This window comes from Cornus florida, unplaced genomic scaffold, assembly GCF_030987335.1.
Source record: "Cornus florida cultivar Cherokee Brave unplaced genomic scaffold, ASM3098733v1 CherokeeBrave_3.0.0_Hap2_Chr03, whole genome shotgun sequence".
In the NCBI taxonomy this organism is placed as follows: Eukaryota; Viridiplantae; Streptophyta; class Magnoliopsida; order Cornales; family Cornaceae; genus Cornus; species Cornus florida.
Genome location: NW_026775573.1, coordinates 1,911,204 through 2,055,382, shown reverse-complemented (window position 1 = coordinate 2,055,382; position 144,179 = coordinate 1,911,204). Strand labels below are relative to the sequence as shown.

At 34.7% G+C, this 144,179-nt stretch overlaps 11 protein-coding genes, 1 long non-coding RNA gene and 3 pseudogenes across 21 annotated transcripts; 7 read left to right on the top strand and 8 right to left on the bottom strand.

The window, feature by feature from the left end:
* Positions 1 to 1,442: 1,442 nt before the first annotated feature.
* Positions 1,443 to 10,332, bottom strand: LOC132299000 (putative recombination initiation defects 3). The gene is made up of 12 exons (XM_059795414.1): positions 9,714 to 10,332; positions 9,407 to 9,581; positions 7,878 to 8,031; positions 7,506 to 7,640; positions 6,906 to 6,958; positions 6,606 to 6,800; positions 6,353 to 6,436; positions 6,212 to 6,258; positions 4,267 to 4,420; positions 3,978 to 4,056; positions 3,255 to 3,363; positions 1,443 to 1,978 (listed from the first exon to the last, which is right to left on the bottom strand). The coding sequence occupies exons 1-11, from the start codon at positions 9,776 to 9,778 to the stop codon at positions 3,257 to 3,259; spliced, it is 1,248 nt and encodes a 415-aa protein (XP_059651397.1). The 5' UTR covers positions 9,779 to 10,332; the 3' UTR covers positions 1,443 to 1,978; positions 3,255 to 3,256.
* A 1,246-nt stretch (positions 10,333 to 11,578) lies between these two features.
* On the bottom strand, positions 11,579 to 17,324 carry LOC132298999 (uncharacterized). Of its 4 annotated transcripts, none has more exons than XR_009480002.1 (3): positions 17,189 to 17,324; positions 13,624 to 13,907; positions 11,579 to 12,114 (listed from the first exon to the last, which is right to left on the bottom strand). XR_009480002.1 is itself a non-coding variant. In XM_059795413.1 (3 exons), the coding sequence occupies exons 2-3, from the start codon at positions 13,874 to 13,876 to the stop codon at positions 11,925 to 11,927; spliced, it is 261 nt and encodes an 86-aa protein (XP_059651396.1). In that variant the 5' UTR covers positions 13,877 to 13,907; positions 17,189 to 17,324; the 3' UTR covers positions 11,579 to 11,924. The 4 variants fall into 4 exon arrangements, 3 of the variants coding, with proteins under 3 accessions (XP_059651396.1, XP_059651394.1, XP_059651395.1); XM_059795413.1 differs by having other exon boundaries at positions 11,579 to 11,932; XM_059795411.1 differs by having other exon boundaries at positions 11,579 to 11,924.
* An 8,076-nt stretch (positions 17,325 to 25,400) lies between these two features.
* LOC132298998 (U-box domain-containing protein 33) lies at positions 25,401 to 34,236 on the top strand. 2 transcript variants are annotated; one of them, XM_059795409.1, is made up of 9 exons: positions 25,401 to 26,279; positions 26,770 to 26,891; positions 27,273 to 27,394; positions 28,042 to 28,146; positions 28,454 to 28,934; positions 29,135 to 29,275; positions 29,802 to 30,332; positions 32,618 to 33,379; positions 33,701 to 34,236. In XM_059795409.1, exons 1-9 carry the CDS (start codon positions 26,015 to 26,017, stop codon positions 33,881 to 33,883), a joined length of 2,712 nt encoding a protein of 903 aa, XP_059651392.1. In that variant the 5' UTR covers positions 25,401 to 26,014; the 3' UTR covers positions 33,884 to 34,236. The 2 variants fall into 2 exon arrangements, with proteins under 2 accessions (XP_059651392.1, XP_059651393.1); XM_059795410.1 differs by having other exon boundaries at positions 25,402 to 26,279; positions 29,138 to 29,275.
* Positions 34,237 to 40,012: 5,776 nt separating this feature from the next.
* Positions 40,013 to 43,285, top strand: LOC132298997 (glycerol-3-phosphate 2-O-acyltransferase 4-like). The gene is made up of 2 exons (XM_059795408.1): positions 40,013 to 40,728; positions 42,218 to 43,285. Exons 1-2 carry the CDS (start codon positions 40,090 to 40,092, stop codon positions 43,091 to 43,093), a joined length of 1,515 nt encoding a protein of 504 aa, XP_059651391.1. The 5' UTR covers positions 40,013 to 40,089; the 3' UTR covers positions 43,094 to 43,285.
* A 5,787-nt stretch (positions 43,286 to 49,072) lies between these two features.
* On the bottom strand, positions 49,073 to 53,988 carry LOC132300931 (uncharacterized; annotated as a pseudogene).
* A 703-nt stretch (positions 53,989 to 54,691) lies between these two features.
* LOC132298996 (uncharacterized) lies at positions 54,692 to 58,561 on the bottom strand. The gene is made up of 2 exons (XR_009480000.1): positions 58,135 to 58,561; positions 54,692 to 54,907 (listed from the first exon to the last, which is right to left on the bottom strand). It is a non-coding gene; the product is annotated as an uncharacterized LOC132298996 (long non-coding RNA).
* LOC132298994 (AAA-ATPase At3g50940-like) lies at positions 55,429 to 57,407 on the top strand (annotated as a pseudogene).
* A 517-nt stretch (positions 58,562 to 59,078) lies between the features above and the next one.
* LOC132300930 (U-box domain-containing protein 45-like) lies at positions 59,079 to 71,998 on the bottom strand (annotated as a pseudogene).
* Positions 71,999 to 72,458: 460 nt separating this feature from the next.
* Positions 72,459 to 74,717, top strand: LOC132298591 (probable pre-mRNA-splicing factor ATP-dependent RNA helicase DEAH4). Its single transcript, XM_059794993.1, has 2 exons — positions 72,459 to 73,508; positions 74,539 to 74,717. The coding sequence occupies exons 1-2, from the start codon at positions 73,309 to 73,311 to the stop codon at positions 74,657 to 74,659; spliced, it is 321 nt and encodes a 106-aa protein (XP_059650976.1). The 5' UTR covers positions 72,459 to 73,308; the 3' UTR covers positions 74,660 to 74,717.
* An 8,443-nt stretch (positions 74,718 to 83,160) lies between these two features.
* LOC132298993 (ascorbate transporter, chloroplastic) lies at positions 83,161 to 94,044 on the top strand. Of its 2 annotated transcripts, XR_009479999.1 has the most exons (12): positions 83,161 to 83,390; positions 84,797 to 85,401; positions 85,634 to 85,741; positions 86,315 to 86,470; positions 87,857 to 88,072; positions 88,980 to 89,189; positions 91,547 to 91,684; positions 91,881 to 91,982; positions 92,569 to 92,634; positions 93,067 to 93,151; positions 93,263 to 93,595; positions 93,692 to 94,044. XR_009479999.1 is itself a non-coding variant. In XM_059795407.1 (11 exons), the coding sequence occupies exons 1-11, from the start codon at positions 83,336 to 83,338 to the stop codon at positions 93,358 to 93,360; spliced, it is 1,839 nt and encodes a 612-aa protein (XP_059651390.1). In that variant the 5' UTR covers positions 83,161 to 83,335; the 3' UTR covers positions 93,361 to 94,044. The 2 variants fall into 2 exon arrangements, 1 of the variants encoding a protein (XP_059651390.1); XM_059795407.1 differs by having other exon boundaries at positions 93,263 to 94,044.
* Positions 94,045 to 103,137: 9,093 nt separating this feature from the next.
* LOC132298992 (origin of replication complex subunit 5) lies at positions 103,138 to 107,184 on the bottom strand. 3 transcript variants are annotated; one of them, XM_059795406.1, is made up of 6 exons: positions 106,972 to 107,184; positions 106,308 to 106,637; positions 105,784 to 106,202; positions 105,264 to 105,689; positions 103,630 to 103,942; positions 103,138 to 103,524 (listed from the first exon to the last, which is right to left on the bottom strand). In XM_059795406.1, exons 2-6 carry the CDS (start codon positions 106,593 to 106,595, stop codon positions 103,474 to 103,476), a joined length of 1,497 nt encoding a protein of 498 aa, XP_059651389.1. In that variant the 5' UTR covers positions 106,596 to 106,637; positions 106,972 to 107,184; the 3' UTR covers positions 103,138 to 103,473. The 3 variants fall into 3 exon arrangements, with proteins under 3 accessions (XP_059651389.1, XP_059651387.1, XP_059651388.1); XM_059795404.1 differs by having other exon boundaries at positions 105,784 to 106,637; XM_059795405.1 differs by having other exon boundaries at positions 105,784 to 106,626.
* A 4,381-nt stretch (positions 107,185 to 111,565) lies between these two features.
* On the top strand, positions 111,566 to 112,471 carry LOC132300929 (B3 domain-containing protein At3g25182-like). Its single transcript, XM_059798237.1, has one exon. The coding sequence runs from the start codon at positions 111,566 to 111,568 to the stop codon at positions 112,469 to 112,471; it is 906 nt and encodes a 301-aa protein (XP_059654220.1).
* Positions 112,472 to 113,473: 1,002 nt separating this feature from the next.
* On the bottom strand, positions 113,474 to 118,752 carry LOC132298991 (ATG8-interacting protein 1). Of its 2 annotated transcripts, XM_059795402.1 has the most exons (4): positions 118,646 to 118,752; positions 118,523 to 118,553; positions 116,790 to 117,662; positions 113,474 to 113,716 (listed from the first exon to the last, which is right to left on the bottom strand). In XM_059795402.1, the coding sequence occupies exons 3-4, from the start codon at positions 117,639 to 117,641 to the stop codon at positions 113,612 to 113,614; spliced, it is 957 nt and encodes a 318-aa protein (XP_059651385.1). In that variant the 5' UTR covers positions 117,642 to 117,662; positions 118,523 to 118,553; positions 118,646 to 118,752; the 3' UTR covers positions 113,474 to 113,611. The 2 variants fall into 2 exon arrangements, with proteins under 2 accessions (XP_059651385.1, XP_059651386.1); XM_059795403.1 differs by lacking the exon at positions 118,523 to 118,553 and having other exon boundaries at positions 118,646 to 118,734.
* Positions 118,753 to 121,535: 2,783 nt separating this feature from the next.
* On the top strand, positions 121,536 to 126,768 carry LOC132298989 (uncharacterized). Of its 2 annotated transcripts, XM_059795400.1 has the most exons (9): positions 121,536 to 121,690; positions 121,821 to 121,901; positions 123,415 to 123,504; positions 123,693 to 123,859; positions 125,462 to 125,531; positions 125,810 to 125,889; positions 126,053 to 126,115; positions 126,320 to 126,396; positions 126,499 to 126,768. In XM_059795400.1, the coding sequence occupies exons 1-9, from the start codon at positions 121,613 to 121,615 to the stop codon at positions 126,597 to 126,599; spliced, it is 807 nt and encodes a 268-aa protein (XP_059651383.1). In that variant the 5' UTR covers positions 121,536 to 121,612; the 3' UTR covers positions 126,600 to 126,768. The 2 variants fall into 2 exon arrangements, with proteins under 2 accessions (XP_059651383.1, XP_059651384.1); XM_059795401.1 differs by lacking the exon at positions 126,053 to 126,115.
* A 594-nt stretch (positions 126,769 to 127,362) lies between these two features.
* On the bottom strand, positions 127,363 to 129,757 carry LOC132298988 (uncharacterized). Its single transcript, XM_059795399.1, has 3 exons — positions 129,384 to 129,757; positions 128,111 to 128,239; positions 127,363 to 127,783 (listed from the first exon to the last, which is right to left on the bottom strand). The coding sequence occupies exons 1-3, from the start codon at positions 129,705 to 129,707 to the stop codon at positions 127,604 to 127,606; spliced, it is 633 nt and encodes a 210-aa protein (XP_059651382.1). The 5' UTR covers positions 129,708 to 129,757; the 3' UTR covers positions 127,363 to 127,603.
* Positions 129,758 to 144,179: the final 14,422 nt, after the last annotated feature.

Here is a 144,179-nt window from a genome sequence, read left to right as displayed (position 1 = left end):
CCATGCATCTAGCATCGCTGTTATAGTGGTATGTTTTCCACCGTTGGATCAAAACAATATGGTAGATCGTGTGGTTGTTAATCGAGTGGGGTCCATATCAGTGGTTACAACCGCACGAATTGATCATGTCAACAGAATAAAAAACTTGATTAAGGAACAAGACAAATAAGGCTTCGTTTGATACTTATCTATGTAATTTATATAATAGGAAAATGAATTTATTAATCATTGGAAACGCAGGTCTCTACTTATAGTCTTGTGTCTTCACCTCCATAAGGAGACAATTTAGCTTTGATTCGAGAGGAATAAACAAAGGAATCATTCAATGAACAAAATAAAAACAATGTGATCATTGGTTTAAAGGATGGAGATTATTAAGAATCATGATTATATAATCTAACTGGATTCGGAAGAAAGCTCGATTAAGAAATTAGAGATCATATCACCTTTGCAACCCAAGAATATAATTGAAAAACAGCTGTATAACATTAGTGCAGAGAGGGACCTAATTCTTAAAATACCCTAAACATTGAGGGGGCTAAAATTAATCCTAGACATTTTTCGGTGCAGATCTGGTTCATTCTTTAAATACCCTTTTTTGCACTAATTTTGAAATTATCAATCATTCCTAGAACAAGAAAAGTATAATTATTAAATTGGGGTATGTGACAGGTGTCATTTCTAAAGAGGTCAGTTTTTTTTTTTTTTTTTTTTTTCCTTAAGTAAAGGAACTACATTTGTGACATTTATATTTCCAACATCATCGAAAATTATGCCAACTTGACATAAAGCTAAAATGGATAAAAAGTAAGCCCAAAGTGTACGGTGAATTTAATCACCCCAAAAGGGGAAACACTAACATATGGGCCTACATGCAATTAATCCTTAAAAGCGTACGTATTGGACATGGGCTTCTGACAGCCCAATTACCGAATAAAGCTGGTGGATCGTGGAGAGAAATTATTACATGGTCCGGCCAATTATAACTTGACATGTAAATAACAATATGAATGAAACTAACACATTTGATTGTGTGTTAAATTGTGATTAATTGTGATTAGTTGACATCATGTAGTCCCGACCTGGTTATCAGTAGGGTAAGGTAAATCAAAGCAGCCAGGAAGCCAGTGTTTTAGAGCAACTCGACCGTGCCTGGACATAAAGCACACAGACATAGGGGGTCACCGACCATGTAAAAATTGAAATAAAATATAGTTATACTTTTGCCACTCCCAATCTCAAGAACTCAGGTAGCAAAAATTTTCTCAGAGTTTCTTTGCAGATCTATTGTCGAAGCAAGGAAACGTATCTGCTGGTTTTCCTAATTCCAATGGTTGAAGTAGGTTCTAAGCATCAGCATTTCCCATGGAAGTGAAAACTTTCCAATAGTATTCAAAATTCTGTTTAATGTGGTGTTCATTAGAATTTGAAGAAACCATTATCCGTATTTAGAAGAAAAATATATTTACAACAGGTCCATTTTAAGAAAACACACTGACACACACATATATATGTATATATGCATAACAGGTTCATTTGTGCTTACAAATGCTTATTGGGAACAGTATCAAATGATTTTATTATCCGTGTGACAACTGATACCCACAGTACTATTTGGCAGTAGATAATCTTCCAAGTGAGTCTCTCATCTAATACTGACTCTCTTACCTTATCATCAACATGTGGACATTCTTATGCATGTATCAATTTTAGATACAAAATTATTTTAAGAAAAAAAAAAAAAAAGGAAAGAAATTTAACAAACAGCAGCTGGGTGAAACAGAAAATGTACCAGAACCAATCAAACTCATGCCGTAAGAGGCAAGCATCGGAGCAAAAGATTCTGGCAGGGAGTTTCAGTAAGAATCCCTTGGAACTTGGAAGCTTCATCAGTCATCCCACCGAATGGAGAATTCCTGTCTGCACAACTAGCCGAAGGCACATGAATCGAACAAGATACCACTCAACACCGTAGCATCTACAATGTGCAAATGCATAACTCAGGAATGGAGTCATTCAACGAGAGTAATGGTTAGTGAAAAATAAAATTCTTCCGTTGAATTTATAGTAAAACATGTACATATATGCCAATTATAGCTGGAAACAAAATGAATTCTACTAGAACATCAGTAAATCATATTAGTAGGTTTTAATGGCATGGGGACCCAAAGACCTCAAATGTCATTTATGATGTTAACTTAAGATCCACGTATCAGTATGATGTAGGCGAACTGCATGGCCATTATGTAGCAAATTAGCATGCCACAAGAGGTCTTGAAGTCTTGGGACATATCTCTGAGGCCCAAAAATCTTAGACAGGACGGATGATAAAGGAAAGGTAAAAGCTGCACGTGATTAGGTTTTTATGCATCATTAGTCTTGGTTTCCTGCAATAATTAGGAACTTAAAAGACAAAATTCGTAAGGGAACATGTAGACATTAACCGGGTTTTAAGAAAAAGTAAAACCTGGAAATGGTTCTGCCAAGCCTCCCATCACAACACAACAGCCTGAAGTTTGTTCACAAGAATTTTAAATCTTTTTAAATGCCGTAGATCTGCTTCCTTCTTACTTCTCGTAATTTCAGGATATTTGCTACAATATACTAGTTTTGTATATTATCTCTTTATATAATGATCAAAATTTTATAATCACAATGATACATACATAGTCCAAGGACACGCTCACTTTCCAATGATTCCAATCTATCAACACTACAAGAGTTACAATCTCATAATATATACACCAAAAAACGAAAAAACATTCTTTTGATATACTCCGTAGAAAAATACTAGATAATTTCAGGTTCATGTTAGGCATAGGTTATTGTTCTTATGGGCCAGCTGTGCATAGTATTGAATAACCTCATTTTAAACACTATGGTAAAGATATTGAGCCAAACACTTACCATATGAAATCTACTACGAGGAAAGATGTTCATTAATTAAAATATCCTATATATGTAGGTGGAAACCGGGGATGGGATCTCTTATCCCGAGAGGAGCAAAAGTAACAATAAAGTTAATGGTGCAAAAGCAGCAGGTATAATAAGCAAAATCATATGAAAAGAAAAGGGGGATATGCAATAAGCCATAGCCGATGAACTGGATGGAAATTTTTTTATTTCTTTTAATTTTTTCTATCTTGATGGAACAAGAAACACATAAAAGAGAAGGTGACAATGAAACTTGCACAAATCGAGAAGTACTAGAGCATATGTACATGAAAGTATATGACCATGAAGTGTCACTGTACCTTCAATCTATAATTATGTGATTACAGTACTTTCTCTTTCGCCTCCTTGCTTTCCTCAGAATCCTCAGAGTCTCTTCCTTCACTTCTGCCATTGAATATTTTTCTAAGCCTTCCCAAAAAATAGACAGGTTAAGCACAGTGATTTAAACCTGATTATATTGATTAAGTGATTTTTACAGCAATATCAAGTCAAATCCATTTAGAGGAATTATACATGCAGTTTATCTGTGGTAAAGAATAAATAATCCTCCAATAGTTTCTTTTTATGGTTGTAGTTAATTTTTACATGCAGTTTATTAAAAAATTGTTACCTTTCAATGGAGCATAAGCATTTGTTCCTCTACTTTCATGAACTAATAGAAATAGAATGTTACTATTATCAGTGTAACGAATTGTTCCTTAAAGGCCTAAAGGGATGTTGGTTTTTCCATATAATATACTGACCAATTCTGTCAGAAACAGCTCTTCAGGTACAGCTGTTAAACATGTTTACAGTCCATTTTCCTAATGTTAGTCTTCAATTTGGACTGATCTATTTTATCCAAGTCCAGATGTGGGTTACAGAGATCATCCAACTACGCAACTACTTCTAAACATTAAACTGAGATGCAAAATCACTTGTTACACACTGACTATTTCTCGTGAAAATTAAAACAAGGATAGAACACGTGGCACTACAGAAAGGAGTACTAAAGGCTGCTGTTTTATATTAAATTTTCTTACCTGTTTCTTTTTCTTCCAGCAAGCAGGAAAACCCATCAATCTCTTCATCTGATTCAATGGCAACTCTCCGTTCTCTTTCCTACACAAACCGAACTTCGTCTCAATTTAGACATCGATACAAGCTTGACAAAGTTTCTCATTTGGAGATCGCACAAATAGGGCATATATGATGAAAGCTCAACTTCCCATTTGATGCAATATTAACCCAATTTCAAACCCCAACTCCACGCTCCACACCCCAAAAAAAATGGGAAAGAGAAACCCAGTTAAAGAGAAGTGCAAGACTTACCAGTTCAGCGGGAGAGACTTCCTTTTGTTTTTGTTCCTTATTGGAGCACCTATAAGTGAAATTAGATCGTTCTTGTTTCACTGTAGTCCAGCTTCCCACTTCTACCTTTGGACCCAGTGTTGCTTGCCCACGAACCTTGGGATGCACCACTGGACTGAAATCAAGAAGAAGTTTTTTGATCACTTGACAGGCTAGAGGCAACAAGGAGACAAAATAGTACTATAAACCAATTAGAAAACTAAACATACTTTAACCGTACATATGGATAAATGAATGGATTTGAAATGAAGCGGTTTGAGTTCAAGAGAATGTCAGATAGTAGATATATTTTATCACAATCCTTGTGCAACTAAATTTTTTACCACCATGGATTTTAAAAACTCCTTGCACCTTGTTATTTGCAACCATATATTAATGCTCTCACATTTAGGGTGCACAAAATACCGTTAGAACCGTAAAAACAGACTAGTCCATACGGTTTGGTTTGGTTTGGTTCGGCTCTATGATGGAATGGTGTTCCGGTTCTAAAAATTAAAGAACCATTAATAACAGTTCAGTTCTGGTTTGGGTCAAAAAGGACCTAACTGAACCAAACTGCAGAGTTAGTCCGTTACCGATAATTAATGGTTCGGTTCCACTGATTCCAATGGTTCGTTTATAATATTTTTGGAATCGCTAGGACCGGTTTGGTTCTGGTTCATCCCATAACCGGACCAAACCAAACCGTGTGCACTCTACTCACATCAATATATGCATATTGTCAAAACTTAACTCTAAATTATCAATTCTAAGTTTAGCTGAATCCATTCTCAAATCCCTCAATCCAAATAAAGCCTAAAGGATTAAAAAGAAATTTTGGTTATTACACAATTTTAGCAAAAGAAAAATGGTTGAAGGGTAAAAATTATAAGTCCACTCTAAATATGAATAAAATCACAAAGACAGAAAAAAGAGGTTTTAGTATTTATTAACTCTCATTTTTCTTTTCTATCCTATATTTCCATTATTTTCCCTTTATAAGACCAACCCGGTACTCCTATCAGACTAAAAAACATGCACTGCCTCCCAGTGTGTGAGTGTTATAGAGTTTTAACACATTAAATATATCACAATGCATTAATAACATTTTAACACAATAGATATATCACAATGCATTGATAACATATTTGTTCACAAGTCCAGACATCATTGATACCCTTGTGATGATCAAGGACCACTACACTGGAAATGCATTTCTATCTATCACCATGATATAGAAAAGTATAGACCGACATCTAAACTAAGCCCACTTCTTGGTACTCCAGCACTCCTGGAAACAGGATAGTTGGTGTCTGAGAGCCATTTTATCATGTGCCTCTCTAACAATTATAAAGGAAAAGCATTTGGTGCAGGTCAATTGAAAGAATTCTTAAATCTAACAGCTTTGGGTCAATAAATAACTTTCAGAATTAATTTCATCACCAACAGTTAAACAAGGTTCATAAGATGGATGTAAGATATGGGGAACTACTACATAGGATCAAAAACATGTTAAACATCATGTTGACAGTTTGACACAAGAAAAAACACGTATTGGTAACATCCGTAGCTATGCTAATCATTGTGCTAGTGATTTGACAAGAAACACACTAGGTATGTGGAACCATGCATGATGCTCAGTGCCAAATTTATTCCCCGTAGAGTGCCATTTGAGATCAAGCCTCAAAGCCTCCCTCATTAAAATATTTCCCATAACTCCAGTTGTACAACATTTTTATTTTTTCAAAATTTACAGCCAATAAAAAGGAAAAATACGTTCCATTTAATGGTAAATTGTTTCATTATAGATCTTCAAGGAGATCCCAAATTTATTGGGGTTTGAGTAATGACAATAGCAACGAGTTGTTTAATCAATCAAAATAATAATCAAAGAGAGAGAGATGGATCAAGAGTCTTTTAAACTTACTTCTTGAATGGTGACATTTGCTGTGAAGTAGCACAGTAACTGATACCCTACAAATATGAAAATGCAAAAGGTTTATGGAGAACATTCTTCAAGCAAGTCTCTGAAAAAGTTGTGAAGTCTCTCTTAAGCAGGGCAAAGTACCCTTGGAAGAACAGCAGTAGGAGTTAGACGTTTTTGGTTAGGAGTTAGATGTTTTTTGTTGGGAATCTTCACGGACGCTATCACCTGCATGTAACCGAATCATGTATAAGTAAGCAAATCTCTAAGCTGTAATGAGTAGCAATACGAGAATATCAAACACTTCTCTACGTCCTCTCAAGAAAAGGGAAGTGTATTATCCTATAATTTTATATCCCCGCATATTTCAGCTTTACTTGATAAATAGTATACATGCCTGCATTTCTTGGGAGAAACTCCTGCAGATATCATATTTTAACTTCTGTAAACATGCATCAATCTGCTCTGGTAAAGCTGAAAGCATCGAAGAAATCTCCTGTAACCTTTCTTGATAAATATCCTGGATGAGTTGATCAGAAATAGATTTAAAGCCCCCATCAAGGGTAGTTTTAATATCTTCTTCTCTCTTGTCCTGATTATCATGTCTCAGTTGTATTAGAAAGTCATCATCCATTGGGTCTGAAACAAATAGGAAATACGAGAGAGAAATTCTGGAAAAAGGCTATATTGCTGTTACCAGTAGCTGCAGCGAGTGATCATGAACAATCAGCTTCTGTCGTATACCTTCCACTGGTGAAAGTTGAGTAAAATAAATAAATAAAAAATAATTATATCACAAATTTTGAATTGCGTCTAGAAGAGGTGAGAATGATCAGTTCACTTGTCACTACTTTTCCCTTTTTTTTGACTGTTCATGCCAATCCATGTCCAAGTTCTAAACCACCAATTGAAATTCATTTCAAGTTTCAACAAGCTAAACCAAAGATAATCATTATTAGAAATACTCAATTTTATGTAAAAATGCACCATCTACATCAACTTCATTGAAAAAATTGCTTCATAATTTCAACTGACTCTATTGGAATTAAAGCAGATGGAGCATGCCACAACTTTTAAATCTCTGTAAACTTTTAAAAAAATAAAATAAATGAAGCCATTTGAAAACATTAAAAGTAAGGACTCTAATGACCTTTTAAAAGACTTTCTTGTTTCTGAGTCACAGCCTACAAATAACTGATTGTAGATAAGCTTGGTTATTAAAGACTATAATTATCAAATCAAGTATTTTCCTCCTCAATCCTTATTTTTAAATATGTTGAGGATTTTAAAAACTTACCTACCACTGATACATCCTTTGTTCCTCTGTTTATTTGCATTATGTCACTCTGAATAGATTCCAAGATCATTCCAAACTTGTTTATTGAAGTTTGCATCATTCCAATGCGGTGTTCAAGTTCTTCACTAATCTGATCTGGTCATGTAAAAAAAAAAAATCTAATAAGCTTTGTAAAGACACACCAATGTATAAAAGGGGACAACTTTTAATGGATGGGTTTTGCAAAATTGTTTAAAAATTGGAACATCTTCTGTTTAGATGTTCCAAAGTTCAAATTGAATATATTGCGGTTCTTTTGAATCTGTTTGTGTAAAAGAAAATTCATGGTTAAAATCATGAATATGCTGAGGTTATCATTTACTCTAAACATACATCTGAGATCTGCAACAGGAGCAGAGTTCCATTTGCACATTAGATTGGTGGAAGATCTTGAGATTGGCATCTGACTATCTTCTCGTGCACAACTTATTGGGGGCAAACAACTAATCTTTTTCACCGAGTTCTCTCTTTCTTGAGAACCAAACCTCTGCAAAAAAGCAACACAGGATGGACCAATGTTTATTTCTACTGGAAAAAAGCATATCATGAACATTAAAAACAAAAGGTTCTCTTTTCTCTCTCTTTGTAAAGGGTGGCAATATGGGATCTTAATTAAGGACTTATCCTCCGTAGCTTTTCCATGATTAAGAACCAACAAAAGCAATTATTAAGAAGTCAATACACTGATGACTGGGCTTCTTCTTTTCAAAACACAGAGACAGAACACATTTGATTAGCGTTTCTTGAACATGCTCAAGTATGTCACCCAATGTAAATCATGTACAAAGTGTTGAGTACATAAATACAAAGTTGTGCAAATAAGAGAAAAGGAGGAAGAACGCAGATGACAAAGATATAAGAAGGTACACATAAACACCAATTTAATAATCAGGACGGGCATGCAAGACATGGAAAAACGGATTGATTTGCCATCCCCAATTTTCAACATTCCAAAACCTACTAATATTCTCGTGATAGATTGGATGATGCATATTAGATGCGTTGACAAAATCCAAAAGGTATTGACACTCCTTCATAAGAGAAGCACATGGAAAGCTGAAAACGACCATCCAAATGACATAAGTGAAGGTCACAAACACAAGCAGACAAACATTTGAAGTAAATGTTCAGAAGTACACGTCTAATGATAATAATCTTGCAGTTTCTTCACTCAAAGAATCTTAGCAATGTTTTTTTTTTTTTAACATAGAACACTTTAAATGATGCTGTAAATGCCTTTTATATGTCCATGTTATTGGTAAGAACTAAATGGCTCAAACAGTTCAACTTGATTTTATTCCAAAATTAGGCTAATAGAAAGTTATTGATACTTTTTTCTAATTTAAGCGAGTAAATATTAATTTCGCAAAGTAATATCTTCTGGCAAATTTAGTCAACCTTTGTGATATACGCGGGCAACAGATATGAGAGCTTCAGATTTGTAAAGACGAAACAGAAAGTCAAGAAACATTAAATTCGGATAGTAAAAAACAGCACAAAATCGTACACTGCCATTAAAAAGAAAATACAAGGACAAAAACAATTCAAGTTTCGTCTGCAATCAAATATTAATGTGAAATCCACAGGAAAAAAAAAAAGAAGAAGAAAAAAAAAAGAAAAAGAAAAAAGTATTAGAATTCGATCCTTATCCTTATCGATTAGTATCGTGATTATATATACACACAGACAATAGCAAATTTGATTGCTTTCATGATTTAGCTAAAAGCTCTTCAAATTCAGATCTCAAGTCAGTTAAGCATCAATACCTTAGAAAAGTGCACAGATACATATACATATAAATACATACATACATACATATATATATATAGAGAGAGAGAGAGAAAGAGAGAAAGAGAGTTAACCTGATCGTTCATCGCAATTTCATCGAGAGAATTCTGCGAGAGCTGAGAGAACATTCCATACTGAGATGAAACTCCTTGCGAAAATGACTGCTGCGATGGCTGTGATCGAAGCTGCGAGGTTTGGCTTTTGCCAAAAACCGAACACTCAGGTCCATTCGGGACAGTGCTTGCTCTCCTTTCAGATCATCACAAAAACGAACAAACAAAATCGTAAGAAAAACATAAATCATTATATATAATCACACACACACATATATGGCGTGTATATATAGATATAATTCGAAGATCTATTATGATGAAATTGAACCTTGGGGGAGGAGGAAGAACTGAAATGGAGCTGAGATCGCTGGCTTTGTTGATCTTCAACTTCATTTAATCGAAGCAACGGTTGAGATCTTCGAGAGATGAATTGAACTGTGACAGATCGAAACCCTAAGAGATCAATACAGAGGTTGATATACTAACTAAATGAATCGATCGAACCATTTTGTCTGCATAATTTGAATCGCTTTTCGTAGTCGAAGAAGTGTTCGATTTTCGCTGCTTCTGAAATTTGAACTCAGCAGAGAGAGTGGGTGAGAGTGAGTGAGACTCGCGCGAGGCATGTTATGTGCACGAAGTTTGTATGTAAGAAATAGGCGGGAAAATGGGCTTGAACAATGTGGATGGTGGATTCTCTGAGGTAGGGATTTTTTTAGGCCCGTTCGAGGGGAAATAGGTCGACCGTCCACCATCTTGGCCCAATTCGAACCGTATGTGAAAATTTCTCCATGGCATTGACATGAGGGGTGTAACATGTACACGGTCTGGTTCAGTATGGTTCTTGGTGAAATTGGAATTCAAACCATTCCCTGCTGTTCCCAAAAATTAGAATCAGAACTGAAACTATTGGGATATGGAACCAGAACCGAACTGGTTCCAGATCCCCTTTGTTTTTTTAGCAATACCTAAGGCATTACCTTAGGTCAGTCAAACAATCATCAATAGGTGTGTGTATATATATATATATTCTGTAAATATAAGCATATATTAGTAATTATATAATTATTAGTATGGTGACTTTAGAATTGGAACTGTTCCCAACGGTTCCAAAATTTTAAAACCAGAACCGGAACTGTTAGGAATCGATTCCTAATGATTCTACCGGTTTTTTATGCACCCTTATGAATCATTCATGTAAAATTATAGAATTCTAATGGAACTGAGGGTTATTGGAAAGAGAAATTTTTTTATGCGGGCACAAAGATTGAACTAATATTGTGTTTGAGAGTACTGAATCGGGAGAATTTAGAATTGGGAGAATTTTAATTATAACTTTTAACTAAATTTATTTTAATTCCAAATTCTAAGGTTGCTAAAATGTTTTTTAATGCTAAATTCAAAGAGCCGATTCAGTACTCCCAAAATAGAATTTAGAGTAAGTTTAATGGGTTAACCAATGAACTCCTCACATTGGCATTTAATGGGATGGACCAGTTTTTACTATTCAAAGATGAAAATGGAGAGTAATTGCTAATTGGAGAGAGATGTCCACCATAGTTACCACGTGTACAAGTGTTGCAGTCATAGCTTCAGATGGTGGTAATTTCTTTTTAGTACAGTAAATTATTCTAGTATCATTCCACATTGAGTCGAGCTAACTTCAAAATAGATTGCCACCATTAACCACTCAAATATGTGTGTGTGTGTGTGTATATATATATAGATCATTTATAAAAATTGCAGTTGCTTGTTTATAAAAAATGCAGTTGCTTGATTTATTGTGTCTTCAACTTTTCAACCCCATCAAATAAACATGCCTCTCAATGTTAACTTTATACCACTTGATTAACACATGGTGTTGTATGGGAGGGTAAAATTTGAAGGAAGAACATCCTTTCTGATACCATAAGCAGCACTATTATTTTGAGAATACAATACCATCACTTCAAATATGATATCCTGAAAGCAACTCTCATGCAACACATGTACTTCTATAATTCAACACCCATTCAACACATTCACATCAATGATGTAACATTGCAATAATTTTATTACAAAGTTGCGAAACAATAGTAATACATTCTCAAAATTTAACTTATATACACATACAATAAAGGGTAAACTGCATAAATAATAATAATAATAATAATAATAGTAATAAAAACCTTTGACTTGTAAAAGGAAATTCAATTCAAACTAAAACTAAATTTTCTCTGACTCTAATTCCAATGCAACAATTTGTTAGATTTCCTTTCTGTAGCGCTAAGAACTTCAAAGTAAATAATTTCATGACTGATGAACTACAACAAAAGCCTGACAAAGTGGTTTAAGAACTACTGTATCAACACTTGACAAGCTGACTATTGCCTTTCTACAATGCGCAAAAGCCGAACAAAGTCGGCTGAGATTTCTATATTACATAGAACAAATCAAATCTAAACATTGAGAAAAGCTTGAGACATAAACAAGTGTTTGATACATGAATACCAAAATGTAGCATCCCAGTTTTGATATTTGTCACTCCCCCAAATGGAATCTACAATCCTTAGCAATAGAGGCAAAGAAATATTAGTCATAAGCCATACCACAAAGTGTGCAGATACAATTAAGAGAGAGAATGGCTTATCTTTAAACTCTTTTCATACAAAGGTGGTGCGAGATATATATATATATATATATATATATATATATATAATGGCCTTTTAACCTCCAAAGCCGTGATTTATCTGAAAAAAAATTAACATATCTAATATTTGCTCAAAAATTCAGTTCTTGTTCAACAGACTATTTTAATTTTCATCCTATTGACACTCCTAAGTGGCAGCCACTTCAATGTTAACAGACCAATAGAAGGGCTGCATATGGACATACATGGACTACTAACAGTCCGAGACGTTTTGACCAATAGAAGGGCTGCATATGGACATACGTGGACTAGTAAAAGTTCGAGACGTGTGTGCTAATATTAGTAATCAACGCAAGACGTGCTGACATGGGTAATCAAAGCAAGACAGTTGGGCATCTGATAAGCCAACACATGGCTGTGCTATGATTAGGGAAGGTGGGCTGTGAGTTGGTTTTGCAGATGCTGAAATAAAAGAAAAAAGTTGTTAGTCGAACATATTTTGGCACGCCCGGTGGGACGAACAAAAAATTGTCCTATCTTCAGTTTGTCCCACCGGCCATGCCAAAATATGTCAGCCAACCAATATAAGTGGTAGAATGCGGGTAATCTAAAGTTTGCATTAGAGTTGAAGAAAAGTGTCAAATGGGTTATCGCTTTGCTTCGGCCGATTGGCCAGAAGATTAGACAATTGTCGAAAAGAGAGACACAACCCTTCGTAAGGTCCGAAATGGCTTGAAGGGCTTTTGGAAGATTGCAATTATACTAGAAAAATTAAGTGCGATATGAAAAAGTAAAAGAATTGAAAACTTTAATGAAAGAACATGGAAAAGTAAATGACGCTGAACTGAAATTGGTAGTGTAAATTGTGTTTGCTGATATAGCCTCCCAAGTGGTCTATTTGTAAGCCTCCGTAGATAAACCCATTTAACCTATTTTGCAGCAAAATCAGTCCATCCTTCCATGATATCCTGAATGATCAAGTCCACCTTTTTAGCCAACGCAACGTGTCAAAGTCCACCTAAGTGTCCCTATTTCTCCAACCATTCCACAGCTTTTGCAGCCCATTTACCACGAGACTAGGGCCTGTAATACACTTTCACTTTGCACTTAACATGTGTCCTCTATTTAACCACTTGCCCACTACTTTAGCATGCCCCACCAATTAGTTGGCCCAAACCTTCTAGCAACCTTATCCTTTATTTCAGCAGCTGAAAAACCAACTCACAGCCCACCTTTCCTAATCATAGCAGCGGCTTATCAAATGGTCAAATATCTTGCTTTGATTACCCATGTCAGCAAACACGTGTCAGGTTGCTACTAGTCCATGTTTCAGTCCACATGCAGCCCATCTATTGGTCCATATTGACGCTGAAGGGGCTGCCACTTTGTAGTCTCAACATGTCCATACATATGCACACATTACACATATATATGGGAAACAAACCACAAATGCTATAATAGCCATCCAACATATGATCAACTTCTGAAGTCTGATTTCGAACTCTAGTTCAGCTAGATGTTATCTTGTGAGCGTGACCGTGAAAAGTAGATGATGTGATTCAAGCCAACTTTATGAACAGTAAATAATTCGGAGCAATGAAGGACATACCTCTGATCTTCTTGTTCATACAGATTTCTGCCAGCATCCCTGCTCCAATTCCAGCAGCAATTAATTTCCCGTAAACAACATTGGCCGACGGAATTGATTTTCGAGGAAGGGAAGAATAATCTGGAATTTGCCCGATCTTTCCTGGAAGTTGCTTTTTTGTAACTGGTCCTGCACTGGGCTCATTTTGCACAGAACCACCAATGCTTTTCCAGTCCATCCCTTTTAATGGGTTTTTTGGCTCTTCAGTCCCCATAACAGGATACCAGTTTCACTATGTTTTTGTGCTGCGAAAAGGTACAGACTATGATTGCAACAGGCACTTCTGATTGACAAAATAACGTTACAAGCAGGGGCACACATGTTAATATGAAAAGGGGCAAAAATGAATTTACCGGTCTTCATAAGTGTTAAATCTCTAATTTGCTTTTTAAAAGAGTAACAAACCAAAATCTAACCACAAAAGAAAAAAAGAAAAAAAAAAAATAGGAAGAAGAAAGAAAGAAATCAAGTTTGTAAGCATTACAAATGTGAATGTCAATCAGGTCAATCCTTATGTAACATACCAAAAGGCAACAACTTTTATGAAGGTGCGGAATGTTTTTTAATAAATGAAGATGTTGAACATTTCTTCCATTCAGTTAATTTAGTCACATTGTCTGCTTAATTTAGTATCACTTCTGTTTCTGGAAGTCGAAGTGCTTGCATGATTGCATCTGATGCAAAAGCAATGGAAGCATCATTCCTACTTTCCAACACTACCTGACCTAGTGAAATTCACAAATGAAACTCCATTACTGTAGGAAGAATGGGAAAAAAAAAAAATTCACCTCTATACATTTTTATTTTTCAATGACCAAAACCAAGGTTTAGAGGAATGGTTTGTCACCAAATTTCATAGACTCAGTTCTTCGGAATTCTAGCAGGCCAACACTAACACCAAAAAATGTTGTGACACAAAATCTCACTACAGTAGCACAAAAAGAACATGCATAGGCACACATATAGACACACAAGCATCTATATATATATATATATATACATGTATATGTATACAATATAGGATTAGATCCCACAAAACGCAATTCCCAAACCCACATTTCCAAATTGGCATCGTCTTAGGTTATTCAGTTTTAGAATTCAATTTGTTCTTGTTCTTCCAAACACTAACCCCATAAATTTGAAGTCTTTGATTTTTAAATTTTAATATACGTTTACAACATTGCCATATCATATCTTTTTCAAATCTTGCTTTTCAATTTTATTGACACAAGAATTTTTTTAAAAAAAATTTATTGATGCAAGATTCGGGAAAGAAGAAAGAGAATGGTGATTAGAGTTAACTGGTGGTGGTGATCACCAAAGCAGAAATGGCAGCGAGTTTGGCGTCTTTTATTTTTCGTCGTCTTCTACTCTTTATGCTCGAAAACCCATTTTTAACAGTTGCTCGGACAATCTTCTACCCTTGAACCTTAAAATTTCACTGTTTGGATAATCATGTCTGGATTATCCAGGGATGGATGGGATTAACCCAGGACCCACCACGAGTTTATTCCCAACCTTCTGCAGTGCAGCAAAAAGTACTGGTGAACTGGATGAGATTCAAGTTTTAATCTACCAGTCTACTGTCTGGAAAGATTTGCACTCTTCAAGTTCAAGATACCTTTTATTGTGATTTCATTTCAAAGGGTTATGCTCTTCAAGTTCAAGTCTTCAAGATTCCATTTATTGTGATTTCATTTCATTTTTATCACATCATACACCACCACATGAGTTTTACGAATTGAAAGAGTATTTATGAATTAGAGTGCTTCCAGAGGGTGCCAACATTTATATGATTTTATACAGTAAATTTGTTAAAATGATGTAAAAATTAGCATAACATAATCTAATCCAATAAACTTTCATTTGGTCCATCTATCAAATAGAATAATTAAAAATATGTTATGGGGGAATTTCATGATATCGTTGGATTAGCTTAGGTTACATTTTGTTCAAAAGTACAGATGTAAATGGATTCTCAATGCAAGAGCATGAAATGTGTAGCTATTTAAATCCACCCGATAAAGTGATTATAACTCTTTTCTAATCTTCCTCTTATTTTCTTAGTTTTTATCAAATATCTATACTATTATAAATGGAACTTCCGGTCGTCATGTCACATTTTTATTTTTCTAAAACTCTACGATTCAATAATTATAACATCATCATCCTTGCCTTACTCCCATATAAATATGGGCAGCCACATGAATTCTGTTTCCATTCTTTTCTGTTACACGCCATTTCACCTATTAAGTTTAACTTTTTAAAGTTACTTCTAATACCTTTAACCCATGTTATTTTTGGTTGTCCCCTCCGTCTCGCCTTCTATGACAACTAATCTTCCTCGTCTTACTGGTGCAACTATAAGTATCCATTTTTTTTTTGATAAGTAACTGTAAGTCTCCATTGAACGATTGAAAGTGTCCAAACCATCTAAGTCTACTCTTTCTTATTTTCTTGCTAATTGGTGCAACTCCTAATTAAGCATTCTCATTTCCGCTACATGAAGGAGTTGTTCTTTTTTCGTTTTTAAAAGTCTAGAACTTTGATTCATATAGCATAGTTGGCCTAATAACGACATGGTATTCTTTTGCCACATAAAAGGTCACTAGACAACTCCATTTGGCCACTCTGATCTAATTCTACTAGTCATATCACTATCTTAGGGGTGGGAATTCGTGATGGAGTCGACACGAACACGACACGATTATTACACATATAACACGACACGACATGCGTAACCTGTTTAATAAATAGATCAAGACTTGACATAACACGAAAAGACACGTTTAAGTCATTTTTGACACGAACACGACATTTTTATTTTACACATTTAGCTAAATGGGTCATTTTTTACATGAACCAACATCTTTATTTGACATGTTTAGTTAATCGGGTTATACGTGTCATAATCGTCATACGAACATGACATGTTTAGTTAGCGGGTCAATCCGTGTTGATACGATTACGACACGAACACGATTAACCCAAACCCAAACTCTCTTATCTTGTGTCATGTTAGCGTGTCGTGTCAAATATTGCAAACCCTGCTATCAATCTCTTCATCCTTTTGTTTTATCAAAGTAAATAGCGGAAGTAGTTATTTTAGAAGTAATGAACAAACACTAGACTACCCAGTTTAATGAACATACAACAAACAACAATGAGCAAAGTGAATTTTAGAAGTAATTAACAAAAATTAGACTGCCAAGAAACCGAAATCTAAGCAATTAATATTCACATTAAATTAATGTGCAAGTAATTAATTATCCAAAAAAAAAAAAAGTGCAAGTAATCAAATGGGGTTTCATTTTGTCACTGAATTGAGAACATGTAAATACTAGACTACCAAGTTTAGTCCATGGATTTAAGCAAGTCGAGCAAAACATGAATTGTAAACTAGTTAACCAAATGACATCAGAAATCAAAAAATAGGTTTCATTCAGATCAATAAATATAAATAAATTATAAAAAATAAAAAAGAAATGCTACCCAGTCAACCAAATCAAGTCAGAAAATTAAGAACCTGATTTACTTTTCGAATATGGTTCACACGTTCGATCTTTGCAATTCGTTCGACAGAAGATTGGGGATGGCAAATCGAAGAGAGAGAGAGAGAGAGGGCAAAAAGCCAGCAATATAAGATTAGCTCTTTGGGCGGGCTAGGTAAATATGGTACCATATTCAACCCGTTTTAACCTCTTACATAGCCCATTGGACTCTGGCTTTTACAACCCGATTTTGATCCTCTACACAAAATAGTTGGCCCATATCCATAAACAGCGGGCTAACTCTTACGGATCTTTGGCTCTATGTAATTTTTAAAAAAATCAACTTCATTGTGAGTGACTTTGGACTCTCAAATGATTTAAAGATGCAAGCAACCACCAACAAAGCACGTATGTGTTATTTATTTAAAGAAATTCAAGCTTCACTTTTAGTAAAACTCAAATCAGCCAACTACGGATAGCACTCCAAAAGATCATACAACCGAACTATTCGTGTGAACCGCGTGCGTAAATTTTGTCATCCCTAAATTCATAAGGTAACACATTTCTTTTTCTTTTTAGGAAAATAAAAAAATAGGAGGTGAATGTGATTTGATCATTATGGTGTCTGCCAATAATTATGTACATTTTTCTTTGTTGTGTACGGGCATAACCTTAATGCTACGTTTAGTGGGCAAGAATAGAATAGAATGTCCATTCCAATCATTCTTTTGTTTGGTATACAACTTAAAGTGGGAATGACCATTCCATTGGAATGAAAATTCATTCCGGAATGAATTTTCATTTTACAACTAAACCTATTAAATGGCCATTCCAGTCCCAAGTAATTTATTTTAAAAAATCGACTTTCCAAAACACCCTTATATTCCAAGTCTAAAAACCACCATTACCTTCCACCACAATCATCTCCGCTTTTCACCACCACCACCACTACCACTACCTTCCACCACCACCGACTTTCACCATCGCCCACCACTTTCCACCACCGCCGCCTTTCACCACCGCTACCACCACCATTTGCCGCAACCACCACCGCTGCCGCCTTTCACCACCGCTACCGCCACCACCTTCTACCACTACCACTGCCATTGCCTTTCACCACCTTCCACCACCACCACTGCTACCGCCTTTCACTACCACCACCGCCACCGCAATAGCCCTACACCACCACCGCCGTCTTCAACTACCGCCACCGTCACCTTTCACCACCACCGCCGCCGCTGCATTTAACAACCACCAACGCCGCCGCCATCGCCTTCCACCACCACCATCGCCTTCTACTACCTTGCACCACCACCGCCACCGCCGCCACCACCTTCCGCCACCGCCACCGCCTTCCACCACTGCCACCGCCACCTTTCACCACCACCACCACCACCACCACCTTCTGCTACTGCCACCGCCACCACCTTTCGCCATCGCCCACCATCTTCCGCTACCACCTTCCACCATCGCCACCACCTTCCACCACCATTATAGTCACACCACTATCTCCTTCCACCACAACCACCACACTACTGCCACCGCCTTCCACCAACACCACTGTCACCTTCCACCATCACTGCTACTACCAATTTCCACCATTGCCACCGCCGCCGCCTTCCAACACCATTACCTACACTACTATCGCTTTCCACCATCCACCACCGCCACTGCCACCATTTATTTTTAAAAAATTATTAGAGAATATCATTCTGTTAATTTAATTTAATTTATTTGTTATTAAGAGGGATATTTTGAAGAATTCAATTAGAAATTTATTTTATTTTAAAGTTTAAATTGGTCCAACCAAACACTAGAATGGTTATTATCATTCAATTTCTACACATTTCATATTTACAACCAAATAATTGAATGAGAATGACCATTCTATTTCATTCCATTCCCATTCCCATCTCATTCTCACTTGCATTTCATTTCATTTCTGCGCACCAAACATAACATAACCGACTTTTGCAATGTACTACCATTTCTAGAGGATATAATGTCGCTGCTTGTGTATTCTGACAAGGTGCATTTATGTACTCCAAAACATTAGGCATCGTTTTGGCCTTGTCTTCAACTAAACTTCACATGGTGTTTCATATATATATATATATATAGAGAGAGAGAGAGAGAGAGAGAGAAAGAGAGATTGTAAATTATTGTATTTAATGTAATTTAACCCGCTTGGAATTCATCTTGTTGGACTATAGTCTTCGTTTTAATCTGTTAAATTGGCTCTATTCGAAGGTCATTTTCACCGAACAGCAAGTACCCAATAGTCGATTTTTTTCTTTTTTTATTATGCCTATTTTATATTAATTTAGGGGATATTCCCTTTTCCTTGATAGATATATTTAAGGGATATTCTCGTTGGTGGGTAAATTAAACTTTTTCAGTTGGGATAATAATATATTTAGTTAGTAAACACATACATCAAGTTAACCTCAATATATATTAAAGCCATGTCATTAGAAAATCTTCTTTATTTATAATCACGCCTGGTTGTTGAAAGGAAAAGAGAGAATAGAAAAGGATTGGAAAGATTTTTCTTTCATACGGTAGAAGAGAAAAGGGAATGGAAAGAAATGGAAAAGGGAAGCCCTATCCTCCAAGCTCAACCCATTCCATCTTTCCCAAAAGTGAGAGAATGTGAGAAATAAAGCATGTATTTTTTCTTTTTTTAGTATACTTTTTCGGTCATTTTATAAAATTATATATATATATATATTTTATAAAATGGTTCAGTAAGGGTAATTTAATCAATTTAAAGTTTAAATTTATCGATTTATTTACACCAAATTGAAATTATAGGTATATTTTTTACACGTGAAAGGTATGATAAGTACTGTAAACATACTTTAAGAGTGTTTTATGTACTTGATCCTATTATAAAATGATATTAATGATCAACTCATGCAATATCTATTCTCATGCTAAATCATTTTCTTTCCACTCAATCATCTAATAAAAGAGAAAGATTTTGCCATTTGGTACTGCATCTTTATTCTCATTTCACCATTCCTTCTATCAATACGTAATTGGGTATGGATAAATTACTTGACCTTGATATCTCATGAAGTATCAAGTTTAATGTATTATTTTGAGTGCAAATAATTTATTGAAGTCACACCTGACTCGTGTGGAGAAAATGCTTTGACAATATTTTGAAAATTAATCAAGACAAAGAATCGAATACCAGGTAACTATAAAAAGTAAAAAAAAAAAAAAAAAAAAAAATTGTGTCATCTTTAAACAGTACTAATATCATATAATCTATCAAACAACCAACATATGCAACACTGTGAGATATTCTACATCTAAATATAAGTACTTTGAAGTAAACCTTTTCCTTACTGATTCTCTCCTTAATCAAATGTCATGTTACATATAATCATTAATTATTAATTAATTATTGATGTGAGACATGGCGGTCTATATATTATCCATATAATGGTTACACACACACACACACACACACACGTATATATATATATTGCTAATTAACATTTCATTTCACTCACTATCAACAACATTTCTTTAATTAAGTTAGGTTTGAAATTAAGCTATGTTTCAATAAAATATTATGCTATGATAATTTCTTCTAATCTACCTCTCGGAAAAAAATAAAAATAATCAGTTTATTTATTATTTTTTTCTATACCGTTTAAATTCAATATATGGATTTCCTAGTCACTGAACAAAAACACCAAGTGTGATTTGATGTTCAAACACATAATTGGCAAGCAAGATAATTTAAGAAATATTATTGATTTATTATTATTATTATTATTGGGGAGCAACCGGATTAGAATTATCAAGTCGTGTGCTTCATAAATCAAAAATTGAAATACCTCTATTTCATGAAATTAACGTGTTCTTGTGACAATCAGGACGGAGTCAGGATGTAAGGTAAGGGGGGGATAGAAATAAATTTTGAAGGGTAATAGTTCATTTTTTTAGTAATTTAAGGGAGACAAATGTAATATTTTATGAGTATATTATTGAAAATGAACAAATTATAAGAGTAATTGTCCACACTGCTTTGAATCTGGATCCGTCCCTCCCACCCACCCACTGCCTTGGGGTTATACCATTATAGTGAGTATGATTTTCTTTATTTATTTTTAAATATTTATTTATTAATTGTGATGGTGAACAATGACAAAATAGTTCTATTTTTATAAGTCTAGATTAAAGAAAAATGCATTTTCTTTAATCTACATGCATCCATCATCTCTCATATGTAACATGACATTTGACAACTAATGCGTTGCTTTTGGAAGTTAAGATAATTAATTAATAATTTAATGATTGAGAAGTGATACATCTTTTTGATTTAACTAAAATTTGGTGACGTTTCACAAAGTCAACACAGGGAGATACATTGTAACCTTTGTAGGGTTGTTTCATCCCTCTAGATGGGATTAATTGATTAATTCAAGCTTAATTATAAATAGTTTAAATTACTAGAGAATCTAATATAAAAAAAAAAATACTATTTGTAGATAACATTTGTATATAAAAAATCTTGGACTTGGTCAAATTAAAAGGACATTAATTCCATTTTACAGTGAAGTCCCCAGTCATTTTCAACATTTACAAAATAGATCACATTAATAGAATTTTCTCAGTAGTTAGGTGTTCCTTCAATTCCAAGTTTCAGTAATTCTTATCTAGACCAGTCAATTACTTTGACAACCAGTTTGGCAAGAAATTGCAGAGAAGATATTGTGGTTGAAACCGAGTCATCAAATTTATTGGTTAGTCAAATTAATATTCTTTTGCATACTATACATGTGTATTGTAACATTGCTAGAGCTTTTACAAGGAAGGACTATTTTAATTATTAATTGCCATTTGTTACAATAATAAGACAATCAACAACCTTAGGACCACGTGGGCACCAAGTTTGCCCACTAATCTACGTTAATAGAGATCCATCTACTCATTTTTCTTAAGCATCAGCCGTCATTTTTTGGTCCATTGTCGTGACAATTTCTTCTTCATATACCAATGGTCATACATTTGGCCACAAAAACAAAAACCAAAAAGGTTCATTAGCGACTAGGTGTAAGTTGTAATAGACCGTAATTGTTCCTGACGACGGTCAATTTAGACTGTCTAAATTAAGTACTTGGCGTGAAATTGGATAAAAAATTTAAAAGTTTAAAGTTTAAATTATTGAGTAATATTGTATACTTGTTTGTATGTGTCTAAATCTTTTTTTATTCGGATTTGATGTGAAACAAGAACTTCTAATATCATCACATTACGTCACATCTTTTTCTTTTATGGTGTGTTTAAAAAGATAAAAAGCCTATTCGGATAATTAGAAAGGAGAACGAAAGACAGAAAATTATGGTAGAAAAAGAGAACAAGAAAAGAAAGGAAATATATTTTCTTGGTGTGAGTGGAAAGACAAATCTATATAATTCCATTGTGTCTCATTTTCCTTTCTCTGGCCTCGTCTTTTTAACCAAATACGATTATTATTATTATTTTTTTATGAGATAACTTTTGTTTCATTTTGGTTTAACTTTTCCTTCTTCTTTTTTAAATTTTATTTTATTATTATTTTTATTTTCCATTTTTACCTTCCCAAATCTAACCAAAAGAAGTGTGGGGTTGGAATTTATGAACAAATATTAGGCACTCTGGTTACAACTAAATAGTATCTCAATTAATGAAAATGTACTATTCTTTTTAGTGATAATAAAAAATTTTATTTGATATTATATTATCGGTATTCTCGGACTCGGTGTATTTAATAATTTTTTGAAATTTAGATGGGTTTTGCAATTGAGAATCATATCCCATTAGAAAAGAAAAAAATAAAAATATATATATAAAAGGTTCTTTTGTGTTCTCAACACACACACACACACATATATATATATATATATATATATTATTTAAAATGAAATTATAAGTGAACGTGTGAACGTTTTGTTATCTTTATAAGTGAACGTGTGAACGTTTTGTTATCTTTAAAAACTCGACAAAATATATATATATATATATATAAAGTTGTGTAGTTACTTGTCTGTAACAATAAAATAAAAGTCTTCTGGTACATCATGAGTTGTAATTACAATTTACATTATTTCACTTAGATGTCTGAGTTAAACAGAATTGTCTATGATAAGAATATCCATTCCAATACAACACCTATTCCGAGTAGATATTAGTATCCATTAAATTGCTGCACAGGATATTGTTTATGATGAGGAGTGAAAATGATTCAATTGACCCAAACCAAACCCTTTAAACATAATCCAAAATTAATAAATGAAGATCACGCGTATTCAACCGACATGACTTTTGCCTACTCATTGACAGTTATTACCGTTTACCAGAAGGAACACGACAGGTGACTAGAGACACCCGGTAAACTGTAAAAACTCCCAAAACTAAGAATCTATTAATGCCAAGTGGGTATCTTAATTAATCATCATCGCCAGGACATGAGATTAATTACTGTTTCCAAGTCCGCATTCTGTCGTCGTGATACACAAAAGACGAGAGGATCAAAAGTCGGCAAGCAGAATATACCTGTACTTGTTGGCCCACCAACTCCTTCTCTCTTGTTGACTAACACTAAATGTTTGTGAAAAATATCCGCTTAAACTAATTTTTTATTATCTTTTTAACACATTTTTTTTAATTGTCTTTTTTTTATCCACTTATATACAAATTTCTTTCTCAAAAAGACAAATGCATCGTGTTACAAAATGAGAAAGGACGAGGTGGAAAGATTCATCGTGGCAATTAGACGTTGCAACAATCACTTAGGAATCATCAACTTATATATGAACAGTAGTAAACGGTTGAACATTGTTAAATTTTTTAATTGAATTAAAGTATTATAAATTAAAAAATTATTAAATAATTCTGAACTTTATAATTATATTCCATCAAATTTTTTTAACTAAAATAAATAAATTTAGTGAAGTTCAACGGGTATAAAAAAGAAATTTATTAGAACACAAAATGACATATATTAGGTGATCATTTAATATTTTTTTTCATTACGTCTCAGAGTAGATGTCATATTATTTTTAAGGATTGAGCACTGGGCAAAATGGTGGACTAACATCAAACATATCATACATTGAATTTTTACTTTTAAAATCATATTAAATTTGGTAGGAATCTAATTTATGATTTCCCTTTCTATCTCAACTTTGATGATTGGGATCACGAGAAAAGGAGACATTTTTGTAACCAAAGGAAATCCTAAAACAAATTCCTAATTTCTACAATTAAACTGATGAAACTTTGAAATTAAACCTTAAAAATTTTTAACATAAAAATCCAAAACTTAAATAATTGTTTGTGTACATTTGAAAATACATACTCCCTTTGTCCCATAATAAGTGTCATGTTTTTCTTTATTGTCTGTCTCAAGATAACCGTTCACTTTCCTTTTTCAAATAATATATTTCACATATTTTCATATATATATAGTTTGAGTTTAAAATTTCAAACTTAACATTCAAAACTTAAAAGGACAGATTAAATTTTTTTTCAGACAATGTATGTCCCATATGTCTCCTTAAAAATTATTACTCTTCATAATCACACTTAAACTGAGACAGGGAGAGTATTTTTCTTTTACAAAAAAAAATGACTAAATAATTGTTAATTATTTAATGAATTATATTATAATCCATTGAAAAGAATTAGCAATAAAGTTATAAATTGTTGTGGTTGTTTTAATATCTAAATCTAAAATTAACAAACAATCTAAATCAAGAGAATTTAAGAGTTTGCTTGATTTGTAATTCTGAAAATAATTTTTTGTTTTCAGAAAATAGAAAATTGTACAAAATTTTTTGTTTGATTCAGTTTTCTGAAAATTGTTTTATGAAAACTTACTTATAAAAATACTTAAAAATTTTATTTTATTATTTTTTAAAAATTATTTTCTATTCTTTTAATTTAAAAATTATTTTTATAATTACAAACTAAGTCGTCCCTAAACATGTAATAAATAATGCATTCAACACGTTCATGACATCCTACATTTTCTGAGCAACGAAACGGAACAGTTCCTTACAATCCAGTCTAAACAGTAGACTTTTGATTTCAAAAGGAAGCCCCATGATAAGAGTATGAGGGCACCCTCACTTTAATATAACCCTAAAATTTCAACTTTTCGGCGAAACGTTATTTTAACTCGACAACTGGGCTATTGGGGCCCAGGGGCCATTCGCAGAAGCTTCGTGTTTAAGAAAGTTTCAACTTTGCAAGCAACCGGAGAGAGAATCTAGAGAGAGAAAACAAGAGAACAGAGGAGAGAGAGTGAGGTGGATGGAGCCCGCCGTGAATGTATCTACGCAAATTTCATTGAATATATAATCCTATATATATATATATCGTAGTCTATTGTAGCTGACAAGCAACCCCTTTTAATGTTAATCATAGCTATAGAGACTTCTCAATACTTTTGTTTGCTTACATCGATTTCAATCCAGTGTTCTAAAATTGAAGCGAGAATTCGAGTGATTGATAGTATCTTCTCTTCGAATCTTCGAAACGTTAGGGTTTCAGTTGAACAGGAAGAAGTTTAGGAAGAGAGAGAGAGTGAGGATTTGAGTGATTGATAGTGTAATCTCGTGAAATGTTGATTCAGTGTTTTCTAGCGTCTTCAAATATTCAATCCGAGTGAGAAATAAGGTTCTAGAGAGAGAGAGAGGAGTAGAATTCGTTTCAGCACTTCGTTTAAATTGTCCCCTTTTCGTCAAATATTCAGAGAATTGGGGGTTTTCTGGTGTTTGAGTAAGTTTATTATATATATATATATGCAGATACAGACAGAATTGGAATTGAGTAGCTGAAGGAATTGATAATTTTCTATGGCTGTGGTGAGTCCCATGCCTGCGATTCCACAACAAATAAATCCGATTAGGTATCCTAATATTGAAATCTCAAGAATGATGGCTAGTAGAAATGAAATTGTGGAAGAAGCACCTGTGAGAATGATTGAAGATAGGATATATGTTACGGTGGGGAAGGAGGTTAAAGAGAGTAAATATACTTTGTCATGGGCACTGCATAACTCAGGAGGAAGGAAGGTCTGCATCCTTCATGTTCACCAGCCAGCGCAGATGATTCCAATGAGTAATTTTTCTTACTGATGTCTTCTGAATACGTTAATTGTTCATTTTTTTTTTTAATGAATTTTGAAATTATTATCGTTGACTTTTTAATAATTGAACCCCAATTGCTTTATAATTTCAAGAATAAAGCCGGATTTTGTGCGTATTTTTTGAAATGTAATAGTTTTTCAGCTCTATTACCTTTTATTATTTATTTACAGGTTTGTCCAAAATTAATCTGTACTATTTTATGCAGGATCAATATGTGTGTGTTTGAGAATGTCCAAGAAAAATGAGCAATCAAAATTTTTTTCCCCTTCATTTTCTTGTTTCACTATTCTTTTGGAACTTCTCATTTTAATTCTTTTTTTTCCCCTAGTTTCATTTTAATTTTAATTCTGTAATTATTCTTTGTTGAACTGCCCTATTTGCCTATTTCATGATACCGTTCTAATTTCTTAGTTTTTGAATTTACACATCATCTTATTATAATTTTTATTATTTTTTGGCAGTGGGCACAAAATTTCCAGTGAGCCGACTGGAACACCATCAAGTCAGGTCATACCGAGAAACTGAAAGGGAGAATATGCAAAAGCTTCTGAATGAATACAGTATCATGTGTGAACAAGCAGGGGTATGATTTGGTTATCTGTTTTTCCAGTAACATGTAATTGTATTTGAGTCTTGTAGCTTCCGTGAAACTTGATATAATATAGGAGAACAAGTTGTTTAAAATTTCTGAAAAATTAAATGAGAGGATTGTAGTAAAGGTTTGTAAAGAAATCAAAATGCTAAAGTATAGTGTAAGAGCCATTTACTCTGGTGATCTATGCTTAGATTATGAAGTTTCAAAGTTTGTATTTTCAAATAGCCCTCAGCTACCAATGCTCAGCAAATGGTTCTAAAATCTAGGGCTTCCTCTTGGAATAATGAATCATTGTATTTTGTGAACTTTAGTATTCGGCTTTCATGGTTTTTTTTTAATTAATTAATGCAGTCATGACTTATATTGTAGGTGCGGGCAGAGATACTGCACATTGAAATGGATTCTATTGAGAAGGGCATTGTGGAACTCATATCCAAACATTGCATCAGAAGGCTAGTTATGGGAGCAGCAGCATACTCACGCTATTCTAAGTAAAAACCACAACATTTATAATTTCAGTTGGTTATCAGCTTCATTATAGATAGTTTTTATGCACATCCCTGATCTCGTAATTAATGGCAAAATGGTGATTGTATGATGCTCTGAACACTGCTCTTTCTGACTCTTTCTGTAGTGCAAGTTTATTTTCTGGTACGATGGATCCATTCTTTCTCACTCCTTATTTTAGAATCTGTGTCCTGCATGCTAAATGCAGGAAAGTTCACATAAAGCAGAACTTTCAAGTGACCAGGAAAAAATGTCTCTGGTTTGGGAGGAGATCATAACTGGGCAGTTAGATATGCTCCTTTTGTTTTGCCCTTAGGTTATGCTTCACAAAAGGAGTGGTGATTGATTGATCTGTATTTGTATGTTGATCCAATTAATATGGGATGAAATAGATTCTTCTTCTTTTTTTCCCCTTAGAGTAACCACAAACTCAGCCAATGCGATTCTGTAAATAATAATAATTGTATTCTATCATGCCATGTAACCATTGTTCAGTAAACAACAATAGTTTGTACTCAATATATTGTTGAAACTAAACTGGTCATATGAATTTAATCTGTTCCTAACTGGATAGAATCTTATATAGCACTTGTACACTAGGGTGGCTTACCCTACTGCCTTAACATTGCAGGAAAATGACAGAGCTGAAGTCCAAAAAGGCCATCTATGTACGCTTACAGGCTCCTGTTTCTTGTCACATATGGTTTATCTGCAAAGGGAACTTAGTCCACACGAGGTATTCTTGACATTAAATTTCTTATGTGTAATTTAATGAGGTTATATTGAATGGGAAATGTTTGAGGGATGATGATTTTTGTCCTTGATGGAGAAGCTTCTGAGCCTCCTTAACAATTATTTGGACCACCTACTTATTTCAATCAATTATGACAGAGAAAACTCCTGAATTCTTTTCAGCAATTTTTTTTTTCTTTTTTTCATCACTGACTTTTTTGTTTTTTACTAAATTCATAACTTTTTGATTATTGAACTATCATTTGTTGTGATTTTCATGACCACTAATGCAAGTGCCATATATAAAACAGGCAAGGTAGACTAGAAGTAGCATCTCCATCACTGCATGCAACTCCAATCACTGAAACTGGACAATCTAGTTCCTTGCAATCCCCGTCTGTTATAGAGCGGCAGAAGGATCAATTAGGTCCAGATTATCGCAGAGTTAGTTCTGATGTTCATGGGATGAAAAGTTTAACATTAGGTCCAGATTATCGCAGAGTTAGTTCTGATGTTCATGGGATGAAAGGTTTAACATTCTCTTCCTCAGATAGCACTGGAGGGGTATCTCCTCACAGTAGGTTAAATGCAGAAGGGAGCTCTGACGAATCAGATGGAATATCAAGGAGAAGTCCTTCTCTGGGTTCACGTTTTTCATCATGTTCTTCCAGTGAAGTGGTGAACGATTTATCCTCATTTGGGAGAACTGAGGGCAGTGAAAATGAGTTAGAGTTACGTGCACTGCCTCATTTGGAGGAGGATCAAAGACATTCATCTTCTCCCTCTGTACTAGTATGTATAATATTATTATTACGTGGCACGCACACACACATCATGGAGCATGTACACTTGTTGAATTTGTATGCTAAGATAGTGCAAATATAAGTATTATTTAACTTTTTTCTCCAGCATCATTGAATGAGTTGGTTCATTCACTAGAAGCATTTGAAGTACAATTTTTGGCAAGTCCCTCATTGGTTCATGAATTCTAGCAGGCAGGAATTCTGGATGGTGAATTCTATGATCAGCTGGAACAAACCATGGCAGAGGCAGAAAATTCTAAGCGAGAAGCATTTGAAGAGTCAATCAGGCGTAGAAAAGCTGAAAAAGATGCAATTGAAGCTATTCGCAGAGTAAATTTTTTAGCCATTATGCACTTTTTTCCCTTTCTTGTGGTGAATTGTGTCAGAAGTATAATACATTATGATGATTTATTGTTTTCATGTTTGTCATAGATGTTCTAAAAAGGTATAATAGATAAAAGAAATGTGATGTCTGTCTCTCACAGTCTCACACATTAAAACATTCTAGAGAGCATGTACTTGTCATGCTCAACTCTCACATCAACTGACCACCTTTTGGATGGAAGATGGACAAAATCTAGTGAACAATGCAAGGAGACCCTTACTGATCAAACTCCTTGTTTCAACGCATTGGTTTGGATGTAATAGGGCTCCAAAGATGGTTTATTGTTTCTTAGGCGATTTTCCTTCCAAGAGGTCGGGCATTATTTCTGAATTTGGTTCAGTAATTTCTTGAACCGAGTACATAGACATCAATCTAGAATTACTGTAAATCTGTAACATGTCTGACTTTAAACAGAAGATTGAAGAACTCAATGATCTTATGTGAATTTCCATTATGGCTGCCACTTTACAGGCTAAAGCATCAGAAATTTTACATTATGAGGAAATGAGAAAAAGGAAAGAAATTGAGGAAGCAGTAGCTAGAGGAAAAGAGGAACTTGAAATGATGAAGCAGCAGGCAAACGAAGTCATGGAAGAACTCCGTACTGCCCTGGAACAGAAATCATTACTGGAGAGCCAAATTGCAAATTCTAACCAGATGGTACAGGAGTTGGAACAGAAGATGTTTTCTGCTGTTGAGCTGTTGCAAAATTACAAGAAAGAACGTGACCAGTTTCAGGTAGAGCGTGATAATGCACTGAGTGTAGCTGAGGACTTGAGAAAGAAACAAGCAGAGGAGGCCTCGAGCACAATTGTGCCAAGGTTCTTTTCTGAATTCTCTCTCTCTGAAATTGAAGAAGCAACTTGCAACTTTGACCCATCCTTGAAGGTCGGGGAAGGGGGTTATGGAAGTATATATAAAGGTTGCCTTCGTCACACTCAAGTTGCTATAAAGATGCTTCACCCTAATAGCTTGCAAGGCCCCTCAGAATTTCAGCAGGAGGTAAGATGATTTGAGTTTTATTCTCACTTGATGTCAGGTAAACCATTAATTTGCACCATGCATTTGCTAAGCTGAAAGTTGTAGTTATTACCAGGGTTGAAAGTCTTACAAAAACATTTGTTTGTCGGCAGATTAATATAATTTATTTTTTCTATAACATAATTTGATAACTATGGTTTTTTCTTTCTTGTGGTGCATTTAATAGATGGCCTTACTATTTTATGATTTGGATCAGTGAATCAAATAGGAAATTTTAAACTTTTTTGTGGGGGTATAGCCCTTTATTTGCTCCATGTCAATTGGTTCACTGCTCACATGCCTCTGCATCCAAATTCTAGATTTAATGGTCTGTTGTCTGAAATTCTGGTATATTGGAGTTGTATTTGATATCTCTTCGGATAAGTGCTTGTGTCTTGTTCATTCACTGTTTTAGCATATGCCTGGCAATCTGAATATATGATGCTGACATATGTTCACTGATGGAGAGCCATCATGGGCTTAGGGTGGGCAGCTGCCCCCTGAAATTTGTGCAGTTTATTTTTTTTTTTACTTTTATGTATGTAGAAAGTTTACAAAATGCCCTCCCTAAAATTCTCTCTCTACACATCTCTCTAGTTCTTCCTTTGTTTTCTTTTTTACTCTCTTCTGCTCCAAATTTCTTTTATTCCCTTCAAAAGTTTTTCATAACCCTTCTTTAATAAAACCTGCATTTTTTTTTCCCTTCAAAGTTATCTCATTTTTCTTTTCTTTTTTCTCTTTGTAAAATTTCATATTCTTGCACTCATGTATGATCTATGTGCAGCAACCTTTTTTCTCTCTTCTTAATATTTCTCTTTCTCTTTTTCTTCCAATTAATTTTTGCAATTTTATGAACTTAATGTCTATATTTTAGGTTTTTGAATTTTTCCTTATTGCAATTTTTGTGAATTGTGACATGGTATTTGAATCTTGATTATTACACTAAATTTTTTTGTCTGGTTGTCTATACCAACAAGCCAGTGGTCTAGTGGTACCGGGCTTCTACTTCCCAAAGGGAGGTCAGGGATTCGAGCCTCGGTGGAGGCATGTGTGTGTGAGTACTAACTAAGATAAAAAAGAATATCTTCTTTGTTAGTTGGATTTATTTTATTTTTATTTTTTAAAAAAATTTATCATGTTCAATGTGCTCCCAAAATAAATTCTTGGCTCTGTCACTGCGTTTGGTTGAGTCTCAAGTAATTTTATAATAATTCTAATAGTTTATAATTCATAAAATTACCAACTTGTTCCCAGGTGGATAAATAATGCTTCATAATTAATAATTTTAAAACAAAAAATATATCATCATCATCATCCTTGCCTTTATCCCATATGGATGGGGCCAGCCACATGCATTCTTTCCTATTTTGTATCATGTCTTTATCTTCATTTAAATTTTGTAAGTCGTTTTCAATTACTTCATCCCACGTAAGTTATGGTCGGCCTCTTTGTCGCTTACCTTCAAAGTAAACTACTCTTCCTCTTTAAATAGGTGTATCATCGGGTCTCCATTGAATATAAAAATATATATATATATATATATATATATATGGCATCATTAATTATTAGGATGGAAAATATATGTATATATGCAAACACTCGTACAATAAAATTTACAATTTTTTTGGCCAATAAAACCCTCGACATTTTATCAACATTTAAGTAATAATTTAATTTGAAAGCATAAAATTTTTTTTTTTTATTGTTGCCTAAGGGTTAGTAGAAATAAGATATATATTGCCTTAAAATGCTGGAAGTATTATTGAAATGATTGCTTTTCTTTTTTTCCAAGTATGCTCCAAAGTAGGTGTGCATTCATTTATGGAAAATTTTCATTATGTTATTTCGGTACTGTTTATACATATTTTATGGATTATATTCTACTAGATGCGAGAACTGGATATACTGATAAATATTAAGACTAAAGACAATTGTTTTCTATAGAACTCGTAGACAAATTTCTTTACTTCATTCTAATACTTACTCTCTATATTCCATCAGCACTGTTGCGCAGTATAGCTTATCAATTTCTTTTATAAGTAACTTACCGGAAAAAAGGAGATAGGAAAGTTGACTGGACACAAACCCAACAATTAACAATATTTTGCACGAAGTGGCTATTTGTATATTTGAACCTTCTTTTTGAACATTTCAAGTAATCCCTGATATCAGTTTCTTTTATTGTATTTTGTAAAATGAATGAGCAGTTTTTCTGTTGTCTCTGAAAAAATAATATATTAACCTGTTATATGTTGGATTTATTTTAGGTTGATGTTTTGAGTAAGTTAAGGCATCCGAACCTCGTCACTCTCATAGGAGCCTGCCCAGATGCTTGGGCCCTAATTTACGAGTATCTTCCTAATGGGAGTCTTGAAGATCGGCTCAACTGCAGGGAAAACACTCCCCCACTATCCTGGCAAACTCGAATACGAATTGCCGCAGAATTATGTAATGTTCTCATCTTCCTTCATTCATGTAACCCCCACAGCATAGTACATGGAGACTTAAAACCAGCAAACATTCTTCTTGATGCCAACTTCGTGAGCAAACTCAGTGACTTTGGAATCTGTCGTGTACTCTCCTGCAATGAAAGTTCAAGCAACCACACGACATTGTGTTGTAGAACTGATCCAAAGGGCACCTTCGCTTACATGGATCCTGAATTCCTTTCCACTGGAGAACTTACTTCAAAGTCAGATGTCTACTCATTTGGAATCATCTTGCTACGGCTATTGACAGGGAGGCCAGCCTTGGGGATAACAAAGGAAGTGCAGTATGCATTAGATAAAGGAAATTTGAAAAACTTGTTGGATCCTACAGCTGGAGACTGGCCATTTGTGCAAGCCAAACAGTTGGCTCACTTGGCAGTGAGGTGCTGTGAGATGAACCGTAAGAGCAGGCCAGATTTTGCCACAGAGGTGTGGAGGATACTTGAAGCAATGAGAGTCTCATGTGGAGCCTCATCGTTCCGTTTGGGGTCTGAAGAGCATCGCGAGATTCCATCCTATTTTATCTGTCCCATTTTTCAGGTAACGCCATTGCTTCTTAATTGTAACATATAACATCATTAATCCATTAAAACTGCGCATTGACTTCCCATAAATATTTAAAAGCTCAATATCAACTTCTTCTTAGTATATGTAGGCCAGTTTCTATAAATTCTTGAAGTTTATTAAGTAATTCTATTAATCTTACTGATACTTCTGAAACCCCCCTTCTCCCAACCTGCATCACAAAATTAAACTAGTTTCTTGATATTTCCTGCTTTACTTCATTTCCTCAAATAAATTCTTTGCTATGCATGTTTCTCTTTTGGATCATCGTTATGGAGTTCTTTTTTAAACTTGCAGGAAGTCATGCAAGATCCACATGTAGCAGCGGACGGTTTCACTTACGAAGCAGAGGCATTAAGGGGATGGCTTGATAGTGGCCACGACACTTCGCCCATGACGAATCTCAAGCTAGCACACACCAATCTTGTCCCGAACCATGCTCTCCGTTCTGCTATTCAGGAGTGGCTGCCACAGCCATGAAATATTATTATGTTCCGGTTCCATTTTGGTGTCGTAAGTGTTGTGTATAATCCTTTTCTCTTCCCCTTCTCATTCTTTACTGGATCTTGGACATTGTATTAGGGTAATACTCTTGTTCCATGTCATAGATGTCAGTCCTAAGGAAAACGTCTTTCTTGCTGAGTCGGGGAGGAGCCGACACGACACAGCCCTGTTTCTTGTCGGCCCCTCCTCAACTCTGGCAAGAATTGCAGGACTCCAGTACAAAAACACATACCTGTTCTACATAGTGTGATACAATTTTTTTGAAATGATATAGTTTGTGAAGTTCCGTTCCTTTCAGAGTAAAAAAGGTTTCTTTTCTGTCTTGTTAATCTTTCTTAACATTTAACTATGCTTATCATGTCATGAGCTTAAAATTAGCAGAAGAGAGTGATTTTGAAAGTCTTGTTATAAGGTGGTATATGTCTCTATCACTTGCTCCTATTTATATTTTTACTGTTATAACATATTGTACCTCAAATTTTGAGAACAAGTCAAGCATTAAATTCAATTCAAAATAAATACTTTCTCCATTAAGTGGATTATTTTCATTTATCCACCACATTGAATAATTCTATTGTAATTATTAATAATCTCAATTAGTTTTTGATCTTATTTTCTAAACATTAGTATATTCGCATAACGGTATTGGGTCTTATTTTTCAAAAGAAGGTTAAGGGTTCAAGCCTCCAAAAAGGCATGTATGTGTGAGTATCAATTAAGAAAAAAGGACGTGAAAATCATTTGGTGGGGGTCTTATATGTGCTTAAATGCATATGTAAGTTCAAGTACATCCCACCCAGCAATGCATAATTTTGTGTACATCTCAAAAACAATTTATGAAATATTTTATTTAGCTGTGTTTTGAATGATGCCTTTAGCAGCTGATCAGAACTAAATTATAAGTTTAGAGTGCTACAACAAATTCAACAATCATATGGATTTCGGTCTTTCAAGTTACCATGTGTAGTCCTATCAACACGAGCAATCTGCAAAATACACTTTGTTGACTTGGGGGTTTAAAATATATATATATATATATATATCTGCAAAATACACTTTGTTGACTCGGGGGTTTCAAAAAAAAAATAATAATATATATATATATATATATAATAATATATATTATATATATATATATATATATATATAGTGCATTTTTTTTTTTTTTCTTAGTAAGACGGAAAAATTAAAAAGATAGGTAAATAAGATGGTCTAGCGACTCTAACCACAACAAAAGTGTTGCGTATTTATATATGTAATGCTAGTACTGCAGTGCATGGGACAGGATCTGAAATCCTCCATTCGTGAAGTTGGGGACTTCAAATTACGGTAAAAAGGGTAAAAATGTTCGTTATATTTTTTGTAAGATGGGTGAAATAAGAGAGATGGGTGATCCGATTGGGACTCCTAATTATGTTCCATATATAGGTCGAAGTTGGTGGGGCGCAATTCACCAAACCAAGAGCTATTTCACATGGTTTCTCTAGTTTCCCTCATTTAATGTGGATTTATAAACCACGTTGTGTGTCAAAGTTAGCAGCAGTACAGCCCAACCACCGGAATGTACATTCCACCACCCTATGAGACATAATGAGATGGACGTGACCCATGACCCATGTGTGATTAACAATTCTAATTTTGTATTATTATAATAATAATAATAATAAAGATTATACACAAATTAAGAGTAACATGTTGACAATAAATTTTTGAGGCTCTAATTGTTATGTGATGGTTACCAAACAATGTTTTGGGTTTTGAAAAAGAGAAGGCAATGAAGTCCCATGTGATGTTTGATACAATTAATTAAAAATGACTAGGAGCTGAGTTCATGTCTAGTTCATCCTTTTGCTATCTACCTCAATAAATTCCTACCCATAAATTACAGCTAATTATTAAAATGGTTGCTTGCTTGTTTGTTTGTTTGTTTTGCGAGGAGATAGATGATGAATTGATGAAACCATAGTGGGGTACTTCTTCTTGACCAAATGTGGTAAAATTGTACCACTTCCCGGAGAAAATAGAAGTGCAGAATACTATGTAGTCTTATAGTTTGTTGAACTCATGCAAAGGGTATTTTTGGAATTTTTGTAAAATAAATTGAGCTGTGCTTGTTTTGTTTAGAATATTTATTTTCAAATTAAAGAAAGAAGGGTCATGACTATGAGGTTCCGGCAACTATAATTGTTTTTACGTGAATGGGAGATGTCAACTTTATTATTGACGTCATCGTAACTTTGGCTCTTCTATTTATGAGAATATATTCGATGTGCCCGTTGCACCGTGCACTGTACCATCAAAGTCGTCTATTACTGCACGTATTCTTCTTGACCAAGGGTGGTCAAATTGTGCCACTTCCAGGAGAAAATAGAGGTGCAGAATACCATATAGTCTTATAGTTTGTTGAACTCATGCAAAGGGCATTTTTGGGAATTTAGTAAATTAACTAGAGTTGGTGCTTGTTTTGTTTAGAATAATTATTTTCAAATCAAAGAAAGAAGGCTTACAATTATCACTGTTTTTATGTGAGTGAGGAGTGTCTATTCGGCCGGTACACCGTGTATCAGACACATAGAATCGTCTGTACATAACATGCACGAACATGTGTACAATGCGTGCAGGAACGAACTATAGCAATCACAGGCAGCTTGTTCATGTTAACAATCTACACCAACAAGTAGGGTCACCAACTAAAAGTGGCAAACAATTGAACTCTTTGAAGGGCTTCAACCACTCCAACCGAACTCCAAGAAAAATTCAAATTTTAGGATTACCCAACCTCCAACAATCAACTACATCCCACAATGCCTTCTTGCATTTATATTCTACCGTGAGTTATTCTTTTCCACAAGGTTCTGGTTGAGGTTGTTTAAGTAATTTCAACATCATGGTATAATTCCAAGCACCTTTTTATGCTGTAAAATAGACTATTGACCTTTTTTTTCATTGCATTGAGAGAATGTGAGCTGGATTAAGGTGTGCCACTCTCCAGTCAAGGTAGGTCACTTCAAATAGAGCTTTATTATCCAGTTTAAAACTGGATCATTAGAATTGATATCAGAGAAAAGTTTAATCCCAAGTTATAAAAAACTGAATTAATTTTTTTTTTCTTCTTTCAATTCCACCAATTATAATTCCAAGTAGCCAAACATAGTCTAAGGGTGTGTTTGGCTACATGGAATTGGAGCGTTAAAATTAAAAAAAAAGTTTAGTTCAAAATTATATAGTTTTTTTTTTTTTAATTTCACCAATTCCAATTTAAGTCTCCAATTCTACGCAGCTGAACACAACCTAATGGTATTTCATAGTAGATTTACTTCTTAAAATCTACCAAGTCTTGAAAATTCTAAAGACAAGTAATTTAACAATTCCTAAATTGAAATGCTAGGGGATAGTATTGTATATTTTTTTGTTACACCTATGGTTGTGATTCACACAATATAGTAATCATGGTTTGCTTTATTGGACGTATCGTCCGATACGTAACTTGTATTGGCCAGTTTATATTGACTGTATTCGAATCTATTACACCGTAATCGCCACCGATATCGCAATCGCCACCGATATCGTGGCCGATACTGCGGACCATGATAATAATATATTTAAAATTATGTACCACGAGATTTAGAATATACTTTCACCGTATTATTCTTGAGACCCTTGGGGTTCTTAATTTGAATATTAAAATTATCATCTAAAATCAATAAAAACGAACTAGGGTGGGATTAAATTAAAATTTGAACCCAAACCCATTTCAGATATACAATGCATATTGGTCAATACAGCACATAATAGCAGCATTTGGTCTCCATCAATCTTTTAATGAAGAAACACGGTTCTCCAACTTATTTTAGCATTACAATTAATGGCCTAGCCAAACAACGTTATTCATCAAGTCCACCCGATTGTCAACCACATTTATGATTTCCTGTTGAAACAAAATGTAAATATTATCACACGTTACATAAGAAAATTGCAGACCTTGGACCTCCATGATCAAATTCACACCATGTGTGATTCATGTGATTTGTCTCGTCGCAAAACAACAAATGTTATGAAAAATGATACATCATCGGAATTTAAATATGTCCAACTAGAATGACGTGACTTTATATTCGGACACCTGGTGGTAAAATTATATGTAATTGGACTAATTCTCCATCGATAATAATTTTGGCCGCCATGTTGAAATATATACACCACCGTCCAACTAAGAATGTTCTTTGTCATCACTGAATGTCTTCACACTTGGCTAAGCTGGGATCAATTTAATGGGGGGCCATTTTTTTCTTTGGGCAGGCATAGAAGTTAACAAAGTTTTTAATATGATAAAAATGAGACAACTAATGTCATTATTGAGTGCCTTGTTAAAAGGAATAAAATATGTAAAGACATAAATTTTAAATTCTGAATTTATTTTTTAAAGTTTGAACTTCTCTTAGATTATGTTTGACAGATATGGAATTAGAGTTTTGAAATTGATGGAATTGGAGAAAAACAATTCAGAAAATTGAATCAAAATGTTTTCAAATTCAACCAATTTTAATTTCAAGATTCTAATTCTATGCCGCCAAACACAGCTTTACTATAGTTCTTGGTCCCACAAAAAAAAAGAGAAGAAAATTCCTACCATGGCCAGTTCTATATAAGGTAAGTGAAAATCTTTGAAAGAGATTTTTTTCTTATTAATACTTTACTAACATAAACAACTTAAATTAATTCTATAATTTTTTTTTATTTAAATATTCAGTTATTGTTGCTTTTTAATATGGAAAAATAAAAAATTATAATGTTTAAAAGCCAATGTCTTCGAGAGTAACCTAAAGGTACTTTAAATTATTTATATGTACCATTTTTCACATGGTGCCTTACCCTTGGTAACTCAATTCATTACTTTCAGCACTTATTTAATTAGTTGGCATTTGAATATTTGATAACTTAAAAAAATAATATATTTAGAACAAAATAGCACCATAGAGAATTTTCTCGACAATTGCCTGATGTATACAGGATGGAGAGAATGCATGTGCTCGATCATGGATTCTGGAGAGACTGAACACCACCACAGTCCACACATAAACAAAAAAAGAAGTACAAAAAATTATCTTAATTTATAATTAATTATCACTTGCACTTAAAACTGAATTTCAGTATTTAATTTTCAACTTCATCAAACAGCAATTTAGTTTTCTGATCAGGTCTTAATGGTTTAGTAGTAAAACTGGCTTTGCTAAACACGTGATTGTCTTTTATTTTTTCAAGCAACTCACAAAAATCTCAAACAACTGTCTTTCATGCCGTGAAATGTGGATGTCATGAGCAAGTCTAGTTGATAAAGTTTCATGTGTTATCCATCCTCTCACTAATATGATACACCTAACAACCACTATTGACTATCGAAAACAAATGTGCTCATATATATATATATATATATGTCGAAAATTTTTAAAAAATCTAATACAGATCTAGGTCAGGCAATCCTTCTTAATAGGTGTTTCTATCTCTCATGTTTTGAACGCGTTCCCACTCTCACGTTCCGTGCACTCTTTGACTCAAATTTTTAGATTTATTTTTATCACTTTCACATTCCCATTCTCGAAATTACTCTTTTTCTCGTTTTCGCTTTACGTAACTTAGATAGAGACAATGAAAAGTTAAAAAATGGACGAAAACAATAAATATATATAGATATATATAAATATATATATATATAAAAGAAGAAGAAAGCACCATTGCCCCTACAGTCCAACAAAGAGTCAAACACACATTTACTTCTCATTGAATTTGAACCCATCCAAACACCACCCTAAAAATTATCAGAGTAACCGCCAAAATTCCCAACCGTAAAAACCCTTCAAGCCCAGTTCCGTCATTTCACCTCCATATATATATATATATAAAAGAAGAAGAAAGCACCATTGCCCCTACAGTCCAACAAAGAGTCAAACACACATTTACTTCTCATTGAATTTGAACCCATCCAAACACCACCCTAAAAATTATCAGAGTATAAAACCGCCAAAATTCCCAACCGTAAAAACCCTTCAAGCCCAGTTCCGTCATTTCACCTCCATCTCTCCGCATTTAAAACCCAACCTTCCCTCCCCAGCAGAGAGAGAGTACAATTGCAGATTTTAGAGAGACAAACACAGGAGAGAGAGAGGGTTCTCCGGTTCAGAACCATGTCGCCGGCAACCACCACCACCAAGGGAACAACCTTCCCGTCGATCACGACATGTGACGTCTCCGCAGTCAAACATCACTCGATCGCCGCCGACCTCGACGGCACACTGCTTATTTCAAGCTCCTCGTTCCCCTACTTCATGCTCGTCGCGATCGAAGCCGGAAGCCTCCTCCGCGGCCTTATTCTCCTCCTATCGTTCCCTCTCATCGCCATCGCTTACATCTTCTTCTCCGAAGCACTCGCAATCGAGATGCTGATCTTCATCTCATTCGCCGGCGTCAAGATTCGCGACATCGAGCTGGCGTCGCGCGCGGTGCTGCCGAGATTCTACGCCGCGAACGTGAGATCGGAGAGCTACGACGTGTTCGACAAGTGTAAGAGGAAGGTGGTGGTGACGGCGAACCCCACGGTGATGGTTGAGCCGTTCGTGAGGGAGTATTTGGGCGGAGACAAGGTGTTGGGGACTGAGATCGAGGTTAATCCGAAGACGAAGAAGGCCACGGGGTTTGTGAAGAAGCCAGGGGTTTTGGTGGGAAAATTGAAGAAATTGGCGGTTCTCAGCGAGTTTGGGGACGAATCTCCTGATATTGGAATCGGAGATCGTGAATCGGACCACGATTACATGTCGATTTGCAAGGTTTGTTCTCTGTTTCTATTTTTTAAATTTGATCCAGTATTTTTTCATGCTAAATTCGCTAGTAAAAATAAGTATTTTTGCTCTGTTTTGTTGCTGAGAAAATATAGCAAAACGAAAGAAACTGAAATTTTGAGTGAATCGTTTTCTTTCTTGATTGAGTAGAGGACGATCCGTTCTTTTGTTCTCTATTTTTTCTGTTTTATATTCAATTTTCTTGAAAATCACTGATTTTGTGTTTTCTCTCTAATTTTCTTTGCAACCAAACAGGGTAGTAAATCAGTGTGGAGTCGCAACTTTCTGTATATAGGATTTAACCTGATTTTACATGTCATATACTCCGTATTATGCAAATTTATTGCAAAATCTGACCGTTACCGAGTAGAACAGTGCCTAAAATGTTATTTCCCAGAACTTCATTCAATACTGGGATGTCGATTACCACATAATTTGTCTCTATCTAAAAATGGAAATTATAGTACATCACAGTGATGTTAATAGATAGTCAACCTCACTCAAATTAGATTGTTGCGTAAACTCCTCCTTTTTTCTGAAAGTTCTTCCATAATTGGATAAATAATACTCTAGGAGGATTGTTTAATAGAGCATCACAAAATCCTCTAATTAGATGAAATTCAGTACATTTCATCATCATCTTTAGAATTTATTGCACCCATGTGTTTAAACTGTTTTTATTGATTGGGTGGGTAGCTGAAGCAAAATTCATTGATATTTGCATCGAATAGGGTTGGAGTCTAGAACCACATGGCCATGTTGAAATAAATGTTCAACGAGATTGAGACATACTACCAAAAATTCATTAAATCTTATCATGCAAAATAAATTAGTCAACGGATTGTATGACAAAATATCTTTTTTTGGGTGGATAAAAAAAAAATTTTGATAGTTGATCATGTGGGATTTTTACCAAATTTCAATTGCAGTGTACTCCAAAACAAAGAAGTCTTTCAAGTTGGATTTAACAATTGTAATCATCTTGTTAACGAAAAATTATTAAATGATTCTGGTCTATTTAACACTTATTTATACACTTTTGTAGGGTCATTCTCTTAATCCGCGAGTCTGTATTAAACCATGGCATTAAAGGATTGGCTTTGTTAATTTGGTCAATTATGGCATTAAATTGGACTGGTTGGCTAATCTATAACAACAATTGAAGCAGTCTTGTATTGTTTCTTAGTTGGTTGTTGAGTTTGTTGTGAAAATAATAATAATATTTGAGTAAATAAATAAAATCTCATTTATAATTGAAGTTTGAGATAAAAAAAAAAAAATTGAGTACGAGAATTACTTGTCATGTGACAAATTTTTTTTTCTTTCTCATTAATGAATATTAAGTAGCGATAGTTAATGATTAGTTTAGGTCATTTTTCCTTATTAATGGTTACTTATTTCTCTGTCAAATTTGTACTAATTCGGAAAAAAAAAACAAAAATTGTACTAAAGATAGTTTTGTTAATATGGTCGACAGGAGGGTTACATGGTGCTCCCCAACAAATCAGCAACTCCAGTACCGCTTGATCGCCTGAAAAGCCGAATCATCTTCCATGATGGACGGCTAGTCCAGCTCCCGACCCCACTCAACGCCCTGATCACATACATCTGGCTCCCATTCGGATTCGTCCTCTCCATCATCCGCGTATACTTCAATCTCCCCCTCCCGGAACGCATCGTACGGTACACGTACCCCATGCTCGGAATCAACCTTGATATCCGTGGGACCCAACCCCCAGCCCCATCCCCAGGGACACCCGGCAACCTCTACGTCTGCAATCACCGCACAGCCCTTGATCCGATCGTGATCGCTATCGCACTCGGACGCAAAGTCTCGTGTGTCACATACAGCGTGTCTCGCCTCTCCCGATTCTTATCTCCAATCCCAGCCGTCGCTCTGACCCGCGATCGTGAAGCTGATGCTGCCCGCATCAAATCACTGCTCCAAAGAGGTGACCTGGTGGTGTGCCCTGAGGGGACCACGTGTCGCGAGCCATTCTTGCTGCGATTCTCTGCTTTGTTCGCAGAGTTAAGCGATAGGATCGTTCCAGTAGCGGTGAATCTGAAGGCCAATATGTTCCATGGGACCACCGTGCGTGGGGTCAAATTCTGGGACGCATATTTCTATTTCATGAACCCTAGGCCCACCTATGAAGTAACGTTTCTTGATCGATTGCCTGAGGAGATGACGTGTAAGGCAGGTGGGAAATCAGCGATTGAGGTGGCCAATCACGTGCAGAAGGTGTTGGGGGGTGTACTGGGGTTTGAGTGCACTCAATTGACTAGGAAGGACAAGTATATGCTGCTGGGAGGGAATGATGGGAAGGTTGAGTCCATGTACTCCAAGAAGTAGAAGAAGAAGAGGAAAAAAGTAGGTTGTTGGGTCATTTCGGTGACTCACTCTGCTTAGGGTAATTTGGTCATTTGAGTTTTAGAGTTGGGGGTGTTGTTTTGTCAATGTGGAAGGGGGTATATCTGTCTGTACAGAATTGTTTACAATTCTGATGATGTTTGATTGCCTAAATATGGTTTTGGATTTATTATTGATCTTCTCTTATCAACTAGTAAATGAATTTTATAGTATAATGTTTAGACACCCTTCAAAAAGAACTGATTAAGCCTCATAGAAAAGAGCAAAACTTCATGCTCATATAGCTGCAAAATGAGTTCAATCTTAGCGGGTAGTTTGAGCTCGGTCAATTTGATCATCCCCATGCTACAATGTTGGTACGATTCACTCAATATAAATCTACCATGTAAGTTTATTGAGTATTTTATATGTAAGTGAACTAATTTAATTGTTATTGTGTATTTTTATTGAATGTGAATACTAATAACGTGTGTAGCTGCTCAGTACTGTTTTGTAATGACAATATGAAATTTTTCATGGGTGAAGTGTAAAAAACACTTCCATAATATGCTTACAGTGTATATTACACTCTTTGCATATAAAAAACACTCATAAATTAAGATATTTGTGCAAATAAGCCCTGCTCACCCATTTATTACTAAAATGTACTTTAACTACACATTTAATAATATAGAAAAAAAAATTAATATTTTGTGAAATGACTAAAAAGGGTAGCTACAAAATACCCACAATGCCAACACCAACCCGATACAAACAACCCACAAGCAAGACCCAATTAAACCGTGGCCGGAAAGGACTGAAAATTAGAAGGAAACCACGCCCAGTTCGCCGGAGGAAGAGAAGAAGACAACCCAATTCACCAATTCGATCGGCCTACTGTAATCAAGAACCCAGAAAATTCATCAACAAATTGATCAACCAAACCACCAATTCGCAACCCCAAACCACCAATTCGCAACTGTCACATAAACCCGAACATTGACGGAGTGAGCTTCAATGACGGAGCTGTGAAAACAACCTGAATTACCTTTTTTTCTTGCTAACCAAACACAGTAAATTGTTTAGTTGTTACAGGATTGTATTTTTACCAAACAGAGTATTTTGCTTTACCAAACCCAGTTTCTTGAGGGCACAGTTAGAGAGAGAGAGAGAGAGAGGAGAGAGAAGATGAAACATATTTGGCGCGCGTTGGGTAAAAGAGAAGGAAGTGGGTCTAGAACTTAAGGGGGTGAGGATCAATGTGAGTTACCGCGAATTTCTTTAATCAAATTCAAAGCTGCTATGCCTACACATAAGGATAGCAAAGCAAGAACTGTAATCAAATTCGGCTTCAACCCCATATCTTGCATTCGTCTATAGAACATAATAGCCTTAAATGACCCATCTTCCATTTCCGATAAACCGCCTATAATTGAATTAAATGTCAATGCGTTTGGTGTAACATTGATAAATTCAAACAACTGCAAAGGGAGCCGTATTTACCATACATATCCACAAGAGCGCAGGCGACAAATGGGTTTGAGAGCAGAGAAGCTTTCACTGCGTGTTTGAAGCTTTCGTTGCGTTTCAGTTCATATTGCTTCAGTCTTGAAATAGTTTCATGGAGCTTCGAGAGACCCGGTTCATCACCGGTGCATCAAGACCCGTTTTCATGGGGCTTATTGGGTCTCGCGGGTATGGGTGCTTGCCTGGTGGTTGCGGTTTTGGGGTGGAGAATAAGGTTTGGAAGAGTAAAAAGGTCAAATGAGAATTATATTAATTGAGGGGTGTTTTTGTACAAATTGAAAAGAATAAGGGTGTTTTTTGCACTTATCCCAATTTTTTATACTAATGAACTTATGGAACTTTTGGTTTTTTTTTTTTTAATTCCCTAAACTTAAATTTTGAAGAAAAATAAAACATGACTTGAAAAATGTGGGATGGTCAAGAGCTACTGTTGAATGCTTCGTTTCTACAACAGGGCGTACATAAACTAGTTTTATCTGCTATATAGAAAACAAAATGGTCATCCAAACCATGGAAATTAGTACACTGCCATCAATATTGGAGTACCACAATGCCCCATTTTCTCTCATTACAAAAATGTTTCATGTGTTTCATGCTCATCAGATGATTCACATGGTTTTTCTCGACATAAACATATATACACACACTGTTTTTTTTATTACTACGAGGACCACTCTTATATCAATATATAATTCAGTAATACTATTAAATTAATAATGCAACATAATTACATGTTGTATATTTGATTTAATAATTTAATAATTTAAAATTAATTGTATAATATTACTAATAACACTAAAACTAAGTGGACATGGGGTCGGTCCCCTAATAAATGAGGATCGTAAGTTGGGTGTAATGAATTGTCGCAGAATTTGTATCAATTCAGGGTAAAGACTCTAATGGACTATGATAGAAAAGAGCCAGGTCAACAACACAAGTACAGTGATATGCCAATTGTTTTCTTTTTTTTTTTTTTTTACAGTAATTGGTCATTGGACTGATTATATATATATACAGTATACACATATATAGATGTGAGAGGATAACACAGAATTAATACTCCCCGTTCCTTATTTCATAACATTATCTATATACAGGCACAGACCAGTTCAGGCTCAGTGGGGAAATTTAAAAAATGCCCCCACTCAATTATTCAAAATGCTCCCTTCACATTTTTATCTCACTTATTTCTTCATTGAATTTTTTTAATTTATATTACTATCTAAAGTTTTAGTTAAAATTTCAAAAATACCCCTACTTCAAAAAATAATTTTAAAAAAATTGTCTACATTTTTTTTTTCTTCAACTGCGCCCCCCTCAAATAAAATCCTGCCTTTATACAAATATTAAAAGTAACAAATTCGGGGTACAACTTGGGTTAGGTAACCCGAGCCTAACTCGGGCCTAGCTCGATTTTTAACGGATTTGGACAATCATTTTTATAATTAAGGTTGGGCTTGGGTTGAAAAATCTCAACCCGAATTTAATTAGGGTTGGGTTTGGGTTGAAGTGTTAGCAACCCGAGCCAACCGGAACCTAGGGGTGACAATTCGTGTTTGCGGGTCGTAATTGTGTCGTGTTAATTTAAGGGTATTATACTAAACAGCTCAACCTAAACACGACCCGTTTAATAATCGTGTCAGGAACTCTCAACACTAACATGACCTGTTTATTAAACGGGTTACCCTTGTAACCCATTTAATGACCTATTTACATATATATATATATATATATATATATATATATTATATAAATTATTAATAATACTCAATAAAATCATAAATACTAAAAAAAATATAAATTTTAATCAACCAAATTACTAAATAGCTTATAGTTTACAAAAGATTAAATTATAAGACACAAGTTTATATAGTAATTTAGAACTTAAACAGAAATTTATTTATGACATATAGAATTAAACATGTATAAACAGGTTATACGGGTTGAACCCCTTAAATCAAACACGACACGATTAACTAAACGGGTTAATCGTGTCAATCCGTTTATGATCCGAACCCGTTTAAGATCAACCCAAACCCATTTAACTCGTGTCGTGTTAGCAAGTCGTGTCAACTTTTGCCACCTCTACCCGAACCCGAACCCGAATTCTAATATTATTTTCATATATATTTTCACTTTTAAATATATTATATATAATATTTAAACTACGATTACTTTTTTGTCTTTTCAACTTGTTTTGTTAAATCTTAACTTATCGTATGTTAATATTTAGGAGAATTAGTTTTCTAAAAATTTATTTGTAATTTATTAAAAATTTACAAAAAGTCTTTAAACTTTTTCTTATTTAAGAGTAATTTAATCTAAAACTAATTCAAAATCGTATTAAATTTTTGGTGTAAAGATTAACCATATGAGTAACCCAAATTAACTCGAAATTTTTACCCAGAATCAAAGCTTGAGTTGCAATGTTATAAAATAAATTGCAATGTAGCCTGTTTGCTATTATCAATAAATTAAACCTTTTTTTATTTTTTATTTTCATAAAGTTTGTTACTGTTACAGAAAGGCTGATTTTTTTTTTTTTTTTTGTTAAACTTTAATCACATTCACTGGTAATCACATTTCATTCTTGTCACACTCACCGGTCTCCAAAGAGATGGTCAAAACTATTAGAAAGTTTTTCATACTTCCTAATTACTCTGTCAGCTTTTTGGTTTATAAATGTTATAAAATAAATTGCAATGTAGCCTGTTTGCTATTATCAATAAATTAAACCTTTTTTTATTTTTTATTTTCATAAATTTTGTTACTGTTACAGAAAGGCTGATTTTTTTATTTTTATTTTTTAACGTTAATCACACTCACTAGTAATCACATTCCAGTTTCATCCTTGTCACACTCACTGGCCTCCAAAGAGATGGTCAAAACTATTAGAAAGTTTTTCATCCTTCCTAATTACTCTTTATAAGGGAGAGAAAGAAAATCAAATTAATTGTCCTTTTACTTTTAATATAGAAGCAACATGGTATCTTATGCCATGGTATCTTATGCCTGTGCAAAATAATATCCTTCACAAGTGTGAGGAAATGAGTATAGTGGAAAATAATTTTGTTATCTCATTTCTAATATCTTTATATGTTAACGATAGGAAGAATAACATCATCTAACCCTATTAGATGCCAAAACATGAAATCAAAATTAAAATTTTATGTTTTGGCATGTCAAAAAAAAGCAACAGTGAGCGTAGAAGTTCAGAAGGCTATAGAAATACCTAACAGTAGAATGAATCTTTTAATTACCTAGAACTTCCTGAATGGAAGTTTAAAAGTGCAAAATCATGTATCCATGACTCGCTATGTCAATAATGAGTGTGTTTTGAGTTAAATGTGTCCTATCTAATTTTGTTTTCATTCATTGTTTTTATTTTTATTTTTACCCATTGCATTGAACCATAATAAAGAAACAATCCAAAATATCATAAGTGAGATTTTGGAATTGATAATGTGCGAAGTGCTTATGATATTTTGGAATTGATAACCGTGTGAAGTGGTTATGAAAGGGTCAGACAGTAATTTAATCATTGTTCTTTCTTTTCTTTTTTCTCTTTTATCTTATTCAAATAAAAATAACTATCATTTCATTCCTCCCCTATCTATCATTTCATTTCATTTCTTTTCCCTCCTAACTAATACTATTATTTATTTTCTTTGTTCCCCATCTATTCAAACACATCCTTAGGCTTCGTTTAGATGGGAAGATTTGGGGGGATTTGGAAAGAAAAGAAAAGAAAGGATAAGGAGTGTTGTGTTTGGATGAGATGATTTGAAGGGGAAAGAAATGATTTGGAAGGATTTGGAGGGATAACTATCTCTCCAAATTCCTCATTTGGAATCCCTCCAAAATTGACAAGATTTGGAGGGATTTGGAGAGAAAGGGAGCTAATGACAAAAGTATCCCTCCCATGGATGATGAGGACCCGCTTCTGGACCTGCTGGAGGACCCGCCTGAGTACCCTCCTGTAACGACCCTAACTGATGCCAAAATTTAAAAAAAATTCGGCATAACCTCCCCTAAAAATGGGCCTTCAACAACCTGTCCCAATACACAAAACACATAAAATCATCCAGCATTCCATTCATCCGTTCATTATACCTCAATATAGTTCCTCTCATGATGGAACATCCACACATCAATTAATCTAAATTATCATAATTACAGTCCCAAAATACATGGTTAAGATTTAAAATCCCTGTCTTACAACGTTACATGATACAATTGCATGGAAACATATACTATAATTTCATTAGTTTCATTTACATCAAACAAAAGATAAGTTCGTTCTTAAGTTACAAGGCCATGAATACTAACTTAGTTACATCCCCACAACTATGAATATACATAAAACGGTCAAAATACAAAATAGCAAACAACCTTCTAACAACTTTCAAGCTTAAGGTGGATTGTCGTCCACCGTTTCATTTTCAAGACCTGAAAAAAATAATATAAATAGTAGGGTGAGCATAAAGCTCAGTAGGTGACACTTAAGACACAATTCTTGTGTCCTTGTGAATTCAAACAAAGCATAGGCCAATGGGAAATAGGGATCATGCAATATAGGGAATTAAAACAATATGCACGCCAATTCCAATTATAAACCATGCAGTGCAATGAAATGCAATGTATGCTAATGTCACTCCCCATTTTCATTCACAAAACCATCATTTTCAAATGTTAATACAGCCCGCCCTTTGGTAACCCCGCCGCGACACAAGAGGAGGATTGGCTATCGTCCCTAGACCTTTGGTAACCCCGCAGCGTCATCGAGGGGCCCGAATAGCTCAACCACGCTAGGGTGACTTCCTAGTCCCCTCTAGGCTATATTAACCCCCGGCCCGTTGGTAACCCCGCAGCGACCGGGTTCATCAAAACTATTTGACAAAACTTTTCTCCCAAAATTTCCCCCATTTTCATTTCAAGACAAATTCTCCCATTTCATGCATCCCAATGACATGTGCATGGATGTACATATAATCTCAATATTATGACAATGGAAATTTGGCACAATCTAAATAAACATGTTTTCATTAGTCATTTTCAGCATGTTAACACATAGTGGGCATGATAAAACAACATCTAAACATATTTTACACATGAAACAAGTCATAATCAAGCTCTTGAAAATTCTCTAGACATCATTCATATAATCATAGATACAATTAACTCCCAATTAAACATGTTTGACACAACAAGGAGGTGTAATTCACAATAAAACAAGAAATGAGTGGATTGAGATGCCCCTACCTCAAATTTGCACAAAACTCTTAAAATGGGTTTCTAAATTCGAAATCCCTAGGAAGACCAAAAACTGAAATTGCTTGTATGAGTGCGTAGAGCTCGCCGCGGGCTTTGTTTTGCCTCAAACGGCACTTAAAAACACTAAGAAATGAGGGAGAAATCAAAGAGTAAAATTCATGAAGCAAGAGAAAGAAAAAAGAAAAGTGAGAGCAGAAAGCTTCTGTCGTCGGGAAGAGAAAGAATCATATTAGAGACCAAAAAAAAAAAAAAAAAAGTGGTCATATGACCACTTTACAAAAGTTGTGGGTCTCGCTTTTTTTTTTTTTTTTTTTTTTTTTTTTTTTTTTTTTTTTTTTTTTAACTTATAGACATTACACCTCCTCCCGACCCACCGGAAGATTGGGTGGATTTTCTATTGCAGGTATAATTATTTAATTTTGGTTTAGAGGGTTACCAAACTAACTAATGCTTAATGCTTAAGACTGTTATCCACTGTCTGTTTGACCCTTTGATGTAATGTGAATCACTAACCTTTTACATCAAAACTATTCTCACTATTCCATTTCATCTAATTACCTACGCAGTTACCAAACCCATGTTGTTGAATTGATGAATTACAACATCAAATCAAAAAATTCACGATATAACAATTCACGTGTAAATCTAATTAAAATTGCTCAATCATATCAAAGAATATCCTTTTTATGGTTAGCATTAGATGAGTTTGTCATTTTCTGATGGTCTTCTTAGTGAAAATAGGCTTGCTAGATTTTCCATCTATATCAGACTAATCTCCGAGCCCTTCCTGTCTTTGAGTTACTGCTGTACTCCTGGCAGAATCTGTCACATGTTCAATTAGGTTAAATGTCTTTAAAATGTGCTTTATCTAGAGATTTTGGGAGGTAGTGATATCATGTTATTCTGTATCATCAAGTACCATGCAAATGCAAAAGGCCTTTTTATTATCTGCAAATTAACAGTTTTGGCAATAACTAGAGAGCATTTTTTTTGTAATGCAATAGATTTAAGACATTTTGCCTAACAAAAGGTGATATCTCCTCTCCCCAACTTCTGTACAAAAGCCAAAATATAGTTACCATCAGTATTCAAGCTTGTCCTTGCTTCTTACCAAAAATAGCTTCCCTTGTGACGAGCTTAATTCCTCTCACCCACAAATCTGCCATTTCGATCCCACCCTCACAAACAAAATGCACTTCCTTGTTCTTCGTTGTGACCACGCGAAAAACTCCCGGTTCTTCAACATCGAACTTCTTCCGGCGGTTCCAACAGAATGCTGAGCTGGGGCCCACCTCAGCCCCCCTACATATCACATTTCTATTGCTGGACTTCCCCCAGCTCAACAACCCTGCATTCCCCACCATCTTCAGTACTTTCATATGGGGGGCTCCTTTACCTCCCTTTGTGTGCTTCTTCACATGTCCCCCGCTTAACACGAGTGTCCGAGCAAGCTCATCCAATATCACGCGTTCTGCATCATTTCCCTTACCATGTTTCCTTGCAAGCAAGAGTGCAGTCGCACATGTTGAATTCTCAATGTCGCACCTTGCCCCACATGAGATTAGGAGTTCACACATGCTTCCATGACTTCCCCTTGCTGCTAACATGAGTGGAGTGTAACCATCACTATCAGGGACATTGACATCATAACCCCCACTAGTTAACATACGGACCGACTCTAGATCACCACGCCATGCAGCGCGGTGTAGAGCATAAAATCCAGTGGAAGCATGTTTCCCTTTGCAAGTGCATATTCAAGAATTGCCTTTTCAAAAGCATCACTCTTCTTGTTTGCTTCTGATAAAGTAATTGCTGTCTCACCGTATTTATTACTCAGCTTTACGTTAGCCCCTGCATACACAAGCAACCGGAAGGCCTCAACAAGACCACCTGCTGCGGCAAGCATGGCTGCTGAAAATCCATTTCCATCCTGTTCATCAAGATCAATTTCAGGTTGCTCAACAAGTTTCTTTAAGGCCTCAATGTCATTTGCTTGAGTGACGAACATTATACAAGAAAATACCGAGGCATTGCTTGATTGAGGAATCTTCCCAGTTCGGATTACATCTAGAACTGCTTGTTGGAAGCCAAGAGCCAACCGCGTGGATTCAGCAATAGACTTAGCACACTGACCAGCCAAATTAACCAAACCAAAATCAACACCTGCCAATGCCAGAAGTTGAAGACACTCCTCACACTTATTTCTTACACATATCATCAACGCAGTATCGCCAGAATTTGTTTTTGAGTTGAGATTACAACCAGCATTGATAAATTGTTGGAGAACCTCAGCAAACCCAAGTCGTGCAGCTAAATGAATAGGGTGGAACTCTGTTTTATCATCTGTTTCAACAGGGAACTCTACATTAGCACCACTATTCACAAGCACATTGACTGCTTTAGCGTTGTTACATAGGATGGCATGATGGATGATGGTCCTCCCAAAATGAGGGATGTTAGGGGAGAGGTGGCGTAAGAGCATGCGCAAGATAGCACCAGTGTCTTCAAAATGCTCCACTGCACAACAGGTGACACGATAAGGTTCAGCTAGCCCTGCACCCACCCTTAATTCTTCTCCAGTAGCCGTGTCCCATGACCAGGCTCCCAGTCTCACTTTTGCGTCTGTTCTAACATGAGCCTTCTTTCCATTATCAAAAGGTAAATGTGATATTAGATTATAGTGTTGTGATTTAGATAAAAACAAAAAATGCTTGTTTAAATAACTTAACAACAAAGCATAAATCTTTCCATCAGGCTCACATCATTGGCACATAAGTCATATGGAAGGCCCATAAAATTAGGTGTTTGTGAGATGCTAAAAGCAGTATTATAAGAGCTGTACTCAAACTGGTGGCCTCACAGTTATCTGATCAAACCGGGCACTGTTCTGGCCCAGCATGTAATCAGTATTGTCCAACTCTTTGGATTTGTTAAGCATCAGATATATATACACCTGTACATCTTGGGTAGTTTTGGTAATCTTGCACACGGTGTTTACCTGTAGCAGCAATCTGACAACAGAAATTTGCCTGCTAATGATGGCTGCAACGAGCGCATTACAATCAACATTGGCATGCAATATGTGTGAATTTTAATTTTAAATAATATAAATACAAAAATAACAATAATAATAACAACCAGAAGAATTGTGTGATTTAGGTCTGAATTATGTGTGAACTTTAATTTTAAATAATATAAATACAAAAATAACAATAATAATAACAACAAGAAGGATGATTCCTACTATTCAATTAATATATATTTTTTTAATCAGAATTACAATAGAAAAAATAAAAAAAAAAATTAGTTTAAAGGTGCATGCATTCAAATGCAACAATGGTGGTGAAAAAGCATCTAGGTTTTGTTCAGCGCGACCATACCACTAACGAAGTAGTCTTCTTTACCAAACCTGCAAAGAAATCAGAATAGAGAGGGAAAAATATTTAATAAGTTTTTTTTTTTAATTATAAGATAATAGAAAGAAGTAATTAATTAGTGTTATTGCTATGTGCTCCGAGCCTCCAATGCATTGAAGACATTGTGAGAAAATCTCTGATTCCATCCATCACATTTAATGGAATGTTACTGTTTATGATAGTTGATTCTTCAAAATCCACCTGTAATATTAATCACAATAGCAACTGATGCCACTGTGCAACTAAACTGTTTTATCTTGTGAATCTATTCAGCTGAGCTTGCACAATATTATGGTTCGTAGTATCGATCACGGTCGAGGTATAACAGATTTAGACAAAATTAGTATAAATTGACCGATACGGGTCGTGTATCGACTTGAAAAAGGATCATGCATCGAACGATACAACGAACCACTAAGATTGCAATGTTTCGCACAACTCTTAGATAGAATGACAAAGTGAATAAAAAAAAAATCATGTTCAAATTATATTGAAAAGAAAAAAAATGTACTACAATCAAGTCTTGAATTCGAGACCTCTTCTAAAAATATATTATTTTTTATTAGCCTATTTTATTGACAGATTATTTCCAATTAAAAAGAGAGATTTTGGGCTTGAAAAGGAAATTCCAAAATTGTTTGGACTTATTACCAGGTCTTGTTCTAGTTCACCCAAATTCATTCTTTCAAGTCCCACCTAGAGAGAGTGAGGTAATAGGAGCCCATTTAACTTTGGAAAGGCAAAAGGCACCCTCATCAATAAAATAAATTTGTTGATTATCGACTGATATCATAAATTATTGATAAAAATATTTAAAGAAAGAGTGTATCTTATTTTTTCTTGATAAAGAGTCTTTGCAGCATGTTCTTTTCTTATGCATAAATCTCAGGGCAGCCTGAGAAAATAAGTTGAGGAAGGACAATAATGAATTTTTTTAGTAATTTCAAAACGGAATATTTTAGAGGTATATGGCAATAAAGTGCCAAATTTTGCTGCAAATGAGGTGGCTTGAGCCTTTTCAAGTGAATATTAGAATCACATCGCAAAGAAGATGGAAGATGAATATTCTGCAATATTTTCAAAGAACTTCCGGTGGACACAAAATAATAATCGATCTTTTTGCCCTTCAAATTAGATTATGGCAGTTATTCTAGTTAATATGACAATGAATATGATACTTATTCTAGCTAATATGACAATGAATATGATACTTATACTCTTTCTCTATATATATACTTATATAGGTACATATTTTGCAATTTGTATGTAAAGGTTGCAGTATACAGCAAAAGTCTCGCCCGAAGAGGAAGGGGTGGTGGTGGTTCGCCGGAGAAGAAGGCTTCGCCAGTGGTGGTTGCAATTTTCTTGAATAATTTGCTTTATATATATATATATATATATATAATCCTGGCAAACTAGGGGAGGGGAACTTGATCCCATAAACTGTTCAATTTGAGGCCAAAAGTTTATGAATTATGATTATATTACCAAAAAACATGCCTGTTTTTCATATCATGAGCTTCTCCCTTGACTCCCTTCACTCTGTACTTTGCAGCCTGCCCTCTTCCTATGCATGTTTTTAATATGGAGTATAAGAAATCTGTAGAAAACGTTAGTTGAAGTGTGACATATATGGAGTATAAGAAAACTTAGAATATACATGCTGACATATGCAAAATTAACTTATCAATTTCATTATTCAACTCTTTTCTTAGGTGTGACATATGCTAAGTAATGTGCTTTTAATTATTTAAGAAATCGTAGCTTACGATAGAATCTTAGAGACGGAGTCACCCTGTTGTCAATATTAAAATTTAAAAAAAAAAAAAAAACAGATTAAAGCTTGTTGAATAGTATTAGTGTATGAGAATTCCTTGAGAAGGTAGTTCTTCAACATGCTTGTCCTTGTAATACTCTGCTTCCAGAGCAAGTTGCTTTATGGAAACATGGTTGAATTCTACAATTTCTTCCTGAGTGGTGTGGACTTTAGTTGCTACTAATCTTCAAAGAGCTTCCAATGGAAGCTCCTTCTAGCCGATGTTCTATAAAAGTCATCTACCTAAAACTGCTACAAACCAAGCAAGCAAAAGCAATAACAAACCACAGTTTTCTTTTATAGTCTTTTGTGTCCAAAGTTCCAAGCATGTTTTCTGCATCAAGCATGCCTTCAACAACATCAGTTCTGTCAACGTACACCACTTTTGCTGCATCAGCAATGCTGGTTAGGTCAGTGTTCAATGAAGTCCAGAACATGACCAACCAGCTTATACCTCAACAACTCCGAGAGAAGCTCTTATCTAAACTGGGAGGGCTAATTGGGAACCTTTCATCTCAAATGACTCTCATCATTGATAAATATGATGGACTCTCCCTCAATCAAGTCTTTGAGGCTTCACAAATCTACTTGCGCACAAGAATTACTCCTTCAGTTCAGCGGCTCAAGGTGTCCAAGGCATCACGAGAGAAAGAACTCTCGGTCACAATCAACAAAGGGGAAAAGATCATTAATACATATGAAGAAAATCCAATTTGTATGGGAAATCATTTGTACCGAGACTCAAAAGACGAGCTTTGACGACGAAAGCAACTTTTCTACTGCAAAGGTTGAGCATCGATCCGTTGAACTCAGTTTCGACAAAAAGTACAAAGCGAAGGTATTGAGCTCTTACTTGCCATATGTATTAGAGAGGTCAAAGGCCATAAAAGAAGAAACCAAGGTACTAAAGCTCTGCTCCCTTGGAGACTACTGTGGGGTGGCATCAGTCAATCTTGACCATCCATCCACATTTGACACATTGGCAATGGACCCAACACTGAAGAAGGAATTAATAGATGACTTGGACAGATTCGTGAGCAGAAGAAAGTTCTACCAGAGAGTTGGGAAGGCATGGAAACGTGGGTATTTGTTGTATGGCCCCCCTGGTACAGGTAAGTCGAGCTTGGTTGCAGCCATGGCAAACTATCTGAAATTTGACATTTTTAACTTGGAGCTCACTAGTCTTCAAAGCAATGCACAGCTTAAAAGCCTATTGCACTCTACCACGAATAGATTGATCCTTGTGATTGAGGATATTGATTGCAGTGTCGACTTGGACAACCGACAAGATGGAGGCAACAACCAAAGTAAAAGTCAGGTAAGACAATAGCTTGAGTAGTAGTAATTTTCTTTTCTTCCTGACAATAACTCCGAACCCTTTACCTTTCGATACGAAAGTAGAGGAAATATCACTAGACCACATGCCTTGTGACTAAGTAGAAAATAAATTGATTCTAATTTCTTTTAAGCCCCTAGTGTTCAAAAGCATATTCCTGTCCAAAAAACTGGCTGGCTTAGTTAATAGCATTTGTGGGAGCCTTACCACAAACCTAGATAGGATTTTTCTTCTCCTTCTTGCTGTCTCATTCAACCTCCTAACTTCGTCACTTCTTGATTGTTATTTTTGTATAGTTGACATTGTCTGGGCTGCTTAATTTTATTGATGGGCTATGGTCAAGCTGTGGCGACGAGAGGATAATTGTGTTTACTACCAATCACAAGGACAGGCTTGACCCCGCGTTGCTGAGACCAGGTCGCATGGACATGCACATCCACATGTCCTACTGCACTTTTGGGGGGTTCAAGATTCTTGCTTCCAACTACCTTGGTATAACCAACCACTACATGTTTTCTGAAATTGAAAAGCTCGTGACAGAGGTGGAGGTCACCCCAGCGCAGACTGCAGAAGAAATCATGAAAAGTGATGAAGCGGACATTGCACTAGGAGGACTAACAAAATTCCTGAAAAGGAAAAGGATAGAATTCGATCAACCAAAGGCTGAAGAAAAAGAAACCCACGAAGAAGGAAAAGAAAGTGAAGAAATCAAGAAAAGTGGTGAGAAGAAAGTGAGGAGCAACAAGAGAAAGGCTAGAAAAGGAAAACGCAAATCTCCTAGGTTCTAGGACTTTGTTAGCATTGTATTGTTTCTATTGCATGCCTAAGCCAAAGTGATCACTCAAATTAGCGCATCTAATAATTCCACACATTAAATGAGCAACAAAAACACTTCTACCAACTGCAACTTTATTGAACTATTTGTAATAGAATACTCTGCATCTGTGATTCGCCTGTATATGGTTGATAGACTAATAAAGGAAAAATGACTTCTCAGAAGATAAATTGAAGGTCGAGAGTTTGACCCTGCGTGTGTTTCAAAAAGGAGTAGCCTAGTGCACAAGACTCTCGCCATTGCGGTGTTTGAGAGGGTCTAATGCACACAGCCCTTACTTCCGGAAGGAAAAACTGTTTCTGATTTCAAAGTCGTGACCTCCAGTCACAGTGGACTAGCTTTGTCATTGTGCTAAGGCCCACTCTCAAGTACGAACTCCAATAATCATTTAATTTAATTAGTACTATTTGACATCCGAAAATGGGTTTTGTTCATACTAAAAGAAGAACTACTATGGCTCTTAGGAAGAATAGAAATATAACAAATCAAAAAATTCCAACTACAAGCTTAATTCACCATTTAAAGTACTTATCAATATCCTAAACTTGTAAAGATGAACATCAATTTGACAGCTTGAAGAGCTCTCAAATCCCTCTTCATCTTCTTCTTTCTCAAACCCAAACACACAAGATTGATTGATCAAAAAGCCATCTCCATTGTGTTTTTTCAAATGGGTCATCTCAAAATCTCTTCAATTTTATTTTTTCAAATCCGAACATGAAAAGGGCAATACTCAAATTGATCATCATTCTCAAACAAACCAGTTATATACACAAATTGTTGAGTGTTACATGAACAATTACTTGTACATGAATGGGTATATGAAAGTTAGAGGCGTACCATTATATTGCACCAGCTGAGACTAATCGATTAATCACTCGTTGCACCATTAGCAATTCACTCTCTCTCTCAATCGAGCTTTTAGGTTTTGCAGTTGAAATATACAGATGTGTGGTTTATAATTGAAATAGGGCATACTGGTAATTTCAAATCAGTCAAAATGAGTATTGTTTTGTCATTCTAGATCTGCGGATAATACACGGACTTCAGTAGCAAAAATAAATTTCATGCTATATTAGTGAAATTTTTTTGGACTGATGATAAATGTCATGCATGTCTGTTTTGTTCTTCATAACCAAACCGTTAACGACCAAACTTCCTAAAAAGATTATAATGGAAAAAAAAAAAAAAAAATTGATGAGATTTTATTTTTATATTTTTAATAAGACAATAGAAAAAAAATTCTTGACACAGAGGGAAACATACTTGATGAGTTTGCTTTATGATATTATTTGAGTTTTATATTTTTTTCTTCGTTTTGAAAGTTAATTTGGTACTCCTAAATGTAACAAAGAGGCATGCAATACTTCTCCTCTCCTTTTTTATTTTTTTTATTTTTATTTTTTTTATTTTTAGCAAGAAACTCACACACACCATTTTGATTTTCCTTACCACATTTTGGAAGATAGAGGAGATACTACTGAGCCACACGAAAAATTGAAGCAGGCACTGTTTCTCTAAAGCATTTGCATTAATTTTCACATCCATACACTTGGGATTGCTTTAGAACATTGATCTAAAGCCAGAATTATAGTATCCATACTACATGTAAACCTACCCACAAAAAGAAGGTAAGGAAAACCAAAAATTACAGGGGCCTGTACATCTCGTCTTCTCTGTGGAAAACTTAAAAAACACTAAAGTGAATGCCTGAGGGTAGAAGAGAGAACAATTCAAAAAGGAGATACACCAGAAGTTTACAGCAGAGAGATAAGGTCTCGACACTAGGATGATACCGAAAAGCTCTTGGTCTTCCACAAAAAACTCAAAGCATTGCCCACCTTTCTTCTCGAGACCGACTTGCGTAGTGGTTTCGACTCTGAATCAGTCATCCCCAAATCACTATTTTCAGGATGCTGATGAGTCTGAATCTGTGAAAGTTCTTGTTGTCGCTGCTCACGGAACAGCATCAGAAGTTTCTGAGCCTTCTGTTTCCCTCTTGTAGTCCCATTCACTGAAATCGACACCAATGAAGGTATAACCCCTTCTTGCAGGACCATTTGACTGCATTTCTCGTTTCCATTACATAAAATCAAAAGACAGGCGGCAGCCTACTCCTGCTCAACAGTCTCACCAATGTCCAACATTGTTGCAAGTGCACTAACAAGGCCTGGGGCTGCTACGATTTCAGCTCTTGCTGATTTACTCGAACCTAAGTTTATAAAGACAGCTATGCATTTCTCTGTCCATGCATGGTCACAAGAGTTCGTGATAAGATACTGGAGGCCATTGATGATGCGAGCTGAGAGGAGGTTGGGAATATTGGAAGGGTGGGTGGAGAGATTATAGAGAGCATGGAGGGCATCAGGCTTGCATTGAGGATCAGCTTCAGCCTGAAGGACCTCGATTAAAAAGAGAACAGCCTCACTTGTGCCAATGGTAGGCTTGGCTTCTTCAAGGCAGGAAAGGTTCAGGTACAGGGCTGTTGCTGATATGAGAGTTGGAGTTGGCAATCATTTGCTCCAGCATTGGAAGTACTCCAGCAGCCAACATCACTTCCTTGTTTCTGAAAAACAAGATTAATTTAGAAGTTTATTAAAATCTATTCACTGTTTCTACATGGTTGTAGTAATCAATTTACGAGTTTACTGTTGGGATTTATATGCCCTGGCATAGCAAATTTCTGTTTGAATTAATTGACGTATGTTCCTAACGTTTCTGAAATATTTATGTTTTATACAATTGGTGAATTCAATGTATTATGTTTCGATTCACTATGAAATTGATAGTGTCCATTTAATTATAAGAAATATTTATATATATGTATGTGATGGCAATCAATGCATGATATATAAATAGTAATTATAAATTGTTCATAATCGGTAATTATGGATGGACTCATAATTAATTAAGACTTGAACTGGATCCGCGTTAGGTTGAGATATATTTGCGAGAGCCGTCGTATGCAATTACTTCCTATCACCGTCATGGCATTTGACTCTTAAGCATGAGAAAAGTATAGACTCTTTTATTAATTAATAATTACTTTGATTTGTTCGGCGGATTCTTCGGGATCCTTAGACCGACACTTCGGGTAGTTATGTAATTAATAGTTAGAGGGTTATATTTTCAATATTTGTATCATTGCTACTTGTATTTATTTTGTATTGATTATGGTTGATCACAAAGTAAATTCGAAGGCCTTCGTATGATTTTAGACAAAATGATTTATTATATATTTATTTATTAAATTATTATTTTTGTCAAACAAATGTTTTATTGTGATCGAGCCAGAAATAATCAAAGGTACCAAAATAAATATATTAATTAAGTAGTCGGATTGATGGCATTATTTATCCGATAACTAATTATGCATAGAGGGGTCAAAGTGCAACATTGACTTAGAGGTTATTTATTATTTAATTGGAGTTCAATTAATTTCTTTTAGTGGAGTAGAAATTAATTTATGAATTAATTTAATTGGGTCCATGGACCGGGCCAATCATTAATTCATTGTAGCCAATAAAATAATAGGCCCAATGGATTCTCACTCATAGCCCAACTTGATATTGGAATCATATTAGATTTGAGACATATGAATTAGAGATTGAGAAGGATTAGTTGTTTCCTTTTCTTTACCTTTATGTTGCCTATAAATATACATGGTCTATGTATATTTTAGGGGGGATTGATGAGAAGGAAAAAGGAATAAATTTTCTCTCTCTAGAAAATTAGGGTTTATGTTCTCATCTAATGGAGGCTCCCACAAGCCTAGTTTTCCAAGGTCATTCATGGAGGCTTATGAGTGATTCCTAAAGGCAAAACAATTACCAAGAAGATGGAGATCCAAGGAGAAGGCATCTTGCTAAGGGATCTACAATAAGTGAGAACATTCACTTTAGAGTAAAGTTTTAAAGGTTTACTCAGACCTTTGATGTAAGTATTCAATCTGTTAATTGAATGATACATCATATTTTATTTTTGCGTAAAACTTGTCTCTATGTGATGAATCAAGATCTATGAATCAAAATCCCTCGAAATGTTTTTAAAACTTGCACGTTTCCTAACAGTGGTATCAGAGCATGGTTTGATTCATTACTAGAGATCATGATTTTATGAAAATCATCATTCATGGATCCAAAATTATATTCATATATATTTTTATTGATGTATGTTGATGTATGAATTAATATATTGATATATATTGATACATGATGATGTATGTATAATTGTGAATGGATGATGATGTGTGTTTGGGCCATGGATGAAGCTTATAGGTTATTTGAATGTAATTAAGGCTTTGATTTAGCCGTTTGAAAGTTCAATGATGTAATTTAATTTTTCCCATTGTATTTCAAATTGTAAATTTATTTAAAGCCATGTAAGATTCATCAAAGGGTGCTATGAAGCTTCAAGAAGGTCCAAGAGGATTAAATTAGGCTTCAGGAATTTTCTGGGATTTTTTAGAAATTTTTCGGAATTTTTCTGGAATTTTTTAAGGCTTAATTTAATTTCTGGAATTTTGTATTTAATTTCTGGAATTGTTACGGCGATTTTCCGGCGACCGGAGTACCGTCAGCGGCAAGTACAGTCACCGGAGTAAGGCTGCTGATCCGGTGCAATGAGGTGCACCAAGATTCCATGCAAAAGGATATAGAACCAACAGATCAGCATCAGTGGCATGAGAGGATTTAGTGTGGACGCGCCTACAGGGCGCTCCAACATTGGCCAACAAGCTGGCGCGTGAGGACCACGCGCCAGTCAAAGGCTTAAGTTCAGCCATCTGGCGCGTGCACTGCACGCGCCAGACAATATGTTTATAAATCAGGCGCGTGTGGACCACGCGCCTGCTAGTTCCAGCGCCACATGGCGCGTGGCAGCGCGTGCCACGCACTGCCAGTGTCTTCTCGTGCGTGCAGGCACGTGGAGGAGCTCTGGGGCGCGTGGGCGAGCGTGAAGGGCGCGTGGGGCTGCTGGGAACAAGTTTTTAATGGTTGCAGGTGCTGTTTTGCTTTTCCAGGTGTTGTTTTGACCAATCCTGACGCGTACAAGCCTCCGCAAGTGTACGCAAGCTAATGAAGGACCTCCAGACTCAATAGTTAGAGCATTTAAATGTTAAAAGCTGATTCCATTGGCCGTTTTTTATTTGCTTGATCATTTATGCGATGTATGAAATGCATGGAATATATAATTGTTAATTAATTATTATTCATGCATTGGATCCATGATATTTATTTAAATGGCTTGATTTATATTAGTTAAATTATGAAAATTAATTGGATTTGATTACAAATTAATTAGAGGGCACTTATTGGGAAACGAAAAATTATTTTTATAAATTATTTTTGAAGTGTGCCTCAAGTTAAATATTAGTGAATCGTTTAAAGTCCAAATATTTTCTAAATTTAATTGGATTAAAATCAAGACGTTTTGCATGCATTATATCATGTAAATGAATAAAATGAAAACCCTAATTATGAATGATTAAAAATTGAGTGGGAGCGGGGATTTTTATACATTGCCCCATGGCCTTTGTTATTAACACCATTGTAATTAGATCTTCAAAAATAAGGCCCCACGCATGATTTGAAGAGTCTTAATATTACAAGAATGGTTATCTCATGAAAATAATAATATTAAATGTTCATTGTAATTAGATATTTAAAAATAAGGCCCTACGCATGATTTAAAGAGTCTAGATTATAATGACAAGATATTTAATGTTTTATTTTTCATTAGAGCATTAATAACGTTATACACTCAATCTAAAATCAATAGTGTTAGCTCCCCAACGGAGTGATCTATACTAGGTGATTTTAGAAAGGCTAAACATAATCGGGAATTATTTCATATAGATAGACAAGGCATTGTCTTAAGAGATATGGAAATGATGGGATTTGCCCGCCAATAGCAATAATGAACTTCGCTAACCGAATAAGTTATTGGCGTATTGGTTATTCGATTTTTCATGCAGTGGTTAAGGGACCCACATACTATTTTAATGGAAGTGCTCACCTAATAGTAAATGAATCTCAACAATAGTAATAATGAACTCCTCCAACAGGATAAGTTATTGACATATTGATTGGTTGATTTATTATGCTACAGAATTGAGGGACCCGCATTAATTAAAAGGGATTGTTCACCAATAATGATAATGATCTCTTATTCGATTGAGATTTATTATATTATGTGGTTAACAAATTCATTTTAATTTTAAATATGCATGACAATATTAATAATTCACCTTGCATGTTGTATGAATGCATTTATATTCAGATTAATTATGTCTAATCTAGTTTATCTGCTTGCTTACATATTCAATGTAACTGGACCTCATTAATATTGATTGGGAAAGGAACTTAGATATTTTATTCATAACGTAAGGGTACAAATGTATTTACTACTCCTAAACCTAATCCTTTTACTTTAAGATACCCAAGAGAACATTGATGCTTTGAATAAGTGAAATAACGCAAATGAGATGACTTGGTGCAATATTCTAGAGTTTACCTCGAATACGCTCCAAAGCTAACATTTACATTATTTTATTTTCTTTAAGCATCATGTAAAATATCAATAAGATGTTTTGGTGAGATTAGATAGAGAGTATGCTGAAGTACTATATCAGACTTGAATATCATCAAGATAGCCTAAGGAACTCCAGTATGAAATCGAATTTTGGAAAATGATTGTTTATTATTTAAAATTAGCTGGAGATCAATAGGGCTGACTTGGGTGGTAAGTTTCAAGTTAACATGATTATTGCCTTGTTACCAAACTCATTCGACTCTGTTAGAGTGAACTAAATAAGGAATCAGTTTGAGTTCACACTCGCTGATATTCTTATAGAATTGGTAATAGATGAAGGGATAATCAAGAGTATGGGCGTTCCTATCAATCTAACCTAGTCTATACCATCTTCTTCTAGGCCCAAGTGGACGAGCAAAGCAAAGAAGAAGGATGATAATAGGACTAGACTAGCACAAAACATGGGTATTCAAAAAGGTTAAAGGGAATAAGGCAGTGTATGTTGAGGGCAAAGAAAACTGTTTCTTTTGTCGCTAACTAAAACACTAAAGGACGAACTGTTTAAGCAATGACGTGGCATAGGAAAATATATATTTAATCATTGAGCCATGTTATGTGGTTGTGTCTATTAATTCCTGATGGATAGATTCTAGAGCCACTAAACATGTTTGCAATTTATTGTAAGGATTTCAGGATTCCAGAAGCCTCGATGATATGGAATATATTTGTACTTAACCTGATGTCAAGGTTGTAGCTAAGTCAGTGGGAGTATTACATCTGAAAATAGAGAGTATGAGGATATTAGTATTAGAGAACTATTTTTATGCACAGAAGTTAGACGCTATCTTATTCTTGTTTCACTTGTGGTTTATAAAAACTGTGTTGTTATTTTGTAAAACTGGTTTTATAAAATTGAATAGATATGCGATTACTTCTGGTGTATTGAAAGATGGTTAATATACTATAATCACAAATTCTTAAGATTTGCAGGATGTAGAAACTAATGTTGCATCTTCTAGATTGAATGTTAAGAGAAAATTTGTTATTCCTGACTCATTGTATTTTTAATGTCTATTTTTGGGTTGTTATCAATCAAAATAAGATTCAAAGATTGGTCAAAGAAGGTTTATTACCTAGTAAGGCAGGGGAGCCTAAACCAAACTTGTGAACCCTGTTTTGAAGGATAGATAACTCTTAGGGCTTAATCAGCCTGATGAAATAGACATAAAGGACAATTGGAGTCGGTACACACTGACACGTGTGGTCTTATGAACATCCAAGCAAAATTACTCACGTTTTGGATAAGTTTATCTGATGCAACACAAGTCTTAAACTCTTGGTATTTTCTGAGAAGGTTAAGACTGATGTGGAACACATATTAGGTAAACTTGTCAAGACACTTCGATCTGATCGAGGATATGAGTATTTCTTGGGATAGTGCAAAGACTATATGGTCAATGAGGGTATTATGTACCAGTTTTCCGCAATTGACGCTAAATGTATTTAGGTGTCAAATAGGAATAACAGAATTCCACTTAACATGGGTAGATCTATGATCAGCTATGCTACATTATCTCTTTCATTTAAGAGTTTAGCGTTAATGACATCGATGCGCATTATGAACTGCATTCCATCTTAGTCTGTCTCAAGGATATCGTTGAGCTGTGTTTTTTTACTAAATATTAGTTTGAATCATATGCACATATGGGATAGTCTTACACATGTGCGCTTGATATGGACAAGTAAGTTGGAAGCAGATCATAGGCATGCTAGATTTGATAGCTACTCTAAATGTCACTAGGATGGATTATTTTATGATCTCAAAGATAAAAGTTAATTGTTTTCACTCACTGTTTATCTATAGGAGAATCATATTATGAATCACATACCTAGTAGCATAATGTTAGAGAATTTGGTATGAGTACCAGATGTACCACATGTGAACATACTTATTATAGAGATTACGAATAATATATGAATTCCCTATTGATGCGTTAGCATCATCTACTACACAGATTCTTGCATCGGCACATTGATGTAGTGGGAGGATTATCATCCAATTCGACAGAATCATGTTTTTAGGTGAGACCATTATGGACACCCTGTTAAACATGAGTTGGACCCAGTAAGCTACACGGAAGCGTGAACCGATGTGGATACAGATCGTTTTGGTGAGTTACTATGAAATCAGAGTTGGAATCGATGTATTCTAATAAATTCTGGGATCTTGTAGAACTTTCTAGTAGGGTGATTCCTATGGAAGGCAAGTTAATCTACAAAAAGATACCAGAAGATTTCTTAGTGAATAAATCATGAGTGTGCAAGGGAATGCCATTATTTTTCTAATTCTATATATATTGATGACATCCTACTCATTTAGAATGATGTGGAAGTTGTGTCATCAATAAAAAGGTAGTTGTTCAATTACTTTTAAATGAAGGATTTTTAAGATGTAAGCTATATTCCTAGGATCAAGCTTTTGCAAGATCAGGTTAAAAGGAAAATAGGCTTATCTTAATAATCCTACATTGATAAAGCTTTGACCAGGTTTGGTACGCATAACTCAAAGAATGAGTTTTTACTTTATTGATATGGATGGCTCTCTCTAGTAAGTAGTTTTTCAAGACTATCAAAGGAGATTGAGCAAATGAGACTGGAACAATATGTTTCGGCATATGAGAGTCTCATATATGCCATGGTCTATACCAAACAGGACATCCGCTACATAGTAGGGATAGTCAGTAGAGATCAGTCCAATACTGAACTTGACAACTGGTCTATTGTGAAAAATATCATTAAGTACCTAAGGAGAATCAATGATATCATACTCATTTATGAATGTGATGATATGGTCCTAGTCAGGTATGCTAGTTCTGATTTTCAATCAGAAGTAGATACTATGAGGTTCATGACTTAGTGTATGTTCACTTAATAGAAGGGAAATCAGTTGGTAGATTGTCAAGCAGATTTCAACTGTTGACTCAAACCTGCAGGTGGAATATATTGCAGCCTTAAAGGTGGCAATATAAGTCTATTGGTTTGATCTCACTGATTTAGAGGTTGTGGAGCATACTAGTTTGCCTATCGAGCTATATTGCAACAATAGTGCAGAAGTAGTCCAAACCAATGACCCAAGGTTCCATAGATGAACAAAATACACTGATAGGAAGTATCATGTTCTACATGATATTGTCCGGCAAGAAAATGTACTTGTAGCTAGAACATTGCATTGGAACACAACTTTGTTGATCCATTATCAAAGGTGTCATTGATCAATAATTTTGATCATCATCTGGATAACATTGGAGTTAGGTGCAATTTGAATTGGCTATGAGGGCAAGTGGGAGCTGTTGGGATTTATATGCCCTGGCATAGCAAATTTCTGTTTGAATTAATTGACATATGTTCCTGACGTTTCTGAAATATTTATGTTTTATACAATTGGTGAATTCAATGTATTATGTTTCGATTCACTATGAAATTGATAGTGTCCATTTAATTATAAGAAATATTTATATATATGTATGTGATGGCAATCAATGCATGATATATAAATAGTAATTATAAATTATTCATAATCGGTAATTATGGATGGACTCATAATTAATTAAGACTTGAACTGGATCCGCGTTAGGTTGAGATATATTTGCGAAAGCCGTCGTATGCAATTACTCCCTATCACCGTCATGGCATTTGACTCTTAAGCATGAGAAAAGTATAGACTCTTTTATTAATTAATAATTACTTTGATTTGTTCGACGGATTCTTCGGGATCCTTAGACCGACACTTCGGGTAGTTATGTAATTAATAGTTAGAGGGTTATATTTTCAATATTTGTATCATTGCTACTTGTATTTATTTTGTATTGATTATGGTTGATCACAAAGTAAATTCGAAGGCCTTCGTATGATTTTAGACAAAATGATTTATTATATATTTATTTATTAAATTATTATTTTTGTCAAACAAATATTTTATTGTGATCGAGCCAGAAATAATCAAAGGTACCAAAATAAATATATTAATTAAGTAGTCGGATTGATGGCATTATTTATCCGATAACTAATTATGCATAGAGGGGTCAAAGTGCAACATTGACTTAGAGGTTATTTATTATTTAATTGGAGTTCAATTAATTTCTTTTAGTGGAGTAGAAATTAATTTATGAATTAATTTAATTGGGTCCATGGACCGGGCCAATCATTAATTCATTGTAGCCAATAAAATAATAGGCCCAATGGATTCTCACTCATAGCCTAACTTGATATTGGAATCATATTAGATTTGAGACATGTGAATTAGAGATTGAGAAGGATTAGTTGTTTCCTTTTCTTTACCTTTATGTTGCCTATAAATATACATGGTCTATGTATATTTTAGGGGGGATTGATGAGAAGGAAAAAGGAATAAATTTTCTCTCTCTAGAAAATTAGGGTTTATGTTCTCATCTAATGGAGGCTCCCACAAGCCTAGTTTTCCAAGGTCATTCATGGAGGCTTATGAGTGATTCCTAAAGGCAAAATAATTACCAAGAAGATGGAGATCCAAGGAGAAGGCATCTTGCTAAGGGATCTACAATAAGTGAGAACATTCACTTTAGAGGAATGTTTTAAAGGTTTACTCAGACCTTTGATGTAAGTATTCAATCTGTTAATTGAATGATACATCATATTTTATTTTTGCGTAAAACTTGTCTCTATGTGATGAATCAAGATCTATGAATCAAAATCCCTCGAAAAGTTTTTAAAACTTGCACGTTTCCCAACATTTACATCATCATTAAATAAAAATGGAGGAGTAAGGATCATCAGTAGCACGATCACAGCAGCAACCATATAACTTTTGAAAATGGTCTCACGAACAAGAAAACAAATCCAATAAGAAGACCAAACCAAGTGTGCAAGGGTAATGGGAATTGGAAACTTGATTCTATCATTTTATTGACAATAAAATAGACCACAGCCTTGTAGCCTAGTGGTATTGTGGTACATGAAAGTAGTTCAGGATAGGAGATGAGGATTACGCCCTATAAAGTCACCCCTTTGGAGAAGGAATTACTGTAATGTTAAAAACAATTAGGAACTGTGTACTTATTTCCAAATAGGCGCTTATGATGAAGAAAAAGAACATCTAACATGTACAATAAAGGCTTCTTCAAAGCTAAAGGATGGTATTAGGAGACATAAGGTTGGCATTAGCAGACATACCGTCCCTCCAAACAACAAATGCATAGTTCAAGCCAATTTTTCAAGTCATAAAAATCTTTGATTGGCTTCCGTAGGAACTTATCAAGGCAATGAAACCTTCACGGAAGAACAATTATCTAAACCTAATACAAAAATACAATATCTTCTGCGCACATATCCAATTATCAAGTATACAATATCAGGAAATTATGATGATTGACTTTCTTCTTCTTACACGAGATTGTGTGATCATATAACCGAATTGTGACGATGGCTACATGTGTTACTAAAATTCCATTTAATTCTAGCATTATTATTTGTTTCTTTAATGAGCAAACATTGTGGCGGGTGGGATTGAAGTTAGGGATCGGTTAAAGAACACTTAGCCCAAGAAAAACAAGATCTATTAGTTTTGCCAATAATATCATGAAATATTGTGGCCAAGAGAGTCTAATTTTTGGAACTCTCATTACAGCTATAAATCATACTATATGTCCATCTATTACTATGGCTACAGGATACATTGTTTTAAGCCATTGAAATTATTGAACAAGAAGACAGACCGGTTATTGTTAACAGCAAGGTTGAATAGCGCCATAGCTCCAATTCCTGAGCCATTTCATTCCTTTCATTCACAGCACACTCTAAAAACTACAGCAGTGCTTCAACAAACCCATTGGCCCCCATATATATCCTAGCTTCGTCATCATCCTTTAGCAAGTGTCTTATCTGTTCAACTACTATGCATTTTTTTCTCAAGTCTTCCTCTTTGCCCAAGACAATCAAAAAGTCCTCATATCTTTCAAACACACGAAGCTCAGACTCTTCCTCCTGTGAGGACACATCTTCCCCTTCATTTCCTTCAGCTTCCTCAATAATACCACTCTCCTCCAGAGGAACCACCTTTACTCCCTTCAACTTATAAGGGACAATTCTGTCTATTGATTTTGAATTTGCTGACTTACTCTCAGTCAGGGCCAGCCTCCAGTTGTTGAGATCAAGAGAATCCGGGGGACAATCGGGAATGGGAACTCCATTCTGTTCACACCAACTAGCAACCAGACCCTTAACACAGTAATTAGGAGTCAAACAAAGATGGGAAAGCTGTTGCTGAGTTTTTGGGAAGGTGTTGTGCCCATCGTTGAACCAATTTTCAATGCAAATCCATTCATAAGTTTGCCCAGAAGCAATAATGACGGCGTCGTACATGAGCTGCAATGATATTGGACACCTCAACTCTTCAGGGGGAACGGGAATCTGCCCTGACCTTCTGAAGTTTGGCTTGAAATTGAATGAACCGAGTTTCGAGAGATGTCGCTCAAAGGCATGACCATCACCCTCAAAAGAGCCCTGAACAGTGGGAGAACAAGGTGTTGAACCCTGTGAATCATTGTCATCTGAGAATTCACTTCTAAATAACTTAGAATATTTTCTCATGAGATGTAAAAGATAAGCCACAATTGATTCCTTCTGCTTATCTTCCTCAATCCTAGCTCTTTCTATGAGTTTCTTCAGAGCCCTTCTTTCTCCAAGGGCTGCTCTAGAAGAGGTAATGCCAAGTCTAGAAGCAGCCTGGTGAAAAGATTCAAGCTCGCTATTGTTATTACAGTTACTGTTGAATCTTCTCCCTTGCTGGAGCAATGCAATTAGTTCATCACCAACTTGCTTCTCCAATGGATCAAGTGAGAATTCAATCACCTCAAGCTGACTTAGAATTTCTGAAATCTGAAGTAGGTGTTAGTTACAATTATAATCAAGAAACCTTTTGGGGGGAAAAAAAAGACACACACACACAAAATTATAATCAAGAACAATAGAACACTTACTTTATAAAAAGGCAATGGCCATAAAGAACTAAAAATCAATCCAACGAAGGACAATAATGTGGTCAATTATTCTATACAAATTCAAGAAGATTATTGACAGTTGAAATATAAATAGCTATAAAGAACTAAAAGTCAATCCAATGAAGGACAATAACGTGAATTCAAGAAAACTATTGGCAGTTGAAATACAAAAGTACATTCTATCCGGAAAAGAGAAAAATCTAATCCAAAAAGAACCACAACTCACTGTGAAAAGGCATACAGGAGCACTTAAAGGATCAATATGACAACTTTGTAGACAACAACTAATTTAAACTAGCTTACAAGAAGGGACCAAATGTTGCAAACTGAGCTCTTTCTTTCCTCTTTTGTTTTTTTTTCTTCCCTTTGTTTGATATACCCATTACACTAAGATTAGCTTTGTTTGTGGCCACATGGAAGGAAAAGAAAAAGAAAAAGCTGATTCAAACACAACACCTGCCATAATATCTGCAGCAATCATCCTACGTAATCAACTCCATCCAAAGATGGAATAAGATCATTTTGCAATCTATCTCATCAATGTACAAGAAAGTTCTTGGTTGGAGTTTTCACTGATCAACACAGGTGAAACTCCCCTAAACCCATTGTCATAGAATTATATGGACAAAGATCATTATATCTTCAGTAACCAACATGTGTGATGAATTATTCCCCCAACTGACGAGGTCAATTAACGTTATATCACGTCAATATACAGGAAATTTCTTAGTTGTACTTTCATTCAACAGAAATAATGAAATCACCCTAAAACCAAATATTGAGTATTACTTATAAAGATCAACAATGCCATTTTAATTGCTTTGACCTGGAGATGACAATAAATGCTTGGTGGAACTTAGAAATACGTCGAGACCAACCAAATTGAGTTGACTAACAACATCATGGTTCATTCACAAAATCAACAAATACCAGTACCACCGAGAAAATCATCCAAGGACACAAACTTATATTTACTACTGCTACTTTTACAGCATATAAAACAAAAACTTTATCAGACTTTACAGCACTGTAAAGAATCAACCAGGAAGACAAGAAAGAGATAGCTAAAGGAACCTAGATTAATATACCTGACAACCAATAGCTTGTGGAACAATATCTTCGACCCGAAGACCACAGTTTCAGTCTCATGAGCAACACTAAAACTTAGCCCCATCAAAATCATGAACATGCTTGACTATAAGGCAGAGGAAGAGCTTGTCAGATAGGGTGAGTTTAGTTCAGTGTAGTTGAGTGAATCAACTCTGCAACTCACTGAATAAAGAGGTGACTCAACTGAGCTTGGGCTTCACAGGCTAACGGTTTCAGTCAGTATCAAACCGCTGGATGGACCTTATAAGGCAATAGATTCAAATTTCAGGGACTCGCCAAAACCTATAATTTGTTGTTAACTAGTCACACCACAAATTGGGTATGGTTGAAAATCACCACATTGTACATGATTCAAATGTAAATGGCATGGTTGAAAATCACCACATTGTACATGATTCAAATGAAAATGCAACTATAATTGTTTTTAGTGAGATTCCTACTTGTGCGTCCAACTTGTTGCCAAGGAAAATATATATATATATATCAACTTGAAAGAATTAAGAGGGATTTGAGCCTATTGATGCAGAGAAATCGGAATGTCCGGAATTGGGGCCTTTCTTGTAAAGGAAAAGAAGAGGTGATTGAGGCACCCATGTGGTGTCGGTCGAGAATTCTTCAACAGTAAAGATTTTTTTTTTTTTTTTTTTTTTTTTCATTGGTAAAAAATTCACACACCCATTTGTCCCCATATAAACTCACATTCATCATTTCCTTTGAAAGATAGAGGAAATTAATAGTGTGACATACTTTCTCGTCAGTTTAATAATTTGTATTAAGATCTGTTGTAAACATTTGAAAGTATGTGTGCGATAATTTACTTAACAAAAAAAGAAAAAAAGAAGAAAGAAAAAAGGAAAACAAAAAAAAAAAGGATTGGCATCCCATCCGTGTTGGATTTCAAGTAGCAAAAGATGCAATTTGGGTCAAAAATTGAGGAAATCAAAATGCTAATTTGTGGGTGGTGTTCAGAAATGTTAAAAGTATTGGGCTATCAATTCAAATATGCTGAAAATACAGGAGCCCAATGAGAATTCCAATACATTTTTTTTTTTTTTTTTTTTTTTTTAATTTTTAACAACACAATTCCAATACAATTTTTTTTTTTTTTTTTTTTTTTTTTTTTTTTTTTTTTTTTTTTACAACAATTCCAATACATTCCAGTGAGTGAGATTTTGATTACTACTATTATTATGACAGTATATTTATTTATTAAATCCAAACTATTCCAGTGAGTCAAACCAACGATTCGATTCATGGTCCTCGTGAGGTTTACCACTAAAAACCCTAATTTATGATAATTTTGGTTTGGCGCGACTTCGAGCTTTGAATTGGTTGATCAATGGCGATTCTTCCTATCCTCCAATTCGAAGAACAAATTTTAGAAACAGTGGAACGAAACCCAGTCGCAGTAATCATCGGCGAGACTGGGTCAGGAAAGAGCACTCAACTCTCTCAGATGCTTCACAAACGTGGTTACACCAAATCTGGACTGATCGCCGTCACTCAACCTCGACGAGTCGCTGCTGTCTCTGTCTCTAGGTATATTCACACACACATATATATACATATATATAGGTAATTTATCTTTACTTCAAAGTTCAAACCACTCATGAAAGTTTCTGAAAAATTACACGTCTAATTTTGGTGATGGAAATAAATTAGTTATAGCAAGGTTCACTTTCATTGATATTTTGACCAAAAAGTTTGACTTTGTTGAGCAAAATAGAGCAGAATGGATGAATATGACTCATGTAGCCGACCCAAGTAGTTGGAAGAAGGGTTGGTTGTTGTTTTTGTTGTTATTGTTGTATTTGACTTGCTAGGTGTTCTTATATTTAGCTACATTGAAGAATGTTTTCAAATTTTATTTATATCATTCAATTCAAGTTGCAACTCATCAAGTTTGTTCTACAAACTTCTCCAATTATGTTTGTGTATATGTGTATATATATATTTTTATTTCTTTTATGGCCTCTAACTAGTAAATTATCTGAAAGTGAGTATCATCAACTCAAGGTTTGACTGTTAATTAATACGGTTTTGGGGTGGGTAGATATTTTATGAGGCGTTTTTTTTTTTTGGTTCTTGGAGCAATTCGTGTGATTTCTTATATATAAATTGTTAATGGTACACACTGTTGCTGCACCTTGGTTGCAGAGAGATAAGTGTGAATTTTCCAAGTGTGGTCCTACTTGGCCACATTCCTTTGGGTTAGGTTTAGGTTTAGGTTTTTCAGTTTATTGAATGTCAAATTCTGGCTCAATTGATTTATTTCATGATAATACTAGCTTATTGCTTATTTCTTATATGTCATCAAATCGCTTATTTCGTATTAGTTATTAATATACTGTTGGGTGGATGCTTTTATAGTTTTTTTTGAATGTTCTAATATTTCAGCCTGGCCCTATTAGTTGGGCTAGAATAAGAAATCTGTGCGTATTGGTTGATAATTTGGATCTAAGGAGGTTTCGTATTCTGGAGGAAGCTGCCCTCAATAACATTGACGTTGACGTGGTGTTATTCGAATTATATCTACAAATGATATTTCTGGGATTGTTGATCTTATCAGATGGCTCCCACAAGCATCCATTGACCATGATTGGGACAAGCAGCCATTGAGCATGATTGGGATGAAGACAAAGCTTTTACATTTATGGTTGGCGCAGTCTATTGAAACATCGTATGCATGACAATAATGGGAGAATTTCTGACCGTCGCCATGGGGGGGCGGGATTAACGTACCTATCAATTAGGTAAGAACATATTTCTTTTATTAAGTAGCTTAATTTTTTTTCTTCAAAAAATGTTTTATATGAATGTGTATATGAATGTGTTTGTCCACTTAACATGAACTGTATTGAGGTATATAAAGAATGAGCAACAAGAATACAATATACGTTATATATGTGTTATATATATGTGTGTGTTAACAACTAATTTGCAGCACACATATCTTTAGTTTTGAATCAGGTTTCTACTTGAATTTATATAAATATTGATTTAATAATAGTAGTTATTAATGGGGTTATTTTAGTGTATTCATGACCTTTGAGCTTTGGCGACCCAGTGCTTCTTCCTTTTGATTTTAGTTTGTAGAGTAATTATCTTACAATAGTGGTTTTAGAAAAGAGTAACCGAAAAGACTGTTGCATGATTAAAAACATTCTTAATGAGTTAGGATGAAGCGGAAGTTGTTACCTTCTTCCCCCAAGAACCAGGGAAAAAATATAATAATTGCTGGTTTACTGGGGTGAGGCTGTTTGTTCATGTCTGATTCATTTCTTATGAGGTCTCTGCTGCATTTCTGTTTCTTGTTGTCAATTCCTAATCTGGATTTTGATTAATATCTCGGGTTGCTATATCCATTCATAATTCTTAAAAGCTTTAAGATTTCTGCCTCCAAACCATTCCACACTGCCATGGACTTGATTCTGGCAATTTCCCCAGATTGTTTATCCTTAACTGAGGGCACTCTTTAAGTGTGTATGCTTTTTCGTGCAGGAGCCTGGGGATAGGAGGGTGAATTTCCCATGAAGCGAGCCCCTCGTATGTACCTGGAAATTGCTGCATGGTTCCACATTTCGCCAAGGCTTATAAAGCATCGGATGAAATTGATTCGATTAAGTAGTAGGCTATAGAGCCAAAGATATTATGTTTGTTTAATGTACCTGATGCTACTTTTTTTTTTTTTTTTTTTTTTTTCCTGATGCTACCTGATGCTACTATTTTTTTTTCCTAATGCTACTATTTTTTTTCCTGATGCTACTTTAAGGTGAAAGACTTTGTCAGCTATAAGTGTGCTTTCCTTGCTCGGTCTCTATGGCATCATGTTAACCGTGTGTTTAGGAGTTAGGAATTTCTTGAGTTAGAAAGTATTCTTCAATATTTGAACTATAGCTATTTGAGCATTCATTTTGTGCATATGCATTACGTTAACACTCCTATGTGTCTCATCAATTTAATTGCCTGATCGGCTATATATGCTCCGCCCAATCAATAAAATGACAAAGTGGTGATGTATACCTAAAACAAATAGAACTTCTGAAATGTCATAATCTAAAATTGACAAAACTACAGACAAGCAAAAAAATAAATAAATAAAATGCTAGAATCAGGTTAAAGTGAGCATCCGTGCATCCATTTACCCAAGGTGAGTTTGGCTAGTTTGGTTTAAATTGTGCTGACACCAAGGTTGACAAATATTAACAAAGACTTCATCTTTGATTTAAAAAAAAAAAAAAAAAAAAATTCATCTGCTATTGTCGCACATCACTTGGCAGATTCTGCATGATTTTTATTAAATTCAGAAGTGGTGGCGGATTAAAGGTAATATAAAGCTGTGAGGCAATTTCTACTCCATGAAGAAAACCTAGTAAGAGGTGATGTATACCTAAAACAAATAAAGCTTCTGAAATATTATAATTTCAAATTAATACTACAACAAAAAATGTAATGACCCGTGTTTTTATTCAACTCGGTGCGTCAGTGATGACCCAAAGCGGATCCAAGATGCGGAAGCAAAATAAACAAAATGGCCTCTAGGGATGTATGTCATCCTTAAGGTGCCAAGATGACTCCTCATGAAGCTACAGAACTCCAATGAGCCAAGCAATGAAGTAAGAATGCCAAACCCGAAAAAAAATGAACCAAGGGCAGAATGGTCATTTCACACTGGAATGGGTGCCACCGTGCACACCATTAGAAAGACAACGAAAAATGAACTTAATTAGACTCAAGAATCGCCTGATTCGGAATCCGGACGGAAAAATTATGAATTTAAAACAAGGTGGCCTTCTCCGTTTAAGGATTACCACGACCCTATCTCACTAGAACTGGAATAACTCTCACGATAGGTGGAGTTTTGATGAGTGGTTGGTACCATTGGAAAGCTAACTTCAAGCTCTTGAATTTCGACTTAAGAGTGACCAGATTTGAATTAGAAATGAAGAAGATAAGTCCCTCTGAAGTCGGTGCAAGGAACTGTCCAAGAAAACTGGAAAGAGATGGGTTCCAGGGAGGATCGGTCGACCGACGGCAAGGGTCAGCTGGCCGAAACTCAATCATCAGCTGACCAAACCCCAATGATCAGTAGGCCGAAATGATGTTTTCTACAAAAAGCCTACTGGAATGGACCTTCGAGGCTTGTCAGCTAGCTGATGGATCCTCATCAGCTGACTGACACATCTGCTGCAGCAGAAAAAGCTGCTACAATGTGTGTGTGAGGTACTTGGGCCAATCCTAGGGTTCTACATGATCCAAACAAGTTTGAAAACATTCCCTAGCGTCATGTAAGCATCCAAAACATGTCAAAACGAAGAGGAACTTAAAATGATGCCCCAAAGCATGAAAATTCATACAATTGCCCAAAAATAGGTCAAAAGTGAAAATTTAAGAGTTTTGTGAAATGTGGACATGCATGCAAACGTAAAAAGACATTTAAGACACGTCACAATGGTCCGCGGCTTCAAAATAACCCCAATACAAAAATATGACCGCTCAACGGCCAAAAATGCAAAACCTAGAATGAAATGGTCTTTGGCCCTTGGCCACACCTCATACATGATCAAAGAAACCCTATGAAAGAAAAAGAATGGAATTTCCACACCCGATGCAAAAGTTATGAAGTAATGACTTAGCGTTTTTCAACATTTTCATAATAAACTTTAAAAGCAAAAGTGCATATGATACAAAATTGATGCCATTGGCCTATGGCCTCAATTTATACATGTCAAATATATTGAAAAGAGTGTACTTATATACACATTACATATTTGGAATCAAATATACACATTTTGACATAAAAAGCTACATAAGGCATCTCATGCTAACATTTGCATGAAATGGAAACTTAAAAGGTACAAGTCATCCACGGAATGATGAGCATCACGAACCAAGTCTTCGTACCTGAACAAAACCCCCAGTAATTTCGGGGTGAGTAAACAAGTTTATTCGTAGAGAATGAGCATGCATGACTCGATTTCTTACAGATTTTTAGATTAACTTGAAACAATTCAAAATGGGTCATGCCACCTAACGTCTATGTCAGAGTGAGACTCAGGGATCATCCTAAGCTGCTCATGCGATTGAAATGAGATACACGACGTATAAGCATACCGGTTACAAGTGTACTAAACGAAGATGAAAACATGCGAGGTAAGTACACAAAACACAGGTATACTAATGAGATTGGAAACCCACAAGGCAAGTATATAAGACATGAGTATGCTAAATGGAATCTAGATACAAGAAGCAAGTGCACAGTTTCAAGTATACCGAATGAAGTCTAAATACACGAAGTAAGCATAATGTCTATGCAAATTAAACAAGGTAGGAAATACTCCATATAACACGACAAGGTCTTTATATCTTCAAGAGATATCACTTGAAATCTAAGGGTTTAGAGATTTTGCATGTTGATATAAATCATTAAATGTGGACCATACCACCTAGAATCTAAGTGAAGTTATATGTATAGGATCATTCCTAAGTCACGATAGCATAAAGTAACACGGAATGAGATAACTAAGAAAATTAACAACATCGAAACAATTCAATTAACACGACAAGGACAAGGCGTGAAATCAAGAAAAATGCATAATATCTATGCAAGTAAACAAAAATGGAACATTCCGATTAACACGATAAGAGTTATACATGAAATCAAGAACAAGGCATAATATCTATGCAATTAACAAGATTGGAGTATTTCACATAACATGACAAGGTTTAAATCTTCAAGGAATAACAATTTGAAATTTAAAAAGTGAAATCAAGTAATGTGGATCCTCGGATATCGTCCGGATTAAAACCGTAGTCTTGGGATCACTTTAGGACTATTAACCCATGGTACCTTCCCCTAGTGCGCACTATAGTGTAGGGATTTCTTTATCTCCCGTACTAGAACCAAGTCTTAGCCATGTCAATTCTTGATTGATATCCCAAGTCCCAAAATCAACAAGTTGTGTAACCAAGAATATATCAAGATACAAGTAATATATTAAACCACATTTCATACACAACCAAGATTTTGGAACACACAAGTCATGCCCTAAGTTCTCAACTGTAATGACATATGAAATGTCAAGAAATCATAAATTGCATCTAAATAGCCTACAAAATTAGGATTTAAAACACAAGGAATCCATTGATGTAATTATACCACTAGTATAAAATTAATGATTTAATTATTTGTTTAACAACACTTGAACAATTAAATTATTCCAATGTAAGGGTACGAGTTCATTAACTACATTAATGAAGTTAAGTTGCAACAAGTCACGATACATGATAAAAAGACAAAAACCCCATGAAATACAAATCTAACTCATTAGAACTCTAAGTAGAAATTAATTAACCTAATTAATTAATTTCTCTAGAAATCAAAATTGTCCAAAAATTCTCAAAATAATATATGTGAATGTCCATTCCATGGTGATTGCAAATATCACATCAATTTTATAAAGTGAACAAGATATAATCATGTGGAATTTAATTACCATACTAATAATTAAATTACTAATTTTTAATAGTTATCCAAAAATTCTTAAAATAATATATATGAATATTCATTCCATGGTGATTGCATATATCAAATCAAAAGTGCAAAATGAGTAAGATATAAACATGTATAATTTAATTAATTTAAAATTGATTAAATCTTTAGATTTCAAATGTTATTCAAACGATCTCAAATAAATATATATCATGTATTAAGCCATGACCATGTCATATATCAAGTCAAAATTGGAAAACAAGTAAGGTACAATTAAGTAGAATTTAAATCAAATTTAAATAAATTTATATTTAGATCTTGAACAAAAGCAAGCATACAAGTTGTATAAGTATCAATAGCATGCAATACATCAAGAATATAATTTATAACACCCCCTACCTCAATTTGAGATGAAAATCTCAAATCCCCACCGAAAGAAAAGTGTTTCGAATCCGACGATACTTCGGGGTTTTGTCGGGGACAACACGGTGAACAAGAATCCCAATGAAGTCCCATGAAAATCACAACTCGACTTCAAACCCGAACTCAAAATTTGGCCAAAAACGGGTTCTAATAAGGGGGAAAGGTAGAGCACGACGAGGCCTACAATAAATGTTAAGACCGAAGACTTTCTACTAAGGAAATCAAGTGGAGGAGAAGAAAGAGTGAAGGCAGCCCCTTGGGCTCCCATGGCTGCCAGCCAAGAGGGGAAAGAAGATGATGGAAAAGTGAATTTTCACTTTAAAATATCATATTTATAGGAAAACCCTAAAAGTGCCCCGAAAGGGTCCCGCCAGGTTCGGAAAAGTGGAATTTGAGCAAACGCGCTCAAATAGCAAAACTCTGTGAACGAAAAAGAACCGGGATGAGAAAATATGAACAATGGAAGAAACGACGTCGAAAACCGAGTCCCGACCAGAGAGATATGTCCCGAACAAGTTCGGCGGTAACTAGGGCAAAAAACGACCAGAAGGAAATTATAAGAGTACACGACTCGATGAAAAGTGAAAATGAATCCCGTACGAGGATCCAAACTCAAAACGAGGCATTTTTGCAATAATTTTCGTTAATTGCACAATGGCCCCTCCAAAAAGGGTTAACTGCACTAATGACCCAGAATGAAAATATCTTCCAAAAATATTTTCTTAAAAACCCCTGAAATAAAATATCTTCAAAAGATATTTATGAAAAGCACCCCAAGAAAAGAAAAAGATTCTGAAAAACTATACATCCACGCCCCTATGGACACCGGGAGCAACCGGAGTACTTTACTGCAAAAGTAAAGATACGTATTTTGTAGAAACCACTTAGAATGAAGATACGTGAAGTCAAAAACCAACTCCGAGCATGGAAAGTGAGGTTGTGCAAAAAAGTGACAAATGGGGAAAAGACGAGATAGGGAAAAAGACGACAAGTGAATAGTGTCCGAAAAGTGAAAATGTGGAAATGACTCGGTCCTTAAAGGAAATTGTCAATCCAAACGAAAGAGTCTCGGAAACCATTTCCGAGCACTCGAAATGACACTCAGTGATGAGAAACAGAGCTCAGAAAAGAAAGTTAAACGGAAAAAATTTATCCGTAAAATTTCAGAAAAAAGAAAGGAATGAGAATGACAGAGTCATTACAGAAAAACAACTAAAAGTCATATATGATAGAATCGGGTTAAAGTTAAAGCCTCCTTGCATCTATTTACCCAAGGTGAGTTTGGCTTAGGGAAGAGATTATGTTATTCCCTCTTTTTGTTTGGTTAGATGAAATAGACTAGAATGAGATAATACCTTATTTTGTTTCTTAGGAGAGAAGAGAAGAGGGAGTGTTAATTATAAAGCAAGTTTTGTAATTTAAAAATTTATAATAGCCTTGTCTTTTTTCCTTCTTGTCTTCCGTTCATATTTAAAGGGATGAAAATTTGTGATGGAGAAGGATAACTCATCCATCCTATTTTCTATTCTCTCTTTGCTTCATCTCTACGAAGCGAAAGCAGTTTTTTTTTCCTTCTTATCTTCCCCCTCTTAATTCCTACCAAATGGAACATAAGATTGACAAATATTAACAAATCGTTCGTCTTTGATCAAAAAAATTCATATGCGATCCTGGCATATCACTAGGCAGGTTATGCTATTGCAAAGAAAAATGATCAGAAAATTAATAATGAATGCTAGCCAAGACACGGTAAACATGAAATAGCATGATTTTTTTTTATATTAAATTTACATTTGTATATTTGATTTAGTAATTTTACAATTTAAAATTAATGGTATAATATTGAATTATTGATTTAATTACACTAAAACTGACCGGAACATAGGGTCGGGGTCGGGGTCGGTCCCCTAATAAATGAGGATTGTAAGTTGGGTGTAATGAATGGCCGCAGAATTTGTATCAATTCAGGCTAAAGTCTAAACTGCCCATTTTATGCCAAATGAACTATGAAAGAAAAGAGCACAAGTAACAGTTATATGCCCAAAAACAAAAAATTTTACAGTAATGGGTCATTGGACTGATTATATATACAGTATACACATATATATAGATGTGAGAGGATAACACAGAATTAATACTTCCCGTTACTCTAAAATGTGTTACAACTAAAATGTCAAAAAGAGTATCAAAAGCTGCAATTACATGATCATTATTAATATTTTACCTATATACAAATATTAAACATAACAAATGAAGGTAATTAGAAAGACAGTTACAATGATAAAGAACTGAAGATGAGAGAAAAAAAAAATAATAATAATAAGAGCAAATCATGTGACTACACATTAAATTAATTCATTTATCAAAAAAAAAAAAAAAAATCATCAAATCCATTTCAACAATAAATAAGTAAACCTTTTGATACTTGACTAAAATATTAAACTACTAGTTTGTATTGAGAAAAAAATGAATGTAACGTTGGGGAGTACCTAATTGGTTTGAGTTTAGAACTAAAAAAAATAAAATTTCGAATAATTTTTTTTTCAATTCCAAATCAATTATATAATCTCATACATATATCAATTTAATCCAAATCAAATCTAAATTACTTTAATTTAATGGTCAAAAGCTTGAATATATACACAAACACATAAAAAAAGACATTTACTCATAGTTATTTTATAGAATTCATGTTGTGATTTTCACATACATTTTTTTTTTTTAAAGTGTGCACATCATATCATTTTGACTAATATTAAAATGATCCAGCTATAAAAATAGATGAACATGAATAAATTAGATTATAAGAGTTAGTCAAAGTTGAAATTTTGGGTTTGGTCAAATGTAAGAAACAAAAATGAGATTAAAGTGTGACTGGATGAATTTATTTGGTATGAAATTTAATCATAACCCTCCATCAACATTTGCCACGTGTAGACATTTGATTATTTTAATACTGTAAATGGTGATGAAACCCCTTACAATTCAAATGACCGGTTTATCCCTTTCCCGTTCCCTCCTGGCCGCAATATTTGCGATGGACAAGGGGCTTGCCGGTAAAAATACATGCAGAGACTTCAGTTCCCCAAATTACCCATATCGCTTCCCACTAGTACCAAACGTTTCTCACCAAGAAAAACGTAATTTCAGCAAGCATGGTGGGGGTATTCGAGTAGTTTTGTCCTTTTCTCAACAAGAACCTTTCGTCACGAGGATGAAATGCCACGTGTCCATCTCTCGACCCTCCTTTGTCTGGTATATCAACGCCCCTGAGATTTTTCCCGCTATTGAAACCAGATAGAAAAATCGCTATACGAAGAACAGTTCCTGTTATCCTCTCAGAGAGAGGGGAACTAGAGAGAGAAACCGCTGATAGAGAGAGACAGAAATGGTCTAATCACTTCTACCTTCGGTTCTTTGAGCTGACTTTTGCTAGCAATCATCGGCGACAATGGCGATCGGTGCCGTCGTTTCAAACCGGAATTTCGGCTCGTTTATCGGTTCAGGTATCAGTGCACCTTCCAAATCTTTACATTTGTATCCGGTGTATGTGTATGCTTATTCATACTTTTGCCCTTGGTCTGAACATAATTTTTGGTGCTTTTGTATAGAATTCGTATTAATAGGATGCTCATTCTTCTTTGCTCATGATTATTTCGAATTTGAGATTACTGTGCATAGATTTATTTCTTTTATAGACTGAGCTGAAATTTTTTGCTGCATGCACATTGGATTTTCTCAAGAAATTTAGGATTGCTATTGAAATTTCTGGTACTGAATTTTGTTTTTTAAATTTTTTCTTACTACTAAATTTTCGGTTTATGGTTTAATATAGTGAAATTCGTGTGGTTCATTGGAGTGGTTTTTGTGTATGATTTATTTATTTTTCTTTCAATTCATTTCTGATTTGGATGTGAAATTGTTTTTATGCTATTTTTACTTGTTACAGCGCAAAGATCTTTCATATGTTTGATATTTTGATTGAATTAGATGAATATCCAATTAATGTGGATTTACAACACTTTCCCAAATTAGAACGATATTCTTTTTGCATGCGAGTTCTTTATGATTTTAATGGATAAAATGGTTTTGATAGCACCCAGGCCTGAATTTTGGGTATTACAACTTGAAATATCTCTCTTAAATGCTATAATTTTTATGCATTTGAAATCTTATAAAAGCCAAATTACTTTTTCATATTGGACCAGAACATGGATTTAAAGTTTGTTAAAAATTATTGCAGTTGGATTCAGATTGGACCACCTACTAAAATTGTGACAAAACTTGGACTAAAAGAATTTCTGTTGTAGTTGATATTTTTTTCCCCTGGGTTGCTGTAATTGATTCAAAAATTAGTAAAATATATTGTAACACTTCATTCTTCACTCAACTGAATATTCAATCCAATTGGACTTTAGGTTGAGATTTGGCCGGACAAAATAGTTGGATTGTCTGAGTTCTACCAGATAATAAAATAGATTATAAAGCTTGTGTTTTCAAGCACTGACCTGAGACTGTGGATTGGTATATGCTTGCTAAAATTACCTTTTGAATTCATGTTTATTTCTTGTAAAAGAATTCCACAACAAACTGAAGTGCATGCTTTACCATGTGATTGATCACTTGTAAGCAAGTGATGTGGTGACAATAAACTTTTCTTTTCTGGGAAGATTTTGTAATTCATGGTTATTTGACGAGTGCAAAATTTGGATCACCAACAATAGCCGCAAAATTTGATAATCTGAGTGTAGAACTTTGTATGCAAAGTTGTGAAACCAATGAATTATTCAACATGTTGCGGAAGTTTATTGCATTCGTGTACTCAATCAGCTTTTAGTTTTGGTCATTTGTAATCCTCTTAGACTTCAGTCTATGTTAGAATTTTCATTAGGTGAGTTTCTTATGTTGGCAGGAAAAGTATATCAAATAGAACAAGCTACAACATATCATCGAGGAGAACGTCTCGGCTTTGCTACTGCACAGTATGTCCATAAAAACAAGTTCTGCAAAAATTTATGTATTGTAAGGAACAGCTGTTCTTTATCTAGATACTCGTATTGTTCGTCTCTTCATGTTATTGGTCTTCCAAATGGAAAAACTCCGAGAATGAATACTCTCCATGATGGAGGGGAGCATCCTCTGTCCAAACAACTTATTGCAAAGTTTCAGGGGATCAATACTAGGCAAGGAATCAGAAAAATATGTCAATGCTATCTTTCTTCAATTTCCTCTGACAACAGTTGGGTTCAACCAAGAAAGCTGGATAACCATAAAATAAATGACAGGCAATGGCAGCTATCAAAGCATGTTAAGGTAAATAGGACCCGCGCTGACTACAAATCTGAGGAGTTTGACATAACGGGAGCAGCAGTGGACCCATTTGTGTTGTCAGAGGGGCCAAGTGAAGTTTTGGCGGAAGGGGTGCCGCAAATAAAACCTTGGTGGGAGCAGCTCCCAAAACGCTGGATGATAGTCCTGCTTTGTTTTACTGCATTTCTATTATGTAACATGGATCGAGTGAGTTATTTTCTTGTTTTCTTACTAATAAGTCTTACGTTCATATTTGAATTCTGAAGTTTTCCATATTTAATATGCCCATTTCCCATGCCATCTAAAATTTGTACCATCTGTCACCTTCTTTATAAAATATTCTTCTTCAACTAGTTGATGTTCCTCTGTTACATTGAGCAATTTATGAACAAGATTAAATAAATATTTTTATCTGACTAATCTAAATGTTTTCATTTAGGTGAATATGAGCATTGCAATACTTCCAATGTCACGGGAGTTTAACTGGGATAGTGCGACTGTTGGTCTAATTCAGTCTTCTTTTTTCTGGGGCTATCTGCTCACTCAGGTTCGACTCAAATACTGATTTTATTCAGGAACAATATGGAAAAAAATATAGCATTTATTGTCGATCTCCAGACAAGTGCTTGTTCAAGTTCTACAAGTGACACATATGGTTCTCTGGGATATGGTTTTGTCCATTCAGTCGGAATTCACACTTGTTGTGGTCCTAAGATGACATTCATACAATTTTCTAACCCTAATTATTGAAAATCATTACAAATGTAATGTAGATCTATGATATCTCACAGATGCAAATTTTTATAATGTCAATTCCTGATTCTTTAATTTATAACCTACTCTGGCTCATTTTTTGTCCCCATAACTGAGAAAATTGATCCTGCATGTCATCAACTCTGCCACTGTCCAAATTTATAATTCATATGATTGAGAGTTTGATATATAAATAACTTATCATCTTGCCTTATGTCCTCACTATGTCAATTCTGTGTGGTTTTGTTTATCTACAAGGATTGAATTCCCATGTGTTTGGCTTATTAATGTATTTCTTATTTATAAGGTCAAAATTTGTTTCCTGCCAGCCTATTCTGTTAACAGGATTTTTTTTTTTGGAAAATAGATTGTTGGAGGAATCTGGGCAGATAAAATTGGTGGGAAACTAGTCTTGGGTTTTGGAGTGGTTTGGTGGTCGATTGCAACAATTTTGACACCTATAGCTGCGAAAATCGGGCTTCCTTTCTTACTTGTCATGCGTGCCTTTATGGGGATTGGTGAGGTTAGCATCTTCTAATGTGTTTTATGGTTCTTTTATGCTACTGAATCGGCTGGATAGTATACCGACCTTCAAATAAGCAGCTTTGTAGTGGCAAGAAATGAGATTGACATACAACATTTATTTCATGTCAAAAATATTATATGGATATAAGTAAAAGTTTTCAAGCATGAAATTCTCATAAAGTCTGAGTTCTGAAGAAAACCAAATATGTGATAATAAACAGAAATGTAAGCACACAAACCGCCCGTATAGATAGCATGTTCCGCGTATCATATGTACATATATAAAATTAGAGGTTCCAAGGACTTCATTGTTACAAGAGGATCCGTAGGGGACTTGATAACTGTCCATAAACAGCGAATGCAATCTGAACAGTAAAAAGATTATGAAGACATTAGGCACTGAAAACTGCACCAATGTTATTTTTAAGATGACCCAAAAGTCAAACTTTGAAGTGGCTTAGGTTACAGGTATTTGAAGACTCTCTTCATTTGCCAACATACCTTTAGGTTTCCATAGATCTGGACGATACACCGTGTTTTGATTTTAGGCGTTAAACTGATGGACATTGCACGAGATTAATTTGTCTTTTGTCAGTTCGCTTGAGCTAGTTAAATCAATACTGCGTCTAATCTTATAAAAAGGTTCATTCTTGATAGGTTAATCATTTAACTGCCAACTGTTAGTGATATAGGAGAAGATTATCCTTCCAGCGTAGGAATGGGGCTCTGGTTCATTTCATCCGATCACACCAGACATGTTGTGTTGTTTTGCCCAACGGACAGAACTACTAAAATCTTAAAATTCTTAAATCCACCAATCAGATTACATTTCTCCTTTCACATGTTGTAAACTACAATACATTTTTATGTATTCCTCTGCATATTCAAGCACTGCAATGTGATATTTGCACCCCACTTCTATACTCCTTGCATTCCACTTGAATTTTTTATAAAAGAAATGACACAATTACCCCCTTAAAAGTTGAGTGTAAGAGTATTATTTGAAATAAATGAGTGTAAGAATGCTTTTGAAGGAAATTGTGTCATTTTATTTTTTCTCAAAAAAGGCAAGTGAAGTGCAAAAGAACAAATGTGGAGTGTGAATATCATTTCCCGGGCACGTATTGTTTTACGTCCACTAAATGGATAAGCTAGTTTTACTAGTGATTTTTCTAATATATTGTACAACTCAAGTAATAGATGGACCTACTCAACTACTGGAGACTCCACTTGATGTAATTAGCTCATAATATCTCAATATCTTGTTTCACTCATGTTTAATTGATATACAAAAAATATTTAATCTTTGACTTGTATTATTTCCATGCCTCTTTTAGGATACATGATGATTTCATTACTTACAATCGGTATATTCTCTTATCAGGGTGTCGCTATGCCTGCTATGAATAATATACTTTCTAAGTGGATTCCTGTCTCAGAGAGAAGCAGATCGCTTGCACTAGTATACAGCGGCATGTATCTTGGTTCTGTTACTGGATTGGCTTTTTCTCCTATTTTAATCCAAAAATTTGGGTGGCCATCTGTTTTCTACTCATTTGGTTCCCTTGGGACTATCTGGTTTGCACTATGGCTGAGTAAAGTAAGTGTTTGATTCTTTTAGCAACATCTACATTGACAATTTTGGCTTTTGCATAATTGCATTTATAGGTTCTATTATAGGAAAAGAAGGATTATAGACTCACTTCACCAACTCCATTATCTTTGCCTCTTTTGGGCTATACTATCTGATAAAATTTGGACAGATGTACAAAAATATATTTTTCGGATTTCAACTCTGGTTTCTAGTACTGTTGAAAGTTATCTTGTGGAGAAAGATTATTATTTCCTTATCCAACAAGGATTCAGGAAAGGGGTTTAGCAGTAATCTGTAGACATTAGCCTGGTTCCCAAGGTAGAGAGGATTTTGGTGGGATTTTCAAAAGATTATGTTCTTATCAACTTCCTACTTTTATGAAGTTGTTACTTGTTTCTGACCATGGACATAACTTTATTGGTGGGTAAACCAAATTAAATCCTTGTATTGTATTTATGTCATTGTCATATTTTCCATATATTTTGTGCTTCTCAATACAACCTGAATATGAATGTTAATGTTAATGCTTCCGTGTGCACCAACAATATTATTAAGTAGTAACCCCTGAATTTGTTGAGATCTTGCTGGTGCATTTTTCTTGCTTTATAGACAACTATAAAGATTCTGATAATAGAAAATTGGACAAGGTAGCATGACTTCATTGTGAAATTTCTGTGCGTGACAGTGTGAGGATGGATTAATCACTACATTTTTCTGTCCGTTTTATTTGAGCAGTATTTAAAAATAACCCTCTGTATTATGCTCTATTCTATCTCTCTCTCTACACACACACAATATATATCTATATATATATATATATATATGGTATATATTACTACTATCTGATTTACACTTCAAATATCATATCATTGATATTCCCTCTGAAAGTTCTTTCGGGCTATCAATTCTCCAGGCACATAGCTCACCTAAGGAAGATCCGGAGCTTAGTGCGGAGGAAAAAAAGCTTATCTTGGGGGGCAGCGTCTCAAAGGAACCTGTATCTGTCATTCCTTGGAAGCTAATTTTATCAAAGGGACCTGTTTGGGCTCTCATTATCTCCCACTTCTGCCATAATTGGGGAACTTTTATTCTTTTGACATGGATGCCTACCTACTATAATCAGGTATGTGAGACATCCTATGATGGCAATATGCCTATTATCATAATTTGGGCCATTCTTTCTGTTCTTTCATTTTTTTATCTCCTTATTTCTACCTTGGATATTCCAGATATACCAATGATCCATCAATAAAATTTTATATTTCTTGTATTCCATCATCATCATCATCATCATCATCATCATATATGTTAAGTTCATCGGGTTGCTGACATTGATCATTCAACCTCCTTGTGGGATGTCAATTGTGAAATTTATCACCATGTTATATTTATGAATATGTATGTTTGCTTGGATTTTCTAAAATATACAAACTTTAGTAGCAGTTCCATAATCTTTTTTTACTACACGCCCTCCTTGCTGTCTAACATGCATTATGTTCTGTTAGATGGTGCAGTAATAAGCATGGCTCCTCTTCAGTTCAGTTCTCATTCAATTCAATTAAAAGCATTACACATTGTGTGTAGATTTAACAGGATTTAAGCTTATTGCAGGAGTTTTGTTTTTGTGCTCCTATGAACATTGTGTGTACGTAGTTGAGTCTTCTTCTTTGGCACTTTTTGAATATATACTTGTCCAAAAAAAAATAATGAAAAGAAAAGAAAAATGAGACTGTGGATTCAGTTGAAGTCTGCACCAACCCAGAGCCGGTGGTTGGATTTGAATGAGTTGGAGGAGAATTTGGAGCTGGAGAGAAGCCACACCGTCTGCTAATGGTCATTTGATAGTTTGCTGAAGCACCATATTTACAGCTTGAGACCTGCACCAACTCGCACTGGGTTATTGTTTATGAGAGAGTAGGAGATTTGGAATTTGGAGAGGAGCCAAACCTAATGGTCAGCTAATAAATGTTTGATACTTAGATGATGTGTCTTTCAACTTGCATAAATCCAACCTGAAGCAATAAAAATTACATAATAATTTATTCAAACCTCCTTTTCCTCAACTTCTTGTTGCATTAGTATTCACCAAACTTGTAAGCTGTTTTCTTCAAACCAATATAGAAATCATACTTAATTTCTGACTTCTACCATCTTAGTTATCAAGGGAGGAACTAGTAATGGGCTAACCTGGGCTATAGCCCAGGTCCAATTGAAAAAAAAAAAAAAAAGTACTATTGTTCCTATAAGCCCATGTACTACTCTTCCTCTTTCTATCAGTCTAGTCCAATCCATAGTATTTCTATAAATAAAAAGAGTTATAAAACTTACAAAGGTCAAGCCTGAAATATGAGCAAGCTCACGAACCATAGACATGTCCAATCACAAAATAAACCATAATAAAATATAATAGGGCCCAACCCAGTAAATCAAACACATTGTCAGTTTATGGAAGAAGACCTAAACTCTTCGTGTATAAGGCACTAAGGCATAGGTGGATGGATATCATGGATTATTATTGTTAATCCAGTGAAATATTGAATTTTATTTTTGTTAAAAAAAAAAAAAGGACTTTGTTGATGACTTGATAATTTCTTGCTAAATTGGGTAATTTACTATATAATGGATTAATAAACTAGTCAGGGGTGGAACACATAGGTCTTACTTTCTAATGTGAATTTATTGATAAGGAACATATATATCTTACATTCTTGTAGTTGTTTGTTTTAATACTTGTATGAAGCAAACTTCAATGGATTCTTGACTGTGCAAATACGTTAGAGTTTGGAAGTGTAAATGTGTTAGAAGGTTGTAGATTATTAGGTTTAATTGAATAACTGATGCATGATAATTATGTATTTAGAGCATGGATGACACACTAAGTAATCATGGGTTTAATTATTTTTAGCCCTCCCTACTTTGCAATCCTGGCTCCGCCCCTGTTAGTTATCCTTCCAATTATATTTTGCCCTTCACCCTAAGGTATCGACTTCTGAGATTGGCAGCCAGGTTTCATAATCCTTATACTATTATTATGGTGGATGCAATATTTAACTGAACTCAAAATAATGAAAATTCTACGTTGTTGAACCCAAATATAATCTTCTTTCTTCCTTATTTTATTTTATTTTTTTTATTATTATTATTTTTTTCTCCCAGTGCACACTATTACTCAAATTCACAGTTGTCTTAAGTTTTGCCGAACAGTGGCATTTCTAGTTATTGCCAATACAACTACCATTTGGATTTTATGCTAGATGGGCATACTAAAGAGTACGGCAATTTGTTGTTCAATGATTTTTCAAAATGCGATTTAATTACATGTTTTCAACATTTAAGAGTAACACATTCGTACAATATAAGGTGATAATATATATCGGCAGGTAAATTATCACCGGATGCAAACTAATTGATTGAGACACTGAATAGCTAATCTGATAAATAAACTAAGGAATTTTCTCCTTATTATGGTTGTTTTCTCAGGTGTTGAAGTTCAACCTCACCGAATCTGGACTTTTTTGTGTATTGCCATGGTTGACCATGGCTGTGTTTGCAAATATAGGAGGCTGGATTGCAGACACACTTGTGAGCAAAGGCCTCTCCATTACAGCAGTTCGTAAGGCAAGGATTAATACTTAAGTGCAGTGGAAATATTTTCTAAATGGAGCTAGTGTCTGAACCCTTTTGAAATAAAATTTGTAGTCAAGGGAATAACTATTTTGTTTAATTGTTTAAACGTCAAATGAGTATAGAAGTTAACACTCTCAGCTTTCCACTTTTTGAGTATAACTCTTATTTAAACCTTTTCATATTGCAGATAATGCAATCAATTGGGTTTTTGGGCCCTGCCTTCTTCCTTACACAGCTGAGCCATATCAAGACACCTGCTTTAGCAGTGCTATGCATGGCATGCAGTCAGGTCTGAGCTGGTTGAGCAATGCTTTAAGTATCTGAACTTAAAATGTGTTTCTATCTCTTGAATTCATTGATATGGTTGTTTATAAAGAATTAGGAACCATTTTTATAGTTAATTTGAATAATATTTTTAGGAAGAATATATGTGGAGGGCCTTCAAATATGTTAATAAATTTGCTGTTATGACACTCTAAAAAGGATTGTTTAAGTCCAAGAATTACCATGAGGAAAGAAAAGGCATCCAGCATATATATGACAAATTGACAATAGATGGCAAAAGATAATTTACTGACATGTCCACTCTTAAACATTCTGCCACCTTCTATACAAGTACATCGACAAGTCTCTGTTTTATTATTGGAAGCTAAGAAGATAGCAAATTGGCTAAGAGGATGAGGTGAGCACACAGCAAGTTTTATAATAATGTGCAGTAATGTGTAGAAGGAATGGGCACTTAAAACAACATTTTAGTTACAAGATCGTCATACTTACCAAAAAAAAAAAAGTTACAAGATCGTCATAAATTTAGTTTCGTATTTGGCCAAAATCTTTTAATGGAATATGATTATAACATAACCTTTTTTTGACAGGGTTCGGATGCATTCTCACAGTCTGGGCTCTATTCCAATCACCAAGACATTGGGCCCCGTTATGCTGTGAGTTTTCCCCATCTTCTTTTTCTCTCTCTCAATATCAAACGGTGTTGATGTATACCAAGAAGTGGTTTGCTCACCCTTGAAAATAAAAAATAAAAAATCCCTGATGCACTCGTTTTGGAAGTTATCTTAAAAAATATGAAAGATGTATTTGAGTGGTGGAAATGTCAAAACTACAAGAGAAGAATCGAAATGGCCAAACACTAACAGTTTACATCATAAATTATGGACGTTTACTTTCGATAAACTATGATATAATTTATTTATGGCTCTTTTGGATAGATATCCTGTCAACCCTTTTGGACTTTCCTAAATCATATCACAATTTGCCCCTCTTATCAAGCTCATTTCTTTCTTTTATGTCTTGCCTACAAAATTCGGGAACTTAAGATGTTTCTCAAAGAACTCTTTGCTTATGCTTTTCAATTGCAGGGAGTCTTGTTGGGACTATCTAACACAGCGGGAGTGCTTGCTGGTGTCTTTGGTACAGCTGCAACTGGATATATACTCCAAAAAGGTACATTCAAGCCAGCTACTTGATAATGTTTCAACTTAAGCTGTTTGTGTGTGTGTGTGTGTGAGCTGGGAACTTAAATTTTTTTGCTTCTCAAACTATGTTTTTTTGCAGGTTCTTGGGATGATGTGTTTAAGGTGGCTGTTGCATTGTACATCATTGGCACAGTAGTCTGGAACCTTTTTTCGACCGGAGAGAGAATTCTGGACTAGTTAAATGCAAGAAGAGGAGGGATTCAGTCAACATAGCTATAGAGATCAAACGATGAAGGGATATATGGAAGGAATATTAGGAACCAAACTGCACATGGTTGGGTAAAACTCTCAGTTGAGCAAAAACATTTCTAAGATGCCACCACTTTAATAGTTCTCTTACTAAATTGTGAGGCCCTTGGACCGCCGCTCCTGAATTTTGTGAGTTGGCCCGGCCAGAGAGAACTTTTTACAGGTTGTTGTTTTCTGTTTTCATTTTGTTTAGCCGTGCTTACTTTACATTGCTTCTGGATAATTTGTATTCCTGAACTTTTTTCCTTGGCCGTTACAGAGCAATAAAAGAGCATGCAATCTGTAAGCCTCATCATGTTCACCTGAAAATCTCGACAGCAGATCTTATATTGCTCCTGTTTCTTATTCTTTTACAATCATATTGCGTTTCGATTGTTGCTTGTTTTGTCTCATGAATCAACAATGGTACTGGTTGTGGGAGGCTTTTGTTAGGGTTTGTTAGACCATATTGTTTGGTTGGGTGCATACTGCATAAGCAGGTTTGATGAGAGAGGACTTGTAACTCAACTTATATGAATTTCAGACTGCTCGATCGCGGGCGTTGTTGGTGTGTCTGTTTCTAGAGCATCATGAAGGAAGAATGACCGCTCATGGTGTAGATCATCACATTACTTACTATGTAATTAATTGTATTTGATATTGCAATTTGCCATGAAAAGAAACAGAAGAAAGAAAAAACCGAATTTGATTAGTGTAGACTGATGCACCTTCAACCTTGATCTTATATTCGTGACAAGGTTAATTTAATGATGCAATGAAGACCTACAATTGTGTGTGTGAGAGACTGTGCAATTGGGATTACAAGGAATGGGTGATGTGATGATCCAAGTGTGTTCAAATATGAGCCGAAATTTCATGCACAAAGCAGAAACGCATTGATTGTTCTGTATAAAGTATGAAGTAGAGAGATTCGGATTATTTTTTTGACAAATTTAGGTGAGTAAGCCAACACATCATTATCTCACTACTTATCATTATTCAAAAGTAGAACTCCTAAAGACAAGACTTTTTATAGAACTCTTTAAGACAAATGGATTGTCTGTACTAATTAAGACAAGACTCTTTCTATGGATCAAACTCTAATTACTCTCTCTTTATATATATATGTATAATTCTAAATAAACAAACTGGAATTCTATTAAATCGGCATATTAGAAAGATGGCGACACAATTAAGTTGAATCAACGAACTAGAATCCATTAAATCAACAAATTAAAAATATCAGGAAAAATAAGTCGTGGTAAGATTGTTTACACGCATATATCATTGGGAATATATCCTATTAAATCCACAAAATTAGAAATAGGAAAGTTAAATTGTGGAATAAATCAAGTACTCTATTCTTCCATAACAAAAGCAATGTTTAAGTCGGGTCTTCTGCGGCTGCTAGCACCACCATCTGTGTGTAAGCCGTGTCTGGTGCTGGTGCTGGTGCTGGTGCTGGTGCTTGCACCATCCACCTCTGCCGGAGGAGGAGGAGGAGGATCGGCCACTTTAACAAGAGCGAAGCAAAGATCAGAACCAACTTGGAATGACCAAACTTGGACAACCACATATTTACAAAACTTGTTCTTATCAACAATTTGTTTCCAAGGGGTTGCCAATACATACATTGAGCTACCTTTGTTAGGCGTCTTGGGCATATCCGACATCCTCAACCCTATCATAAATTCCTCAAGTTCGGGATCAATCAGCAAACACTGTATTACGCTACACTTGCCATATTTGTCTCACGTCTTTAAGTAGGCCACCTCATCTTCTCTCTTCTTGTTCCTGATATTATTGATCGGACATCTCCAAACTATTGTGAGTGTCGCTACAATCGGTTGTAAACAAGGCCTTCTGTATGACCAGAATTATCTCGGTACCATGCAACTCTTTTGTGATGAAATTCTCCATTCGCAAAGGCATGTCCGGTGGTCGTTCCGGACCATGCCATTTTTTCTTCTTCTTTTCCTTCTTCTTCTCTTCTTTCTGATTAGTATTATACTTTTTGATGGTCTTCGACTTTTGATTTGTTGCCAATCTTGGATCAATGTCAATAATGTGATCGGGATGGACATAGGGATTATCAATCATGGGCTTCTTGAGAGTTTTTTCTTTCAATAGCCTTAGTTGACGTTGCGAAGAAGAACAAGATTGTTGAAGCATCATGGTTGTTTTTTCTCTGTCATATTTCTGACTCGCAGCTTTTGTGACTTCTAACAAGTAATCCCAATCACTCCAACTCTTCTTCGGCTTACTATTAGCCACATGTTCAAGACTCATATCACTCAAGAACTTTTTCTTCTCGCCAAAACGATACTATCAGTGCAGGTAGGGTTTTTGAGAGAGACAAATATAGGACAATGGGGGTATTTTTAGGGAGAGACAAGGCTATGGTTTAATTTAAGAAGGATGGGGTTCAAGCAAGGTTTCAGGTTTCTGTGCAGCCAAAACGATACTATAGATGCAGGTAGGGTTTTTGAGAGAGACAAATATCGGACAATGGTATGGTAAGATCATTTTGTCTACCCCTCTTTCGCAATTAATGTTTTTAGTACCTTGGGTTTTTTTGTTAAATCCTATTTTTCTCTTGCTTCCTGCCCTTCTAAACTCTTTCTTTATTTTGTATTAACTTGCAAGAACACCTTCACTATATACAAAAGGTGCAAAAAACACTCCCTATTGTGTTTTTTTTGGGCAAAAATCCTCTATTATTTTTTTGGGTGCAAATTGCCCCCTAATTAGCCATTTTGACCAATTTTTTTTATAAAAAATCCAAAATGCCCTCCTAATGCGGTGACAGCCATCACCGGCGAACACCATTTATGATTTTAATGGATAAAATGGTTTTGATAGCACCTAGACCTGAATCTTGGCTGTTACAACTTGAAATATCTCATGTTATTGGTCTTCCAAATGGAAAAACTCCGAGACAGAATATTAGAATACTCCATGATGGAGGGGAGCATCCTCTGTCCAAGCAACTTATTGCAAAGTTTCAGGGACTCAATACTAGGCAAGGAATCAGAAAAAATATGTCAATGCCATCTTTCTTCAATTTCCTCTGTCCAAGCAACCTATTGCAAATTTAATATGCCCATTTCCCTTGCCACATACTGATTTTACTCACTCAGGTTTGACTCAAATACTGACAAGTGCTTGTTCAAGTTCTACAAGTGACATTCATATGGTTTTCTGGGGATATGGTTTTGTCCCTTCACTTGGAACTCACACTCGATTGAGAGTTTGATTTATAAAAAACTTATCATCTTGTCTTATGTCCTCACTATGTCAATTCTATGTGGTTTTGTTTGTCTACAAGGATTGAATTCTCATGTGTTTGGCTTATTAATGTATTTCTTATTTTTAAGGTCAAATTTTGCTTCCTGCCAGCCTATTTTGTTAACATGCAGCTACAGAATTGGCTGGATAGTATATATACAGACCTCCAAATAAGCAGGGCAAGAAATGAGTTTAACATACAATATTTATTTCATGTCAAAGATATTATATGGATATAAGTAAAAGTTTTCAAGCATATATGAGATTCATATAAAGTCAGAGTTCTGAAGAAATTAAAACAGCAACATAAATATAAGCACACAAACCACCGGTATAGATTACATGTTCCACGTAGCATATGTACATACATACATACATACATATATATATATATATAATGAGAGGTTCCAAGGACTTCATTGTTACAAGAGGATCCGATCCATAGGGGACTCGATAACTTTCCATGGACAGTGAATGCAAGCTGAACAGTAAAAAAGATTACGAAGACATTAGGCACTGAAAACTGCATCAATGTTATTTTTAACACGACCCAAAAGTCAAAATTTTGATGTGGCTTAGGTTGTAGGTATTTGAAGACTCTCTTTCATTTGCCAACACACCTTGAGGTTTCCATAGATCTGGACGATACCGGTTCTTTGATTTTAGGCATTAAACTGATGGACATTGCACGAGATTAATTGTGTCTTTTGTGAGTTCGCTTGAGCTAGCTAGTTAAATCAATACTGCGTCTAATCTTATAAAAGGTTCATTCTTGATAGGTTAATCATTTAAGCTAGAACTGCCAACTGTTAGTGATGTAGGAGAAGATTAGCCCTTTACATATACTTCCCAGAGTAGGAATGGGGCTCTGGTTCATTTACTTCATATCTGATCATACCAGACAAGTGTTTGATTCTTTTAGCAACATTTACATATAGAACTCTTTAAGACAAATGGATTGTCCGTACTAATTAAGACAATACTCTTTCTATGGATGGAACTCTAATTACTCTCTTTATTTATATATATATATATATAAATTGAATCAACGAATTGGAATCCATTAAATCAACAAATTTACAAATAGTAAGATTGTTTACACGCATATGTCATCGGGAATATATCCTATAAATCCACAAAATTACAAAGAGGAAAGTTCTTTGGTGGAATAAATCAAGAATTCTATTCTTCCATAACAAAAGCCATGTTTAAGTCAGGTATTGATCTTTTGCTGCTGCTAGCACCACCATCTTCTGTGTGTAAGCCATGTCTCGTGCTGGTGCCTGCACTAGCCACCTCTGCCGGAGGAGGAGGAGGAAGAGGAGGATCGGCCACTTTAACGAGAGCGAAGCAAAGATCAGAACCAACTCGGAATGACCAAACTTGGACAACCATATCTTCACAAAACTTGTTCTTATCAACAATTTGTATCCAAGGGGTTGCCAATACATACATTGAGCTACCTTTGCTAGTTCTCTTGGGCATGTCCCACATCCTCAACCCTATCATAAATTGCTCAAGTTCTGGATCAATCAGCAGACATTGTATTACGGTACACTTGCCATCGTATCGCGTCTCCAAGAAGGCCGCCTCATCTTCTCTTAGAAACTCCTTCTTCATGATTTTATTGATCGGCATCGACAAACGATTGTGACTGAGGCTACAATCGGTTGCAAACAAGGCCTTCTGTATGACCAGAAGTATCTCGGTACCATGCAACTCATTAGTGATGAAATCCTTCATTCTCGATGGCATGTTCGGTGGTGGTTCCGGACCGTGCCATTTCTTCTTCTTGTTTTCCTTCTTCTTCTTCTTCTTCTCCTTCTTTTCCTTCTGATTAGTATTCTTCTTTTTGATAGTCTTGGACTTTTGATTTGTTGCCAATCTTGGATCAATATCAATAATGTGATCGGGATGGACATAGGGATTATCAATCATGGGCTTCTTGAAAGCTTTTTCTTTCAACAACCTTTGTTGACGTTGCGAAGAAGAACAAGATTGTTGAAGCATTATGACTGCTTTTTCTGTGTCATATTTCCGACTTGCAGCTTTTGTAACTTCTAACAAGTAATCCCAATCACTCCAATTCTTCTTGGGCTTACTATTAGCCACATCTTGGAGACTTATATTGCTCAAGTAATTCTCTCTCTCCATTAATATCTGTTATGTGCCGCCAGGTAGGGATCGATAATATTGCTAAGGGTGTTTATTTACGTGCCGCCAGATAGGTATAGATAATATTGCTAAGGGTAGTGTTAAGGTTCTCGCTATATTTATAGAAAAGGAGATAGAAGGGGAAAGGGTTTGCTTGCGTCTTAATCCGGTCTTTCTAAGGAATTATAGGAGTGATGAAGATTTCCATATATGATTAGAATTTGAAAGACATAATTTCCAAATATTTCTGTATACGTTGCCACCGCCACCGCCACCGCCAACGCCAACACCTCGTCTCTCTTAACACAACGTACCCAATTACGCCAATACAAATTCTCACCAGTTACAAACCCAAACCCTTGCCGCAAGACCAAATTAGTCCCATATGGATTTCAACTCTGATTTCTAGTACGCACTGTTGAAGTTATCTTGTGGAGAAAGATTATTATTTACTTGTCCAACAAGGATTCAGGAAAGGGGTTTAGTAGTAGACATTAGCCTAATTTACCTTCACAATTAATTTTGGGTTTCGCATAGTTGCATATATAGGATCTATTATAGGAAAAGAAAGATTATAGACTAACTTATGTAACAAAAATATATTTTTTGGATTTCAACTCTGATTTCTAGTACTGTTGAGGAGTTGAATTTTAAAAATTTACGTGAATATAAAAAATGTAGGCAAAAATCGTCTTTTTTTTTTTGTTATTAAAAGTTTATTAAAACATGTAGTTAAGAATATACTATTAGAGACTCAAAAAAACGAAAAAAAAAAAAAAAAAAAAAAAAAAAGCTTGATTAGTATACGTTTTATTGTGACTTATTTTAGTTAGATTAATGCACACAATATATAAATACAGAGAGAATTTCATGCTTTTATAGTTGTAGTTATAGTTGGTTTCCATCTCACATTAGTAATTGATATTATCATTTATTTTTTATTTTTTTATTTTATGTTGTATCACTTTTTATGTTTGGCTTTATTTAATACTTGACTTTGAAGAGCGAATTGAATTTATTTTTCCATTATTAAATCGTTTATGAATTTTTCTAAAAGCTTGATTGGAGTATATGTTTATGTAATGCTTCTTTATTGGTAGGAAAAGAGAAGAAAGTAAATGAATTAAAGGGTTAGAATAAGGAAAATGATAGACATCACCAATTGTTTTTCATAATTTTATTGACTTGACATAATTAACTTTTCTTCTGTGAGAGAGAGAAACTATTATTCAAACTTACTTTTGAGAATGAATTTCCTTTTTTTTTGAATCATTCTTAGATTTCCTTTTGGAAGTTGTAACAATTTTAGAATTTTGGTTAAAAACCGTCTGTGTGGTGCATGTCTATATATATATATATGTATGTATACATTTATATATTAAAGCTACGTATAATTGACCGTTGAGAGAATTAAAAGATATGTAAATAATTCTTATGTATTAGTATGAAACTATAACTCTAAAATTTAGGATTATGCCTGTATCTTTTCTACGTAGTTAGGACTTGGGATTATAGATTATTGCTTAAAAAAAATTAGTTGATACCTGCACCAACTCACACTGGGTAATTGTTTATGAGATAGTAGGAGATTTGGAATTTGGAGAGGAGCCAAACCTTTTACGTGGTCTAGGCCATTTTTGAGAAAGAATGTTGACAAAGTTATTCTGTTCCTAAAAATTATTAAATGGTCTGAGTTAATCATACAATTTTACTCCATTTTTATTTATTTATTTATTATGTAGCAGCTTGTGATTAGTCACGATCGAATCATGTGTGATTTATCGATTAATTACCGTTTGACATCAAAACAAAAAATTGAATAAAATTTACACATTTTTTCAGTAATAATTGACCCAAGACCAATGGTCCAGAACCATGTAAGTTGACGGGTTAAAAATCAGAAACAACCTCTCGGACAATATGTCACATCTACTGCAAGGGTAAAAAAAAAAAAACAATATAAAGAAGGTGCAGCCTGTAAACATATCTCAAAATATAACACAACAAATATTTTGTTAGCAAACTGACAAACATGGGCATACAATCTCTGTTAAAACTTGCTTTTAAAATTTTGTCGCCCTAGGGGTATTTTGTTGTAGTGTGGATAAGGAAATAATAATCTTCTCCACAAGATAACTTCAACAGTACTAGAAATCACAGTTGAAATTGGAAAAATATATTTTTATATAAGGAGATTCATAGTTTTATTTATTTATTTATTTTTGGATCAGTTTACTAAATTAACCCCCAAGGAAACTTCCATATAGGGAGAAAACCCAAACCACTTAAAATTATACACCTATATGGAAATCTTCATCATCCCTTTAATTCCTTATAAGAATAGACTTGAGATGCAAGCAAACCCTTGCCCCTTCTCTCTCTCTCTCTATAAATATAGAGAGAATCTGAACAGCCTTCGCACCCAAAATATTTGGCCTGCCCCTTTGCTGCTTTTCAACGACGTCAGATTTCCATCTCTAACAACTGCAACAATCGAAGCAGAGGAAAATCAGTAAGGAAGCACACCGCTATTATACCCATTCCGACTATAGATAGCTATTATATCTTTCCGCACCAATAGAATTGTTTTGGCGGCACATAAATTAATGGAGAAGAAGAAGTTCTTGAGCGATATGAGTCTTGAAGATGTGGCTGATAGTAAGCCAAAAAAGAGTTGGAGTGATTGGGATTACTTGTTAGAAGTTACAAAAGCTGCGAGTCGAAAATATGACAGGGAAAAAGCAGTCATGATGCTTCAACAATCTTGTTCTTCTTCGCAACGTCAACATAGATTATTGAAAGAAAAAGCTCTCAAGAAGCCCATTATTGATAATCCCTATGTCCATTCCGATCACATTATTGACATTGATCCAAGATTGGCAACAAATCAAAAGTCCAAGACCATCAAAAAGAAGAACAATAATCAGAAGATGGAGGAGAAGGAGAAAAAGGAAAAGAAGAAGGAGAAGAAGGAAAAGGAGGAAAAGAAGAAGAAAAAATGGCATGGTCCGGAACCACCACCGAACATGCCATTGGGAATGAAGAATTTCATCACTAATGAGTTGCATGGTACCGAGATACATCTGGTCATACAGAAGGCCTTGTTTACAACCGATTGTAGCCACACTCACAATCGTTTGTCGATGCCGATCAATAATATCAGGAATAAGGTGTTTCTGAGAGAAGATGAGGCGGCCTTCTTGAAGACGCGAGACAATTATGGCTGTACCGTAATACAGTGTTTGCTGATTGATCCAGAACTTGATGAATTTATGATAGGGTTGAGGATGTGGGACATGCACAAAGGTAGCTCAATGTATGTATTGGCAACCCCTTGGATACAAATTGTTAATAAGAACAAGTTTTGTGAAGATGTGGTTGTCCAAGTTTGGTCATTCCGAGTTGACTCTGAGCTTTGCTTTGCTCTCGTTAAAGTGGCCGATCTTCCTCCTCCTACTCCTCCTCCGACAGAGGAGAATGGCGCAAGCAGCAGCACCACCACCATACATGGCTTACACATGGAAGATGGTGCAAGCAGTAGCAGAAGTCCTGACTTAAACATGATTTAATCAAATAATTTTGTTACTCCGTACTTTCTAATTTTGTTGATTTACTAGGAATCCTCTATGTGCTCAAGAAGGCTACAGAGAGGATTCTTTGATGATTATCTATGTGCTCGCTCCTATGATGATTACAATCAGTAGCCACACACAGGAGATGTAATAGGTTTGAACAACAACATTTTTTATAGGCTTTTGCTTTGATTTAATTGTTGAAATATTTGTTAAGGATGAACAAATAAATCCGTAGATATATCTTTGTGGAAAAAGGACTTAAAAGCTTAAAAATTACAGTGGTACGTATATATCCATCCTGTAGTCGTTTAAATTTTAAATATTGTGATCTTAAGTTGACGGATTAGAAACCAGAAACAACCTCTCAGACGGTATATCGCATCTACCGCAAGGGTCAAAAAAAAACAATATAAAGAAGGTGCAGCCAGTAAACATATCTCAAAAAGTAACACAACAAATATTTTGTTGGCAACCTGACAAACATGGGCATACAATCTCTGCAAGAAACTATATATATATATATATATATATATTTTGATAAGTTCTCTACAAGAAACTATATTACCAATACAAAATAATGTGATATGCTCATCAAAACAAGAAGAAGAAAAAGGTGAGGGGCTCTTGAGTGATGATGCAAGTTCTATAAACGATGTTCCTCCGGTTTCTACCAAAATTTAAGAAATAGTTACGATTGCAGAAAATTCAGTGCATTGAAAGCCACAAATGAAACTATTAACATTTATAAGAACTACTGAATCATAAAGCCCAACTGGTCAATTTGATACATAGAGGGCAGCATGTAAAGTTAACAGCAATACAATTTTCAACATCCAGCAAGTAACTAAATCAGTTTTTCTCTCCCAGCCCTTTGCAAGTTAGTTTGTCCATATGATAGCCGGTCATCATTACTCGTAAACCATATCTACACAAAATCTGACAACCATGCATGATTCAACATGCTAATGACCCTTGTGACTCCCTTCAATTGAACTCTGAGAATCAAGTAGAAGAAATCGAGACAGAGTAGCTTCCACGCGTCATATTATCTTCTATACAAGTACTTTGACAGAGGAAACTTTAAGCTCCTTGCTACCTATCAACCATTCCAAACACCATAAGACCATACATTAAATGAAGCTTGATTTTATTTTAGTCAGAGATATATGAGAAATTAACTATCAAAGTTTTAAATTATTACCTTTAAAGCCATATCTTCACATACTGTAGATCGGTACCGAGTCGAACCCTCCAGTGGACACCTTCCTCCTTTGGTGATAAAATTAGCATTACATAGACTTGATAGTTGCAGGAGAACATCAGACATAAGGCCAAAATCCTCATCTTCAACTCCTAACCCCTCGTTTCCTTGCTCTTCGTCTAGTGAGTATTCTGCCACAGAGGTGATACACTGATATATGGCTAATAACCGCTCCAGTGGGAAAGTTCCAGGTCCTTTCATGAGCAATTCTTGTTCCACAGTTTCTTTCTGCTCCATCGATTTTTCAGAGCTCCTAAGCATCAATCAGGTGGAGAAAATGAACTTGCATTTTACAGTGGTTAATGATAAGTGAATAGTATATGATAAAAGGTAAAGCAATATTGAAAAATCCATGGTAGTTCATCGGTAAAGTGATGATAAGGCATATAAGAGGGGGGTGGGATCAAGGACTCAATTCTCATTACTAACTCAACTCAACAAAGTCTTTATACAACAATTAGAAGCATTCGATATCTAATCAATACTGAAGTAATATGTTGGCAGTTGGAGATACCTAGTCAATGGTGCACTAACATTCAGTGGCGGAACAAAAGGGGGCTGCCAGGGTCAAGACACTTCTTTTAGTATGCATTTTTCTTTGGAATGTATGGGCATACACTACATAACAAGTTAGAATTTGCATTTTCTATCAGAGTCCACCCCCACCTCAAAGGATGGTTATATGCAATGATATATTGTAACAACAGTTTGTCACGATTGAAATATGAAGCAAGATTCTCAATCACATAATGAAGTGGGTTGTGTTTGAGTTAAAGGAATAGTGAGGTAGGTCATGAAAGCCTAACCTTGGTGATACGTGTATTCAATAAGAATGTCCCAGTATTTCTTATTAAGAATTACTGACTTCCATATTTGCTAGTTAAGATATGTATGTTTATAACGTCTTCAAAGGAAATATGGGATAAATAGAAAGGAAAAATACAAATTTAGTTACTTTTCTGAGTTTTAACAATCATTGAAAAAATTGACTAGATAAGCTTTTCCATACTCTTCAAGGCTAAATCAAATAATTCTCTCATTTTGATAGATGGCATGGTTATTATCTTGGTTAAAATAAATGCACAGGTTCATTTTTTGGTTGAAGTATATGTTCTTTTGTCCACCTTTGTTTATAATGAATGGACTTCAGCCCCCATCCATGGATAGCTACGCCCATGCCAATATTATAAATATTCGAGCTATATTAGACAGGTGAAGCAATACTGAAATATTAGAGAGGCAAAGCAATATTTTGAAAGTTGAAGCAGTAGTAAGTACTACAACATAACACGGTTTTAAGTAATCATCACAGGGGACATGTCAAGTAGTTGTCCGATGTTATGTAAAGAATTTCAACAAAAATGCAGCTGTAAATGAGATTAAAAGCTCTTCAAACCATCCAATTACAGGAGTCAGCTAGAGGATTAATTGTCTTGAGAAGTAAAGCATATAATAACATTCTATTATTTATATATTTGTTGAAAGGAATCAAGCAGCAATACTTAAAATCTCTTCCGAGCTAAAATTAATAACACAGGTTAAATATCAATTTGTCAAAGACTCAAAGAACTTACTTCCTTTTTCGCTTCCGATTATCAGAACCCCCAGTTGAATCAAACAACGATGCATCAAGGGTAGCTGGGTTTCTTGAAGCAAGAAATGCCGATAAAAGAAGATACTTTGCAGAAGTCGACATATGGAAATCTAAATCATCAAAGGCTTCAAAATGCCCCAAATTCTTTGTACTGGCCTTTGGCCTTGCTTTCTCCTTGTTGGCTGCAGCAGCTTCAGGGTAAGGCTGAGATGAAACCCCAAATATCTCCTTCAGTGTGTTCACAATATGCGGCTGAAGATGACTATACAATCGTCTCTTCATTTCTTCATTGGGAATAACTCCCAAATCACATAAAGGTTCACAATATTTTTTAAACAATGATGAAAAGGCAGTAGATAGTTCATCAACTCGCCTTGTAATTCGACAAAAAGGCCTTAGTACCACACTGTTTAGCAACAAAACAAAAAATATATTCATTGCTTGAACAATATAAAAGAAAAATGAACCAAAAGAATTGCCAAAAAACAAATTATTCTTACTCAAGGAAAGAAGAATACAGCTTCGGGTTTGCTTGGTTTCTCACAAAGATTTGACGAAGATCATCTTCTGTGTAATCAGGAAAATGAACAGGGACAGGCTCTATATAACCTGTATCTGAGTGATATGTATCGAAGGAGGTGTTACTTATAAAAATCAGACCAACCTCAGGCATCTTCAGAATATCATAGAGTTTGAACAGAAAAGGCAATATATTAGAACTCTTATCCCACTCCCGAACAAGCTCCAAATTATCAAAGATCAAGTAAACCATCCTTCCACCGGCTTGTGAATGTTTCACTGCCTTCTTTGAATTCCCCAGATTATTTATTACATTGGCCAAAGCTTCTTGCAAAAGATTGACAAAATCAGATGGCTTTTCGCAACGTTTCGCACTCAAATAACCATTACCCACATTTTTCTGATGAAGATTGAGCTGATTCAAGATGGATTCGAACAATATTCGAGGATTGTAACAAGTAAGACAACTCGAATACACGAAAGGGCGGTGTAGGTGTTTTAATACCTGAAGAACTGCACTTGTTTTTCCAGTTGAAGGACCTCCATAAACAAATAGAGGAAGCATTGCAGAATTCAAGGGACCCAGAAGGCGTATGAGTTCAAGAATTTGAATACGCCTACAGGGAAAGCTAGATACCAAATCGTCGAAGCTTATGCGTTCATCTCCAAATATGAGATCCTTATTTGTCAGAGATTGGGAATTGCGAGATTCAGCCACATTCTTCAAATTGGGGGTGGATGAGGACGACCTTGTAGTTCTTCTGGTAGATTTTGGACTTTCCTCTGTATCCATTTCTTCAAAGGATGCAGAAAATGCATAAATTCTAGCAAAACCCTAATTAGGCACAGAGGTTAGGGTGAAGATGGATGCAGACCAATAATTTTGAATAAAAACCATCATATAATCTGTATTTAGCCTCTGTTAATACTTCTCCAAACTTTCTTCATTACATTTCTTGTATATTTAAAAAAAACTTTTCGTGATCTCTAGTAACCAGACAATAGCAAATTTTTTTTTTTTTTTTTTAATCATCAAATTAAAAAAAATCAATAAAAGCTTTTGATATTTCTCTAAACTAGGAAAAACCGCAAGAATGTTCAATGAATATAAAACAGGGAATCATACATAGCAAACGAAAAAACAGAGAGAAGAGGGTTTTGGTCAGTACCTGTGTTGCACAAGTTCCTCCCTTTCTCTCTCTGAATGAATATATTTTTGTCTCTCTTAAACTTGAGACGGGGACGAATCGGTTATCGGTGAACAGAATTGTTTACGATTATCCGTCTGTCTTCCTTCTCCTTCGATAGCCAGAGACGGAGACAGCTGAAGGCTGAAGCTACTAAGGTAGGACGTGGACTCTCAGAAACTGAATGGGCGTAAAACTTCTCATTTATTGGGCCTGGAAGACCAACTCTTAAAGGCCCACTCTGGCTTGAACCTTCTCAGATGGCTGCTGGTAGGGGTGCACAAAAATTCGGTCAAACCGAAAATTCAAACCGGACCAAATCGGACCGGATAAATTGGTTTGGCTCGGTTACGGTTCTAAATTTGTGAAACCGTAAAGATATGATTTGAGACAAGGGAGGAACTAGTAATGGACTAACCTGGGCTATAGCCCAGGTCCAATTTAAAAAAAAAAAAATTAGTGCTATTATTCTTATAATTCTATGTACTACTCTTCATCTTCCTATCAGCCCAGCCCAACCCAATTCATAATATTTCTATAAATAAAAAGAGTTATAAAATTTACAAAGCTCAAACCTTAAATATGAGCAAACGAACCATAGATATGCCCAATCACAAAAGTAAACCATAATAAAATATAATAGGGCCCAGCCCACTAAATCAAACACATTATTAGTTTATAGAAGAAGACCTAAACTCTCCGTGTGTAAGGCACTAAGGCATAGGTGGATGGATATTATGGATTATTATTGTTAATCCAGTGAAATACTGAATTTTATTAAATTGGATAATTTACTATATAATAGATTAATAACTAGTCAAGAGTGGAGCACACTTGTCTTACTTTCTAATATGAATTTATTGATAAGAAACATATATATCTTGCATTCTTGTAATTATTTGTTTTAATATTTGTATGAAACAAATTTCAATGGATTCTTGATTGTGAAAATACATTAGAGTTTGAAAGTGTAAATGTGTTAGAAGGTTGTAAATTATTAGGTTTAATTGAATAACTGATGCATGATAATTATGTATTTAGAGCATGGATGACACATTAAGCAATCATGGATTTAATTATTTTTAGCCCTCCCGACTTTGCAATCCTGGCTTCGCCCCTGATTTGAGATCATTTAGAACCAAACCGAACTAAATCGAACCAAACCATTATGTTAACTCACACGCGCGCGCGCGCGTAGTATATGTTAAATTATACCGTATATATAATATAATATAATCCTCCAATCCAAATTACTTAGAAGTTTGTACCAATTATTAATCCTATGTCTTAACAATTTATTAGATTTTTATTTTATTTTATAGCGACTAAATTTTGAATTGTGACTGTATGATTGTTGTTGAATGAGTAATTCTAAATGTATTAGGTTATTAACTTTTCTAAATTTATTAATTTCAGTTCTAGATATAGAAGAGTGAATTAAAAGTTCTTAACATATTAATAGTTCTGAATGTATTGGTAACTTGGTTTATTGTTGTGCATATGAATTTTCAAATATGAATAGTTCTGTAACAAGAAAGAAAGAAAAAAAGAAATCGTAAAACCAAACCGAACCGAACCAAACCGGTTTTTCACGATTTTGTTTGGTTTGGTTCCTTTTGTCAAATGGTTTGATTTGGTTTAAAATTTTATAAATACATTAGAATTGGTTTAGTTCCAAAAAATTTTAAATCGGTCCAAACTGAATCATTTGCAACCCTGGCTACTTGAAGCCATCCATGCTATAATAATTTGTGCTCTTACTTACCTTCGGAAAAAAAAAGAAAAAGGAAAACCATATTCTTAGCATTTAGATAAATAAAAAATATATATCGATCATTAATGTATTAAAAATACCCTAAAAAATAATAGCGCAAAACATTAATATTCTATTCCTTTGGTAAGGGATGGTATTGGAGAAAAAATATTCTAAGATTATATTACAAATGATAAACACGATGTATTTCTCTATCCATGTCATTCTCATAAAAAATATTTAAATAAAAAATATTTAAGATTGTATTACAAATGGTAAATACATTGTCGTAGTTCTCCACCCATATCACTCTCTCCTCTTTTTTAGGTTAGTTTCTCTCTCAATATTTTTGTTTCCAAAATAATAAAAGATTATTTCTCTATCCATGTCACTCGCTCATCTTTTTTAGGTTAGTTTCTCTCTTAATATTTTATTTCCAAAATTATAAAGATGGTAATCTATTAAAATAGTCTTCCTCTACACGTGCATCAGACAAATCTTCATGGCTAATTTTGTTTATAGGCGCCTTTAATTTTTTAAGTAATCATCCATAATCCTAAGTCCCAATTATGTAGAAAAGATACAAACATAATCCTAAATTTTAGACTTATAATTTCATAACAACACATAAGAATTATTTACATATTTTTCAATTCTCTACATGATTAATTATACATAGTTTCAAGATATATATATATATATATAGACACCACACAAATTGTGTTTAACCAAAATCTGCAAGTATTCAGTGTGAGTCTACTCATTCTAGAATTGTTACTGCCGACAACTTTCAAAAGGCAACTTCTAAAAGCAAGTCTAAGAACCATTCAAAAAAAAGAAATTCGCTCTCAAAATGAAATTTGAGTAAGGGTTTCTCTCTCTCACTCTCTCTCTCTCTCACAGAAGAAAAGTTAATTATGTCAATTATGAAAAACAAAAGGTGATGTCTAAAATTTTCCTTATTCTAACCCTTCAATTCATTCATTTTCTTCCCTTTTCCTTCCAATAAATAAGCATTACATAAACATATACTAATCAAGCTTCTAGAAAATTTCATAAACGATTTACTAATGGAAAAATAAATTCAATCCGCTCTTCAAAGTCAAGTATTAAATAAAGTCAAACATAAAAAGTGATACAACATAAAAATAAAAAATAAAAAATAAAATGATAATATCCATTCACAGTCGCAGTCAGTTAGAATTGGTTAGTTTTAAATATATTAACTACTTTGAGTTTTTTGAGTTTCTATTTTTATGGGACTCTACTAATATTATTTTTTAGACAAAAATATCCTTTTAAATTATCTAATATTTCTTCCTTTCTTCTTCTCTTATGTAAATGTATTCTGAAAAAAAATATATATATATAGATAGGATAATTCATTCACAAGAGATGGATGAAAAAAAAAAAAAATCAATTATATATTTCTTCCTTTTTTGTTTTTTCCTATATATATATGTGTGTTTCTTTTTGTTTTTATTTTTTTTATTTTTAATGTATAAATGGATTTTAAGAAAAAAAATGAAATAAAAGAAAAGGAAATAATTCATTCACCAAAAAAGAAATATATACGTATATAAAACTAATTTTGTATATATCTTTTTTAAATCTCATAATTTATCTTGTTCTTTTTTCGGATTTTTTTCTTTTTTTTTTCTTAGAATCCATTTCTTGTGAATGGATTATCCTATTTAACTTTTTTTTTTTTTTCCTTTTTCAGCATCCATTCACATCACATTAGTTATTATTATTATTATATATATACATACATATGTACACATCTCTATATGAATCGATTAAAAAAGGAGATGAGAAGAAAGGCATTTAAAAGGGTATTTTTGTCTAAAAGGTAATGTTAGTAGAGTTTATAAAAATAGAAACTCAAAATAATTAATGTATTTAAAACTAACCAATCTTTAACTGCCACTGGACAGTCGCTTGCGTGACTGTAATTAGCACTCCTCAACCAACTATAACTACAACTATAAGAGCATGAAATTGTATTTATATATGTGTGCATTAATCTAACTAAAATAAGACAATAAAACGTATACTAATCAAGCTTTTTTCTTTTTTAGTCTCTAATGGTATATTCTTAACTACATGTTTTAATTATAAACTTTTAATAATAGAAAAAGACAACTTTTGCATACATTTTTTATATTCACGTAAAATTTTAAAATTCTACTCCTCAACAGTACTAGAAATCAGAGTTGAAATCCAAAAAATATATTTTGTTTACATTTGTCCAAATTTTATTAGACAAGTATAGCCCAAAAGAAGCAAAGATAGAACCCATATATGCAACTATGCGAAAGCCAAAATTGTGAATGTAAATTACGCTAATGTCTACCTAAACCCCTCTCCTGATCAAATCACAATTGAAATCCGAAAAATATATTTTTAAACCAATAATTTTATTTTTATTTATTTATTTATTTTTGAATCAGTTTAGCAAATTAACCACTTGACACTCAGGAAATTTCAGAGAAAACCCAAACCACTTAAGATACCAAAATAGTGCCTTTAATTAAAATTCTACTCCTATATGGAAACTTTCATCAACCCTTTAATTCCTTAGAAGGATAGACTTGCGACGCAAGCAAACTCTTGCCCCTTCTATCTCCCTCTCTATAAATATAGAGAGAACCTCAACATCCTTCGCTCTCAAAATCTTTGGCCCGCCCATTGCTGCTTGTCAACGACGTCAGATTTCCATATCTAACAACTGCAACAATCGAAACAGTGAGTAAGACTACTAATATTCCGTCGGCAAACCATAGCCCAACCTTCTCTCTCTAAATAAACCTGAAACCCTTAATGGAGGAGAAGAAGTTCTTGAGCGATATGAGTCTTAAAGATGTGGCTGATAGTAAGCCAAATAAGAGTTGGAGTGATTGGGATTATTTGTTAGAAGTCACTAAAGCTGCGAGTCGGAAATATGACAGAGAAAAAGCAGCCATGATGCTTCAACGATCTTGTTCTTCTTCGCAACGTCAACAAAGATTGTTGAAAGAAAAACCTCTCAAGAAGCCCATGATTGATAATCCCTATGTCCATCCCGATCACATTATTGACACTGATCCAAGATTGGCAACAAATCAAAAATCCAAGACCATCAAAAAGAAGAATGCTAATAAGAAGGATAAGAAGGAAAAGAAGGAGGAGAAGAAGAAGGAAAAGCAAAAGAAAAAATGGCATGGTCCGGAACCACCACCGAACATGCCATTGGGAATGAAGAATTTCATCACTAATGAGTTGCATGGTACCGAGATAATTCTGGTCATACAGAAGGCCTTGTTTGCAACCGATTGTAGCCTCAGTCACAATCGTTTGTCGATGCCGATCAATAAAATTAGGAAGAAGGAGTTTCTGAGAGGAGATGAGGCAGCCTTCTTGGAGACGCGAGACAAATATGACCACTGTACCGTAATACAGTGTTTGTTGATTGATCCAGAACTTGAGCAATTTATGATAGGGTTGAGGATGTGGGACATGCCCAAGAGAACTAGCAAAGGTAGCTCAATGTATGTATTGGCAACCCCTTGGATACAAATTGTTGATAAGAACAAGTTTTGTGAAGATGTGGTTGTCCAAGTTTGGTCATTCCGAGTTGGTTTTGATCTTTGCTTCGCTCTCGTTAAAGTGGCCGATCCTCCACTTCCTCCTCCTCCTCCACCGGCAGAGGAGAATGGTGCAAGCAGTAGCAGAAGACCTGGCTTTTGATACGCAAGAATAATTGAGTTCTTGATTTCTCAGTACTTTCTAATTTTGTTGATTTACTAGGAATCCTGAATTCCTGGTGACGTGTATATGTAAAAAATCTTGCCACAAGTTATTTTACCTGATATTTCTAATTTGTTGACTTAACAGAAGTACAGTTTGTTGATTTAATATGACTTTTACATAGAGGGAGTAATTAGAGTTCCACGGAACCCAAAATTCTTGGGTGTTCCGAGTATCCAACCTTTTTTGTTTTTTGTTTTTGTTTTTAGCAGTAGTAGTTAATACACTGATTTAATCAAGTTGTTTGGGAATGTTATTTTAGAATAGTAAAGTGATTTTTTCAATGATTCTTAAAAGACAAAAAGAATACTTCCTAACTAGTTCGGATTTAATCAAGTAGTTTTGGGAATGTCATAAAAATTAGCATATCCATATTCTAAGACATCTCAAATTAGAAAGAGGATAAGAACTCTAAGGATGGAGGGAGTAACAAAAATTTTAGGCCGGAGGGACTACAATCAATCTGTACATGTAACAGTTCCATAAAAGAAGACCTCTTTGTCTTAACTCGTAAGGGTTCTATATATATATAAATATATATAATTTGAACACACTTAGATTGATCCCAATTGCATGGTCTAAGCAAAAAAACACTGCCATATTTTCCAATTGCATGGTACCTAAGAACTGCTCAGCCACCATAACTACATGTTGGAAGTAATAAAACACAGCCATATTTTCCAGCAATCAGCTGTATTTTCCAATTGCATGTAACTAAAGAACAGCTCAGCCACCATAACTATATGTTAAAGCAATAAAACACTGCCATATTTTCCAGCAATCAGCTGCATTTTCCTTGATATGCAAATGTCACAATTCTCACGACCATAGTTTTGAAAATATAAGTTACTATTTGAAAAGGTCATTCCATGCACAATTTTTAATCTTGTAAGGGAGGGTTTAACCCTCCACACACTAACAAGGAATTTCGAGACATCCACAAACAAAATAATAGCATCAGCATAGTAATAACCACATATTAACATGAAACTCCGTAGCTTAATAATAAGAAAAATAGGTTAATCACGCTTAAAAGCAAACTAGCACATCTCTCTCTCTGTCTCTCTTTTCGTCATCATCTTAATGCTCAGTGGAGGAGCTGCTCCTGACAAAAGTACCCCGTCGACTGCCACCCACAATCACATCTTTGAATCGAGATATGGGACCCAACATCTTGCCAATTTTCTGTCAGCATTGTTAAGAAGAAAATGTTGTGATCACTGAACAGCAATGGAAGAGGAAAAAACAGGGCACATATAATAGAACACCAATTAACCAAAACATCATCATCATTATCCACATATAATGCAATACTCAGTAACAAAGTACATACCAATATATAGAAAGAAATATATAATGAGGTAGAAACCAAGTGCTAATAATCCTAAGGCCATTTTCGGATGGCTGGATAGGGAATACAAAAGCTTCCCACCCCACTTGATCGTGTCTCCGCCGTGTGATCAAACTTGAGGAAAGAGCGTGTTTGTGTCTTCAACAGCTTTAGCTTTTCTTGCTTAGAAAGTTCAATCTCAACAATCAAGAGTTGAGAAAAGTCCTTTTCATTTGAATTGAGTGTCAATATCTTAAATTGTTGCCAGAGCAATATTCAAAGTGGATCAAATGACTGACTGGCTTGACGGGTGCTCATTCATGCCTCTTCTCATACGACCTCTCACAAACACACACAAACAAATTGTCAATTGAACAAATGTCTCTACTAAATGTCCTCAACTATTGGTTCTGTCTATTCTGCTCTTTACTTCCCTTTTATTCTTTCTTCTTTAATGCAATGTTTTTCTTAAATCATTTTGCTATGCGTGTTATATTTTATGGTTTTGCTTGCTCTACAGATTTGTGTTCAGAGGAGTATGGGGGCTCCATGAGAGAGGGATGGAGAGAGCACAATGTGCAGGAGTGTGCAGGAGTGTGCAGGAGTATGTAAAATTATAGTTTAATAATAAGATTAGATATTCGTGATGCAAATGTCTGCAACAAATAATCTGTTTTAGCCCAAAGATGGATGAATCAACGTGACTCACAGGAGATCGTCATTCATCCAAACTAAATAAAGGAAACCCCAAATGGATATATAGTGCAGATGGTTCAAATCAACGGAGTTCAAACTAGGAATGGTTATGGGGTTGGCTACGGGACAGAATACCCCCACCACAGAAGGGAAAAACCACTTCCCAAACCTGTCCTGCACCAACAAACAAGGGGCATGGTAAGGCAGGTGCCTTGCAGGGTGGGACAGCAAGTTCTTTTCTGGACACCTGCTTTCAAATATGTCCAAACTCAATCTGATGGCACCAAATTATTAGTGGAGCAATCCTTGTCAGATCAATGGCTTCACACAATATGCCGCTAGCAACATACTTATAAAACATATATACATATATATATATATATATATATATAGATATATATATTTCAGTCAAACACAACAGATGCAAACTTGGCAGCATCATTCTTCTTCATAGTTTCAAAATCTTTGTTTACATCAGATTGGCTGAATCAAGCTCATAAATATGGTGAAAACACCATAGATTGGAAACAGTCAATAAAGGGAAACAGAAGATTTATATACCTATCAAGATGGTATCTGTGGAGAAGTGACCTAACCTGGATTGCACTCCTGCTTTGAAACAAATAAACTGAACGCAAGAGAAGGATTCAATTGTTTTTTTTTCTAGGATTGTAAACAGTTTGAATGCTTGACATACTTTTTCTATTACTAAGTCTAAACAGGGCCTAAAGCCCTCTTGATGTAATCTAGGAAGCACAGACAGTTGAAGGTGATGTGGCAGCGTCGAACACGACACGCCAGGGACACAGCCGGGCACGTGTCCAACACGGCTAGAAATGTCCACATTTTTAAATTATTATTTTTCTGAAACAGACATGGCAAGGACACAGCCCGGATATCCCAAGGACACGGTTGGGACATGTTTCAAGACACAGTGGGGTCAATTTGTAAATATTTTAAAACCACAGGGCTTAACTCAAATTTTAAAATCTAATGGGCAAAAATGTAAAAAATAAAAATTAGGCTTAAATGCCCACAACAGTATAAAAGCATATTCATATCTTCTATTTGTTCTTTTGCCTAAAACACTGTTCTCACTTTTCATATCAAAATGGAAGCCAAATTAGTGACAGAGAGAGAGAGAAGAAGAAAAAGTAGAGACATCCCCTAAAATGTGTATGAAGTTAAGTTTTTATGTAAAATAATATATCTTAGTTTATTTGACGTGTCTGTGTTCGTTTTTTTTTTTAGATTTATCATATCGCCGTTCTACAACTAAGAAAATAGAAAGAGAAGAACAAGGAGAGAGAGAAATATAAGGAAAATGGAAAAGTTGAAGAAGGTTCTCAATAGAGGATGCAAATATGTCTTCCAAGCCTCTTTGACAATAAGAGAGAGATCGACAGGGAAAGGGGCAAGGAGAAAACATTGTTGGGGGGGGGGTGGAGGTGTGTGTTGTTGGGCACACAGAGGAGAACAGAGCTTCTTATCAATTCTTAATGCCAAACTTGAGCTATTTAGAGACTTATCACTAGACACCATGCGTAACAAATGTAACCACACCTGGTAAGCATATGCTGGGACAGAGAATAGAGGAGCACCTAAAGTTACTTGGGAAAAAATAGTTGAGATTCTAAATACTAAATGGATTTCAAGTATGAAAATTCAATTAAAAAAAAAATGAAATTTTGAAATAAATGAGCTCCTCCTTAAAGAAAATAATCTTAAAAAGCTTAGTTCTGAACCTTAAAATACTTTCTAAAATTAGAAGTTCTATCACATGCATTACGAGCCTACACTGTATCACCTCTATATCCACCATACGCTTGAAGATTATAATCAAGAACTCCCAAGAAATCATGTCAGTTACTAAGAAGATTGATGTTAGTTACAGATTATAGAATTGTTCAAAATGAATGAAGAAAAAACATCCATTATGTTCTTCAGAAAGGCATATTGTGCATGTAATTATATAGGCTGATTGTGCATGTAATTTAATGATTCACAAACATAACTTCCTCACGCTAGTAGATGTAAAGAATGTGCATGGGCATGTCTGCGTGTGTGATTTTGATAATACACCCTAAAACCACTAGTAGTAATTGTTACAGGGACTACAGCATGCCTGGAATTTCACGGAAAGATTTCTTCAATGATTTGTTATTTATTCAATTAATTTCGAAGAAGGCACATGAAAAGAAAAATAAAATAAAATAAAATCCTGCAGATTACCTCATCATTTATGTTGACCTGCCACTTAAGTTGCAAAACCTGCCACCTTTCTTGCTGCCATCGCTGCCCCAGAATTACAAGGCCCATCACAGCAGCAGCAACAAAAATAGACCAAAATGCATTTGCTTCTTTTGCATGAGTATATAAAGAAGTAGCTCGCCTCTTCCACCAAGCTTCACAAGGAAGTTCAGACTCATCATATTTATCTTCCTCTGTAAGTTTTTTTGCCAATTGCGAGATGTCCGAATCTAAGCCTTGATCAGAAGGTTCAATTAATTCAGAACTCATCGCGTTCTCATCATATGTGGTTGACCTGTTCAGGGTCGTTTCACTGTGAAAAGAACTTAATTTGGCTGCATCATAAATACTCTGCTCTTTATCAGTCAAATTTAACCCCTCCAGGGTCGACCCTTCCTCAAACTCTGTACCGCGAATAGATAACCTGTTACCCTTTTTGTCAAAAAACTGAATTCCAGGAAACTCCTCTGGCATGGTGTAATCTTTAACATTCCAGTTTTCTTCATCCTTTGCATTCAATGTTACCCCCTCCGCAACATCCACTTCAGGAGCAACATCTTCAACTTCCTTTGTATTATGGACCTCCATATTTTCAGGCTCCAAAGGCAAATTCTCATGCTGACTTGGTGGAAAGACAAAGTGACCCGACATAAACATTGCATGTGAAGTTTCCGCTTCATCTTCTCCCCCTCCCCCCGTATTAGACTTGTCATTGTCATTCAATTCAATGTGTTTTGGACCAGGAGCAGCAGCATATGCTGATGCTGTGAGCGACACAACTTCCCACTCATTTCCGCGGGAGGTAGCTTGCTCTGCCTCCTCATTATCCGCCATCTACCAGATATTTTAAGTTTCCTAGATTTTACATTCACCAAAGAAAATGAACAGTAGTTATGATAGAGTAAAAAAATAATGATAAAGAAGAATTAAATAAGTTTTACCATATTAAACTGATATATCTATTTAATAAAAAAATTCCAGTAATTCATACACAAGACTCTTGCACTTATATGCTGGGGTAAAAATTTCCAGAACTCCAGATTGTTAAGTAGGAAAATTATAATGCATAAAAATCTCCCCTCCCCCTCCCCCTCCCCCTCTGTTTGTCACTCTCCTTTGGCTTTCGTAAGGCTACTTCCACAGGGAAGCAATTCCCCAAGTTTTGCCAATATATATAGACACATGCAATTCAAATTTTCGAGTCAATTCAAAGCAACAAATGATTCAAGTAAATACCTGGACAAGTTGAGTAATATTTAAATTAATATACATACATACTTTGTGTGATTTTCAAAAGTTAGAGGGGAAATAAGAAAAAAAAAATATTTGAACCATCAAATTTTACATTTCAAATCACAACAACCACTCAGTTGAGTCGATTGGCGAAGCTGTGATTTCACATTCAAAGTCTTTCCTTTCTACTTTTTCTCAGTCACCAAACAGATACTAGCATATGTGATTAAGAGAAAGCAATAATCTTTTTAAATAAAAAAAAAAATTGGATAACTTCAAGTAATTCAACACCTATGAAAATTTTCATTCACAACCAAAATAATGGACTGATTCAGCTAGAACTAGCAAAAACAAACCCTAACGACCTCTAACGATACACACAACTATCTATATACACGCACGTCAAAGATTCTATCGATCAAAATCAAACATGAAAAAAAAAAAAAAAAAACAGAGATCATCCGAACACCAAGATAAAGTACCTCGATTGAATCCAAAAAAGACGATTGACAACTGATTAAAAAAAAAAAAAAAAAAACAAATGATCAGATCTTTCAATTGATCAACAATTAAATGATTGATTAATGAATGATTTGATTACTTACAGAAGTGAGATAGAGATAGATAGATCGATCGGAGACTATAACGAAGCTCCGGTGAGATTGACGAAATCCCCTCGGGAAATGAACACACGAGTCCGTTATATACTTCGATTCTGGGTGAAGAGATAAAAGCAACCGGGATGACCGGTAAGATGGATCGTTGGACGCGTCGGTAAAACCGGCTATGGCAGGTTGAATGCGTCGTTTAGTGGATAATATCTGCGTTTCAATCCGGTGGGCAGTCGTGATTCCGGGTTGTCGAGTATTGAGTGTAAGTTTGATCTACGTTGCGTGTATAGAGAGAGAAGTATTTACTGTTACGCCATTCGGACCCAATGGCGTAGGGTGAATTTTCTCACTCACAGTGGGGTGAAATAAAAATTACTGTTGTATGCCTAAAAGTAATTATAGGATAAGATAATAACCTTTTTTTTTTTTTTTTTTTTGTTTATATCACTTTAAATGAATCAGATTGTTTGTCATTATTTGATGTTTTTATCCTTATATAGATAGATAAGATTAAATTTTTAATTTTAATCTTATCTATTAATGGATTAAAAATCTCTCGACTTGGTTTCTATTAAATTTAAAAGTTATTATCTTGTTTAATTAAAATTGGTGTGATTCACTTTCCATAGCTTGCACTCTGCTTGAATTTTTTAATAATTAAAACCACAAAATTACCTTCTCAAAAATGATATGTATACTAATTGTACGTCTTCTTATTTTTGTGTATGTAAATGTGTATATCATACACCATTTCAATTTTTAAGGTTATACATTTTTAAGGTTATTGTTGTATTTCTTTTCTTTCTTTCTTTTTTGGTTAGTTGGCTAGACTAGACAACAAAAAATGTGGGCGAGAAATTATTAGATGGTTTTAGACCATTTGATATTTGGTGGATCAATTCAATCCATATTGTTGTTGAAATTTCTTTGTAATATATTAATACACTTTTGTGGACCCTCGAATTGAATTGTTCTACCAAGTATTAATAGTTGAAGATAATTTAATAATTTCTTGATACGTGTTAATTATTTTGAACTCTCGAAATGATTTACAAAGTTCAAATATATGTAATCACCTGCAAATCATACCAATCACTTTAATTCTCTTATTTTCCTACGAATAGCAGCAATTCAAAACGTCAAGAATTTGCATTTCGTCTTAAAAGACCCCTGTCAATGGCCGCTCCTGCAGATATTAGAATTCCATCTTGATTCTTTGACACAATATTTAAACTTTCATCACCATTCAAAAAAAATAAACATTTAAACTTTTTATCACTCTTGTGGAATCTCGAATTGAATTGATTCACTAAGTGTCAATAATTCAGAATAATCTAATAATTTCTTAATACGTGTTAATCATTTTAAACTCTCCTAATATATTTGCAATCACCTACAAATCATACTAATCACTTTAACCCTCGTATTTTCCTATTTAATGAGAATTGCATTCAAAATGTCAAGAATTTACATTTCGTCCTAAAAGACCCCCTATCACCGGCCACTACTGCAGATATTAGAATTCCATCTTGATTCTTTGACACAATATTTAAACTTTTATCACCAAGATTAGATGAATTAAACCTTCAAATAACAGACACAGCATGAGGGTTGTAAAAAATATTTACACAGTTTAAAGGTTGAAAATTTGGATTCTAATGTCAACTATAATTAAAGTGTTCAATTATGTTTTTGTACTTTTAATCTAGTCCCTAGGCCTATGTCCCCATGTAGATGATGTACTATAAATTTCAGTTGGACAAAACAAAAGAAAGCAGCTACGTGAGTCTTTTCATGTTCATAAAAGTAAAAGCAACATTAATAATTGCTAGAGGTATCTCCAGGAAGGAGTAAGGAGGCCCATGTCAATAATACCTTCCGTAGTTCTTGTGCTTTGCTTATTTTATTTATTTATTATTATTTTAAGGTGTGAGAATATTTGCAACTATTTACCTACGGATTTGTGCCTATCAAGTAAACTCTCGATTATTTATTTCAATCCCACAATATAAATAATATTTTAAGTCAAGAATGAGATTGGACAGATGCAAACTTGGAACATGGTGCTCTACCAACTCCACCAAGTCAGGCTTGTGCTTTGCTTATTTTGTTTACCAGTGAGATGCTTCTTTGCTTGGCCTCGTTCTTGTAACCGTTGAATGTCCATTTTTCTTAGGAAAGTGACGGAAAATTTATGGATGAGTTGAGGAAAACATAAGGGAAAGACACATAAAAATAATAATAGCATAAAAATGAGGTGTTGGTTTAATAAAATAGGAAAAATTAGGTAAAGTTTCACTAGACATTCGATCATCGACATATTCATGAGAATAAGAGAAGTCAGATTATTCCAAGTTTAGCAAAATATATATTGGGTTTAACTTAAACTAATGTTCACTGAAGCATTGCAATTTTTAAATTTTCGAATAAGTTGCGTACAAATAGAAAGTTCATACTGTAAATCCGACACAAAACTTTTGGAAAATTTAATAAACATTTAATTCCGTGAACCATCTCATATTATTACATAATTCGAAATAAGAATTCTAGTTTGAAATATACCAAAGAATTTCATATACTGTTTGATTTTCTAAGATACAAAAATTGTCCATCTAATTTGGATTTTAGATTTTCTACCCATAGGTTGTGAAACTCAAAAAGAAAACAACAAAAACATCAACAAAGGGTCCATTTTGAGAATTCAAATAGGAAAAAATGAGTTAGTTATAATAGTCCAAATATTTAAGTTGGGTTAGGAATTAAAAAATTATATATATTACGTAGTAAAAAGAAAAGAAAAATGAAGAGTGTAAAAGTAAATACATAAGTAAAATAAATATATACTCGTATTAGCCGGCGTTACACGTGTCGTGTTCTAAGTTGGTCACAGATCGAATGGGGTGGGGATATTCAACGATTATCTGCAGAGAGAACTAGAGAGAGAGAGAGAGAGAGAGAGAGATGGGGGATCTCTACGCTTTGGACTTCGATGGAGTGATTTGTGATAGCTGTGGAGAGAGCTCCCTATCTGCTGTGAAGGTCGTCATATATATATATATATATATATATTCTTCTTCTACACTTGTGTGTCTGTATAAATATATATGTATTCATATCGTAAGAAGTAATTTTTTTTTTCTGATTACTTTCTTCCAAATGCCTACTGTAGGCTGCGAAGGTGAGATGGCCTGGTCTATTCGACAGTGTGGATTCGGCCATGGAGGATTGGATTGTTGATCAGATGTACATAGTAAGCTCTTGCCAACATTACACATTTATTTCAAGCAACTACAAATTAATTTAGCTAAAATGTTGAGCCAATTCTTGCATAATAAAGCATTATGTTTGTTTTCCTGGAAAGTACTGTAAATTTAGAATGGGAAAATAAAAATTTTGAAAATAGACCATGAAATTTGATGTCTTAACATTTAAAAAGGGAACAGAAAGCTAATCATCCGCACAGATACGGGTTGTAGTAGCAATTAGTGAGTATTTTTATTTAACTTGTATGCATTATTTTATCTGATGCTGCTTATAAAATTTGCTTAGTCTGTTTGTTATTGCAATCACTGGAGATTGTTAATATCTCAGTTTGTATCTATTACATCATGCTATAACTAGAATTGTCTACAGCATAAATGATACTAAGCTCTTAAACCAATTTAAAGGAATTCAAATCAGAATCTATAAATTTATGAGAGAATAGCTCTTCGCCAATTCATCTCGAGTATGTCATAGATGCTATGGCAATGACGGGTTTTGAAACTAATACGAGAGGTAATTTTCTATTTTTAGTTTAGGTTGAAAGTGAAGATCTGTATCATGAAAGATTCATTCATGATGGGCCAATGTGAGGAACAATGCACAGCTCATATATTCATGAATGAGTGTAGATGCACAAATTTTGAGGAACGAAGTTAAGCTCGAAGTTTACGAGTATGATGAATAGGATATTAAGTCTATCACTATTGGCTTTGAGGTATACCTTGACAAAAACCTGCTCAATGAGAAATTAAGTGCATAGCAACTTCATGTCTGAACTATAAGAATTTTCAATTTTACTCTTTTATCTTTTTGACTGATTATGATTTAATCTTGAGATAGTGTTGCCTTTTCAGTATCAAGCAACAGTGATTCACTGCTACTAGGTTTCTATAACTTTCTTAATGTGCTCATACTGGTACTCTTTAGCTTAATAACTTTCCTGTTTTATTGTCCTTAACCATTTTCTTAATGCTAAAATCTTTTACTTAATCGGAGCATTTCTTTAGTAAAATTTACCCTGCAAGGCATCTATCTGCTGTTATGTACATACCTTATTAAAATATTAGTCCAACTTGGCTATAAACTATAAAGTGTTATAGACCGTGCCATCTAGAACTACCCCCTTCCCCTCTCCCTCCCTTTTCTCATTTTCCATGATATGATCATTTCAGGTGATATTGAACACAAAGGTTCAAGTTATTGCCATGACGAAGTCGAATTACTATCGAAATGGATTTACATTAGCTTACCAATAAAATTTCCATGTTGGTTTCTCTATCTTGTGTATACAGAAACCAACAAGATAGAGAGAACAATTTGGAACCGAATCATTATATGCCACATCATGTAATAGAGTTTATATTAACATGAAATTATTTGTTTTGAGAAGATTTCATATATAAAAGCACTGGACAAACTAAGATTCGTTATGCTGAAACATGAAAATTTTCCAATGAGTAGGCTATAGTGAAAGTACTCAACTTCTGAAACTGTGGCAGGTGCGACCTGTGGTAGAGACTGGATATGAAAATTTATTACTTGTGAGGTTGCTGCTGGAGTTGAGAATTCCTCCTATCCGCAAGTCCTCGGTGGGTATATGTTCAGATGAATTTTAATTTGTGCTAATCAGTAGGATGTAAAAGGCTGGAATTATGTCCATAGCTCCCTTTCTGTGCTATGATCTTGTTCTTAGTCCCACAAGAAAGGAAAAATTACATTTATTATTCCCTTTTGAAGAAAACAGTCTGGACCTGATGATCATGGTTTAATGTGCAAGGTTGCAGAGGGACTCACTGTTGAGGGAATTCTGGAGAGCTGGTCCAAGATAAAACCTTTAATTATGGAAGCATGGGATGAGAATAGGGATGCTTTAGTAGATCTTTTCGGAAAGGTCAGAGACGAATGGATAGAGAAAGACTTGGCTACTTGGATTGGTGCAAATAGGTAACTTATCTGGACCATGCCTATTGAGATGGTCTCAAATGCATGATACTCCAACTAAATACACAAGCTAATCTTTTCAAGCATATAACCTCCTCTAGCCAGATGGTTTGTTTACAAGAATGGAACAAATCCCTCCCTTTCTTCTTGATCATTCCATGTTAATTGAGTGCCTGGTTCCTATGACTGATGAGATTTTTCTTGCAGCAATCACGTTGTGCCTTCTTGGAGATCACCAATATTATTTGGTGACTCAAAGCAGTTCATGCCACGCATACCCTCTTTTAGAGTCACCCTCATTTCCTATTTCTTTCCCAAAATGGTCAATCTACTAATTTCCGCTGCCATGCTCGTGTCAATTCCCATCACGACATCAACAAATATACCAAGCTTTACTTCCAATTACATTACCTCCACCAGTAATTACTAATTACATAACTGGTTGAAAACAAAATCAACATATAAATTTTGGAGCTAATAGATAAAAATATAGTTCCTGGAAGTTATAGGTCATGGGTTATTTAGGCCCGTTGAGTTTAGACTTGTAATTCGGCATTTAACAGTAAGAGTTGTTGGGCCGACTGACATCGCCGTAACAATAATTTATTTAATTCTGTGATTTAAAACTTGTCTTGTATTTACTTTATATCATAGATAATCTGTAATATCGTATACATTTATCGCATACAAAATAAATATAACATGTGCAGTCTATTGGACAGGTGGAAGACATTTATCCATCAAAGCAATCTCATTAAACTATTAATAAAACAAATTAGAGTTGTTAGACATTGATTATTTCGCATAATTATAATTTATAGCCTCATAGAATTCATAGTTATTATATGTTGCTTCAGTATTACTTCATGTTTGTTTATAATGAAAGAATGTTGTTGAAATGTCAGTGTCCTACTGCCTGCTTGTGTGCTTGATTTCCCGTTGCTGTTTGGCGGTTTACATTTAGAACAGTCTGTTTAAAAAATTAAAAGATTCAGTTTGCTGAAAAGCAAATCCGGTTTTTGTGAGCAATGACTGTTTTAATTCTTTTAAATTGAATCTTTTGCATCAATTTCAAGTCTGTTATATTTGCTTCCAATAATGTGCAATTTTATTATGTATGGCTTCCTGAGTTATTCATGTGTATGTTTACTTCAATGTAGCTGTGCGGATATTCCTTACATTGCTTGTAGTGAACATAAATACACATTATCACCATATGCTTTCTATATGTAAGTAAGGTAGCTCAAAACAAGTCGAACAGTAAGATATTTTAGGTTGGCTGATGCTATCTATTAATGTGTTAGTGTCAAGCATCAACTGGTATCAAATGAATTGATCCACATGATGAAAACTATTTTTTGATATATATGTGTGTGTGTGTGTGTGTGTATTTTGGGGTGATGTTGACATGCTCAACCTCATTCGAGCTTGCTGGTTCCGTAACAAAATATAAGCATACCTTAAAAAGTTAAAAGTGTAATCCACATCAGTTATCATGAACACAAGTTTTAACTCTAGTTTCTCTAAAATGTTTATGAGGCTTCCATGTATGCTGTAGAAAAAAAATGGGAATCCAATTCTTAATCAGGAATGTTTCTGCTGCAGATTTTATCCAGGTGTTCCCGATGCTCTAAAATTTGCTAGCTCAAGGGTATATATTGTCACCACAAAACAGGTATGTTTATGTTTAAAGAAAACAATGATAATTGGAAACACCATCTATGCAGTGGAACATTTTCTCTTCTTGTAAAAAGAAAAATGTATATGTAATATAAGAAAGAGGATATCTTAATCATTCTAAAATGATCCTTGTTAGAAAAAACCAAACTTGTTTCTTTATAGTTTTTACAACGTATCTTTTCAATGTGTCTATACATAACGGATGTGCCTTTTGCAATGTTCCCTGAATGCCATACATTTGTTTCTTCCTCTCCTCCCATTTGCCCATTTCAGAGCCGCTTTGCAGATGCGTTACTGCGAGAGCTTGCAGGAGTAACTATACCGCCTGAAAGAATCTATGGTCTAGGAACTGGGTGAGTAAATTTTTTTCCCTAGATGAAACTCGCACCTGGGTGAGTAATTTTAACTACATGGTGATAGGAAAAGCAAAAATAATTGTGTCTAGCTACTTAAGACCTCTGCCTGTACTTTGTTCACCATAACATGAATTGTCTTGATGTTTGAAATTCCCATTAGTCCCAAGGTAGAAGTGCTGAAGCAGCTTCAAAAGAAACCAGAAAACCAGGGCCTCACACTACAGTAAGATTCTTCGCTGGTCTTATATATATATATGATGAACGCAACAACAGCAGCAAACAAAGCCTTTTTCCAACTATTTGCGGTTGTATATGCATGTATTAAATAAGTTTGTCTTCATGTACATCAGCACTTACATGCTGATCATCAGTCTTCTTTTGGAAATTTAAAAATAAAAGCAAAAAATTAACTCCTTAATTTTACCAGCTTTGTGGAAGATCGACTTGCAACTCTGAAAAACGTCATCAAAGAACCTGAATTGGATGGGTGGAACCTGTATCTTGGTGATTTGTTAAATTCTTTGTTAATCTGCTAAATCTGTATCACTATACTCTATTTCCTTTTAGACCTCTTCATTTTTGCTAAGCTGCGTTTAACTGGAACAGGAGACTGGGGATATAACACCCAGAAAGAGAGAGCGGAGGCAGCTAGCATTTCCAGAATTCACCTTCTTGAACTCTCCGACTTTAGTCAGAAGCTAAAATAAACAAATTCTTCATAGTTACAGTTACACCCTTACACAAATGACAAATCTTTCATGACAAGGGTTGATTTGATCAGTGAGGATAATGTTCCATGTTATTTGGAAAGTTACAGAACTTTCAAAATAATTATGAATTAATTTGCTAAGTTTTTATATTACAAGTTATTATCCATTTGAACAATCTCAATATCAATATGTATAAACCTCTAAAAAGTTGCAGACTGAAGATTTATAGATCCGTTCACTCTCAAAGGAATCTGGTACAGACTGATGACGTTTTATAGATTTGTTCAATTTCAAAGTACAAACTGATGATGATCAAACAATGAGATATGCCAGGAAATTTGATATTTTAACGCCTTCCAATATCTCAACTTTTGTGTTTGATAAAAATATATATATATATATAATAATAAATTATAATAATATTTTTTGAATAACAAAATAGAAAATGATAATTTATAGGACAAAGTAATTACCCATAAAACTAATTTTAAGAATAACATAATAGAAAATTATAATTAAATAAGAAATTACACAGGCGTAGGTAAAACGTTTTAGTTACTTTGCTCAATGGCCCCCTTTCATTGGAATGAAAGGGTAAGAAATAAGACATGCCAAAATCGCGTGAAGGATTCAGTGGATGGTTGGTGAAAAACATTGAAAGTGTTGCAACAGAAGAGAATAAAGACATCGTGCATGATTTGTTGATTCACTTGTGCATAAGTGCAAGATGTGTTTTGCTCAAACAGTAAATACACTGGGCAACACAAAAATTAAATTTGCATTTTCATTAACAATTCTACAAACAGGATGGAATCATAGCTTCAAAAAAGATTTCCAGATATATAAAAAATCAAAAGGATTATTGGTTAACAAGAAATGGGGAAAGATTTAAAAAAAGAAAGACTAATAATAAAAGTTAAAATAGATGTTAGGATAAATGAACTGCACATCGATAAAGGAGCAAGCTTTTGGTTAGCATATTAAAAAGCATTTCCAGTGAACTATAATTCATCTTTCTGATGTCTTCCATTCTCCTCCGGGCTAGCATTATCTGCTTCGTTTTTATCACGGTAGAGCTTTTCAAGAATCTCATCTAAAGGAGGATCTCCTGGTCTTCGAAAAGCTTGATCTCCTATCTTGATTTCGTATGCCTCTGGTTGGTTCAATATAAAGTCTTTCAACTGAGAAAAGAGAAGTATGTAAAATTAAATAACAGTCAGAGCATTTGAATTTTGGACACATGATCTACAATTCATGCACTCAAAGCAATCTAAACTAAAATAAAGTCATTATCTAAATCAAGACATGTTGTACATATATGTGAAGATTCAAATGTTTAATGCTTTTTCACTGAAATTCAATATAATTAATGAACATGTGTTCTTGTGTTCTTTAAAAATAATTTATGGTTCAAAAGAATAAAGGCACAGTAATTGATTGCAATACCTCATGCAATAGAAATGCTCAATTGCTTAAAAAATCTTTATATTTCAAGAATTAAAACGTACCTCTGAAGAATCTTGGCCTTTTTCCATTGTGAACATGATTGTGCTCAGATCAACACGCATGAACTTTACCTCAATACCTCCTGTTTTTGAAAGTTTTGTCCATTTCTTAGCAATTTCAGATACCATATCCTGAAAATTTTGGTGGCAAAAATCCATTACACTTCAATAACATGTTCTTTCTTCAGAGAGAGAGAGTACAACTTTGATTCTTCACCACAAAAATTCTACAAACATGGCACGTCATAGACTAGCAAGAGTAAAGTTTACTTGGAGAATTAAAGAAAATGAAATGACTTATATGCAATATGTATATGAGTGTTTGTATATGAAAAATGAGTTTTGAATCTGTGGAACTAGTTAAAAAATGCAACATTCCTTCTCTTTTCCTCAAATGGGGGAGAAGGATCACTTCAAAGTGCCCTAATTACAGCCAATTATACTTTATATACAAGTATGTGTGTGTATATTTGCACAGGCATGTATGTTCATCTATAGCCAAAAAATTTCTGATCAGAGTACTTACATACATATAGAAAATTCAAAGATTTGAACTTCAATTTAACCAAGTAACTCTATTTAATCCAAACTATTGCAATTGTATTTGACTAGCCAGCATAATCCAGCACCATAATAATCAGGAAAAATAAAAAATAAAATAAAATTGTGAACACAGATGCAAATCCAAAACTTCAATTATACTATTAAACAAAGACAAATCAGTCATGAAGCTCATGATCTGTTTAGTGTTTACCGATTAAGTTTCCAAACATGCAGCATTGCATCACTTTCACCAAATTGCACAAATAATAAAAATCCAAATAGATCAAACCAATTTTAATTTAGCAAATCAACAAACCCTAGCTAATCAAATTCCAACAAACCAACCCTAAATCAGTCATGAAGCTCGTGATCTGCTAAGTGTTTACTGATTGATAGTATCCAAACATGCAAATTGCATCATTCACCCAGATAATAAAATCATTCACCAAATTGCACAAATAATAGCAACCCAGATAGTTCAGACCAAATTTAATTTAGCAAATCAGAAAACCCCAGCTAATCAAATTTCAACAAACAAAACCTAAATCAGTCATGAAGCTCGTGATCTGCTTAGTATTTGCTGATTGAGTTTCCAAAAACGCAGCATTGCATCATTTCATCAAATTGCACAAATAATAGCTACCCAAATAGATTAATTCAAATTTAGTTTGTCAAATCAACAAACCCTAGGTAATCAGCTTTCAACAAACAAACCCAATTCACACAACCATACCGGAGTGCGTCGAACGCCTAATCGAAGTTTAGCAAATCCAAAAACGGGTCCGAATTGGCGCTTCATCATCTCGGCCTGAATCTCCTTCGTGTCCATCTTTGAGAAATCGGTTGGCGGCGGATCGAACTTCGTGTCGGACGGAGTGGATTTCTTGCCCCATTCCTTCCACGCCTCGTCCTCCTCGTCGTCAACGACGTCGTCGAGCTCGTCGGTGATGTGGATTCGTCGCTTTCCGGCTTCGGCTAACCGGAGGGTTTTGCCGTGGTGAGCGAGGATTATGGTGAGGAGGAGAAGAAGAGAGAACAGAGAGCTCTGCTTTATCATGGTTGTGTGTGAAGATTGTGCGTGGAGAGACCCTCATTGATGACTGGGTGTGCGTGTATTATATTTTGTAGTGTCGATGCCTTTGCTAAATAATGACGTCATCATACGCTAACAAATCAAATTTTATGACATCTACACAAACATATACGGATATTATTTTATTTTATTATTTTTTGTTTCTATTTATTTATTTATGTATGTGTTTGATGTAAAAAAAAAAAAAAAAAAAAAAAAAAAAAAATTGATTAAGTCTATCTAATTATTTAAGTTTTTGGGTCATTTTCCCACGAATCATACCGGTTATAATTAGTATTAGAGTTGAACCCAGTTCTTGATTCAGTGTTATACCAATCGCCCAAGGCGGAGACGTTCGGGTGTGCACTCCCAAGTGGGCAAAGCGGCCCGACCGCAACGAGGATGTTCCGAGTTTAGGTACAATCACATTGCATCAATATTTTAAAATATTGATGTATTATCGACTAATCAAATACTAACACATAGTGATACGATTCTCTAAAGTAACTATTGATATAGAAATATTTGTTCACCTCTTAAGCCCCTATAAATATTCAGATACTTGGGGTCTGTTTAATTTTTCATTATTACCAGAAAATTGAATCAAGGCCTAGAAAATTCCCGAGAGGTAGGTTTAAGGGAATTCGAAATTTCGACCTTTAGATGTGAGAGTCTCACTCTATTATTTGGATCATTACTCTATTTGGATTTCACATTACATTATTATAAATCTCTGTTATTTATCTTGTTTCTCTGTAATCTATAAGCAAAATTTCGGTAGATAAAAAATAATAATAATACAATATTAACGTAAAATAAAGCTCTGTTTCTACTATCTTAGGTAACCATCTAGAAATTTATGATTATATATAAAATCCATCATCGAAATTGAACATAGTAGACCCTGAGTGCCTCATGAACATGTCTAAAGTTGAAGACGGTGTCACATTGGGCTAGGCTCATGGATAGGTTAAGTGAATTGGTTTTGGCTGGCCTTACTGCTCGTCAGTTATCAAATCAACCTTTTTAGGTTGGAATTTAAATGGTCACAACTTGCCTTACTGGGCTGAAGTTTTAGGTTTCGGGCCTTTTGGCTAATTTTAAGATAAAATCATGGCTCATTTAAGCCCTTCATATGAGTATAATTCTGGGTAAATAATATGCTATCACCTCTTTAATAAGGGACGATCCAAAATTTCACAAAACCAGGTTAATTAATGAGACCCGAAAGTTGACCTGATAACGAATCCAGAATGCGGAAGCAAAAACAAAGAAAACAAGGTTCCTAGGGATGCACGGCATCCCAAGAACGCTAGAGTGACTTTCCATGAAGTCACGGAATTTAAAAGAAATAAAATGCGGAAGCGATATTTTTAAAAACGAAAATTTTAGCCCTAGGAGCAAAATCATGCGAGTAAGTGCATGAATGGAAATACTCCAATCTCATCAAGCCATAAGCAAGCTCTAAGATGTTGTACATCCTTAAAGCAAGGTTCTTTACCTGAAAATTGTCTCAACAACAAGGGTGAGTAAACAAGTTTGCTCGTAAGAAATGAACATGCGTATAATCTAAAGTTTTGCAAGTCTTTATAAGTTGATATAAATCAATCCAAGTGGTTCATATCACCTAACGTCTATGTCCAAGGTGAGACTAAGGGATCATCCTAAGCTACATTAGAACATCCATATCATAAATCACAATATATAAGCAACTAAACAACGTTGAATATCAAATACCAAATAACAAAACATAAATTCACAAAGTTAACAACTTGGAATTTAAAATGCGAAATCAAACAAGTGGAATCTTGGACGTCACGCCGGAATAAAACCGACACCAAGCATCATTTGGGTTACTAACCCGTGGGTGCTTGTCCCTAAGTGCGCACTAAAATAAAGGGCTCTCAAATCTCCCGTACTAGAGTCGAGCCCTAGCCATAGTCAAACTTACGACATCCCCAAGCTTCCATAATCAGCAAATAATGCACAACAAATATATACACATATACTAAATGCACTTAATCAAATATCGTTCACAATCAAATTGTGAAAACAAACAAGACATGCCCTAAATCCTCAATTACCACGGCATGTAACATAATAGGCCTTGAAAACATTAAATGTGCAAATAAATCATACTTTCATTAAATGGAAGCTAATAAAATAAAATTTAATTACTTCCTTTAGGTTGCAAAACATCACCAAATGACATGAAATTAACACATAATAAGCAACATATCATGAAAAACTCAAATATCAAATCAAAAGTCTAATTAAGTCACTAAAACACTAAATTAATTTTTTAATTAACTTAATTAATTAAAAATCTCTAGATTTCAAAAGTCATCAAAAAATTTCAAAAATAATATATGATGAACTACAAGTCATGGGTTCTCCAAATATTATATTATTAATTAAATTTAAACATATTTCAACTATGAAATTAAATCATCATTTAATTAAAACAAAATTCATTTCTATATCTAAACTTAAAATATGCATATAAGTTATATAAACCTCAAAAACATGTAAAACACTAAGATTATAAACATGAAACACCCCCTACCTCACTTGAGATGAAAATCTCAAATCCCACCAAAATCAAACTCCACAAAATGCGACAAAACTTCAAGGTTTTGGCAGGGACAACAAGGAGAACAAGAAACCTTTAAGAACAAAACCCAAATCCAAGCTTGAACTCTCAGCCTAAAAATTAAAATGCTGCAAATCGGAAACCGATCGGATAGAAATGACCGCGTTGTCGAGGAGATAAAAAAAGTATAAACCACGAAGATGAAATTCAAAGAGGAAATAGATGAAGAGAGGAGAGAGAAGGGGCAGCCTCCAAGCTCTATAAATGGTGGCTGCTGCTGCTACTTTAGAAAATAAAAAGTTAGAGATATTTTCTCTCTCATCCACTAACCCTAAATAGATTAAAAAAGTGTCCCGAATAATCCGAACGGGCCCCGTCCGAGTTCAAAAAGTGAAATCGATGAAGACGCGCTCAAATACTGATGTTTCGTGAATAAAAAAGTTTTGGAATGGAATTCTAAGGTCAACAGAAGAAATGGGGTCGAAAACCGAGTCCCGAGCGAGAAGATATGCCCTGGACAAGATTGATGACTAACGGGGTTCGAAAATTCAAAATAAATGAAATAAAAATCCAAAAAATATTCTGGAAGTGCCAGAGTCCATTAAAAGTGAAAATAAATCCCTCATGAAAGATTGAACCCAAAACGAGAAACTTTTCTGAAACTTTTCTATAATTACACAAATGCCCCTCTACTAAATAACTCAAAAAATAAATTTCTTAGAAAGCCCAAAATGAAGTACCATTCAAAAGATACATTCAAAAGAACCTTAAATACAAAATTGTATTAAAAGATAATTACACAAAACACCCTAAGTAAAGAAAATAATTTTCAAGAATCTTTGCATTTATATCCCTACGGGCTAAAGTAAATATCTAGCATGCTTTTCTACAAAAGTAAAAATGTAAATCACATAGAAATCAAGTAAAATGAACGCATGTAAGGTCGGAATTAAATCCGAGCACGACCCGATATGTTACGCGAAATGAAAAGATAGTGAAAAAGTAACGGAAAAAGAAAACTCGGAAAAAGAAATCAACGAAAAAAAATTATCCGTAAAATTTAAGAAAATGAAAAGAAGGGAAATAACCGGGTCACTACATGTAATTTCAAAAGTGTGCAAATAACACCCTTTGTATTCAAATTACACTCGTGTAGCGTGTAAAATAAGCAAACAAGGACTTCTGACACAAAAAAAAGGTGGCATGTGCAGGACATGTGACAAAAAAGGCTTCTTTAATACCCTTTTTGTATTCCCAAACTGCCCCTCCCTCATTTATTCCTCATTTGTGATTTTTATATATAATACTCTTATTTCTATTTTTTTTTTCTCTCTATAAAAGCTCTCTCTCTTGTCTCTTTTTCTCTCTATATTATTTCTTTCTTTATTTTTGTTATATATTTATTCTCTCTATAAGGACTCTTTCTCTCTACTAGGGGTGGCAATTGGATAGGTTTGGATGGGTATTGAATGAGTTGGGTATGAATGGGCTAATAACCCATTACTAACCAATGGTTGGTCATAAATGAGTCAGGGTTCAAATGGGTGGGTCATAAGCTGGTCAACTCGCTTTAACTCGTTGATTTTTTTTTTCCTGCACAAATGGGATTGTTTGTCTATGAAGAGATGACAAACGTGTGATATTGAAAAAGCAAATTCAAAATGATAAATAAAATTTCAATTTTTTTTTCTCAAAATGACAAACTGAAATAAAGTCCTTGTACTTTAAAAAAACAACTAAAAAATTCAGATAGGAGGCAGAAAATGACATATAATATGAACTATTGTGAAACTACTGCCTAATATGAACCAAATCCCCAAATGCAAACTGGTGGTGAATTTAAAAATATATATATATTCTCTCTAAATATATACATATACACACACAAATTACGATCTTGGTGGGTTTCAACGGTGACATACACTACCACCGCCATAACTCTAATCCCTTATTTGCACTACCTACAATCAATATAATATATATATGTGTTAAAGATATTGAGATTGAGAAACACCAAGAGAGGAGAGAGAAATTAGTTTTTTTCTTTTTTTTTTTAAACATCCTAACAAAAATAATAATTTATTTTTTTATAAATGTTGGCTACCAGCGAGTCAATAATGATGATACATGTTTTGGATGGCAAGGTGACAAACTTTCTCAGTTTGATAGGCCCATGTTCATCACGTAACATGAGTAATTACTTTGTGCAAATGAGAACAAACTTTAAACTCGTAATCTTGCGTGCGGTGCGTGTGCGCATGCCATAATACTATATAAGTTAGTTATTGAATTAGTATTTGAATCTTGTGGGTGGTGAATGTGCGGTTTCTGTAGTCAATAAGCTTGTTATGACGACTTTGCCAGAAAGTTTGGCTACTAGTGTTATATTAATTAATCTCATAATTAACAAACTATGGAAAACGCACATTCACTGCCTACAAGATTAAAATACTAATTTGTGACGAGAGAGATGATGTCAATGCTCATGGCTAAAAAACTGCCTTGATAGTTGATGCTCATGGCTAAAAAACTACCTTGATATCCTTGCAACAGTCTATCGACTACTCTCATAGCTCATTTGTGGGTCCATCAATAATAGAGACAAATTTTTCTTGCAACAGGTACAACCGACTACACTGATAGCTCATTTGTGGGGCCCACTAGGGATAGAGATAAAATTTTCTTGTAACAATCGGTACACTACTCTTATGACTCATTTGTGGGGCCCATCAGGGCGGAGACAAAAAAAAAAAAAAAAAAAAAAAAAAAAAAAAAAAAAAAAATTTCTCGAGAGCACAAATTGTACCATTATAAAATATATTTACCTATAATATATATGCATATAAATAAGTGTTTATGAGGTATTTAAATAGAGACAGGTGGATATGAGATACGTGCCTTGGGCCTATACTCCCTCCGTACCTGGCCCCATTCATGACCCTATGAGTAGTCAATTGTACCGAATTATTAGGGAAATAGCACACATTGTACCATTACTATTTTTTTCTTTTTCTTTTTCTTTTAATTTTATTTATTTATTTTTTTGTCAAACATTTAATTTGACTTTGATCCAGGTGTTTCTTAAATATTTTTTTCCTTAACCCCATGATGCGAGATTACAAAGTAAAACAGTTAATATACCAGTTTTATCGACAATAATTAATTAAAAATGAAAAATATATATGGATCATGTATCTACACAATGAGTTTCTAGATTTGGTACCTTAGTCACCTTCTCTAAGAGAGAGAGAGAGATAGAGAACTTAATTGAGGATGATAGAAGAAATGGACTTAATATAAATGTAAATTTTGATATTATTTGAAAAATGTAATTACGCATGTCACGTTGTGAACATGAGCTTTTTAAAGTGAGAAAGATTGTCAATATATATATAATCCAAAATAGAAATCGTCATTACTGACTTGCTAGTACATTAGAAGCCAAACTTTCTGGCAAAGTCGACATAACAAGCTTAATTACTATATACGGAACTGCACATTCACCACCCACAAAATTCAAATACTAATTCAATAACTAACTTATATAGTACTATGGCATGCGCACATGCACCGCACGCAAGAATACGAGTTTGAAGTTTGTTCTCATTTGCACAAAGTAATTACTCATGTTACGTAATGAAAATGGGTCTTTTAAACTGAGAAAGGTTGTCACCTTACCATCCAAAATATGTATCATCATTATTAATTCGGTAGTTCACTGGTAGCCAAAGTTGTTATATTAATTAATCCTATAATTAACAAACTATGGAAAACGCACATTCATCACCCACAAGATTCGAATACTAATTCGTGACGAGAGAGAGAGATGATGTCGATGCTCATAGCTAAAAAATTGCCTTGATAGTCGATACTTATGGCTATAAATTTGTCTTGATATTTAATTTTAAGGAAAATACATTTCCTTGCAACAGTCGGTACAACCGACTACGCTCATTTTAATTTTAAGGAAAATACATTTCCTTGCAGCAGTCGGTATAATCGACTACTCTCATGGCTCATTTGTGGGGCCCATTAGGGATGGAGACAAAATTTTCTTGTAATAATCGGTATAACCGACTACTCTCATGACTCATTTATGGTGCCCAGGGACAAAGACACAAAAAAAATAAAATAAATAAATAAATAAATTCTCTGGAGCACAAATTGTACCATAGTAAAGTATACTTACCAAGAATATATATACATATAAATAAGTGTTTATGATATATTTATATAGAGATAGGTGGATATATAAAGAGATATGTGCTTCGGGCCTATGCTCCCTCTGTCCTTGGGCCTAGGGGTGCACAAAAGAACCGTGGAACCATGAGAACCGAACCGGAGCCATGAGTTTGGTTCCGGTTCTTACAGTCCCGATTCCGGTCTCGGTTCTTAATTTCGAAACCGTGAGTTTACGATTCCGGTTCCGGCCCGTGGGAACTGGGAAGAACTTAAACCGTATATATATATATATATATATATATATATATATATATATATATATAATTAGTTATTGTCTTATTAACTAATATGTTCTAAACTATACTACAGCCTTATGAGGCCTACAAGCAGCCACGTGGGTAATGACTTAACCACAAAACAAAACACAAAACACAAATCCCAATCCCAATCCTCAATTCACGTGGGAAATTTTGAAAACTCATCTAACCATCTAAACCTAGAGTTTGATCTCTGCACCTCAAGCCGCCTCCGCAATCCCATCATTGCCCAGCCCCCATTTCTAGCTAACCCTTTCTTCTTCAATCCTAATCCCAATCCTCAATTCATAAGTTGAATTTTTTCTATCCCTAACCAATTTATCATTCTCTAGGATTGGAATTCCCACGTGGGTTTCTTCCAAAACCTCTGGGTGGTCGAGATTAGGCTCCGGCGAGGGCGTGACTGGAGCTGTTCGGACGATTCCCACTTTGAGCTAACCATCGCCTCCCTAGTTATCAAATCTCAAGCTTCCTCAAATCCTCATCGCCCTCGGCAGTCGGCGCCTCGCCTCCTCTCATCTTCAGATCTTCTCATCTTCAGATCCTCTACACTCAGTCGATTTAGATTTCATCCTTACTTTTCATCCTCTCTTCTGTAATCTGTATTGCGGCTTACACTGTTACACACCATCTCAGACTTCTCTGATCTATATTGCGACTGTATTCTGTATTTATTTATATTTATATTTTTGTTATTGTATTAATGGAACAACACTAATAGTCGGTTCTCATGGAACCGAACCGAACCCGGTTCGATTCAGTTGCATACTTATATAGTTACGGTTTCTTTTTTAGGGAACCATTGTGAACGGTTCTGGTTTCGGTTCCGACCGAAACTGTAAGGAATCGAACCGTGTACACCCTTACCTGGGCCCATTCATGACCCCATGAGTAGTCAGTTTTACCAAAGTATTAGGAAAATATCAATGCCCTAATTTTAAGCTTACTGTAAATACTAGAGAGTTCATACTTAAAATGAGAAGTTCTTCAACAGTTCACACAAAAACTAATTAATATGTCTTGTTCTATCAATAGTTCTTCAGAAATTCACTTTACACACAATGATAGCAAAGTAAAGAGGAATTACCAGAAAAAAATAGCAAAGTAAAAAGGGACTTGTAGTTTCTTTATAGTTATGTTGACTTAATGATATAGTTAATTATTATTATAAAGTACTTCATAATTTAAAATCATGAAGCCGTTGATAAGGATTAGATTATAGTATTATACTATCAAATTCTAGGGCTACAACTTGGGCGGGCTAACCCAGCCCAACCCAAGCCCAACCTGAAATGTTAAAATTTGGACCTTAAGTTCACAAATCGGGTTCCTGTTCGGGTTGGGTTTTGTCAAAACCCAGACACATTTGGGCTGGGCTCGGGCTTAACCCAAACCCAACCCAAAACCTCAAAAAAAAAAAAATCATTTTTTTTTCTCCTTTCTCTCTCTCTCTCTTCTTTCTCTCTCTACCGCCCTGAAATTCTAATGGGAAAGAAGCACAAAGAGAAGATTGAACTACTCATAAGGTTGGCTCGTGGAAGCACTCATTCTCACACTCCTTTGTTAGATCACTTTGCTTAGATTTACAGTCTATTGCGAGCTTTCATCAGTAAGACTTCCATCACGCTATCTAAAGAAGTCCCCATACATACAAGTTAGCAGTTGCAGAAAGAGAGGAGGGCAAGCTTGAGAGTTAAGAGACAGCGGCTGAAGCTTGCTAACGGCGAACCCAAACTTGAACATTGGGCGATGGAAACTGAAAGATATGGGTTTTGATTTTTTGAACAATCTGAAATGATATGCCGTTATGGGTTTTGAACTTTTGATTCTTACAGACAGATGAGTTTTGAAATATATGGGTTTTGAAGATATGATTCTTGTAGATTTTGAAGTTTGCAGTTGCACACAGAGAGAGAGGGGTGGGGCAAGTTAGAGAATAGAGATGGAGGCGATTAGGGAGTCTAAAATGATTTGCCCTAAAAATAATATAATATATATATATATATATATTTTGTGTTTTAATAAATAATATAATCAAATATATATTGTGTATATATATATATAAATTTCCAAAAAAAATAATTAAAAAAAAAAACTCAACTCGTCAATCCGACCCAACCCGCCCGAAAATATTCAGACTGAGTTATGACCATAATCCAAATTGGGTACAATTCGGGTTGGCCCAACCCAACCCAATTTGGGTTGAAGTTGGGTTGGGTTGGGACTGGACTGGGTTGGCTAGCCCAACTTGCAGCCCTACCTAGAGTGGAAAAAAATTAAATGAATTAACTACAAATTCATAACTACAACAATGGCCTGCTTTTTCTTACTGTTTGATTGTTGAAACTGTACTTAATGCCTATGACTTAATTCATAGTGCATGTACTAGGACAACTATATTCGTACGTACTCTTGATTTTATATTATCATATATAATGTAAATGTATTAATTGAGGATAGCTTTGAGAATTAAACATTTAAATCCATGAGTTTGCAGACAAACATATAGAATCTCAATACACGATTCCAAAAAGGACCGAATCAAGATATATATTTTACAATTACTTTTCAATCAGGACCATGATTCTGTAAAAAAAAAAAAAATTTTAAAAAAAAAAAAAAAAAAAATTAGGACCATGTCAAGAAGTTGCTAAAATTTTCTATGCCCTGTGGCAAAACTTTAAAGAAGAAAGCTCCAGACCACTTTTATTATTGAGTGTGATACTCACACTTTGTGTAACGACCCAACTCATCATGGATCCAGATCATTAAAAGGGTCCTTTCCCGACCCAAAATCATTTTAAATATCATGGTCTAAAAAGGACAAAATGGTAAATTGCCACAATTCAATAATTTAAGACTCAAAGGGGTATAATGGTCATTTATTTGGGTCACATAATAAATAAAATAAAGTTTGGGGCAATATAGTCCTTTCGGTGATTAAAATATAATTATTACACTTTATTGGGCCATAAAATAAATACGTGTAACATTTATTGGGTGTCAAAGTGTAATTTGGGAAACTAAAATTTAGTTTAATTAAAAGGCAGAAATCGGTCGACGTATGTACACTATACGTCGACTGGTTTGGGTTATGAACATTGGAAATACCCACTGCCGAGATACCGGTTGACGTATGGGAAGCCATATGTCGACTGATTTGGAACGTGTGTTACAATAGATACCGGTCGACGTATGGGAAGCCATAGTCCTTTAGGTGGTTAAAATATAATTATTACACTTTATTGGGCCATAAAATAAATACGTGTAACATTTATTGGGTGCCAAAGTGTAATTTGGGAAACTAAAATTTAGTTTAATTAAAAGGCAGAAACCGGTCGACGTATGTACACTATACGTCGACTGGTTTGGGTTATGAACATTGGAAATACCCACTGCCGAGATACCGGTTGACGTATGGGAAGCCATACGTCGACTGGTTTGGAACGTGTGTTACAATGGATACCGGTCGACGTATGGGAAGCCATACGTTGACTGGTTTGGGACATGATACCGGTCGACGTATGAGAAGCCATACGTCACGTGAGCCACAATGACTCACACTGTGAAGATACCGGTCGACCTACTTCCCATACGTCGACCGGTTCTGGGAAACTCTCACTTCTTTTCCCACTGTCCAGTGATAACCCAAATACACCAACATTGGTAATTCAACCACCTACGCCACTACACTTACGTGTAATTTTAAATACATTTCAACACTAAATTGCAATAATAACAATCACGTTGTTAACGTAATTTACCACAAGTTACTTAAAATATTGCAATAATAACAATCACGTTGTTAACGTAATTTACCACACGTTACTTAAAATATACAAACTGATTTTGAGTGAGTAAAACTTAATTACATTCTCTCAAATAACCATATACACAATGAACCTCAATACATCACACATTGCGAAATAATACACCTTGAGTTAATATTTTACAAAATTAGGTTCATTTACAAAAGATATGAAAAAGGGCATTTCTCTACTCCAAGCTAAGGCTAAGTTGAATTACCGTCGGCTACTTCTTTTCCATAACCTGAAAAATGTAGAATATGATGGGATGAGCAATATGCTCAGTAAGTGACACTTAAGACACGTCTCTTATGTCCCCGTGAATCCAAGCAAAGAATAGAGCGATAGGAATCGGGGTCATACAAAATTGGGAAAATACAACATCATATCCGAGCTCAACATTAACAATATAATGCAATAGAATGTAATGCTTGTCAATGTCACTTCCCATTTTCAAAACTGTTCATCCATCACTTTCCAAATTGTTAATGTAACCCCCTTTGGTGACTCCGCAGCGTCGAGAGAAGGATTGGCTACTGTCCCTGACCTTTGGTGACTCCGCATGGGGTCTAGATAGCTCAACCACGCTAGGGCAATCTCCCTAGTTCCCTCTAGGTTACATTAACCTACCGGCCCGTTGATGAAGGCCAAGGTGAGGCTCAAAGCTGAAATTGTTGATATTAATGCGTAGAGCTCGCCGTGCTCTCCGTTTCGCCTCAAACGGCACTCAAAATCACTAAGTGTGGAGTGAGAAATCAAAGATCAAAAATTGAAGCCAAAAGAGAAGAAACTGAAGAGGAAATGAGAAAGAGAAAGAAATGGACGGGAGGAGAGAAATGAGAGACTAAAAAAAATGGTCTCTAGCCATATATGAAATTAGTGGCGGGCCCCACAAAATTTTCTTTTATTATCTTTTTTTCTTTATGTCTCCATTTTACACCTCATACACATTAATGCACCACATACAAATACTACTTGATCCACATAAATAAAAATGTACAATATGGAATCGGACCCAACCACAATCCCGTACGCAAAACGTGATAAAACAAAAATGCCCTTGTGGCAACAATTTTTTTCGAAAAAAAGAAAAACGACCAAAATCAGAAACGTCACACTTTGTTTGTCTGAATAATTTTTAATGAGCTATTTATATCAAATACAATTAAGTGGAGGGTTCTACTTTCTTATTTGTTACATAATTGACCAATTAAAATAGTAAATCTAGTAATTTGTAACTATTCAGTGCAAGAATCATTTTCCTTTATTATTTTAATTAATTATATCTATATTTGATCGATTTGTTTCCTCGATCTTCCTTATTGCTTTATATTTTGAACAATCTAACACAAAATTTCACATAAAAAAAAATAAATAACAATTATCAATTATTACATACCTTACTATGACATGCAAATCTAATTATAAAAAAGTTCATACATTATAAAATACTTGATTCCTGTATTTTCTATTCCATATATATCCTCTTTATTTAATTAAGGACTCATTCAACTTTTATCACGCTGAATTGTATGGCATCAACAGTGATAAAAACAGGAGCAAAAAATTAGTTTCCTCCTCCATCATCGTCGTCTCCACTCTTCTATTGGCAATTTTTGCACAATTGCCGCTACGTAACCAGTAATGATAATAAGACATGAAAGAAAAGCAAAAGAACAAAAAAGTAGTTTTAAAGGCAGAGCCGCTGGGCGAGGTATAAATATGCTACGCGGAGAAGAGTCTCAAAGCTAAAGGGCAAGAGCATCTTATTTCATTTTCATAATACTAAAGGTCAGTTTTTGTTGGGAAACGTGCTAGTTTTAAAAACTTTTCGAGGGATTTAAATTCATAGATCTTGATTCATCACATAGAGACAAGTTTTATGCAAAAAATAAAATAAAATATGATGTATTATTCAACTAAAAGATTGAATACTTACATCAAGGTTTGAGTAAACCTCAGATCTCTCCTCTAAAGTGAATGTTCTCACTTATTGTAGATCCCTTTTGCTAGACATCTTTTCCATGGATCTCCATCTTCTTGGTAATGGTCTTGCCTTTAGGAATCACTCATAAGCCTCCTTGAATGACCTTGGAAAACTAGGCTTGTGGGAGCCTCCATTAGATGAGAACATAAACCCTAATTTTCTAGAGAGAGAAAATTTATTCCTTTTTCCTTCTCATAAAAATCACCCCCTAAAATATACATAGACCATGTATATTTATAGGCAACATAAAAATAAAGAAAAGGAAACAACAAATCCTTCTCCATCTCTAATTCATATGTCTCAAATCTAATATGATTCCAATATCAAGTTGGGCTATGAGTGAGAATCCATTGGGCCTATTATTTTATTGGCTACAATGAATTAATAATTGGCCCGGTCCATGGACCCAATTCAATTAATTCATAAATTAATTTCTACTCCACTAAAAGAAATTAATTGAACTCCAATTAAATAATAAATAACCTCTAAGTCAATATTGCACTTTGACCCCTCTATTCATAATTAGTTATCGGATAAATATAGCCATCAATCCGACTACTTAATTAATATATTTATTTTGGTACCTTTGATTATTTCTGGCTCGATCACAATAAAACATTTGTTTGACAAAAATAATAATTTAAATAAATAAATATATAATAAATCATTTTGTCTAAAAACACACGAAGGCCTTCGAATTTACTTTGTGATCAACCATAATCAATACAAAATAAATACAAGTAGCAATGATGCAAATATTGAAAATATAACCCTCTAACTATTAATTACATAACTACCCAAAGTGTCGGTCTAAGGATCCCGAAGAATCCGCCGAACAAATCAAAGTAATTATTAATTAATAAAAGAGTCTATACTTTTCTCATACTTAAGAGTCAAATGCCATGACGGTGATAGGGAGTAATTGCATACGACGGCTCTCACAATATATCTCAACCTAACGCGGATCCAGTTCAAGTCTTAATTAATTATGAGTCCATCCATAATTACCGACTATGAACAATTTATAATTACTATTTATATATCATGCATTGATTGCCATCACATACATATATGTAAATATTTCTTGTAATTACATGGACACTATCAATTTCATAGTGAATCGAAATATAATACATTGAATTCACCAATTATATAAATCATAAATATTTCAGATATGTCAGGAACATATGTCAATACAATCCAGATAGGAATTTGCTATGCCAGGGCATATAAATCCCAACAGCTCCCACTTGCCCTCATAGCCAATTCAAATTGCACCTAACTCCAATGTTATCCAGATGATGATCAAAATTATTGATCAATGACACCTTTGATAATGGATCAACAAAGTTGTGTTCCAATGCAATGTTTTAACTACAAGTGCATTTTCTTGCCGGACAATATCATGTCGAACATGATACTTCCTCTCAGTGTATCTTGTTCCTCTATGGAACCTTGGGTCATTGGTTTGGACTACTTCTGCACTATTGTCACAATATAGCTCGATAGGCAGGCTAGTATGTTCCACAACCTCTAAATCAGTGAGATCAAACCAATAGGCTTATATTGCAA

Bases quoted from the DNA above. Each gene is read 5' to 3' on its own strand.
- LOC132298989 (XM_059795400.1), top strand. From the start codon at position 121,613: ATGGGGGATCTCTACGCTTTGGACTTCGATGGAGTGATTTGTGATAGC. The intron at 121,902-123,414 runs GTAAGCTCTTGC...AAACTGTGGCAG, and splicing joins TTGTTGATCAGATGTACATA to GTGCGACCTGTGGTAGAGAC. The intron at 125,532-125,809 runs GTATGTTTATGT...TGCCCATTTCAG, and splicing joins ATATTGTCACCACAAAACAG to AGCCGCTTTGCAGATGCGTT.
- LOC132300929 (XM_059798237.1), top strand. From the start codon at position 111,566: ATGGAGGAGAAGAAGTTCTTGAGCGATATGAGTCTTAAAGATGTGGCT.
- LOC132298591 (XM_059794993.1), top strand. From the start codon at position 73,309: ATGGCGATTCTTCCTATCCTCCAATTCGAAGAACAAATTTTAGAAACA. The intron at 73,509-74,538 runs GTATATTCACAC...TGATCTTATCAG, and splicing joins GCTGCTGTCTCTGTCTCTAG to ATGGCTCCCACAAGCATCCA.
- LOC132299000 (XM_059795414.1), bottom strand. From the start codon at position 9,778: ATGAAGTTGAAGATCAACAAAGCCAGCGATCTCAGCTCCATTTCAGTT. The intron at 6,801-6,905 runs GTAACAGCAATA...CATGATAATCAG, and splicing joins ATCACTCGCTGCAGCTACTG to GACAAGAGAGAAGAAGATAT. The intron at 6,437-6,605 runs GCATGTATACTA...GGTTACATGCAG, and splicing joins GTTTCTCCCAAGAAATGCAG to GTGATAGCGTCCGTGAAGAT.
- LOC132298997 (XM_059795408.1), top strand. From the start codon at position 40,090: ATGTCGCCGGCAACCACCACCACCAAGGGAACAACCTTCCCGTCGATC. The intron at 40,729-42,217 runs GTTTGTTCTCTG...TATGGTCGACAG, and splicing joins ATTACATGTCGATTTGCAAG to GAGGGTTACATGGTGCTCCC.
- LOC132298993 (XM_059795407.1), top strand. From the start codon at position 83,336: ATGGCGATCGGTGCCGTCGTTTCAAACCGGAATTTCGGCTCGTTTATC. The intron at 88,073-88,979 runs GTAAGTGTTTGA...TCAATTCTCCAG, and splicing joins TTGCACTATGGCTGAGTAAA to GCACATAGCTCACCTAAGGA. The intron at 93,152-93,262 runs GTACATTCAAGC...GTTTTTTTGCAG, and splicing joins TGGATATATACTCCAAAAAG to GTTCTTGGGATGATGTGTTT.
- LOC132298988 (XM_059795399.1), bottom strand. From the start codon at position 129,707: ATGATAAAGCAGAGCTCTCTGTTCTCTCTTCTTCTCCTCCTCACCATA. The intron at 128,240-129,383 runs GTATGGTTGTGT...CAAAATTTTCAG, and splicing joins TAGGCGTTCGACGCACTCCG to GATATGGTATCTGAAATTGC. The intron at 127,784-128,110 runs GTACGTTTTAAT...CTCTTTTCTCAG, and splicing joins AAGGCCAAGATTCTTCAGAG to TTGAAAGACTTTATATTGAA.
- LOC132298992 (XM_059795404.1), bottom strand. From the start codon at position 106,595: ATGGATACAGAGGAAAGTCCAAAATCTACCAGAAGAACTACAAGGTCG. The intron at 105,690-105,783 runs GTAAGAATAATT...GTTGCTAAACAG, and splicing joins CTGTATTCTTCTTTCCTTGA to TGTGGTACTAAGGCCTTTTT. The intron at 103,525-103,629 runs GTAATAATTTAA...AATGGTTGATAG, and splicing joins GTGAAGATATGGCTTTAAAG to GTAGCAAGGAGCTTAAAGTT.
- LOC132298998 (XM_059795409.1), top strand. From the start codon at position 26,015: ATGGCTGTGGTGAGTCCCATGCCTGCGATTCCACAACAAATAAATCCG. The intron at 26,892-27,272 runs GTATGATTTGGT...CTTATATTGTAG, and splicing joins TCATGTGTGAACAAGCAGGG to GTGCGGGCAGAGATACTGCA. The intron at 27,395-28,041 runs GTAAAAACCACA...TTAACATTGCAG, and splicing joins GCATACTCACGCTATTCTAA to GAAAATGACAGAGCTGAAGT.
- LOC132298999 (XM_059795411.1), bottom strand. From the start codon at position 13,876: ATGGGGACTGAAGAGCCAAAAAACCCATTAAAAGGGATGGACTGGAAA. The intron at 11,925-13,623 runs GTATGTCCTTCA...TAAGGATTGTAG, and splicing joins TATGAACAAGAAGATCAGAG to ATTCCATTTGGGGGAGTGAC.
- LOC132298991 (XM_059795402.1), bottom strand. From the start codon at position 117,641: ATGGCGGATAATGAGGAGGCAGAGCAAGCTACCTCCCGCGGAAATGAG. The intron at 113,717-116,789 runs GTAATCTGCAGG...CAATGCTGACAG, and splicing joins AGGTCAACATAAATGATGAG to AAAATTGGCAAGATGTTGGG.